At 35.3% G+C, this 138,276-nt stretch overlaps 20 protein-coding genes, 1 non-coding gene and 2 pseudogenes across 27 annotated transcripts in view; 5 read left to right on the plus strand and 18 right to left on the minus strand.

Moving 5' to 3' along the window:
• Positions 1-3,099: 3,099 nt before the first annotated feature.
• Positions 3,100-4,524, minus strand: LOC17889822 (FBD-associated F-box protein At2g26860). The gene is made up of 3 exons (XM_006294281.2): positions 3,673-4,524; positions 3,456-3,593; positions 3,100-3,367 (listed from the first exon to the last, which is right to left on the minus strand). Exons 1-3 carry the CDS (start codon positions 4,522-4,524, stop codon positions 3,149-3,151), a joined length of 1,209 nt encoding a protein of 402 aa, XP_006294343.1. The 3' UTR covers positions 3,100-3,148.
• Positions 4,525-5,680: 1,156 nt separating this feature from the next.
• Positions 5,681-5,917, minus strand: LOC17889972. The gene has a single exon (XM_006296395.1). It carries the CDS (start codon positions 5,915-5,917, stop codon positions 5,681-5,683), a length of 237 nt encoding a protein of 78 aa, XP_006296457.1.
• A 484-nt stretch (positions 5,918-6,401) lies between these two features.
• On the minus strand, positions 6,402-6,475 carry TRNAV-AAC. The gene has a single exon. It is a non-coding gene; the product is annotated as a tRNA-Val (tRNA).
• A 16,858-nt stretch (positions 6,476-23,333) lies between these two features.
• LOC17888378 (non-specific phospholipase C2) lies at positions 23,334-26,324 on the minus strand. The gene is made up of 3 exons (XM_006293900.2): positions 25,788-26,324; positions 24,749-25,121; positions 23,334-24,157 (listed from the first exon to the last, which is right to left on the minus strand). Exons 1-3 carry the CDS (start codon positions 26,264-26,266, stop codon positions 23,453-23,455), a joined length of 1,557 nt encoding a protein of 518 aa, XP_006293962.2. The 5' UTR covers positions 26,267-26,324; the 3' UTR covers positions 23,334-23,452.
• A 2,339-nt stretch (positions 26,325-28,663) lies between these two features.
• Positions 28,664-40,794, minus strand: LOC17889945 (dnaJ homolog subfamily C GRV2). 2 transcript variants are annotated; one of them, XM_006293485.2, is made up of 22 exons: positions 39,864-40,794; positions 39,153-39,386; positions 38,957-39,044; positions 38,660-38,868; positions 38,369-38,470; positions 38,234-38,296; positions 35,875-38,100; positions 35,337-35,699; positions 35,030-35,170; positions 34,350-34,742; positions 33,746-34,240; positions 33,015-33,238; positions 32,572-32,916; positions 32,018-32,312; positions 31,284-31,730; positions 30,855-31,200; positions 30,427-30,770; positions 29,854-30,321; positions 29,616-29,740; positions 29,253-29,376; positions 29,103-29,171; positions 28,664-29,019 (listed from the first exon to the last, which is right to left on the minus strand). In XM_006293485.2, the coding sequence occupies exons 1-22, from the start codon at positions 40,305-40,307 to the stop codon at positions 28,867-28,869; spliced, it is 7,698 nt and encodes a 2,565-aa protein (XP_006293547.1). In that variant the 5' UTR covers positions 40,308-40,794; the 3' UTR covers positions 28,664-28,866. The 2 variants fall into 2 exon arrangements, with proteins under 2 accessions (XP_006293547.1, XP_023639956.1); XM_023784188.1 differs by lacking the exons at positions 38,957-39,044; positions 39,153-39,386; positions 39,864-40,794 and having other exon boundaries at positions 38,369-38,480; positions 38,660-38,751.
• A 4,865-nt stretch (positions 40,795-45,659) lies between these two features.
• On the minus strand, positions 45,660-48,611 carry LOC111831073. The gene is made up of 4 exons (XM_023784584.1): positions 48,378-48,611; positions 48,244-48,324; positions 46,873-47,142; positions 45,660-46,790 (listed from the first exon to the last, which is right to left on the minus strand). Exons 1-4 carry the CDS (start codon positions 48,609-48,611, stop codon positions 45,660-45,662), a joined length of 1,716 nt encoding a protein of 571 aa, XP_023640352.1.
• On the minus strand, positions 47,878-49,501 carry LOC111831200. Its single transcript, XM_023785041.1, has 2 exons — positions 48,830-49,501; positions 47,878-48,714 (listed from the first exon to the last, which is right to left on the minus strand). The coding sequence occupies exons 1-2, from the start codon at positions 49,251-49,253 to the stop codon at positions 48,647-48,649; spliced, it is 492 nt and encodes a 163-aa protein (XP_023640809.1). The 5' UTR covers positions 49,254-49,501; the 3' UTR covers positions 47,878-48,646.
• Positions 49,502-50,004: 503 nt separating this feature from the next.
• On the minus strand, positions 50,005-53,645 carry LOC17887896 (sodium/pyruvate cotransporter BASS2, chloroplastic). Its single transcript, XM_006294242.2, has 13 exons — positions 53,432-53,645; positions 53,255-53,360; positions 53,051-53,174; positions 52,323-52,364; positions 52,127-52,240; positions 51,982-52,044; positions 51,417-51,544; positions 51,233-51,314; positions 50,974-51,025; positions 50,790-50,887; positions 50,534-50,692; positions 50,352-50,441; positions 50,005-50,263 (listed from the first exon to the last, which is right to left on the minus strand). Exons 1-13 carry the CDS (start codon positions 53,532-53,534, stop codon positions 50,186-50,188), a joined length of 1,239 nt encoding a protein of 412 aa, XP_006294304.1. The 5' UTR covers positions 53,535-53,645; the 3' UTR covers positions 50,005-50,185.
• A 4,537-nt stretch (positions 53,646-58,182) lies between these two features.
• On the plus strand, positions 58,183-59,781 carry LOC17889709. The gene has a single exon (XM_006295832.2). The coding sequence runs from the start codon at positions 58,183-58,185 to the stop codon at positions 59,779-59,781; it is 1,599 nt and encodes a 532-aa protein (XP_006295894.2).
• A 5,269-nt stretch (positions 59,782-65,050) lies between these two features.
• On the plus strand, positions 65,051-71,866 carry LOC17888909 (ABC transporter G family member 32). The gene is made up of 24 exons (XM_006295408.2): positions 65,051-65,490; positions 65,595-65,715; positions 65,798-65,886; positions 65,973-66,057; positions 66,138-66,297; positions 66,378-66,454; positions 66,541-66,594; positions 66,750-66,840; positions 66,931-67,232; positions 67,312-67,593; positions 67,692-68,008; positions 68,088-68,248; positions 68,328-68,431; positions 68,546-68,705; positions 68,803-68,925; positions 69,006-69,097; positions 69,180-69,512; positions 69,601-69,891; positions 69,973-70,056; positions 70,145-70,278; positions 70,380-70,607; positions 70,686-70,857; positions 70,951-71,205; positions 71,285-71,866. The coding sequence occupies exons 1-24, from the start codon at positions 65,216-65,218 to the stop codon at positions 71,555-71,557; spliced, it is 4,263 nt and encodes a 1,420-aa protein (XP_006295470.1). The 5' UTR covers positions 65,051-65,215; the 3' UTR covers positions 71,558-71,866.
• Positions 71,867-73,246: 1,380 nt separating this feature from the next.
• On the plus strand, positions 73,247-75,862 carry LOC17888802. 2 transcript variants are annotated; one of them, XM_006296174.2, is made up of 2 exons: positions 73,247-73,384; positions 73,793-75,862. In XM_006296174.2, the coding sequence occupies exon 2, from the start codon at positions 73,802-73,804 to the stop codon at positions 75,740-75,742; it is 1,941 nt and encodes a 646-aa protein (XP_006296236.1). In that variant the 5' UTR covers positions 73,247-73,384; positions 73,793-73,801; the 3' UTR covers positions 75,743-75,862. The 2 variants fall into 2 exon arrangements, with proteins under 2 accessions (XP_006296236.1, XP_023639656.1); XM_023783888.1 differs by having other exon boundaries at positions 73,815-75,862.
• Positions 75,809-78,498, minus strand: LOC17887667 (4-diphosphocytidyl-2-C-methyl-D-erythritol kinase, chloroplastic). Its single transcript, XM_006294257.2, has 11 exons — positions 78,300-78,498; positions 77,967-78,062; positions 77,809-77,877; positions 77,617-77,721; positions 77,451-77,507; positions 77,166-77,366; positions 76,920-77,012; positions 76,741-76,840; positions 76,523-76,622; positions 76,170-76,255; positions 75,809-76,076 (listed from the first exon to the last, which is right to left on the minus strand). The coding sequence occupies exons 1-11, from the start codon at positions 78,456-78,458 to the stop codon at positions 75,976-75,978; spliced, it is 1,167 nt and encodes a 388-aa protein (XP_006294319.2). The 5' UTR covers positions 78,459-78,498; the 3' UTR covers positions 75,809-75,975.
• A 13,202-nt stretch (positions 78,499-91,700) lies between these two features.
• Positions 91,701-94,142, minus strand: LOC17889459 (transcription factor MYB104). The gene is made up of 4 exons (XM_023784457.1): positions 94,084-94,142; positions 92,689-93,013; positions 91,854-92,600; positions 91,701-91,736 (listed from the first exon to the last, which is right to left on the minus strand). Exons 2-4 carry the CDS (start codon positions 92,995-92,997, stop codon positions 91,722-91,724), a joined length of 1,071 nt encoding a protein of 356 aa, XP_023640225.1. The 5' UTR covers positions 92,998-93,013; positions 94,084-94,142; the 3' UTR covers positions 91,701-91,721.
• A 146-nt stretch (positions 94,143-94,288) lies between these two features.
• On the minus strand, positions 94,289-96,599 carry LOC17889460 (oligoribonuclease). 2 transcript variants are annotated; one of them, XM_023784458.1, is made up of 9 exons: positions 96,449-96,599; positions 96,222-96,305; positions 95,795-95,871; positions 95,393-95,474; positions 95,249-95,304; positions 95,002-95,088; positions 94,835-94,925; positions 94,611-94,742; positions 94,289-94,386 (listed from the first exon to the last, which is right to left on the minus strand). In XM_023784458.1, exons 1-8 carry the CDS (start codon positions 96,531-96,533, stop codon positions 94,621-94,623), a joined length of 684 nt encoding a protein of 227 aa, XP_023640226.1. In that variant the 5' UTR covers positions 96,534-96,599; the 3' UTR covers positions 94,289-94,386; positions 94,611-94,620. The 2 variants fall into 2 exon arrangements, with proteins under 2 accessions (XP_023640226.1, XP_006294946.1); XM_006294884.2 differs by lacking the exon at positions 94,289-94,386 and having other exon boundaries at positions 94,451-94,742.
• A 1,012-nt stretch (positions 96,600-97,611) lies between these two features.
• LOC17888786 (CBL-interacting serine/threonine-protein kinase 3) lies at positions 97,612-101,073 on the minus strand. 3 transcript variants are annotated; one of them, XM_023785274.1, is made up of 14 exons: positions 100,863-101,064; positions 100,535-100,711; positions 100,392-100,454; positions 100,234-100,305; positions 100,021-100,128; positions 99,815-99,895; positions 99,642-99,695; positions 99,416-99,541; positions 99,222-99,311; positions 98,626-98,748; positions 98,307-98,531; positions 98,170-98,226; positions 98,003-98,077; positions 97,612-97,923 (listed from the first exon to the last, which is right to left on the minus strand). In XM_023785274.1, the coding sequence occupies exons 2-14, from the start codon at positions 100,706-100,708 to the stop codon at positions 97,846-97,848; spliced, it is 1,326 nt and encodes a 441-aa protein (XP_023641042.1). In that variant the 5' UTR covers positions 100,709-100,711; positions 100,863-101,064; the 3' UTR covers positions 97,612-97,845. The 3 variants fall into 3 exon arrangements, with proteins under 3 accessions (XP_023641042.1, XP_023641041.1, XP_023641043.1); XM_023785273.1 differs by having other exon boundaries at positions 100,535-100,736; XM_023785275.1 differs by lacking the exons at positions 97,612-97,923; positions 98,003-98,077; positions 98,170-98,226; positions 98,307-98,531 and adding an exon at positions 98,945-98,998 and having other exon boundaries at positions 98,656-98,748; positions 100,535-100,736; positions 100,863-101,073.
• A 3,867-nt stretch (positions 101,074-104,940) lies between these two features.
• LOC17889579 (COP9 signalosome complex subunit 2) lies at positions 104,941-108,065 on the minus strand. Its single transcript, XM_006294176.2, has 10 exons — positions 107,935-108,065; positions 107,684-107,776; positions 107,506-107,584; positions 106,676-106,916; positions 106,513-106,587; positions 106,289-106,423; positions 105,998-106,185; positions 105,701-105,769; positions 105,537-105,627; positions 104,941-105,450 (listed from the first exon to the last, which is right to left on the minus strand). Exons 1-10 carry the CDS (start codon positions 107,942-107,944, stop codon positions 105,112-105,114), a joined length of 1,320 nt encoding a protein of 439 aa, XP_006294238.1. The 5' UTR covers positions 107,945-108,065; the 3' UTR covers positions 104,941-105,111.
• Positions 108,066-108,975: 910 nt separating this feature from the next.
• LOC17889056 lies at positions 108,976-110,564 on the minus strand (annotated as a pseudogene).
• A 156-nt stretch (positions 110,565-110,720) lies between these two features.
• LOC17887611 lies at positions 110,721-112,443 on the minus strand (annotated as a pseudogene).
• Positions 112,444-113,314: 871 nt separating this feature from the next.
• Positions 113,315-118,390, minus strand: LOC17888466 (proteasome subunit alpha type-3). Its single transcript, XM_006294612.2, is given in 11 exon segments — positions 113,315-113,574; positions 113,658-113,748; positions 113,861-113,926; positions 114,275-114,321; positions 114,410-114,494; positions 114,581-114,667; positions 114,926-114,999; positions 115,161-115,244; positions 115,665-115,704; positions 115,861-116,207; positions 118,169-118,390. Coding segments are annotated over 11 exon segments (1,215 nt in total). The 3' UTR covers positions 113,315-113,502.
• Positions 118,391-126,795: 8,405 nt separating this feature from the next.
• LOC17890353 (calmodulin-5) lies at positions 126,796-129,468 on the plus strand. Its single transcript, XM_006294895.2, has 3 exons — positions 126,796-127,015; positions 127,951-128,320; positions 129,203-129,468. Exons 1-3 carry the CDS (start codon positions 126,811-126,813, stop codon positions 129,300-129,302), a joined length of 675 nt encoding a protein of 224 aa, XP_006294957.1. The 5' UTR covers positions 126,796-126,810; the 3' UTR covers positions 129,303-129,468.
• A 390-nt stretch (positions 129,469-129,858) lies between these two features.
• LOC111831074 lies at positions 129,859-130,290 on the minus strand. The gene is made up of 2 exons (XM_023784585.1): positions 130,273-130,290; positions 129,859-130,044 (listed from the first exon to the last, which is right to left on the minus strand). The coding sequence occupies exons 1-2, from the start codon at positions 130,288-130,290 to the stop codon at positions 129,859-129,861; spliced, it is 204 nt and encodes a 67-aa protein (XP_023640353.1).
• Positions 130,291-131,706: 1,416 nt separating this feature from the next.
• LOC17888797 (lamin-like protein) lies at positions 131,707-132,901 on the plus strand. The gene is made up of 2 exons (XM_006295004.2): positions 131,707-132,020; positions 132,127-132,901. The coding sequence occupies exons 1-2, from the start codon at positions 131,780-131,782 to the stop codon at positions 132,441-132,443; spliced, it is 558 nt and encodes a 185-aa protein (XP_006295066.1). The 5' UTR covers positions 131,707-131,779; the 3' UTR covers positions 132,444-132,901.
• LOC17889136 (protein argonaute 4) overlaps positions 132,749-138,276 on the minus strand; it is a 5,683-nt gene continuing 155 nt past the window's right edge. The window contains exons 1-23 of one of the 2 annotated variants that reach the window (XM_023784063.1): positions 138,253-138,276; positions 137,390-137,662; positions 137,099-137,304; positions 136,794-137,018; positions 136,577-136,713; positions 136,382-136,479; positions 136,189-136,286; positions 135,904-136,072; positions 135,697-135,813; positions 135,509-135,616; positions 135,358-135,420; positions 135,175-135,288; positions 134,906-135,071; positions 134,701-134,816; positions 134,479-134,616; positions 134,261-134,388; positions 134,102-134,167; positions 133,954-134,017; positions 133,757-133,868; positions 133,604-133,677; positions 133,411-133,505; positions 133,278-133,309; positions 132,749-133,184 (exon numbers count right to left, since the gene is read on the minus strand). The exon at positions 138,253-138,276 is cut by the window's right edge and continues 155 nt beyond it. In XM_023784063.1, coding sequence (XP_023639831.1) covers positions 133,009-133,184; positions 133,278-133,309; positions 133,411-133,505; positions 133,604-133,677; positions 133,757-133,868; positions 133,954-134,017; positions 134,102-134,167; positions 134,261-134,388; positions 134,479-134,616; positions 134,701-134,816; positions 134,906-135,071; positions 135,175-135,288; positions 135,358-135,420; positions 135,509-135,616; positions 135,697-135,813; positions 135,904-136,072; positions 136,189-136,286; positions 136,382-136,479; positions 136,577-136,713; positions 136,794-137,018; positions 137,099-137,304; positions 137,390-137,659 — 2,772 coding nt within the window. In that variant the 5' untranslated portion in view covers positions 137,660-137,662; positions 138,253-138,276 and the 3' untranslated portion in view covers positions 132,749-133,008. The remainder of the gene's footprint in view (positions 133,185-133,277; positions 133,310-133,410; positions 133,506-133,603; positions 133,678-133,756; positions 133,869-133,953; positions 134,018-134,101; positions 134,168-134,260; positions 134,389-134,478; positions 134,617-134,700; positions 134,817-134,905; positions 135,072-135,174; positions 135,289-135,357; positions 135,421-135,508; positions 135,617-135,696; positions 135,814-135,903; positions 136,073-136,188; positions 136,287-136,381; positions 136,480-136,576; positions 136,714-136,793; positions 137,019-137,098; positions 137,305-137,389; positions 137,663-138,252) is intronic. The other variant, XM_006293582.2, reaches the window with a different exon arrangement.

A 138,276-nucleotide genomic window follows, 5' to 3' on the forward strand; every position in this document is an offset into this window, starting at 1 on the left:
ATTGTCATAAACATTTATTTATTTATTTATTTTGTTGAATGATATATGATTAAGTCCTTTCATTTTCTTTGCCATTTGATTATAACTTATAGTGTAATTAAAATTTGTATTGAATGATTGTCATAAACATTTATTTTATTTTTTTTAAATTAAAGCCTTAAATATTTTTCCACCAATAAGGAGAGAGTGAAACCTTACTTTTATATATATGATTAACTTATTATTATAAATCGATTTGGTCTGTGTTTTTTTGGTAGTTTAATCTCTAATAAATGAACTGATAACTATAACTAAAACTTAAAAAGAAAATTTTATTTTGTGGTATATATATAATAAAAAATAATTTGTTTTCCACGTAAGTTACAGTTTGAATTTTTGAAAACCGACATATATTACAGATATTGGAACGGTTGTAAGAAGAGATGGATTGTAAGCCGAGAAGGATTTAAATTACATACTCCCTCTGTTTCACAAAAAGTGTCATTTTAAAGTTTTATTTTTGTTTCACAAAAGTGTCATTTTACATTTTCAATGCATCTTTTACACAGGTGTGGTGCGATGCATGATTGGCTGTAATTTTAGAGATATTGTTTTTCTTACTGACTAATCGGACTTGGTGAAGATGGTGTCTCCTCCTCATGAGTGGCCGGCGTTCTCTGTATACCTAGAAGATATCAACAATGACAGGGAGGAATTTTCATCATTTTCTATATCTTTTATTCCTAGAAATTTGAATGTAAAAGCGGATTCCTTGGCTCGCAAAGCCCGTTCTACTCTGCATATTGTCAAGTTTGTAAACAATTGTCCACCGAGTTGGCTCACTTGAGTCTTCTCCTCAGTTCGTTGATGACAAAACAAAAAAAATGCATCTTTTACACTAAACATCCTAATTTTACTCTTAATCTAAAACTAACTAAACCCCTACATCACTTATTAAATAAGAACATATGTGTATATTTTAATGCTTTCTTAATTTTTGTGATATGTGTCAAATTGACATTCTTTGTGAAACAGAAAGAGTATAAAGTAAAATATTTAAAATATTTTGAAACTAACTTTTAAAAAGTTTAAGTGTTAGTAATATTTTAACTCTACATCAAGTTTAAACTAAATCATTATTGACCTAGTCATAATTTTGAACATGCATTTAATTTTTCAACGATTATATGACGGGATGGTTGTAATATGGTTCGAACATATTATATGACGGAACAGGTTGTAAGACGAGACGAGTTTGAATTGATATTACTAAAATAATAAAATATTATTAAACACATACTTCAATACTGATGGAATCTTCATTTTACTATTTTTAAAACAATATTAGTATAGGATATGTATAATCAAACTGATTTAGTAAAAATTAATAATATGCAATTTTATTAATTATTAAATGAATTTAAACTCTGTGAATTTTGTAAAATGTGAATTAAAATAAATGTTTGACCTCTAGTGTACCACGAGTTAAAATCTAATTAGAATTAAAAAAATTAAAAAAATAGTTATATCAAATTTTGAAAATAACGATATTTTTCTCAATTGACAAAACAATGTTATTTTAGAGCAATACTTGGGTTCACTCCTAGGGGTGAACCAACCTTATTCACCCCCTATTGATTAACCAATCAAAATAAAACAATATGCCATGTCATATTATATTTAAAAATAAATCAAAAATAAAATAAACCTTAACCACTCTTTTATAACCCGAACCAAAATATAATTTTTTTAATTACAAAATTGAAACCCTAACCACTATTTTATAAACCCAAACCAAAATAAAATGTCGTCTTATAACAAAATTTAAACCCTAATTACTATTTTGTCAACCCAAACCGAAATATAATGTTGTTTTAATTACAAAAATCTAAACCCTAACCATTATTTTCTCAACCCAAACCGAAATATAATTTTGTCTGATTACAAAATCTAAACCCTAGCCACTAATTTTTCAACGCAAACCGAAATATAATTTCGTTTAATTACAAAATTTAAACCCTAACCACTAATTTGTCAACCCAAACCGAAATATAATTTTGTTTAATTATAAAATCTAAACCTTAACCACTATTTTATAAACTCAAACCAAACTATATTTCCTTAATAAAAATCCTACAGAATTTGTTTCCATAGTTTGATTTGTTTTCTTTTATTTTAATTTTGATTTACTTTTGTAAATAAAAATGATGTGGCATATTGTTGTATTTTAATTGGCTAATTAAGAGGGGGTGAACAAGAGTGGTTCACCCCATACTTTTGGTTATTTTATTAATAACGGATTAGTCAATGGAGTAAACGGATGTTAGATGCTCTTTATTATCAAATTTTATGATATGCCACATTATGAAATAACTGTGTATGTGGACTATTACAAGACCAAACAGCCCAAAATGGCCAGATGCCCAGATACAAATAGCTAAAAATACAAGGTCAAACAGACCAAACAAGGCCACAGGCTGGCGGATGCAGAATTGTTTTTACCTGGGGCACAAAGTGTATATATATATCAATTTCAAGATGAAAAATAAACTTTCAATTTATCAAAAAGTATATCTATATATATATTTAATATTTTCTTATATATATTTTCTTATTTAATATATATATATATATATATTAGATATTTAGATTTACTTATCTAACCGTATCACACAAACTTAAACACTAAAAATAAATATATATATATATATATATATATATATATATATATTAATTACAAAATGATAATATTCTTAATGTTACTAATTTGCTAGTTTTACTATCAATTTGATAAACAAGATATATGTATACTACACCAAAAAAAATGAATTAGTTTTTCTAAAATTAAACTGGAAATAGAAAAAATAAATATCTAAAATTGATAAAAGCATATAATTTTATAGTACTAATGAGCAAAAGGAGGCCCAAACTCACGTTGGTAATGCTGAAAAATTAAGCAAATAGTACTAGTGTGCAACGGAGGCTCGAACTCACGTTGGCAATGCCAAATAGCTATGTGCCAGTTGTGCTAAATGACACATTTGCGTATAACTACTTGTTAAGTTCCACATTACAGTTAGATACCAAGTTCATTCTTGGACAACAACAACAGCAAGAAGCCTATAATACAGAGATCGATACTACAACTCCATGCTCATTTTCCAAGTTTCTATTCTCGGATATAACGTGATAAGCGCGAAATCGATGAAGACTTCAGATGACAAGCATGTTTCATGATATAACTCACGAAATCCCTCTCTTCTGGTCTTCCCGTGTACCCAGCAAACTCAAAAATTTCAAGACTATCCAACAAACATTTGGGAACAGAGGTCTCATCGTTATATTTCCAGCTAACATGTTCATAGTCCTCATCATACTCTGGATCACCCTGAGATTATATATTTATTTAAGAAAAAGAAGAGAATTAGTAAGACAACACTATAGAATGCTTTTAGATTGTAACCTAAGAAACTTACATTAACTAGAAGCTTGAGGACTCGTAGTTTAGGAGAATCCTCGAGCATCCGTACAAGTAACTTTGACCAATTATCGCGGTATATTTCTAGCTTCAGATGTTCAAGGTGATTGAAGACAATCCCATAATGATACATATTCTGCAAACATAGATCAAATTCAGTCTCAAGAAAAGATAAATAACAATTTAATATCTCAAGTGATATTAAAAAGAAGTACCTCGTCTTCAATGTCAAGTAGTACAGATAACGAAAGGCGCTTGACAGATGTGATTGATTCGAAAAGCTTTTCAACATCTTGCTCAACAAAGAGATCTGCTTCTTCAACCTTAGGCATATGCGTAATCAAATAGGAGAAACGTTCTCCATAAAGACTCGGAACTTCGAAATACTTCAAAGAAGGAGTAACTATGACATATCCATCACATGAATATCCACCATCTATAGGCAAAGTTAGTCTCAGTAAAGATGGAACCATAACAACTAAGGTTTTCACATTGTCATGTCTATTTCTTTCAATAATCAACTCTTCAAGAACAGGACAATACGAAAGAAGCAGTTTAAGGGAATCTTCATTCGAGTACACCACACAATGAAGCTCCAGAGTTTTCAAAGAAGGAAGACAAACCGTTCGAGGAACATCCACAATAATTTCACAGGTAAGTTTCAAAGTCACAAGCGAATTGCAAGTGTACAAGCTACTTGGTAATAATGCAACAGGTTTGCCAATGTATGACAAATCACAACAGTCGATGATCAGCTCAAGAACATTGCGAGAAATCGAAGTATCGACCCAAAGCTTTATATCCTCAGGTGGAAATGATGTAGTAAAACATTGGAGATGAAAGCTTTCTATAACGTGAGGTTTAAGTAAAGGCAGGTTCTTGGTGATAAAATCACGAATGGGAAGATCTGGTTTGAAATGATTCATCACGAACTTGAGTTTAGGAACCCACATCCAAAGAAACTCCCATCGTTTAGACAAAACACTAGTTGATACAACTTCTTTTGTCGGGAGTAAGGACAGTATCTTGACTAGTAATTCATTAGGTAACCCACTGATTCTATCCATATCTTTAACCCTAAAACAAAAGATTTCAAATTTTCAGATCCTCCACGTTAACAAAACACACACACAAAAAGAGAACACAGGTAAACACAAGTATGACTGTAAAGGATTTGTCTAATTGTCTGAAAGCAACAGAACAAAACAAAGGAACGAGACAAAACCTAAACAATAGAGAAAAGTTGGGAAAATAAAAAAACCCTAGAAAGAACCTGTGTAGCTACTTTCAATGGAAGCTGGATGGATTCTCCGTTCTCGCTCAGGAAGATGAATCAGGAGCAAACTAGGGAAGTGTTGTGACTGAGCTCTAGCATCGATGTTGAGTGTGAACTTCTATGTGGGTGTTTTTGTATGGGCCTTCAACATGGCCCTTTTAATAGGTTTCTAAAGCCCAACATATTTTGTATCTTTTAGTGTCCATGTTTTTTTTTTGAAGTTATTATATAAATCGATTTGGTCGTTTTTTGTAATATAGTCTCTAATATATGAACTGATAATTATAATTAATTTTTAAAGAAAATTACATATTTGATATAACGAAAATTCATAGTTTAAACAGTATTTTTCCTAGTCGATAAAACGACGTTATTATACCAATAACGGATTAGTTAACGAAATAATAAACGGAGTGTTACATGTTTCGTTGTCATATTTTACGACGTGTTATATTTTGACTTCATCAATAATATTTGATGTTTAAAAAAATAGTCAACACGATTCCATCTCATAAATTACTTTATGGAAAATTCATGATTTATATGAAACTTTTTTGGGAAAGTTCATGGTTTTATGTGATATTTTCCCAAAAAAGTGATGATGTTACATGTTTTTTCCATGTCTCCATTGTTTTACATATGAGTCATCATCTCTAGAACGAAACTATTCAAATTAGCCGACACTAAACTGTACATAGTCTATGTACAACATTTCATCCACAAACCAATGATTAAAACCAAAAGTGTTCAAAAACCAAAACCAAAAAACAAATCAACAATTTAAGCATGGAAATAGGATAAACATATAAATCTTTTTTTTATCATATTATTACTAAACAGATTACATAGAAATATCATAACGTATATTGTATATTAAATTAATCTCCCTCCATAAAATCACCATTGTATATTGTATAGTAAATTAATCAAAACAAATAAATATCTTTTTATCGATGTTTTTCTTCTTCCGACTCCATGAACATAGAGTTCCTCCTAGTTCTAGCTACAGCCGGCGGAGACTCGTAACATTTTTTACGACAAGCCGCACATTCGGACACCGGCGATGTACGTGTACAATGCTTTCGACAAATCCTAGTGCATTCGATCTCCGATTTCGCCTCGCATTCTATCACAATTACCGCTAGTACCATCATCAACAACGCAATGCTAATTACTTTACCCATTTCTTTGTACTTTTAACTCTTTTCTTTGTTTGTGTTTATGAATGAGTTCTAACTTGTGATGAAAACGTTTGTATTTATAATACTGAGACCAAATGAAAACATCTGTATTTTCATTTAGTATTAGTCAAAGTTTTTATTTTTCTTTCCGTTTTGTTCTCAATTTGACTTTATTTATTGTTTGGTTTAAGTCAAATTTAATGTTCAATTTTGTAGTCCTCTTTTTTATATTCAAATGGTTTTTTTTTTTTACCAATTCGAGCATGGAAATGAAAACTTTACGAGATTTTGTAATTTGCTGCATGAAAAAAATGGCAAATGACACTTTTATTTAAGTACATTATACGAAACTTCAAGTTATAAAGATCAATAGTTTTCAAAATGCAAACTGAGTAAGGAGCATCATCAATATAGTTTCCAATATCAAATGCATGGCGAGAAGATAAGTTTATATATAAAGAAAATTTATTAAAAAAAAAAAAAAATTTGGCTTCGCCCGGGTTCGAACCGGAGACCTTCAGTGTGTTAGACTGACGTGATAACCAACTACACCACGAAACCATTACGAGCCATAATAGTCTCTTCTATATGACCAGAGTCTTTATGGTGCTCCAGTTTTTGGACATGCTTCGAATACAATGTCCGAGGCCACCACAATATGCATAGCCCTTGACACCAATTGCACTAGATAAAGAACAAATTTTACTTTCTCTTTACACCTACATGTGTATTAATCACTCTCTATGTCTCACATTCAAGCCTTACAACGTAATTTTTCAATTCAACTGACTTATATATATATACTAGATAAGGTCCGCGTTTTAAACGCGTTAAAAATTAATGTAATTTAAAATACTTTGTGTTAGAAATTTAAAAATCATAACATTAATAAAAATTTGTTAATATGTTTAGATCATGAATTCATCCCTACAAACTCTTTACTTTTCAATTTGTTTTATGTTTTCCTTTATAAATATTATACACTACATTGCAACGATAACTACACTTTTTGTCCAATGAAATTAATGTTAAATAGCTTAAACTTTTAATTTGAAAATATATACTTATCAATATTTTAATTTTTTTGAATCTTATATTTAAAATATATTTTAACCTTAAAAATTCAGTTTTGCAATCACATTTTAGTATCTATATCATCATAACCTGCATTTTGACTCTTCGCACTTCTTCCGAGATAAGATTTCAAATTTTGAATAAAAAATAATTTATACATCTATATATATAAAGTTAACTTTGCTCTATTCTCCTTCAGCCACATCATCTGCCACGTCATCCACCACATCATCATTTATCTTTTTTTCTTAGCTATAATGTAAATATAATTAAAATTAAAATTAAGATTTTACAAAAAAAAACCTACAAGAAAATAACCAAGAAAAGAACAAAAACAAAGCTACTGTATAATTAAGCAAGATTTGGAATAAGGAATCCATAAAAGCATGAGCTTGTGCTAACGTTTCTTTAGTGTCCTTGACGATATGATATTGCGAATTTCGCGGTCAATCAACTTGAAAAAAGACAAACGCTCGGAGTTATACAAGACGTTGTTGCGCTGCCGTCAAATGATGTAGACTTTCTTTTGAGATGTTAGCTTCTAGAGGAGAGCAAGGACTATTGAAGAAGAGAGTCGAGTCCAAGAGAGTAATTTTGACGACGAGGCGAAAAGTCATTGTCAAGGGCAGAGCCTAGAAAATAACAACATCCAAAGCTCGACAGAAAAATCAGAAAAAGGAAGAGATGGTCCCAAGATTCTGAAACAAACAACGATAGACAACACTCTAAAGACTGAATATATCCCAAGGAAACAAGTCTTTGCCACGTGAGACATCTATCAAGGTGACTTACCCACATATGGAAAGTTATATTTGGGACAACCTCTTTGAACCAATCATAATATGTCAAATCCTTTTCTGCTTCCCGAAGTCACAATGCTTCTGAAGTCTTGGCTAAGAAAATCCCATGACACCATACATCACATGCACACCGTGAGGACAAATCATCAACCAATATGAAAAAATAGAATAACAAAAAAATGACAACAATAAAGAAAAATAAAACAAACGTTGCAAAACAAAAACAAAATATATAAAAAAAATCGAAATATAAATTAAAAGTATAACAAAAAATTAATAAATAAAATTTCAAACTTTCCGCGCGTAGCGCGGGTCAACAACTAGTCATATTATATAATACATATATATATATATATATAATATTCAAAATTTTTAAAAAGTAATTGAGAAATAACATCCACAAAAGTTTGGAGGAATTTAAGAAAGACCATTTTTCCAAAACCACTTTTCAAAATTCTCCCCTATTTAAAAAAATTATTCAAATACCACTAAAATCAGATATTTATTTAAATATGTGTATAAACTTATAAAAATATATACAAAACTACTATATATATGTGTAAATTAGATATTTATTCAAAAACAAATTGGAAATTCAAAATTGTCCGGAGTATTATTCTCCTATATGCCATAATCTTATAAGTAATATTTTACCTCACATCAAACTAATTTTAAATGTGTTAGAAAATATAAAAGATAATAAAATATACTAAGAATTTACCAGAGGAAAAAATTTATATATATCATCAATTTTCATTAAGTAAACAAATTTTATTCATATATGCACGTTTTTCCATTTTCACATGAAACTACATGCATTAAAATCTTAAAATTAAAACATGTAAAAAATATACTAATACATATTTTCTTCACGTATTTTAAAATTTATTTTATAAATTCGTTATTTTTCAAGTTTTTGTGTTTTTACTTACATATAAAAATAATATATTAAAACGATAAATACTACCGGTATGCAATTAAATTATGTTAAATATATTATGTTGTTTCTAAAAAATAAATTTGTTATAATTTTTTATACACATGTCAAAATCTAACTAAGAACACACATACAATGAAATTAAACAAAATATATAGAACACACATACAATGAAAATGAAACAAAATATATATTTGGTTTTGGTTAACATTCCTTGTTGATTTAGGAAAAGGTAAAATTAATAGATATAAATATGTAAATTATATGTAGATATAATTTTTTGTTAATCAGTTTTTTACGATGTTAAAAACAAAATAAAATATTATTTGACACATGGCAAGATCTAATTAATTTATTTAACACGCGTCACGTTAATGGCTAATTTTGTAAACCCAACTTTATATAATAAAATGTGTACATAATTTTCATTTTATCTATTTTCTAATCATTTAATTTAATTTTATTAATTATTAAATGATATTTTATTTTCCTTCTAAAACCTTTAAACTTTAGTCATGGCTATGTGTACTTTTCTGATTCACAAAGATATATAAACCAAATATTATTTAGCTAATCTATTATCAATCTTAGGTTCTAAGTTCTATCAAAATATTGCTTAAAAAAAATATATAATTAATATTATTACCACATGAAACTCTTCTTTAGGTAATCAAAGATCTTTCGGTTTGTTGAAAGAAAATCTTCTAGCAGACATGTGATGTGTGACACTCTTTAGATTGAAGAGCCAAGATATTTCATATAATGAGATGAGCAATTTGATGTTTTTTGAATTTTTCCAACTGAATAGATTAAAATTACAAAAATCGAATGAGTGAATATTTCTAAAATAAAATAAAAAGAAAAGAAAATGTTTTGAGATCGTTCCTATTTATTAGATTTTTATTATATCACATATACATATAAATCACAAATGAGTTTTCCATAGTTTGGGTTTATAAATATTACACATACATAAAAACACACAAATTAATAATATTTTATTAATAAAAGAATTTAATGATTTTTCAGTTTATTTTATTAATTATCTAACTTTACGACAATTTTCATATAAGATTTCATTATATCAATTATTAGAAGATGAAGTAAATGATTCTTAATAGTTTTTTTTTTTTTTTTTTTTTTATGAATGTGAAAATATATTCAAACCAAAAAAAGTTCCTTTGTACATGAAAGCATCCTTATATCAAAAGATTTGAATAAAAAGTTAAAAAACGTGTAAGCAAAATAAGGCAGAGAGAAAGAGAAGAGTTTAGGTGCGAGCAGCCAGCCAAAGTTGGAGGCCATCACCAAACTTTGTCGACTGGTCCTGCATTGAGAGAAGCTTATTCCGAACCATACGGTCCAAAGAACTGATTAAGCGGTCCGTGGTGCTTGGCGTGTCCCCATGTCTGCGGCGATTGCGTTCTAGCCAGAGCGTGTGAACCACAGCCTGGAAAGCAAGGCGCAGAAGAAAGCAGGTGGTGCCTTTAAAAGTCTGACCCGAGAGAAGAACCATGAGCTGAGTAAAGGAAGCAGAGAAGTGGTGTGCCATAAGCTTTCGGGACAAGGCCTGCCAAACCCGAGAAGAGTAGGGGCAAATGAAATACAGATGAGTCAAAGTTTCCAAAGGTGCCCGACAGAAGACACATGATGGGTTCACTCCGCTGTTCCAGGATAGCATACGTTCCCCCGTTGCGAGTCTATTTCGAGCAGCTAGCCAAACCAAGAAGGAATGCTTCGGTATAGAGTTTGAAAACCAAACAACCTTGTGCCAACTCACTTGCAGTCCAGTACGGCGAAGTTGCGACCAAGTTTCCGAAGTAGAGAACCGAGGCAGATACTTCGCATTAGCATATCTCCATAAGGCTGTATCATTGTGCTCACAGTTACCTCGGGCTCGAAGATGTTCGAGTTCGAGTTCGATCTGATTTAGCGTAGTAGACCGGTGACAGCGTCGAGTGCGCATGTGTAAAACCTTAGAGACTGTGGCAGATGAGGGAATACCAAGAGCAATGAATCCCCTATCCCCAAGTAGCTCATATAAACAACCAAGGGAAGACCAGTGATCGTACCAAAACGATGTATTGGCCCCATTACCAATCTCCATCCTATGGAAATCTTTTGCATATTGCCTATACTTGAGCAGCTTCTTCCACATCCAAGATCCTCTAGAAGTGGTCTCCTTTTCTGACCAAAAAGAAGATGATCGCAGTAACTCCCGCTTTACCCAATTAACCCACAGAGAGTTTGTAGCTGAGACTAAACGCCATATCAACTTAAGACAGCTGACTTTATTCGCCTCTGCGAGCGACTTCAACCCAAGACCTCCTTCTTGCTTTGGCATACAAACATCAGCCCAAGCAACCTTATTTTTTGTCGCAACAAGGTCTGGACCAGACCATAGAAAAGCTGCACAAATCCTCTCTATCTCTTGAACACAAGCACTCGGGAGTCTAAATGCCGATATCCAAAAATTAGTGAGGCTTGCAATAACAGAACTTAGTAGTTGCAAGCGCCCCGCAAAGGAGAGAAAACGATGTTTCCAGGAGCCAATACGAGAACGAATCTTCTCTATAAGAGGCAGACAATCATGAATCGTCATTCTCTTGGTAAGAAGTGGCAGCCCCAAGTAGCGAACCGGTAAGCAACCAACTGCAAATGGGAACCGGCCTAAAGTCAATTCACGAGTTCGGTTAGAAACCCCAGCGAGATACAAAGTTGATTTTTCCAAGCTTATACGCAGACCGGACATGGCAGCAAAATCCTTGAATACCTCTAAAATCCCTTCAATTGAGGAAGGCTTACCATCCGAAAAAACCAGAATATCGTCTGCAAAACAAAGATGAGTGAGAGCTAGACCTTGACAACGGGGGTGGTAGCCGAAGTGACGGGCTACAGCTGCACGATCCAGCATAGCGGACAGGACATTTATGCATATTACAAATAGATACGGTGAAAGTGAACAACCTTGACGCAACCCTTTTTCGCTTTTAAAAAAACCAGCCAACTCCCCATTGACTTGAACAGAGAAAGAGGCTGTAGAAACACACAACTTAATCCAGTGAATAAATTTTTCCGGGAGGTTTAGAGCTGCTAACACATTGAACAAGAAAGACCACTGCACCGAGTCAAAAGCCTTAGAAATATCAATTTTCATCGCGCAACGGGAGGAGACTCCCACATTGTGATAGTCCTTCACTAATTCTGTGGCTAGGAGCAGATTTTCCATCAATAACCTATCTTTAATGAAAGCAGATTGGTTTGGAGCAATGAAATCGGGCAGGATTGTTTTGAGTCGGTTCGCCAAAATTTTCGAAATGAGCTTATACAAAACATTGCAGCAAGAGATCGGTCTATAATCCTTCATTTCCCGAGCAGAGGTTGTTTTAGGAATGAGAGCAAGAACCGTAGCATTGACACCCGTTGGCAAAAAACCAAACTGGAAAAACGATTGAATTGCCTTCGTAAGATCATTTCCAAGAACAGACCAAGCACTCTTGAAAAACTCAACTGTGTACCCGTCTGGCCCTGGAGATTTATTTAAAGGCATAGCAAAGAGTACCCGCTTCACTTCGTCTTCTGAAACATCGAGAATAAGATGATGCTGCTGTTGCGAAGAACACCGAAAAGGCAACAGCTCTTGTAGGGTATCTATGGAGACACCAATGAACTCAGACGGTCTATGAGTTAACAAGTGTGTGAAAAAACGCACACCCTCAGCTTTAATATCTTCCATATCTGTAAGGCAACGACCACTAGGGTCGGTAATCTCATTGATCGAGTTCTGAGCCTGACGTTCCTTGATTGCATTATAGAAGACTTTGTTATTTTTATCTCCAACTTTTAGCCAGTGAAGTTTAGATCGCTGTTGCAAAAACAGCTCCTCTAAACCTGCAACTTTTTCCCATCTAGTGTGAGCAGTTGATTCATTCATTGCATCAAGAGATGTAGGATGTGAATGTGTGATCAATTGTTTAGCACAGAGGTCCTCATAAGCAGCAGCAGCTCTACGAGATATATCTGACAGCTTGTTGCGACTTAACTCCCGAAGCAATGTAGAGTTAAGCTTGAAGACTTAACTTGGAGATGAAGCTATCCTAGTCCTAAACCGAGCAATGGTTTAGTTAGAGATAATGATCATATGCTTTAGGAGTTATCTAAGTATATGTATTTCTACTAGGATTAGGAATAGGTTTTCATATAAATAGAGATGTCGAGACATGACATAATGAGTGAGACATTGAGAGATTGAGAGCTTAAGTTTTGAGAGATTTTCTTAAGCAATAAAGAGAGTAATTCTTTATAATCTTTCAAGTGTTTCTTGAGTTATTTTACTTGCAATCTAGATTTGGTATCAGAGCTAGAAAACCAGTCTTGATCAAACATATCACCAACCATGGGTGATATTGTTGTTCCCGATCCGAAACCAAGGGCGAGTGGAAGCTCTTCCATCGTATGTCCTATGCTCACCTCGACGAATTATACAGTATGGGCCATACGAATGAAGATAACACTGCAAGTTCACAAAGTTTGGGAAGCCATAGAACCGGTAGCAGCTGAGATCGATCAAGAAAAGAACACCATGGCGATCGCATTGTTGTTTCAATCCATCCCCGAAACCCTCGTTCTCCAATTTGGTGCATTAGACACGGCAAAGAAAGTGTAGGATGCAATTCAAACACGATACATGGGGGCTGATAGGGTTAAAGAAGCTCGTGTTCAAACACTAATGTCGGAGTTTGATAAACTTAAGATGAAGGAGACTGATAAGATTGATGATTTTGCAGGACAACTTGCTGAAATCTCTTCAAAAGCGGCTGCTCTAGGAGAGATCATCGACGAATCCAAGATTGTCAAGAAGTTTCTAAAGAGTCTTCCCCGGAAGAAGTACATCCAAATCGTTGCAACTCTTGAACAAAGCTTGGATCTTAAGACAATCGCTTTTGATGATATTATCGGACGTCTCAAAGCATACGAAGAGCGTATCGCCGAGGAAGAAGATCCTCAAGACGACAACAGCAAACTTATGTATGCAGACTCACAATCCAATCGTGATTACAATGGTGGAGAATCACGTGGACGAGGCAGAGGAGGACGATACAGAGGTCGTGGTCGAGGAAGATCCAACGGAGGAAGAGACACATCCAGGATAACATGTTTCCGATGCGACAAACTTGGACATTACGCCTCCTCCTGTCCCGATCGCTTGTTGAAGTTACAAGAAGCCGAAGAAGCTGCCGGTGATGGTAATGACACACAAGACGCGGATGAACTCATGCTGCACGAAGTTGTATATCTAAACGAAAAACATTGCATCCCTAGCAAGTATGATGCAACTCTCGGTGAGACAAACCTTTGGTACCTTGACAATGGAGCAAGCAACCACATGACGGGTGATCGGAGATATTTTGACAAAATCGACGACTCTATCACCGGGAAAGTAAGATTTGGAGATGACTCATGCATAGCCATCAAAGGGAAAGGAACAATTTCGTTCATCGACATGAATGGTGAATCAAGAAAGATGACTAATGTATACTTTATTCCCGACCTTAAGAGCAATATCATTAGCCTCGGACAAGCCACAGAATCTGGCTGTGATATTCGCATGAAAGGAGAGCAATTAACTATGCATGATCGTGAAGGGAAGCTGCTTGTAAAAGCCGATAGATCAAAGAACCGATTGTACAAGGTTAGCATGAGAATTCGAAATATTGCTTCATTAAATCTAACTACGATTAGTGATTCTAGCAGGTGGCATGCAAGATTGGGTCACATAAACCATGAGACGATCAAGTCAATGATACAAAAAGAGATAGTACAAGGCATCCCTCGTGTTAATGTTGAGAAAGAGCTATGCGCTTCTTGCTTGTTCGGGAAGCAAACGAGAAAAACCTTCCCTCAAGCAACTTTGTATCGAGCAAAACGAATACTTGAGCTCATTCATGGAGACTTATGCGGCCCCATATCACCAAACACAACTGCTGGAAACAAATATGTATTTGTTCTCATAGACGATCATTCTCGGTACATGTGGACAAGCTTACTAAAGGAGAAGAGTGAAGCTTTTGACAAATTCAAGAAGTTTAAGCACCTTGTGGAACAAGAAACAGGGCTACATATTCAAACTCTCAGAACAGATAGAGGAGGAGAGTTTGTGTCACAAGAATTCACTACCTTTTGTGAAGAAGCGGGCATCAATCGTCATCTCACGGCCCCATACACCCCTCAGCAAAATGGAGTGGTTGAGAGGCGTAATAGGACCCTAATGGAGATGTCTAGGAGCATCTTAAAACATATGCACATGCCTAATTACTTGTGGGGAGAGGCTGTTAGACATTCCACATACTTGTTGAATAGAATCGCCACAAGATCACTCGAAGACAAGACACCGTATGAAGCTTTTCGATCCAAAAAGCCTAACATTGATCACTTACGGATTTTTGGCTGTCTCGGGTATGCAAAAGTGGACAAACCTCACCTCAAGAAGCTAGACAACAGATCACGTATGCTTGTCCATTTGGGAACCGAACCAGGATCTAAGGCGTACCGGTTGCTTGATCCACAAACAAGAAAGATAGTTGTAAGCAGAGATGTGATATTCGACGAGACAAAGGGATGGAACTGGAAGCTAAGTAACCCAGAGGAAGAACATGGAGGGAAATTTAGCTTCACCTTTGAAGAATTTGGAAATCATGGCATACAACAAAGGGAAAATGAAGACACAGAACCTGTCAATACAGACCAAGTTGACCAAGTTTATAATCACAACCATCTTGACGAAGAAGGAGACAACGACAGTGGTTCTAATGGTGAGCATGAGAGTGAAGAAGAGCTCGAGATTGAGAACATGGGAGATAATAATCAACCGATAGCTTTGAGAAAGGCAACACGACAAGTCCAGAAACCGCAATATCTTCGGGATTACGCATTGCTTGCTGAAGAGGAAGGTGAGATATTGTTAATGTGCTTAAACAATGAGCCAAGAAGTTACCAAGAAGCCAAAGAGAAGAAAGAATGGATGCTTGCATGCGAAGATGAGATTCATTCTATTGAAAAAAATCAAACTTGGGATCTTGTAGACTTGCCGGATGGAGTTAAACCAATTGGCTTAAAATGGGTGTTCAAGCTTAAAACAAATGCGGATGGGAGTATCAACAAACACAAAGCGCGGCTCGTTGCTAAAGGATACGTACAACAATATGGGGTAGACTTTGAGGAGGTCTTTGCTCTGGTGGCTCGTCTTGAGACCATAAGGTTACTTGTCAATCTAGCAGCTGCAAATGGATGGGAGATACATCATCTTGATGTCAAGACTGCTTTTCTTCATGGAGAGTTGAAAGAGACAGTCTATGTCTTACAACCAGAAGGGTTTGAGAAGAAAGACAAAGAGAAGGTGTATAAGCTCAAGAAGGCTTTGTATGGTCTCCGACAAGCACCAAGGGCTTGGAATCGCAAGTTGAATCAGATCCTCATGGAACTCAAATTTATCAAATGCTCAAAGGAACCATCTGTTTACCGTAAAGAAGTAAGAAACGACTATCTTCTCATTGCCGTATACGTTGATGATCTCTTTGTCACAGGAACTTGCATAAAGCTTGTTATGGAGTTTAAAAGGGAGATGGCTACGAAATTTGAGATGAGTGATCTCGGTCTTTGAACATATTACCTCGGCATTGAAGTTTGTCAACATATGGAAGGGATAGCTTTGAATCAAAAGAAGTATGCACTAAAGATCTTAGAAGAAGGTGGGATGAAAGATTGTAATTCAGTACATTCACCTATGGAGTCTGGTCTAAAACTTGAAAAATCTGAGCATGAAAGGAGTATAGACGCCACAATGTTTAGAAAGAATGTGGGTTGTCTTCGTTACTTGCTTCACACGCGACCAGACTTGACTTATTGTGTCGGGATCTTAAGTCGTTATATGCATAACCCAAAGCAATCCCATGGAGCTGCAATGAAACAATGCCTAAGGTACTTAAGGGGTACTACTTCTCTTGGTCTTATGTTTACACGTTCTCAAGAAAAGGTACCACGTCTTGTGGGATATAGTGACAGCAGTCATAACGTGGATCCGGACGATGGGAGAAGCACGGCTGGGCACATTTTCTACCTTGGAGGAAGTCCGATCTCTTGGAACACGCATAAACAAGAAACTGTGGCAATGTCGTCTTGTGAAGCCGAGTTTATGGCCGGAACTGAAGCTGCGAGGCAAGCTATTTGGTTAGCCGATTTGCTTAGTGAAGTCACGGGGAAGCCTATGGAAAAAGTTACTTTGCTCATGGACAACAAGTCGGCCATCGCTCTCACCAAAAATCCGGTCTTCCATGGTCGAAGCAAGCACATACATAGGAGGTATCATTTTATTAGAGAATGTGTGGAGAATGGCCAAATAGAAGTGGAGCATGTTCCCGGCACCGAGCAAAAGGCGGATATACTAACAAAAGCTTTAGGAAGAATCAAGTTCAAGGAGATGAGAGAGTTCATTGGTGTTCGAGACTTGGCAAAAGAAGACTTCAAGCTTAAGGGGGAGAATGTAGAGTTAAGCTTGAAGACTTAACTTGGAGATGAAGCTATCCTAGTCCTAAACCGAGCAATGGTTTAGTTAGAGATAATGATCATATGCTTTAGGAGTTATCTAAGTATATGTATTTCTACTAGGATTAGGAATAGGTTTTCATATAAATAGAGATGTCGAGACATGACATAATGAGTGAGACATTGAGAGATTGAGAGCTTAAGTTTTGAGAGATTTTCTTAAGCAATAAAGAGAGTAATTCTTTATAATCTTTCAAGTGTTTCTTTGAGTTATTTTACTTGCAATCTAGAAGCAACGGTTTTAACTGCTTTAGTTTCTTACTCAGCAGAAAAATTGATGAAGTGGAGTGGTATAGAGCTGGAGATTCTCGCCAGTACTCTGTTATAAGTGCTAAAAACTCAGGCTGGGAAGCGATAAGGTTTGTAAATTTAAACGGGCCTTTTTTTCTCTGCAAACTCGTCTCTAGATAAATCTTGCCGCGAAGATGATCAGAACATCCTCCCGCCTCCATCACATAATAAGAGTTAGAAAAAATATGAAGCCAGTCTGCACTGTGAAGAACTCTATCCAGCTTTTTACAGATAAGACTATTTTCCTGCTTATTACTCCAAGTAAATTGCGGCCCTATTGCTCTCAAATCCAGCAGAGTGCAGTGTCGCTGTACTTCTTGAAAATCTCGCATCCCTGAGGTTACCAATGGCGCCACAACAGAATTAGAATGCTCTGCAATATCTAGCGTTTCATTAAAATCACCAACCAAAATCCAAGGCTTTCCACGAAACGATGCAAGATCGTGTTGTCGTTTAATATCACTCCATAATTCCTTCCTTTCTTCTGCAGTATTCAGAGCATAAATGAAAGAACACCAAAACTCCTCATGGCCTCCCCTAATCTTAATAGAACATGTGATTAGCTGCGCACTCTTGTAAACAACTTGTAACGTTGTTTGTTTGGTCGACAAAACCCAAACTCTTCCCAGTCTACTAAACTCATAGTTAGAGACCAGATTCCAATCACCAAAAATTCTCCCCATCACCTTTCCAACATTAGCCTCCTTGACCTTTGTTTCCAATAAACAACCAAATTGAAAATTGTTTTTCCTGACCCATTCTTTGATAACATCTTGCTTATTTGACTTATTTAAACCTCGGATGTTCCAAAAGAAACCCGACATTAACGTTTCTTTTGGGTAGCCTTCTTTTTGAAACTGCTAGGGACTGCGTCCTTTGCATTTTGAGATGAATCTGATAGATATCTGTGTGCTGTTTTTGAATCCCGGGACTGTTGCACTCGTAAAGCAACATGATCCTTGACAACTGGTGGTTTCCGAACTGTTGACAGGACTGTCTCTTTTCCTGTTTCTGAAACAGACGGGACGTCAAACTTTTCAACCTCTACCTGAGCAGTATCTGGTAGAAACTCCCCCTCTTCTGTGTCCCGCAGAGCATCAAAACGTGTGGGAGAAGCTATGCGTACCTGGCCATACAACAATTGCTTTTTTGAACTATGTGAGTTCTTTCCTCCTGAAGCCGTGACCTCTGTCCAATCTTCCTTGGAGACGTTACCCACCTGAGCATGATTCTTAATAGTTCAATTAAATCTCATGCGTATTTACGTTGCATTATTAAAAAATTTTGGGAATTAGATTGATGAAGTGGACAATTGTTCAAATTTCTTCCTAAATATAATTTACCGATGAGTGCTTATCATTTCGATGATATTTCATTGTTTAATTCGAATCTATATATATACACATGCTCTTGTTAAAAAAATTCAAAACTGTGTACAAAAAATGAAACAACTCAACTTAATGATATCAATCCAACAAACATATAATACTAGATAAGAGCCCCCTTAAAAACGCGAGTTAAAATATATATTTTCAAGTATGAATTAAAAAAATTGCATGTGCTAAAATTTGGAAAATCATAACATTAAAAAAAAAATTTAATCAATATTAATTGAATATCATATTTTCTAATATAGATTAAGGTTCGTCTAATAGACGGGTTATTTATTTTCAAAATAAATTAAAATTAAAATTGTATTGTAAGAATCTTATATCCAAAGTATTCAGCTATTCACCAGTTTGAAATTTCCATAATATTACTATTACCAAAATTTTCAAAAAAACTTAATTTGATTATTCACCTAAACATGATTATACCATTATCCTAAAAACTGTTATTTCCTAACTTCCAGTTTTTTTAAAAACTATTCTCCCATATTTTTTTAAATTGCAATTTATTTTATTTCTTAAACTTAATTACTTATTACAAAATTTGATGGTAAAGTTCTTACAAATTAACATCAATCCAAAAAATGAGTTATAGTGTCGTTGAGATAAGCATTAAGAAATTTTTTTAAACATGAAAGTATACTAAAATACATATTTGAAAAAAAATATTTTAGAAATCATTATACTACGAATTTTTTTTTTTTTCCAGCAAAATCAGACTTTCATTAATTTAAAAAAGTTATTACAAAGACATTATACAGAGTTACCGAAACACAATTATTACATACGCAAATGTATGTATGATTGAAAGAAAAATACAGCAGAAGGGAGATTGACGACGCTTTCCGAAGAGTAGTCTTACTCGCTAACCGATCGTAAGATCCGTTATTGTCCAACTTCATATTTGATTTCTCTTTGTTACGATTTGCATGCAGCATCTTGTGGCTGAACTTTCTTTTTGCTAACCGTAATTGAAAACCCAATATGTCCAAACATAACTCTGGAATGTAGACATTGTGGTACCAAAGCTTCCGCACCAAAGTCTTTATGAAATAATTTGACTTTGTAATTTTCTTAAACATAATCACAAATACCTTCCTTCCATATGGCAATAAATCTCTAAAACTTTTGGGGGAAGACCATAGACTTTGACGCATGAACATGTAGTTTAAAAAAATAGGTTGTGATGTGTTTGGTCCCACAACACACTCACCATCATCATCACCAACACTCCACGGAAGAATGTCTTTGGGATTCTCAATTTTTATTTCTTCCCACCATTGTATCTTCACCACCATCCACGTCGAGACATGCTGAAGATAACAAAATAGTTGGCCAAATAATGATAAACCATTCTCGCATTCAAAGTAAAAATGTTCAACCCCGCATTCAAAGTAAAAATGTTCAACCCCAGATATAATTGACTTGAAGTCGTTGATATCGAGTAAACCCATATTAAATTTAAAACCACACTCAATATGATTTCCGAGAGTCTCAAAACCATGAAACAAAGTGTTTACTCCATGGATCCCTGGATCAAAAACCCAAATGAAACCTCCATAGCATCGAGTAGGAGGACATCTACCGGTTAAAAACCAGAAAATCCACCGGAAAAAAACCTTGTAAACAGAAGGACATAATGATTCTTTCGAATCGAAATCAAATTGGCGCATATTTGAGTAGGGCTCCAATTGTGACAGAGACGAACCGGTGCTACTCGAATTTGTAACACGACCCCAGTTTGATATTGTCTCATTAACAAAAGGGTGAAAATGGTTGAAGTCATCAGACTTTTACAAACCATCACCAATCGTTAAAAGAAGGCAAGGAAAGGGGATTTGTGATCCTGAATTTGCCAGAGAATTATCTAAATCTATAAAGAAAGGAAAGTTAAACAAATTGAAGAAGAAAAGAGAGCTGACCGACGCCGGAAAAGCCAGCGCCGGCCGGATACAAAGGCTGAAAAAAGAAGTTTTTGGCCGGTGTAGTGTTTGAAGAAATCGCCTCCAACGAGAGAGAAAACGGTTTTTTTTTTTATCGCAAAACAAAAAAAAAATAAAAAAAAAAAAAAAAAAAAAATAAAAAAAAATAAAAAAAATAAAAAAAAAAATAAAAAGAAAAAATAAAATAAAATAAAAAATAAATAAATAAATAATAATAAAAAAAAAAAAAAACAAAAAAAAAAAAAATTAAAAAATTTAAAAAAAATTTAAAAAAAAATTAAAAAAATTTAAAAAAAAAAAAAAAAAATAGTCTACGAATTATATTGACTTTTTTATCCTAATTTTAAGCTAATAATGTCTCTTTTTTTAGTTCCTTTTTATTCACCCCTCTTGTTTTAGTTAATGAGATTGCAATATGACATATTACATTTAAATATAAATTAATCAGTTAAACAATTATAACATATTAAAAAGTAAAAACATTTAAGAAACAAATTTATTTTGCTAAACCCATAATCTCGTTTAATCGTACCATCTAAATTTTTTAATTCTCTTTTATAAATCAAAACAGATAAATAACCCTGTATAAATTGTGTAATCTAAACTCTACTTCTTATTATAAACCTAAATCGACATAAAACCTTGTTTAATTATTAAATCTAGACAATCATATAACATGTTTAGTTGTAAAATCTAAACTACAATTCAGCTTTATAAACTAAAATCGACATATAATCTCATTTAATTGTAAATATTAAACCCTGACATAAAAAATCCATTATAATTAGGTATTCTTTTATATGTATTACTTAAGTAGAATTTTAATTTATGATAGGTTTATAAATTTAATTTTAAAATATTTTAATATATTTTAAATTTACACTTATCAATATCTTAACAATACAATTGACACATGTCACGTTAACAAAAATCTTTTCTAAGATTAACATATAGTTTAATATATATAGTCAATATTTTAAGGGGAATTTCAAAAATAGCCCATTTCAAATACCAATTTTTAAAAATACTCTATTTTCAAATTTTATCAAGAAAACCATTAAAAATGTTGAAATTTATCCAAATATGTGTGTAAGCTTATAAATATACACACAAATTATCTTTATATGTGTATTAAATTTTATATAACTTTCATAAATACCGTAGAAGTAACTTATAAAAATCTTTTAAAAACCGTTTAAACGCCTTATAAACCCTTTTAAAAACCTTATAAAACTGTTAAAAACAATTTAAAACCTTTTAAAACATTATTAATTATATCGAATCTCTCATTAGTAGTTATTAGAGAATAGAAGTATCTTATAGTCCATATAACACTTTATAATTTTTCATATTTAAACAGGGGTATTTTTGAAAATGGATAGATAAAGAGAGTATTTTTAGAAAGGGGTACACCAAAAGAGGTATTTATCAAAAATTCTCATATTTTAATATATTTTCAGATTAACTTATTGAATGAAAATATTTAAATATTACATAATATTCATGATAATGCAAATATTTTATAAGATTAACATATAATTGACTAAATTATTGTATATTTTAATTTTTTATTCCTTATACCTATTTTTTATGATTTTTATTAATACTTCTTTTTTATAATTACTATTATTTTTCCTTTACGATTACTACTAAGTAATTTTTAAATTTTCTGAATTTTTAATTTTCTTCTGTCTATTTTGAAAATATTTTTTTTTGAAAACTAATTTATATAATTTCTTACCACTAATTATCTGACATGTGTCAACATCTTATCAATTCAATTAACACGTGTCACGATCTTGTTAATGACTAATTTTGAAAACCCAACTTTATATTATATGATTTCTTTTCTACAACAAATGTTATTTTTTATTTAACGGAAAACATTTTTTTCAAAGAATTCCACCAAAAACTGTTTAATTTACGCAAAAAATAACAAAACCCTAAAATTAATATAAATACTTAGCATTGACAGAAGTTATTGGGAGGCTCTTACCAGAGCATGATTATTGGGAGGCTCTTAGCCTAAGATTTTGTTAAGAAAAATCTTTATATAAAAGCTTTTCTTAACAAAATCTTAAGCGAAGAGCCTCCCAATAATGATGGTAGACTTGATACTAAGAAAGGGTAAAAACTAGATAAGAAAAGTGAAAACTACAAAGAAAATACAACAAATGAAGCACAAACGATCCAACCAGCCGAGTCCTGAAAAAAACACCAATTCTAAATCGTAAAATTCAGACTCAGCTGAATTTTTATGTAACTACGTACCTAATTTTTAAAGTCGATAGTTGGTATTAAATTTTAAGAAAAGTTCTGACCAGAAGGGAAAAAAAATTAAGAAAAGTGTTTAATTTCACTTTACCACATAACTTTAGAACAATTAATATATCAGTTTATTAATAAGACTAAATATATATAAAATATTTGGTATTTGACTTATATATATTTTTTTTTTGTTCATCTGTATTTGACTTATATATATGTAATGGAAACTATAAAACTTAAGGTCTTCTTTCAGTGAGGGAAGGTTTCATATGAACAAGCTCTTCTTTATTAGCTCCCATGGCAAAAGCTAAACGACCAACCTCTAAGAACCGTTTCATAGCATCTTCCATATACCTCTTCCCTTCAATAACTGTCATCCCTTTGCTTATTTCTCTAGGAAACGTTGTGAGCATATTATCACCTTTTAGAACAGCAGCTAGTTGTACAAGCTCTTGTTGAAACTCAGTTAACAAAGCTTTCTCATTAGCCTCACCCATTCTTATCTTAACCGGTTCGGGTAATGTCTCGGGACAATCAGTTCTAGGCTCTTTCCTGATTTGCAAGATGTTCTCGAACGTTCCGGCCCATTCATCTCTCTTTGTTAGGAAAGGTGATGTTAAGTTGAATAGTTTCTTGACTGTCGCGGGGATCGAAGAGTGTTCGTACTCGGACGATGGAAATGGAGAACCGTTTGGTCCATGTACGACCGTTCCTTTCTCTATCCATGGAGACACTGCTATTGTTGGGACTCGAATACCTAACCGGTTGAATTGGAATAGGAATGGTTCTGGTCCAACTATACCGTCCGGGCTAGGAATATTTCGAACCGGTGTGGGTACGTGGTCGAAGTATCCACCGTGCTCGTCGTAAGTGATTAGTAATAGTGTTTCATTCCATTGTGGACTTGCTCTTAGAGTCTCGTACACTTCTTTTATAAACTTCTGAAAATGTGTAATAATATCATACCAAGTATTAAGTTAAAAGTTTTTTTTTTGGTCAACAAAGTAGTCTTGGGCAAAATAACCAAACCAAAAGTACCCAACCACAAACAAAGTAATAACCGAATGGACAGTAAATTTGAGAGCCGAAAAAACTAGAACCGAACCGATACCGAACAAAAAACCGAATGGGTATATATCCAAAATACCAACCACATAGTTTTATATATCTAAAGTAGTACTTATATTGATTTGATATAGCTTAATAACCAAAATTTCAATTATAAACTCGTAAATATCAAATATTTTTATACTAAAATAACCAAAATATTTTAGAAGTTTTATACATATTTCCAAATTTTAATCAAATTTTATTAAAATATAATCATTTTAAATATTTGAAACCGACGAAAATAACTGAAACCAAACCCAAACCCGAACAGAGAAAAACTAAAATAACTGAATGGATCCTAAACTTCTCTACCCGAAATATCCAAGATTGAATGAATATATTGAAAACGAATCGGATACCCGAACGCCTAGGACTAATATAAAGTGGCTATAAATTAAATAAAAAGCCTTTTAAAACCAAACCTGTCCTTGGTAGACATCATGGGAAGGATGATCATCAGACGCTGGTTCCGAGATAGTATCCATGTAACGTTGCTCAATCACAGTGTAAGCAGGGAGCTTACCTTTCTCTGCATGATCTTTAAAAGAGAGTCCATAGCTATGGAAATTAAACACATATTTGAGTTTCCTTAAGCTCCGATAAAACAATACAGCCGGAATATTCTGGTAGTATATTCCAAAAGAGATATCTTCATCGTCAAGGTTGTCAAAAATGGTTCTTTGAGGATAACCCTTTGCAAGTTCGACAGGGTTGTTGCTGGTTGCTCCTGCTGAAGTCCCTGAGTGCACGAACATGCGGTTTGGTTGTGTTGATGATGGTACCGATGCAAACCATCTGGTCAAAGAAAACAAAAGTTTAGATTTATTAATTAGTACTAATGACTTTTTATTATCTAACATACGTTTTAGCTTTGACTACATGAGTCAACATTCAACAACATGTCAACATCACCATAGAAAAGAGCGTTAGTCAGAATATATACTTAATACTTGACTAAGAAAAAAAAAAACTTCCATATGAAAATAGTGGAAAATATAAAAGAAAAAAAAAGTAGTTTTGTGAAAAAAAATCTTGAAGTCATCAATGTTATAATTTTACCTATCATTTTTAAAAAAAATGCAAATAAATAATAGGAAGTTCAAAAATAATATACAATATTATAACATGTTTTTTACCGTCAAATTTGTAAAATATTTATAAATCATATATTAAACTGAAATTTTCACGATGAAAAATCTAAATTTACCATTATAATGTTTTAATAAAAATATGTAATTGTAAAAACATATAGAAGATACATATAAGACTTACATTGTGAAATTAATGTTTACATTATTGTATAATTTATTTACAGTTTTTAGAGATAAAAAGTAAAGTTACAAAAATCTACGACTATAATATTTTTTTGCAATAAACAAAAAAAAACGACAAAGTAGACGACAATAAGATTATATGACGTAATAATAAATCCAAAAAAAAGACAGGAAAAGATGTTATTACCTATCGAAAACAGCGAACTCAGAGACAAGAGACTTGTAGATAGGAACCTTGTCAGGTTCGAAACCATTCATAACACTTGCCGACATGTTACCACTAGGGTCTTCTGAATAAGCTTGTTGAACAAACCCATTCATCGGTGGAGGATCCATGGTTGTATCATTTGACCCGAACACTTGCTCTCTTATAGCCTGAAACGAATGACCAGGGTCCGGATCCACGTAATGCGAACCCGAACCGAAGTTGATCTTTTTAGAGGACGGGTCTGAAGCCGAGACCGGGTTTGACTCTGACCCGTCTACACCGTTGATGTCCGGGTTGAGTTTCTTCATCCATCCAAGCATGTGGTCGAACGATCTATTCTCCATAACAACAACAACGATGGTTTTGATCGGACTTGTTGCATGGACATGGTTGTGTAGGATCGTTGATGTTAATAGGAGAATCAAAGTGAGTTGTGAAATGCATATTTTGATGGACATGGAGGAATGAGATAGGGAGGTTTTGATGATGATAAAGATGATAAAATGGGTGGATAACTTTTTGTCTTAGGCTATATATATATGAGAAAAGAAGAAGAGTAACACAAGTACATAGAAATGAATTTTGTAATAATTTTAATTGCTAAAAGAAACAATTCAAAAGGAACAGAAGTTAAAAGAAAAATCTCACATTTTTTATTAATTAAAGTTAAAGGATATTTTTAATTAAACAGTGTATGTAAATTAATTAGATCTCTCTAGATAAAAATCTAGAAAAAAAATTGAATACCAAATACAAAGTTGGCATACATTAATGATAATTTGACTGGTGAAATTTTTTCTGATAAATAAATGACACTTACCAAAATATATCTTTGGATTTTAAAGATTATTATAAGAGATTAGAACTATTCCATCCAAATTAAGTAAAAATATGGATTTTTTTTTGGCATGTAAAGGATGTTTGAATATAAGATTAGGACTTCTTAATATTTGTGTTGCTGTCACAGAATTCGGAAATTTGATAATGTCAAAATCTTTGTGGTTGTGTTGTTACTACGAGGAATTGAACTATTTGCACTTTAGAAAGTAAATATGTCCAAATTCGTGGTCATAGTCAATGTACTAGTCAATTTAATGCTAGTAACTATATATTGACCACCTAGTAAAAAAATGTACAAATTTGCATCAAATTAATCAAGTTAATTTGATAATTATTTTGGAAACAAAAGAAATGTTTTTATGGTTTGTTCATTCAAAAGAATGGAGTATTGGAGTGTATATGATAACACTAACTAATAATGCTTAGCCAGAAAAAGAAAAAATCCCTAAAATTTATATAAAAATCAAAGTTTCGGACAAAATGTAACACCAAAACTTATTTACCTCTGTACTAGCACATGAATATATTTATTTTTTCCATGTAAATGACCTAGATAGGTAAGAAGTCATGAAAATAGGAGGAAGAAGAAGATATGAAAATGAATCGAAATAAGCGTTGTTCATTTCATCGTTGTATGGAGCAACGACTGCAGTAAATATTACGCTTATTGTTAAAAAAAATTTGAACGTTGATTAAAATCAGCAGCCAAATTGTAATAACGGTACAAACATACTCACAATCTAAACAATTAGGTTTTTTAGAGAAATCTGAAATAAACAGAATAAAAATTCTAAAATTTGCAAACGTAATCTAAACATATATATATATATATAAGAAATTATATTACACATAATGTTTTCTAATTTTCATAGAATATAGGGAAAAACATAATTATACGTTTTCAAACATTCTTAGAACGTAGGGTAAAGGTTAAACAACTTTTAACTAACTTCGTAAAAAACAGAATAATGTACAAAAATAAGTACTTTAAATATGAAAATTTCCCTTGGATATCATCATTTTAGTTTTTCTTCAAAATTACCACAATAGTTTTATTTTTCCAAAATTACCATAAACATAAAAAAGTTGGTTTTTGAAGATGTAAAGTTATTTTTTTAATGTTTGGGTTGACTATTTATATTTAAATTAGAGTTCTTAGGGGTAGCATTTAGTGTTTAGGATTTAGAAATTAGTTTTGAATGTTAAAAAAATTAGTTTTAGTTTTGTGATATTTTTGGAAAATAAAATTTATGGTGCTACTTTTGGAAAAAAAACCTATCTTCCTGGTATTTAAGACAATTCCCCTTTAAATATTGTAGAAGTTAGAATTCTAAATATCATAGAACATAAATAATTTTAGATTTTGTAGAACTTGTATTGTGTATAAAATACATAATCCAAATAGAACATTTTAACTGTATAAAATATGTATTCTAACCTTCAGAATGTGTACTGTAAACTTTGTAAATCAATTAAATTTTGTCGATCTAAAACAGTAACAAAAATGACATATTCTCGACATTATATGTGTCATCTTTTTCACGAGTTAATCTTTTTTTTAGTGAAATTTTTGATATATGACTCTTATATACATAAATGAAAAAATCTTTAAAAGTGAAGTATTACTCCTATAGTAAATTTTGTTTCAGTTTTTTAGTGCATAATTTCGATTACAAGAAAAAAAATCAATTTTACCTTTACTGCTTTACTGTGACCAATAACAAAAATTATAAAACGTATTACAATAAGAACAAAACAAAAGTTAACTCTTTTTTATAATGTGAGTGACAAAACTTCAACACTTATAATGGAATAAGTTTATAAATCCCGTGAACCGTAACTGTGAGACCATGACTCAAATCAATCAATAAGAAATGGGTAGCAGTGAGCTCACTTGTGAGCTGTTGAAGTGTTGTGTATAAATAGTTGTAATGTCACTAATTCTTCTTATTTGGCTTATTGTTTAAGCGACTTATTATGTATTATTCTTTCATAACCACAGTAACAACCATAAATCCTGACATCAGACGATCATATATATCTGTAATTTGTAATTTTCACTGTGTCAGGTCCAAGAAAACCAGAATGTTTTTTTACTTTCTCTCATCAAACATTTACAATCGATAGTATCTTCTCTCTATAAAAAAGGAAGAAAGCAAGGAAATTAGTTATGGGACTTTACAAAAGGTTGGGATATACACACAAAAGGAAGGGATGGTCAAGGATGCGAAGCCGGAGGAGGAGGAGGTGCGGTAAGAGCGTAAGTAAGACTGGTGGATGAGTTCTCGATAAAGCCAGCCACTCCTGCCGCTGATTGCGTGTTAGATGGCAGGAAGAGGTCATGTTTTTGGTCTTTATATGCACTCCACACCTGTCACAAAATCCATTTCAGGGGTTTCTTTAGAAACAAAAGCTTCACTTATTTGAACATAGTGTTTCAATATCACGACTTACTTCTGACGCATCAAGTATCTCGCGCACTTTTGAGCAATGTGCACCTTCGGTTGCAAAACCATGCAATACCTGTGAGAGACATATATTAATTACTTCATCAATCACATGTGTAACAAACGAAACAAACAAATTATATATATATATACTAACCTCAACAGCAAGCACCCGCCCGATTGATGCTTCCGATTCATTCCATTTCATTTGGGAGCTGAGGCCATATCTTCCTCCCGTCCTCCAGTCAAGCAGTCCAAGAAGAACCTCAATAAGACCAACCCTACCAATTTTTACAACCATTTGTATCAGACAATCAGATCGACCATCCTAAAGTGGAACGCATATCAAGTCTTGTTGCAGCCACATCTTCTAAACGACTATTTTCCGCAATAACTAGGTTTTGCCATATCAAAACTTAAACAGTCTTAACAGAGTTAGCACATAGAGATACATATAAAATGCCAGCAAAAGTTAGCTGAAGTAACAAAAGGGAAAATTATTAAGTAATGTATGACTCACTTTAGACCCTGTGCAACAAGCGCATCTCTTGCTCGATTTCCAGCAACAACTACACGCTTAAGCGTCTCTAATGCTAAAATGCTCCCACCAAGCCATCCTATTGCTTTCATGAGAAGTGGAACCACCTGGTGTCAACTCAAGAGTCATTCCACATGTCACAGGTAACAAACACTCTACCAACAACTAATTTCAATATATATGCATGTGGTAGTAAGAGGAGAGAAATAGAGTAGAGAACCTGGGCATTTCCAGCACTAGTTGCAGCCATTGCTTCAGCACATGCGGTACTAGCTGCAAGTTGATGAAGCACACGCAAACAACTAAGGCGCACACGTTCTTGAGGGGTTTGCCCAGGTAGGCTTGACGGATCAGCAGACTCATTCACTCCATCAGAGCCAATTTCTTCAGCTTTCACTTCGCCAGAAGACATTGTTTCCCGTCTCCCTTCATACGCCACAGCAGCGACAAGTTTCGGGACATATCCTAGATATCCTATGTGGTCTGCAAGTGCAGGATGCACACGCAACAAAGAAACCAATGCAGCAGAAAGAAGAAGAGGGAGCTCCGGATCAACAGGATGTTGTTCATAATGTGTTGCCGCCATGGCTGACAAATACTGATCTAGCAGTCCTTCCAAGAATCGTTTTGGATTTCTCAGAGGAAATTTTGGATCTTTCAAGAAAAGCCTGACATAGATTCCACCAACCTAGAGAGAAAAAAAATTTCATCAACAATCATGCTTCCACTCAAAGGAGCTCTTTCTCCATGGCTCAGTGATTTCTTATAGGTTTAAATTAAAAAAAAAAATAACCTGTGGCTCATCTCTCATTTCTTGTTGACCAGGTGACTGCTCTGGTACATCCCATTCAATAACACAACCCTTCTGTTGTTCACGATAAATATCTGATGCCATGGTTGCAATCTGTGCAGATAAAGATGCTGCCATTGCAGGTGTCCACACAAGTTCTGGAGTCTCTGTAGTCCGCTCAAGCGCATGTACAACAGCCTCCCCAGGTCCGTCACGAATTATAGATACAAGACCGTCTGGGAGGAATCTCACAAGTGTGATAGCAACTCTAGGACCATGCATTGGTTGTGCGACAAGCTTCCCCAACAACGAAGCTGCTGCAGCTCTTTGCTGAATAGGAATTTCCTCTGCACAAGACCATTTTGTGTTATTGATTCCATTGTATGTAATCAGAAAGCCAATGGAAAAGAAATTGAGTAAAGAATGATTACTTTGTAAAGGTAATAAAAGTTCCAGAATGTATACTACTCCACCATGTTTTGCAGCAGCCCAAGCAAGTTCTGGTGTGCTTGCCAAAGCATACAGAACATGGAGAGCACCCTCTCGAAAAGAAGGTGCAGAATGAAGCATTTGTAAGAGGAGAAGAAGACTAGATCCATCAGATACCATAGTCTCCAAGCAAGGAGCATAAGCAGTTAGACGAGAGAGGACATTCAAGCAGAGTTTAGGAATATCAGTTTTTGATGCAATGGGCACTGAAAAACATTCAAAGAGAGGTAATAATCTCTCCTTGGACGAAAACACTGCAGCCAGATCTGGATATTTTGTAAGCAAGTTCTGCAAAAAAAAAAAAGGCAAAGAAAAGGTCAGACATGCTGAATTCTTTGATATCTATATATGCACATTGTCCATATAATTACCTGAAGAGCAGTCAATCCTAGTTGGAGGTGATCAATCAGAGAAAATTCTTCCTTCTTCATCACCTCAGATGATGGTTGATTATCAGAATCTCCTTCAATCAATGACGGTTCTTCTACGTTACTTTGAAGTTCTGGAGAATCATTAGATGAAATGCCGTCTTCAATCAAATTTTGGTCCTCAGAAACAGAGGGCAACTCAGTATGCACTAATGATGATATAAAATCGATTAGAGCATTGCAGAATGATTCTGGTTCACTAATCTCTGAGTCGGGTTGATCATTATAGACCTTCAAGTAAACATTGCCAATAAAGACTTCTTTTGACAGTGCATCATATGAAAAAGATTGAGCAGTTTCCAGATCATATGAACCATCAGGGCACTGGCAGGCGCGTTGTTCATCCACAAAATTTAAAAGCTCTGATCGAGTTGCAGAGTTCCAGATAATCTGTGAAAAAAAAATTAGATAAAATTATAGTCTATGCACCAAAATCTTAACATGTTTTAAACATTCAGTGAAGTGTTCATTAAGAGTTCATATGCAGAGAAGTATCTTCTTAAAATGAAATAGAAATTCTGCAATATGATGGAATTAAACATTCTTTCTTATGAGATATACAAAAACACAAGAACAAACATACATGGAAATGTAAATTCTGAAGATGTTTATGCACCATTCATTTCATTATTCTTAAGCTGCGGAGAAAAAGAAATCAGTAAAAGATAACTGTTTACCTCTGGTGTCTCCAAATTTGTGTTAAGCTTGGATAACAATTCTTTGGCAACTTCATCTTTCAACAAACTAGCAAGTTTTGGAGTTAGTAATGCTCTGAGAACATCAGCCGCAGCAGCATTGTAAGGAGTCAAACCCTCATCTGCACACAGTCCACTAAGCCTTGAAAGGGCTTGTGATGCTTGTACAGCATGCCCATTCTTGGCAATTTGAATGCTAACTCCAACCCCATGAGACTCGACAGAATTAGATTCCTCTGCAGTTGAGTCATACTGTAGTAATAATGGGAGAATATACCTGATCAAACAGACACACAAATCGAAAGAAGCACAGCCATTAGTCATACTTTTCACAAGCAAAGGTCTAAATGACTGAAGCAAAGATAAAAATTTCAGGTGTAAGACTGTGCAGCTGAATATTGGATCCCAATGCCTGTATAATGATTATATACACATTATACATGAAGTTTAACATGCACAACAGTGCCACCAAGAATCTGTCTTGCGATTGAACAAGAACATATTAAAGACGGAAAACAGAACAAGGTATAGCTCACCATAAGGCACCGGCCTTTAGCAGACCATGTTGAAGTTCAGGGAAGACAGAAACCTTTGCAATAGACTGGAGAGCAGCGTCAACAGCTGCAGGCACAAGTTCTAATTCCGTACAGTGTACAATGTCTTCAATCAGACTGGGTAACTCTAGAAATCCAGCCCTAGCACTCTCAAACTTACTTATTACAGAAAGTGTACGCATTACATTTGTGACAATGATTGCAGCTGGTTCGTGTTGTGAAGTTGTTGGCTGAACCACACACATGCAGCGGGAAAGAAGAGTCGATAGAAGCTGCACACCACCATCTCTCACTAATTCTTCACCATTCAATGAAGAGGTAGCACAGCTACACAGCAGATAACAGGAGATAATAAATACATAACATTGAAGGAATGGGAATAAATAAGATTAGAATAGCACAGTTTTAGTAAGAGAAATAAGTACGTTAACGAAACAAGCTCCGATGCTGCAATAAGAAGAGGGGATCTATCATTAGATAGAAAGTTGTTGTCATCCTTGTCCACGGTAATTGCATCTAGTAACATTGGATAGCCAGCATATTTGAATGGCTGTAACACGTGTCCATAACGTCTATATAAGATACACTGCGCTTTCAGTAAAAGAAGCAACCTCCACGGTTGAGGACCTTGCAATCCTTGCATTGTTGCCTGTAAGCAGAAGAAATATAAATTCTATTGACATAAATATACAGATATATATAAATATATATATATATATATATATATATATATATATATATAGATAAACACAATCATAATTATGGACCCCAGACAAATACACAATGACATAAATTCAGAGATAGGATTACACTATGAATTACTTTAGATACAAATCAATTATGTTCTTAAACGAACTTAATGAGCACATGATGTCCATCTATGATTAAAGACTTGCTTGACATGCAAACACCGAAAATGGAAAGGTTGGCCAATATTATCTCTACTAGTAAGAACACAGCAAGATCATGAAGGGGAAAGCAATTGCTAAATATAACACTCATCAAACAACTTGAACATGAAATATCTGCTGGTATCAAAGAAGGCTGCAACTTTTCAACATATAACGTGACCATCCAATGGTCCAATGATCTAAAAGAGAGGTACATAATCAGAAAAATTTGGTACACATATCATTCATAAGCTTTGTGGACGTACCTGCAGGCATTCATATGCTTTTTGAACAGCAAGAAACTTTTCTCTTCCTTCTGGATTCTTGTCAGGATGGTACTTCATTGCAAGTTTCCTATACTGGCGCTTTAGTTTCTCTTCATCAAGGTTTTGAATCTGTTTGGATATATTAGATATTTCCTCATTCAGCTCAACTGAAGCAGTCCGACTTAGGTCATCACTTGAAGCATCATCCAGGGATATTTCTAGAATTTTGCAAGCTTCTCCTTCAGAAAGATCCATGGGTTTCCTAGTCAACTCTTCACGCCACATCACAAGTAACGATTGTAAGAACTCGACATGTTCAACAATCGGCCAATTTGGAAATCGAATCTCATCACATAAATTTCTGAGATAATAACGGTGACACCACATCTCATCTCTAAGTTCTGGATACGTAACAGGTGGCATGGGAGCATAATCATAGAGAGAATGGCAGTGCTGTGACAATTTCTGAGGATAGTCACCAAGATGCTGCAAAACCTGAGGAGATTGAATGGAGAAATTAAAACTCAATAATTGAAAATGATAGTTTTCTGATAGTCTTCAAGAGAAAATGACCTAAAGCCCATAGTAGCGAATATGAAAATACCTGACATATAAGATTTTCTGCTCGCATTTTATGTGTCCATATAATCTCTGGAGTATCGGAATCCGAAACCATGCCAGCTGCAAACGCAGCTGGTCCACTGCGCTCTAATACATATAATAAGGACTCAGGGAGAAGACCACCCAATACGCTTCGTTTAGCCAGGGGCAGAGAGGACGACACAGTAGCTTCTTCCCCACCATGAAAAGCTTGATGCACATGAGTGACCGAGAAGAGTTGCGCGATTGAGTAAAGATTGGATCCAGGGTAAGCGAGGGCAAAGTAAAAGGCCCCTGTACTGTACAGGCGGATCATCGCCTTGGAGTTTCTGGTAACAACATCTTTCAAAAGAGCAGCACCAGCCTCCACAATAACTGGTTCGCCAGAAAGCAGAGCCTTTTCCAAATTTTAGAAAGATATCAGATTATCATAAAATTATAATAAACTGTTTTCAATTAAGGGGGAAAAACACAGCTCAGTTTACAACTCCTAGATTTCCAGTGATTGATTATTTTGCAACTAATATCTCAATCAATACAGAAAACTAGGGCAAAGACAGCAGGCATGCCTAATCTTATTAAATTGTAGGGGAACTAGGATCCTTTGCTCAGCTTAATAAAACCTATCGAACACATCATGGATACAGCTAGAAGAATAATTATGGAGAAAAAGGAAGACATTACCTGAGCAATGTGAGGAAGACAACGAGTACTAGACAAGATACGTTTTACTCTTGGTGTTGGAGTTACAATCTCTCCTGCGTCATCCAAATCTGAATGTGCCGAAACCATGCTATGTAATATGGACAATGCAGCATCCCCTACCTGCTTAGTTTTTTTATAAATTAATATGACTATTGCATAAACAAGTAAGAATAAAACAGAAGAAACAAGGTAATTGGCATGAAAAGCATGTCTTCTGGGATGTTAAGCATGATAAAATGAAACGTCAATAGCCAGTCACACACAAAATATATCCATAAAGCTTAACCTGTGTAGGTGTGAGGACTGGAACTCGAACAGCTACTGCCCATCTAAGTTCACGTATATCACGCAATTTTTTCCAGTCTGACATTCCTAAAGCCCGACACTTTGTCGTCCAGTCTATATCCTTTTTGGACCATAAACTTCTGATGACATCCTTCTCTACAGGTCCCACTTCTGCACCACCTTTGTCAATGTACATCCATTCCTTAGGTGGTTCCATAAATGCAGTAGCAGCAATTAAATTGGACTGTAATGGAATAGGAGTCCTCTCAGAATTTTCATGAACAACAGTCAGCAGATCTACAGCTAGGACACAACCCCCAACCACAACACAACCCTCGACATTTAACAAGACCTTAACTAGAGCCTGCATGTACAAGGCAAAAAAAAGTAAGCAACTAAGCATGAAAAGAATATCTTCAGAATGATTTTAAATGTGACGGCGCAATGCATACATTAAAAGTTTAATGAGAATAAGCGGAGCAACAAAATAACTAGAATAAAAAGAGTAAGAAAGTAATATTTTGAATAGTTATTGATACCTTCAGGAGAAGAAGTAGGCGATGCCTCAAAGCTCTATCATTTGTCCTATCTATCAGTGCTGTAATATGCGCAGTGCCTTCAAAAGGACCTATTGTGTTGTAGTGTTGCTCATAGACAATTGCCATAGCTCTTGCACAAAGCTCCCTAACAGAGGCTCCTCCCCCTCCACCAAAACCATCAAGCCTACTCATATCACACCAGTCGCCTGATGAACCCAAATCATCTGGAACAGCACCATCAATAGTAAGCCCCATATCAGCATCACACTGGAAGCGATGATAAAGTGCCCTGAAAAAAGCAACTGGATCACGAAGAGGGAAATCTTGTGCCTTGCCAGCGTTCCCACTTTCAAGCAATAAGCGTAGGTAATACTGACCCACACAAACTTCTTTTGATAAGCTACGATAGCTAACTGAGAATTCAGAATAATTCCAAGATATACGTGGGACAGTCTCCTGGCCAGTTGTGGCCTCGACATCCACACATCCGGGGGAAATATCTTCTGTGCGCTCTTTCTCGACATCTAGGTTGTGAACCTCAGCCTTCAAAGCTTCCCTTAATTCTTGCCTTGTACGCTCATTCCAGATGAGATCTGCACGATTATGATCAAGGCCAAAGGCTCGCCAAAACTCACGCCAATTTAGAAGTAGCTTTCCAGAACCTACAGGTGTACTTTCTACAATAACTTGGGCAGGTGCTGGAAGCACTGAATTCTGGATGCCATACAAGTTTGGGTCAGAACCAATCACATCAGATGCATTAGTCCCAGGTTGCTCATGCCCATTTGCATTTGTGGTGACTGAAGCAAATGCTGGATAGCCATTTTGTGAAACCCCTGCAGTAGTACTGTCACCACCTGGAAAAGCAGAAGCCTGTGGGATCGAAGCTTCAGAAGAAGAATCTGCAGCAGGCCTTTGAAAGTTATCGGGTACACTACCGGTATTTGCACTCATCTGTTTTGCTGCTTTTGCTGCATCGCCAGTCTCAACATTATTATTACCAGGGGGAAGCGGAAAATCTTGAGCACCCATTCCCTTAGCTATGCGCCCTCTCCTCTGCTGTAGTAATCTTTTCTGCCGTCTATTTGTTGATGAACCTTCTTGATCTGTATCATTGAGAACATCATCCGGACGTGTATGCAAATATGCAACAAGCCCAGGTGGCAGAACTCGAGACAGTAGATCCAAAGCTGGTTGGTAAGAATCTGCCCAGAGCGCCACAAGCTGCCTACTTACCTCGCGCCGCTCACTGGCAGGAAGGGAAAAAGCATTCAATAAATGTCTCAACAAAGCACCATCGCGCAAAGCAGCATCACGCATTGACTCTGCAGCAATTGCATCTTCTTCAGCTATTGTACGCATTATAACAGCAATGATTTCCCTAACACTTTCTGCAGGATGTGCAAAGAGTGCAAATAAACGACGTCGGAGGGCAGCTATTTGTCGTAACAATTCTACAAAAACAGTGTACTGGGTAGTCTCTCCATGTGGATCACAAACCATAGCCTCAAAGACTTCAACAATTGCCATGGAAAACAGAGGTGAGACTGACATGGGCTTCAATCGATTAACAAGGATTGTAACATAACCCTGTTGAGCAAACAAAACAGACTTGGTATGCATGATAGTTGCATGTTTTTCTCCTCTGGAATCCGGTGCAGTACTTAGATCTGCAGAGCAACCACCTATGAGGGACGCAATAAGCCCCGCAGCTTCAGCAGCCACACCTTCAGAACCGTTCCTAAGTAAACCCATTATCCTGATAACAGCAGCAGGGAATGACATTATATGGGATGCTGCACTCCTGGAGGACAATAACCTACGCAAACATGCAACAAAGCCAATGACAGTTGCAGCTGCTTTGGGTGACGGGGGTGGCAATGGAGGGGCGTCTACAGGGAGATTTGGAGTTGGTGGTAGCATTGTAATCAATGCCATCAAAGTCACCTCAGGGACTTCAATATTAGCGGGCACACCTGTATACGGGATACAAGCATTGAACTCCCTTATTCTACGCCATAATCTAGCCCTACAACCAGGCACAGAACCACCTTCGGCAACTGCTTCTTTTGCTGCAGCAGCTAAATGTTTCAGATGTAGGGAGCAAGTTTCCATATCAGCAACAAGATGTTGTGGTCCAAAGATCAAACTAACCCTTCCACAAGGTGGATCAATGCGATGACCAGGCATAGTAAGCCTTGGTAATACTGGTATAGGGCAATGTCCCTGCATCATATTTCCCCCATATATTAGCATACCCATCTCAAATAGAATTCGCGTGCAATTAAAACAACGTATTAATATATGAAAATGTTTCAGGAGAAACATATCGCATCCTAAATATGACGAGTATACGTACTTCTGTTTGCAAAGTATCAAGAATCGCTGCAAGTAGGTTGTCTCGTGATATGCTCGAGTAAACCTAGAATATGTGTCACAGAGATTAGCTAATTATCACAGTTAAATATATAACATAGAAGCAGAAGAAACTCACATGAACTGGACATCCATCACTGAATTCGATAGCAAACATTTGGGGTTCCTCAGCAAACCGGACAAGAGAACTTACTGAAGATAGAGGACGAACAATGACAACCTGCACACATCTAAGCAGTATTCTCAGTATTTGACAGAACAAAACCAAACTGGACAAGCAGAAAGTAGAGCTACTTCCTATTCGTTTTCAGTCTTCTTCAGTTTATGGCATGGCCATATCATGGGAAAATTTTTACATTAACACCATAAACAAAAACAATAGAACAAAGAATACGTATTGCCAACTTACTTCATAGTTATCTATTCTTCTCTCAACAAGGGAGGCCTTAGTAAGAATTAGCTGAAGGGCTACAGCATCCCCATGATCACCAAGTCCTCCTTTAGGGCCAAGTGTCAAGCTTAGTCCAGGCATGTTTAGAGTTCCATGAGCAGCAGATCTTAATCTAGTAACAGACCACCACCCATTAGGATTTTCTTCAGCTCCAACTGCTTCTTTAGCTGCATAGTTAATAATTGGCATCATAACTTAATAAAGAAATGACAACAAAGTGAACTAGACAAAACACATAAGAGGAATTGTAAGTACCTCTTCGTGTCATATACTCTGATGCTGTCAGCAATTGTGAATCATCGACGGACAAGAATACCCCAACCATGGACTTTGCAGTCTTCGCCTGCAAATGAATATTTGGAATCATCAAGCTTACTTCAGAGAGTATCGGCAAAATTAACAATAAGTTAGCAACAACTTCTCAACTAATGTCCAAGCATCTCATTAATACCAAACTTGCGACAATGGAGGAATTTGTTGTCCCGGGTGCAGCTCTAAAAGCTTTTGACTTTCTCCCATACATGGGACACAGAACAAACCCAGCAGAGTCTGCAGACTTTGACCGGTATGCATCAGATAGAAGAATGATGGCTGGGGAATCCATGTCTCTGAAATCCAAAATCCAGCGTGAATCACCAGATTTTGAGTCAACAAGCTCAAGACCAACAAACGTGACCTTCAATTTCTGCGAAAAATAGAATAAAATCACTTCATAACAAAATCTAATAGAACCAATTAGTAAAAGCACTTCACTGAATTTCTACTACCAGTTGCAACTTTCAAATGATTTTTGGTTCTTGCAATTACAAAATAATTTAAAAGAAATTAATCCATAGAGAATAAAAATAAGGCTAGTCATGAACTTTACTATAAAATTATTAACTTTACTCGAGAAAACAACTCCCCTGCCCAGTTCATGATTACGAAAATCTAGCAGCACATTATACATCCTAAGATACTAAATACATCAGCTTAACACCTAATACCAGACTCTGGCTAAAACTATATAACGATCAGAAAATTCAAATATGTTGAACAGCCAAAAGGCCTAGCCTGACTTGACTTCAACACCAAAGTAACTTCACCAACTATACCAATTTGACAACCAGCACAACAAATACAGCTCAGTATCATAGAAACTACTGTAAGAACAAAAACTTACATAAGGAACCCATTCTGCATTCCGTCTCCTAAGGTGTAGCACTTGAAACTCAGCCACAGGTCTAATTTGATGCCATCTAAGCCGATACAACTCAGTCAAAATACTTGCTCTGCACCTAGACGAGAACTTCATAGCCTTAAATTTCCCTTTCCCATCCGTCCTAACATTGATAGTAAACTCACCACCAACACTCTCAGTATTCTCATCCCTCCCAATCAAAGGCGAAGCACCATCAAAATTACTCCCAGTATCATAAGAATTAGTAACAACAAGAGTATTCGGATCAAGCGTCACAATTCCACCATTCGAAATACAAAGGATCCTCTTATAACGACCTCTCCACGAATGTTTAACAACAAAATACCTAGCGAGATACTCCGGCTCTTCAACAGCACCAGTCGTAGACGCGACGGTACCTCTAGCGACGACGGAGGAATCCATCATAGTACGATCAGATCCAACGGTGTTCACGGAATCAATGAACTGTAAAGTGTTGTTGTTACGAGAAGCATTACCAAGAAGAAAATCCCAGAATCCTACCCTGGTATGATCGGAAACGCCAGGATAATGGCGGCGATGAGACTGATTCGCCCCCAGCTCTTAAACTTGGTTAGAGAAAAAGCCACAGAGGCTTATTGCAACAATCGGATCCCAAATTTCGGAAGCTTAAACCCTAATTTATCATATGCAAGGAAGAAGAAGAAACAAGAAACGTCGGGAAGAAGAAGAAGATGAAATGAGATCGATCTTTCTTCCGATGAACAATTCGGTGATGATGGATCAGAGAGAAATGATCTGAGAAGAGAAAGAGTCGTGAATTTGTGTGTGTGATGAGTTGTTTGTTTGTTTTTTTTTACAGTCTGACGACTTTGTTTTGAGATGAGATGGTGAGAGAGGGTTAAAGCCTTAAGGCCATTTTTTTTTTTTTTTTTTTTTTGATTCGGTGTCTCTCTCTCTCTCTCTCTCTCTCTCTCTCTCTCTCTCTCTCTCTCTCTCTCTCTGTCTGCAATCATCAATTTGTTTTTTTTTTTTTGTTTTCTGCCTTTTCCGCGGATTAAACGTGTGTCAAAATAATTAAATTGTGTCCTTTTTTTTCTTTTCTTTGTTAAAAAAAAAGATTAAAACATTTTGAGAATTAAATTAAATAATTTTTGATTTTTTTTTTTAAGAGAAAGGGAAAAAAAGAAAAAAATTGCAATATTTGGTTTTGGCTGAGATGAACCAAAACTGTTTATTCTGCATGAAGATGATGATAGAGTCTTGGACCATCGTTATTGATGGTCTCTAGCTTAAAATTTGTTAAGAGATGACTCTAAGATTTGTTTAAGAGAACATCAATAATGATAGTTTTAGTTAGGGACAGACTTAGCTTTGATTGGACAACCTCTTATTTTGGTGAGAATTGTTTTTAGAGATGTGGTCTTTTACTTACTTATAACTTGAGGTTTATCTTCTAGAGTACATTGGTGTGTGATGGATGACATATTTATACACTTTTGTTCCGTTCAGAAGTTGACTTGACTGTAATACTTAGAAGAGGTCTTTGGATGTTTAATGACTAGTTTGTTGCTCTTTGGGAAGATTTTCCTAAGGAGGATTTCTTTACTTTTATTGACCTTTGGGTTTAGGTAAGAGGTATCCCTTTGCCTTATGTATCTGGAACAACAATTCTGTCCATCGCTAATAGTCTTGGTGAAGTTTTTGATGTGGATTTCAATGAAAAAAACTACTATACAAATTGCATGTATCAGAGTTTAGATAAGAATCACAATTACATACCGACTTTGGTTGTTTAGAAAAATAAGATTTGAATCACAGAAAGGTGCCATGACTGGGTTGGGTATGAAAGAGTCAAAAGGATATGTACCCAATTATGGCACCTTCCCCTGAATCAAATTGAGAAAAAAATGACATTAACTATTTACAATGTGATTAAATTATGGTTGTGCATCCAATTTTAACCGATAAACAAAAGAAGTTAAGATTTATGGAGTATATTAGACGTTTGAAGTATATAAGGACAAAATCAAATGTTTGTAAGAAGTTGTACACATATTAAAAATATTAAATAGAAAAGAAACACAAAATCTAACTATACGGTACACTTATTTGTAAAAGTAATATCAAATTTATTTATTAATGTATGCGAATTACATAAAAGAGCAAAATCAAAACTACTAAAATCTTAGTAAATGCAAAATACCAAATCTTAGAAATTTCTTATATCGAATGATTATATTTATATTAACTTTAAGTTTTGAAATGTTTTGTGCGGTGTAGCGCAAAATTTCATATTATTAGTCCGTTATTTTCTCTTGTATTGCTTGGTTTGTCTAAAAACAGTAACAATAGTGTTGTTTATCTATTTGACTTAGATTATCTGATTAAAGAATAAGAAAATATGATGATGCATATAATGATAAGGTAAATGCATTCCTTTTTTCAAACCTTATTAACTTTCCTACTACATTTCAAATAACTTGAATCAGATTATGATTTTAAAAAAATATATGTATATTAAAAAAAAATTCTAATAGCAACTTTGCGGCCTAGCGTGGATTTCAAACTAGTTATAGTTAATACCTACTAGTTGATTTTTTTTTGTTTATTTCAAGGCAAATATGAGGTACCAAATCAACTTTAGTTTAAGTAATTAAAAAACTGGGATGAATTATTTACTCGAACTCACACATTAAAAGAATAACAAAACAACATAAGATTATTCATCCAGTTAATAAATTGTTATAACAACCAATTATATATGCAAAAATTGTGCATATATATGTGTGGGTATTAGTCTATCCTTTAATTTTTTTTGTCATAAGCCTAATATTTATAGATTTATGGTTAATATACTTAACTAGCACATATATGCGGTTTAATTACTGATTTGGAGGGTAGAAAGCTAAAACTATATATGGCTGGATTTCCCTTGTAAGGGTGTGGTAGAGAAAAAATATTACAAAACATATGTGTGTATCGGAAGGAAAATGGCCCGCACTAGCATAAGTCTATCGCCATAATAGCGACAGAATTATTAGAATTTGATAGATTTACGTTATATAGGTGCTTATTTTGGTAGAGTTTTGTGGTAGATTTATCAATAGTAATTGTAAAGACTATCAATTACTATGATTATACTCAGTAACTAATTTTCTGCTTATAATATTTGTTAATTTGGTTATAGAATAAACTATAGTAAAACATTCAATGTGATTATTATAAACAATTTTATTTTAATGTAATAATTTTTAAATGTTTAAATAATATGGGTTGTTTTTTTTTTGTTTATTGGTTAAAGGTATTTAATTATTTTATTCTCATTTATTGTATTGGGTTATTGTTGTTTACAAAGTTTTAGATTTGTTGACCGAAATAGCGATTTAACTGGTTTGGTATTACATAACCTAATTTTTTATGTAATAGAAAATTAGGTCGGGAAAAAAATTAATCTGAATTTATATTACCAACCATCTCAACAATAAAACCTTATAATTTGTATTTTTTTTAAAAATATATTACATTAAAAAAAAATTACAAAAGGTTATAATATACAACTTTATTTCAGGCTGTAAAAGAAAAAAAAAATTCAAGCAGAATAGAAATTTCAAAGTATAATAAGAATAAGTTATACAATATGCAGAGTCCACATATCAAATATTTTTCTAACTACACTACCTACCTGTTGTATACCACAAAAACTTCAGAATCTAGCACACACTTAAAAATATGTCTCACATATAGCAATAATATATAACACATAATACCGAGTATTATAATTACACAACAACAAAATTTGTTTACTAAACACAATACAAAACATATGGGTATAATATCGTTAACTTAATTAATCACTATATACGATAAAAAAAAGATATCAAATTAAAACAATATTTATTTTAACGAAATTTCAAAAACAAAGACTCGCGATGTACCATGGGTTCAAACCTAGTTCAATGTGATTATTATAAATAATTTTATTTTAATGTAGTAATTTTAAAATTATATGGGTCTTTTTTGTGTATTGGTTAAACGTATTTATGAACATTAGTTCATTTCCTTATATTTAACAAAAAATAATTGTCAAAACATTAGTTCATTTCCTTATATTTAACAAAAAATTATTGTCAACAACCAAACCGGTTAACAAATAACCAAAAGCTGGTTTTCATTTTACCCAAAAAATACTTGTATGAATTATTGTTTTGTTGAGCTGTTGTAATTTTCTCATCTCTTCATCTTCTTCAAACAGTCGACTAAATTTTCAGCTAAAGATATGTAACGACCAGATTTTTTTCTTTCTACTTATTCATCTCTTAAAATTTCTTATTGATCTGATATACATCGATTCTGTATTTTTCATAATTTTCCATGGGATTTTTCAAGACATAGATAGGAACTTGGGACTTCTTATGTTGAAAGATCTGGAATCATTATCCAGATTTTAAAACTGCATTACAATGTTAAAAGATGGTCACCCAATTATATAATCAAGTGTAATCTTATGAGGTTACTGGTTAGTTACGATTCCTTTTATAATTGTATCTATTCTAAGTTACTTTAATTATTAACCGATTCAATATTAGCGTTTTGAATAAAACCAACTGTGTCTAGATTTTATCTTCTTTGTTTTTCAGTTGTCAACAAATTTAAACAGATTTTCATAATTCAACCCATCAGAAGATTTGGATTCAAAATTCCAAGTTTTTTTCAAAAAAAAAAAAAACAATATGTTTTGTTTTTGTCCAATCTTTGCTTAAAAACTACCAAGAAAATGTATTACGGATCGATTGCTTTTAGTAGACTACTCCCAAAATTTATACTCCCTCACATGTTAGATACCAAAAATTTAGGAGTTTCAAGTGTTAGCCTTTGTTGGGAAAAATGTCACACCGAAGTTGCAGGAACATCTTCACTCCTCAGTAGTGGTTGTGGCTATGGCGGCGGTGGTGGAGGTCTTTTTGGTTTCTTCTCACTTTATGTAGGAAGAACCATGTCGAATGTTTTTCCAAATTTTGGTGGTATATGTCTTCTATGAATGAAGGACTCTAACTTGAATTTTCCACGATGTTTTGTAGGGTTTGATTTCTCGGAGGGTAGTAAATGATGAAGACATATTAAGGTTTGTTACTGCTTTGAAAGGTTGCTTGATGGTTTTGATCGGTTTGGTGATTTTGGTAATGGACTTCACCACAATATATATAGATAGCAAGGTTCAATTGTGTTATTATTCAATTTGATTAGCAAGTTTTATATAATTTGATTCGCAATTTCAGTTTTGGAATCTTTGTAGATGATTGATAAAAATTAGTATAATTAAGCATTAGTTGGAAAGCGATATTTCAGTCAATAAAATTAGGAAATTATTTATGATTGATAGCAATTAGTGAATTAGGAAATATAGTTGTAGAGTAAAATCTATGATTTCTTATTTTCCGTAAAAATCTCGATATAGTTATAATAAATTTGAGGAAAATTATGTATCCCATAATGATGTATGTGGGGTTTTCACTTTAGGAATTATGTAATGAATTTTATGTAATGTCCAATATAATACAAGTATATAATGTGTCGAAATTTGTCTTTGAAGGTTATCATCATTCGAAATTCAGCCTTATGGGCTCGTAATTGGTAAAGGCCCAACTATATCATTTTTGATAATGTATCCGACAATTACCAGTTGTTCTTCTCGGATACACGCGGGTCTGTGCACTTACAATGTATCAATTTTATTTATTCCCGAATTAACCCTAATCAATTTTTTTTTGAACAACGCTTATATTGAATAATCAAGCATCAAGAGTTTACAACCTGAGCCAAACAAGACTTCGATAAGGAGTCAGCCAAAGTATTAGCTGCCCTAGGGATAAACTTATAGTTAAAAGAGATAAAGGTGGGAATGGGGATGAAAATATCAGAGAGAACTCCATGAGCTTCCACTAACAAAGTTCTAGAAGAGATAGCTTTGGATAAGATTTGACAATCAATCTTAAGGGTTAAGGAAAGTAAACCAAAATCTAGAGCCCGGAGCAACGCTGAGCGAATGGCAATGCATTCAGCTAAAAGGGTTGAAGACACAAACTCAGAGCATGATGAATGTCTTGAGAAGTTTCCCAACGAAGGGGAAGAGAAGATCCAGCCAACTCCAGCCCTTTTTGATTGATGGTCCCACGCTGCATCCGTGTGAACCGTAGAGCTTCCTGTTTCTTCCTCTGTTGTTTGTGATAACAGTAGCCGAGGGATGCTTCTAGGAGTAGCTTCTAAAGATTGGGCATGTTGCCATTCCTTCGCATTTTGTATGGCTTTTAGGAGCGTTTCTTCCTCTGAGAACACTATGTTGTTGAACATCTTCTGATTCCTGGACAACCATATATTCCAACAAATCCAAGGGTACAAGGGTCCCTTACCTAAACCTGTTGGTGGTAGAGTCGTCTTCTTCCTTAACCAAATGAGTCCCTGCTGCACATCGAGGAAATTTGGGATTGAAGCGGTACCTGAACGTGGCGCCAAAGCCCAAATCTTCTTTACAAAGGGGCAGTTAAACAACATATGGCATATCGATTCTGGATCTCTGCATCTAATGCATGAAGGGTCAAGTGGCATGCTTCTGGATGCTAGCTGCAAACCAGTAGGCAACGCCCCCGCAAGGGCTTTCCACAAGAAGTTTTGTAATTTTGGGGAGACCTTAACATTCCACACTTCTTCAAGCCAGTTACACTCTCCCACTTGTGTGTCACTTGGCTGAGGTAGGAGATCATTCCTGGGAACATGATAGCCAGTCTTTGTGGAGTAGTTTCCATCAGCCGAGGGAAGCCAAAATCTCCTGTCCGAGGCTCCTAACCGGCTGGGCTTTAACGCCATAATAACCTCTTTGTGTGCTGGGAAGTACCTAGAGACCTTCGTTTGATCCCATTCCACTGTGCCTTGCTAAAACAGATCACACACTGTGAGGTTCTCCTCATTTGCAAGCATAGGTCCCATAGGTTGAGCTCTCTCGGTACAGGGACACCCAAGGATCAGTCCAAGCTTTTACGGATTTGCCATTCCCTATTGCCCAACCCAACTGTTTCTTCAAGAGGTCTCGTCCAATTAGGATACTTCTCCATCCATGAGATGCTGCCACGTGACACTTCACCTCTAGATACTCATCAACTTGACAATATTTGCCTTGAAGAACTATGGCCAATAATCCAGCAGGTTCAGTTAATACTCTCCAACTCTGTTTGGCCAACAGAGCTTCATTGAAAGCTGTGACATCTTTGAACCCTAATCCTCCATCCTTTTTTTATCTGATTAATGAGTCCCAAGCAACCCAACACATTTTCCTCTTTTGATCGTGGGCATCCCACCAGAATCTAATGAGTGTAGATTGGATTTGTTTGCAAAGAGAGACAAGCAATTGGAAACACGACATTGCGTAGTTAGGGATAGTAGATAAGACACTCTTCAAAATGACCATCTTGCCAGCCCCTGAGAGGAAGCGGTTAGACCAACTCAAAGCTCTCTGTCTTATTTTGTCCACTATTGAAGCAAATATGTCTTTCTTCCAACCAAACAGCTCTGGGAGTCCCAAGTATTTTTCTACTCCACCTTCTTTTTCTATTTGCACCCAGTGCTTTATCTTTAGTTTAAGAGCTGTTGGAGTTTTCCTAGAGAAGAATATTGAAGATTTTTGTTTGTTGATTAGTTGACCTGAGGTGAGTTCATACTTGTTGAGGATTGACAGAAACTCTAGGCAGTCTTTTTCTTTTGCTCTACAGAAAAACATTGTGTCATCTGCAAACAGAAGATGCTTAATCCGAGGGCTTCTTCTTGCAACTTTAATTCCCAGCATTTTGCCTTCAGCTTGAGATTTTAAGCATAGACCTGATAGAACTTCACTTCCCAAGATAAAGAGGTAATGCTATGGGGCGATATTCAGAAGTCTTTTTAGGGCCTTGAACTTTGAGGATGAGGCACACATGGGTTTCATTAAAAGTTGTAGGCATCAACCTTGAGCAGAAGAAGCTTTGGATCTCAGCTGAGATTTCTTTCTTTAAAACCTCCCAGTTCGATTGAAAGAAACTAGCAGAAAATCCATCTGGTCCAGGCGCTTTATCTGGATTTATGCCAAACAAGCCATCCTTGATCTCTTAGTCTGTTGGTATTCTTTCCATTTGGGCATTGGTCTCTCTTAAGGTCTTTGGTCTCAGAGCTTCACCAACTAGCTTGTCTATCTCTTCTGGACTGGAAGGGGAAGAGGAGGAGAAGAGCTTATGGTAATATTGAGATATAACAGATGCGATCTGCTCAACTTCAAAAACAGCAAGGCCACCCTCATCCTCTAGCACTGAGAGATTATTCACGATTCGTCTTCCTTTAGTAGCTGCATGAAAGTAACCTGAGTTTCTATCCCCCAGTTGTAGCCACAGTTGCCTGCTTCGTTGTTTCCAGTAAGCTTCCTCCGCCAAATACGCTGCAGCTAATTATTCATTAATCTTCTTCAAAAGCTCAGTATTTGGAAAAAGGGCTTACCATTGCCTTCTCTAGCTCCTCCTTCTTCTTGTCAATCAGGATCATGCTATTTTGCTGCTTCTCTCGGTTCCAATCAATAATCGCCCGTCTCACATTTGAGAGGCTTCTCTGAATATCCATCCTCTCATCCTCTGTCCAGATCTCTGCAACTAAGCGTTTGACTTCTTCATTGTCTTTTAGCCTTCTGTCATATCTAAAGATTTCTTGTTTCCTCTTGTCACCGTGTTCAAACATATTCATAAGAGGTCTATGGTCTGATCCTTCAAACTTCAAATATTCACATCTTCCTCTTGGGAACGCTTCAATCCATGCACTATTGCCAAGTGCTCTATCAAGCCTGCACTTCACCACAAACGATTGTCTTACTCATCTCCAAGACAAAGGGTTACCTGAGAATTTGATATCATACAGATCACATTATGATAGGAAAGAACGAAAGTCTACGAAAGAACCTTCAGCTCTCTGCGGGCCTCCCTCTTTCTCAGAGTTATCAATTATCTCAATAAAATCTCCTGTAAGATACCAGGGAGAATTCGGAGCTGTCGCTAAACCTGTCAAGATCTGCCATACTAACTTCCTATTAGATTTCTCAGGGTCACCATACACAAAGGTTGCAAAGAAGTTCTTTCCTTTAATTTTGATAGAAGTATCGATAAAGTTTTGGCTGCTTGACAATACATTAATCTCCAACTCCGATTTCCAGAATAAAGCTAATCCTCCCCCTCCATGACCCTGAGGGGAGATTAAGCAAGAAGAGGTAAAATTTAAACCTTCCATTTTCTCAAACACCACCTTATCTGAATTCTTTGTCTCCATAAGGAAAATTATATCAAGGAGAAACTTCTTGTGAATCTCCTTTAGCCTGCGAACTGTCATGGGATTTCCCAAACCTTAACAGTTCCAGCTTAGAATCTTTACGGGAGCAGGCTTGGAGGATCCCCAAAATCCCCCTGTCTTGAAGTTTGTCCTCGGCCATTAGCACTAGCCGTCTCTTGGGATCCTCTATGGAGGCTTCCTCTTGAAATGTTACTTGTTCCTTGACCAGGGCCTTGAGAAGAGATTCTTCAGCTACCCTCTGCTCTCTCTTGAGCATCCTCCATGATCAATCTTCTATAAGGTGAGGGTTGAGTCTGAAGCATCTTTTTCTTCTTTGAGGTGACTCCAGGGAGATTTTTTGGGCTAGGTTTCTTCCCTGGTGGCCTTCCTGGCTTTTTCTTTCTGATTGTTCTCTTTCTTCCCTTTGCTGGTGCATCTATCACATTTGTTGGTCCTAGCCTTTGAGAGGCTGGGATTCTCTCATTACTGGGAATTTCCCAGGGAGGTGACAAACCCTAATCAAATTTACAATTCATTTTCCACAATGCGAAATTAAAATCAATTTTAATGATTTAAAGGATAATTTAGTCAAAATTTTAATGTGACTTACAAAGAAGAGTGAACCTACAAGCACCAGGATTTGGATTCTATGTGTTTTATCTTGTTTGAATAGAAATTTAGGTTCATTTGTTTTGAGAGATAACCTAGCATAGAAGATACTACAAATTTGTGAGAGTAGACTCACTTCTTGGAACAGCGCTAACCCCAATCTGAAACATGGATTCACGACTGTAAAAGTTGGAGAAGATGATGCCAAAAAAAAAAATTTGTGTCCACTAATTGAGAAAGAAAAGAGAATTGACCAAAAGTTCTCATGCATGCCCTTGGTTTCTACGTCTCTTAAAAAAAAATGAAAATTTTTTCAACACAAATTAGTAAAACATTACAACAATCACATCGTTTGGTGATGCAACCCGCCTTTCCTATGCCATTCACTCTTTGAAGTCATCCTTGTCATCTGCCGGAATTGGTTGGTTTCTCCAGAACACGGCCAGACCGCTCCCGCCAAGCTGCATAATGCCATTGAACATGATTAGCAATTCCTACACTTAGTAGATTCTACATGTGAACTTTTGTGAAAAGGCTGTGAAAACTTACCGCCATACAGACAACACTGACTGCAGAAGGAACAGCAACTAGAGGGTTTGTGAAATGCTTTTGTGCAAGCAAGAACCCGAGCGCTGAACTCTGCGGTTTGCAAGAATGAAAATTTCGTTAAAAGGAATCTCTAACAAAGGTAGCAAACAGAAATTTATATGGTAGAGGAGAAAGTAACGTACTTGCATTCCACATTCTATAGAAATGGTACGCGAGGTGGACTCGCCGAAAGAAAACTTAGAAATCCAGTAGCCAATAGCAAAGGCTGCAGCATGAAGGACTGCCACCGGGAGTATAAGTTGAGCTCCTTGGGTTTTCAAAACCTCTGAAACTTGTCCAATCTTTTCAGAAGAGAAAAAGATCATAATCAATACCAATTTCAGACTCAAATCTCAACTGAAGACATATCTCTGGACTCTAGTTATATGAACGACTTACAGGGCTGGCACAGAGAAGGGTGGTCAGAATGACTCCAATTAAGGGCGTCACTGTTATGATCTTCGACGTAAATTTAGGAAAGAACTCATTGGCCAAAACTGTTGCACCATACAGAAAAAGACATTAGTACCTAATGATATGCAGGCCAAACTCATTATCTGTTAAAAACTGGCATCATACTTACCTCCAACTATAGTAGGCACCAACACTACTTGAAAAGTACTAATAGCAAGTCCCTGATATATAAAAATAGATCCATAAGATTTCAGTTTTGCAGGCTGCAACTATCTTATTATAGAGTTCTGTTTTGCTTATTTTAGTTTTTAGACCATTCAGTAACTTTTACTGAACCATGATGATTTATATCTCTAGTTTTATGAAAAGTCATCTTATTAGCTTACTGCAATTTTGCATGAACTGATTCAGCATTAAAGAAAACTCACAGCAGCATCAACGGGAACAAGCTGGCCAGCAAGAAGCTTAGTGAGAAGAGGAGTCATTATAATAGCCCCGATGGTTGAACACCTAATCAATAGAGTTAGCATTACGTTAAAAAATTGAGGCCTACAACCACATTTAAAAACGACAAAAAAAAAAAGAAAGAATGAGAAGAAAAAACATGTATACGTTGTCATGAGTACAGAGAGCGCAACATTCCCCTTGGAAATGTAGGTAGCAACATTTGACGCCTGTCCTCCAGGGCAGCATGAGACTAGGATAAGGCCAGTCGCAAGAGGTGCGGAAAGCTTAAGAGTCTATAATAAAAACACAGGAAAAGTGTGTATTAGTTGCCTCCTCAATAATCACCATCAATGAAATAGTAGTGTTCACAAATGCACATAGCACAAGTTCATAGCAATCCTCTCTACAAGAGGAAGCCCACAAGAACAAGAAGTGAGTGACTATGCCAGGAACTGTTACTGTAGAAAGGAAATGTTGATTCAACCTAAGGAAGTGATATCTGAAAATGCAACAACAATCAAATCTAAGTTTAATCAAGTATTATTAATCAATAATATAACTCAACATCGCACTTGGTTAAAGCGTATACACACTACACAAGTAGAAACGAATAGAACCAATATCTAAAACAATATAGAAAATAAGAACAGAGTCATCAAAAATATTGCATAAGCAACCATTTCAGAAAAGAAAATAGAAGTTAATGTGATAGACATTAGTGGAAACATACCATTGCGATGAGAAAACCTAGAACTGGCTTGATCAAGTACTGCGCAAGAAAACCAACACCCACCTGCAGAACACAGACTCTCAACATTAAACAGGAAATGAATCTAATAGAGGGCATAAATACACCAGTATTCATTGGGTCTCACCGTCCATGGATTACGTAAACATCTTCTGAAATCTTCAAACGTAAGAGTTAATCCCATGGAGAGCATAAGAAATCCAAGACCTAGAGTAAATAGATCTGTTTCCAACCATGTTACCTACAAAACTTCACCTACTAGCTCAAAAGAACACAGATTTCTATAGATAAAAAAAATAACAAAAAAGCATAAAAAGACATACCAAAGACGGCTTGAAGATGCCAACAAGTGTTCCCAAAATAACCTGCACAACAAAACCACATTGCACCCATTTCAGCTATCAAATCAATATAAAGTTCCAAACTTCATCAAAGAAAGGTAATAAAAGAAAACCACAATGCACCATTTCAGCTATCAAATGCATATAAAGTTCAAAACTTCATCAAAGAAAGGTAATAAAAGAAAACCACATTGCACCATTTCAGCTATCAAATGCATATAAAAGTTCCAAACTTCATCAAAGAAAGGTAATAAAAGAAAACCACAGTGCACCATTCAAGCTATCAAATCCACATAAAGTTCCAAACTTCATCAAAGAAAGGTAATAAAAGAAAACCACATTGCACCCATTTCAACTATCAAACCCACATAAAGTTCCATAACTTTATCAAAGAAAGGTAATAAAAGAAAACCATGTTTCACTATTTCAGCTACCACATCCATATAAAGTTTCAAACTTCATCAAAGAAAGGTACTAGAAGAAAACCACATTGCACCATTTCAGCTATCGAATCCATACAAAGTTCTAAACTTCATCAAAGAAAGGTAACAAAAGAAAACCACATTGCACCATTTCAGCTATCAAATCCATATAAAGTTCCAAACTTCACCAAAGAAAGGTAATCAAAGAACACCACATTGGACCCATTTCAGCTATCAAATCCATATAAAGTTCCAAACTTTATCAAAGAAAGGTAACAAAAGAAGTACCCAAAGTGGGAAAAGGGTGGTCAAAAGTTCAATAGTCTTCTCATACTGGCTAAGTTCCTTAGGAGTACTTTCAGGTACATCACCTGACACACCTGCAGCAGCCTTACACACAACACTCCTACTCCTGTAAAGCAACAAACTTTATTCAACACCCAGATATAAATCGATCATTTCAATCCAATCCACATCAATTCCACAAAATACCTGGAGCTTGTTGCTTCAAGAGCAGAGACAGAACGTAATGGTTTACAATTCTGAACCCTCAAACTAATTCCAGAGCTACGAACACAAACCAACTTAGGAGAAGAATCTGAACAAAACCCTGAATCAGCAAAAGAGACTCAACAAAATCTGAAACAAAGACAAGTTCAAAGATGATACCCAAAAGAGTTTGAGCTCTGCTTGTAGCAGGAGCACAACAAGTGTTGATTCTGAATTGACTTAATCTGCCATCTGTAGGCAAAATCCTAGAAATGGAGGCCATGTTTTGTGATCTAGAGAGAAGGGTTTTAGGATGGTGGGTGAATCAGAAAAGATGATATAGAGACATCTCCAAATAAGGAGGAAGTAAAAAGGGTTTTGTGTGTGAGTGATGTGGGAGACGAGAGCCACACGTTCTGATTCTCAACGTTTCCATCACCAATCCTATCTGAAAAATATCTCAACATTTTTTGGATCGATTCTAGAAATTTCAACTCTTTCGATGTGGTTTATTTTTTGGTCGTCACTTCCTTATGTGTTTTAAAATCTGGAATTAAATCATTAATATATAGTTTTTCATTAAATTAAATCATATAACAACGGATTCTCATGAACCGGTTTTTTCCAACTGAACTAAACCGAGATTTGAGGTTTTGGTTAACCAGTTTAACCAATCTATTTTATTAGGACTGACTATACTATACCCATGTAATATAACGTTTCAACTAGTTTACACATGTACTTTTATTTTCTGTCTAATTTACCACGTTCTAATTATAGAATTCATAATTCTACCTACTATATAAAATACTTCTTAATTAACCAAATCCAATTTTTGTAACTGCAATTTAAGATAAAATAACTTTAAAAAAATTGACAAAATTCTCTTAAAATTGCTATCGAATCGAATTAAACCGAATTATTGTATGGATTTTAGAATATAACTAAATCAAATTAACATATAACACTTTCTAATTTTTATAAATTCTAGCTTTATATTTTAATCAAATACCCGATTAAACCGGATTTTTAGTTCGGTCCCAAATTGCATATATATATTTCATATATATTAACTGATCATATCTTTTATATTTTTTAATTAACATATGTTGATTGTGCATATTTTTGTATACTTTTATTAATAGTTGTTTATTTAATATGCTATGCTTCATTGTTACTTAATCGGCACATTGCTATTGAGCTATTCACTCACACTAATAACCATTTCATGGTAAATCGGCATAGTGTATATTTTGATTTAAACAGTGTCGACCCTGTCACATATGTCGACTAATACAAAATCATTTTTTCATACGTGTTATTGATAAAATTTAAAAGTTGAGACCAGATCTTAAAGTTTCAGAAAATAAAGCCTATTTTTGAAAAAATCAAGCGATAAAATTTAAACATGGAAAACATATTTTAAATTTTACTAAAAAATGGCCTAATTTTGCAAAACCAAAATATTTTTTGAGTTCTATTTTCTTATTAAAAATTTCAAAAAAATATGGAGCCCCAATACTAATGCTTTATAAAAATCGGTCAAGGGCCTAGATTTAAAATCTTAAAATTATGTTTACTGTTTCGTCGTGATTACACTATAAACTCAAGTTTATAAAGGTTTCCCCGAAACCAATTATGAACCAAAATTTAAACATTCTCCTCGATATGAAAGTTTTAAATTCCTCAAAATCGGAAAATAGTATACAAAAAAATTGCTACAAACAGTTCCATTAACATAGAGTCTTCATATTTCACATTAATCTTATGTACTAAGTATATCAAAAATCCTCTAAGTATATATCTCATTGTAAATTAGTCAAGTTAAGTAAAGTCAGTGACCAACTTTACTATCTTCTTTAGTTGCTTAGTCGCTAAACTCTTATCTTTACTTTTCCTAGTCTTATAACTTTTACAAATTGTATGAAATAACACAAAGTTAAGTGTATATATGAATCTTGTCAGAGAACCAGAACAAGTTGTACTGAAAATGATTGGCACAAGATTCAAAAAAAAAAACAAATCAAAACTTCGACATCTACTTACAAAAAACTTCACAACGTTTCTTCCATTATTACTTTGTCAAATCTTCCACAAAGAAATTAACACTCAGATCAAACATTTATTTCCTTACCCCATTAGATTCTTGAGGAATTGAGTCTCAATAACTATTAGTCAGTCCATAAATATGTCACAATAAACTAACATGAATAAAAGTCTTGAGAGCTTTGGTCGTTCAAACAATTAGTCCCATAAGATCTCTTTTTTTTTTTTTTAGTGTGCCGGAGAGTTTATTCAACAAAAGAAGACTAAAACAAGATTATTGAAATTCAACCGCTTTTACTATTTTCCGGTTAAAACCGGTTTAAGTAGTTAAAGTTGAAACATTGATTAAGGTTATGTATATTTTTGTATACTCTAGTTTAACTTCGGTACCAAACCAAAATCTCAATCCCACCAAATTGAACCAATCGCCAAATCGGTATTGAACCGTAGACCTAAAAGAACAGGTTTGGTACAGTCGATTTGAGTAAAATTTATTTACACATTATCTTTTACCATTCTGTTAAAATGCATTATTATAACCACATTGGAACCACCAATAATGTGAGCCATAATTTATTATTCTAATTTATACATAATACGTATTATCTTTTACTATTTTCCGGTTAAAACTGGTTTTAACCAGTTATTATTGAAAAATTGATTAAGGTTATGTATATTTTAGTTTAGTTTTGGTATAATTTTGATTTAGAAAACGGAGACCAAACCCAAATTTCAGTCCGACCAAATTGAACCGTTCGTCAAATCGGTAATGAACCGTAGACCCAAAAAGTTGGTTTGGTACAATCAATTTGAGTAAAATTTATATACATGTATTATCTTTTACCATTCTGTTTAAAAATACATTAGAGAGAAAATAAAAAAACTGTAACCACCAATAATATGAGCCATAATTTATTATTCTAACCAACACATGTTAGGATTGACTTAATCGTACATCTCTTTAAATACACGAATCGAAAAAATTCTAAATTCAAACATGAAAACGATAGAACCAGACCAGACCAAATCAAAAGTCATAAGATTCCAGCTAATTAATCTTGGACATTTTTCTGGTTATACAAGTCACACACACTAGAAAGTAACACATGTTTTGAAATCTTCAAAAAATAAAAACATTGCTATAATTAATTAAAAAAACAATATAGATGGGAAAAATCGGTGGGAGGAAAAATAGAATTAATGTTGTAGATAGAATTAATAAATTAAAATTAAATGGAAAAATAGGTACATTATTTATTTATATATATAAATAGACTAATATACTATAAAGTAGTAGCCCTCTCTAACTCAACGGTCCATTTATACATGTCCCCTTTACACATGTCAAAGATGATAATAATACAAAACGATTATGTAAATGTAGGTATTTATTAGTTGTGAGAGTTTGAGTGAGACTTTTATTTTTTTCTTTCAAGTTTTAGTTTTCTCTTTTGTATTTTAGTTAGTGTGTTATTAATTTATATTTGACGTAAATCATCTCTAGATGTGTTCTATTTTTTTGGTCTACAGATAAAGAAATGAATAGTATTGTGTAATATTTTATATCTAAGTAAAATTATAAAATGAGATTTTATTATAATATAAATCTGTATTAAAAAATCATATTTTACAAAATTAATTTGAAGTATAAAATATAACGATAACATATATTAAATTTTAAAAATACAATGACATCATAAGTGATAAACTAGAAATACATAATTAGCCGCAAAACCTTAGTAATATATATATATATTATTAAACTTGCCACTAAACAAATTATTCTCACCACAAATTAGTGATTTGATAATCCGCTAAGTCATTTATGAATCCATGAAGATACCAAAACATTGACCAAATCTACTATATATATATATATTACTAAGGTTTGTTGATCAATTTTTTTTCTTTATTTCTTTTGCTTGTTCAGATAGAAAGTATGCACATAGATTGCATCTTCTATGTATGTTAAGTCTGGATATAAAATTATATTTTTTTCTTTTAGTTTTTTCAATGTTAAATTTACTTTAAAACTCCAATTCGATGACATTGAATGTTTGATCATTATGTTCTTTGTTTATTTTTAGATACGTCGACTACACTTATTTGTTGAGATAGAGTTTTTAAAGTCACCAGGTTCACTAAATTAAAGAGATGGAGATAAACTTGGATGTATAACAAAATCATGGGTAGATATATATATATTGCTATAATCTACTATATATATATTCCGACTGAGTTTGTTGATCAATTTTTTTTTCTTTATTTCTTTTGCTTGTTCAGATAGAAAGTATGCACATAGATTGCATCTTCTATGTATGTTAAGTCTGGATATAAAATTATATTTTTTTCTTTTAGTTTTTTCAATGTTAAATTTACTTTAAAACTCCAAATTCAATGACATTGAATGTTTGATCATTATGTTCTTTGTTTATTTTTAGATACGTCGACTCCACTTGTTTATTGAGATAGAGTTTTTAAAGTCACCAGGTTTACTAAATTAAAGAGATGGAGATAAACTTGGATGTATAACAAAATCATGGGTAGATATTTCCGCCTCAAAAGATGTATACCAAAACCAAAACTAGAATGACAATTATTATGAGATTCAGAATCCTACCTCGATTTGACATTACAATAACAAATATGATACCAAGATTATCATGTTTATTTTTTCTCTATGATAAAATTTGACAATACCATGATAAAGTGATTATAATGACAATAATATAACATGATTCCCACTTTTCTCAGTCTACTATCACAAGAATTAACAATAGAACTAAAATTACAAAATGTAATAATCTTAGACTTCTTACATTTCCATAAAATACCATTATAAATCTATAGTAGTCATTATAATTTCAACTCACATAAGTTGAAAAATGGCGACTAGGGTTTTGGAGAAGGCGACTAGGGTTTTTGGGGAGGAGAGTCAGGATGCAAGTATGGAAGAAAGCGGGCGTCCGCCGGGGGTAGGGCTGATACCGTTATTGACGTATGCGGAGAAGGTGCAGAGTAGTGCGGGGGGCGGCAGACCAATCCCCGAGAAAGTTTTGGATGAGGAGTTCGTCGCCTCACGGATGAGGCTAGAATTCCCGAATGGAGACGATGGGGAAGGTGTGGTGACGATTGGGCAGGAGGTGATATCGGCTATGACTAGTCTATGGAAAAACTGCATGATCGTGAAAGTATTAGGGAGGAATGTTCCGTTGGCGCCGCTACTCAGGAAGTTGCGTGAGTTATGGGCACCAAAGGGAGGGATGACGGTGATTGACCTACCGCGTCAGTTCTTTCTTGTCCGTTTTGAGCTGGAAGACGATTATATGGGAGTTGTCACAGGAGGACCATGGCGTTTGTTTGGGAGTTTGCTTATGTTCCAAGCATGGTCACCGAGTTTTAACCCGATGCAGGACGAGATCGAAACTACGCCGGTGTGGGTCCGGATTTCGAATCTTCCGGTACATTACTATCATAAAACCATACTGATGGGGATTGCAGAAGCGTTAGGCAAACCTTTGAGGGCGGACTTGACAACGCTTCAGGTGGAGAGGGCTAGGTTTGCAAGGGTTTGTATTGAGGTTAACTTGAAGAAGCCGTTGAAAGGTTCAGTCATGGTGAATGGGGAGAGATACATGGCATCGTATGAGGGCTTGAATACTATATGTTCATCGTGTGGAATTTATGGGCATTTAGCGAGTGTATGTCCAAAACGATTAACGGAGAGTGTTTCTCAGCTACGGGTCCAACATGAAGAGAAGCAATCGGGAGGAAGGGGGACGGTGACGGATGCTCAGGGGTTTACGGTTATCCGTCGGACGGGTCCTAGGGCTTTGGCGGCGGAGAGGACAGGTGGGATCGGATCGGGTGAATCAGACAAGGTCCAAGAAAGGAATGCGGGGGAGATTCGGCAGAGTCCAAATTCTGGAAAGGTTCCCATTTCGAACAGCTTTAGTGGTCTGACTACGGATTCGGTGGCGGACCAAGTTATGACAAGTATGGAAGTGACGGTGCATAATAAGGAAAATGTGAATATGGAGAATATCCCGACAGTAGTAATGAGGAGTGATCTCGGGAAGGGAAGTATAAAAACAGGGCGGGAGCTTCGGGTCCAAAGCGGAAATCGTGGGGGAGGGGTGATGAAGAAAACTAATGGACCGAAAGGTGGTAAGGGTATTGGGCCGAGAAGCACAAGCCTGTTAGGGAACAGGCCCACTAGGGGGTTGATTTTTGGGCCTGTTTTAGGAGAGCAAAGTTTGGCTGCTTCGGGGAAGCGATTAAGGTCGGAGCAAGCGGATATTGGCAGGGATGGGGGTGTGTCTACGTCGGCTTGGATGCCTTCCGGGAACATTGCTCAGCCAAGGGTTGTTGAAGCCTCGACTAGTCCTGGGACCGATGAGGCAGTGGTGCAAGAGGAGACCCTCCTCTCATCGAGTGTGACGGGTAGTTTGATGGCTTTAGATGGGTCCATCAAGGAATGCTAACGGGTTGCCCCGGCAATTTTACGTTTGTTAAAAGCAGTATTTATGAATTGCATAATATGGAATTGCCGGGGGGCGAACAAACCCAATTTCCGACGTTCAATGCGTTACTTGTTGAAGAAGTTTGATACGGATATGCTCGCTTTATTGGAAACACATGCACATGGGGAGAGAGCGGGATTGATATGCCAACGTTTAGGTTTTGACAATTCATTCCGGGTGGATGCAACAGGTCAAAGCGGGGGTTTGTGGTTATTATGGCGGTCTCAAGTTGGGTCGGTGGAGATACTTGATTCGTCAGACCAATTTATACATGCGAGAGTGGGAGTCGGGGTGGATGCAATCCATCTGGTGGTGGTTTACGCTGCACCAACCGTTAGTCGGAGGAGTGGACTTTGGGGTAAATTACGAGAGGTGGTTGGAGGCATTGATGGATCGTTGGTAATCGGGGGGGGATTATAACACTATCTTACGGTTGGATGAGCGCACAGGTGGGAATGGGAGACTCTCGCCAGATTCCCTAGCTTTTGGGGAGTGGGTTAATGAGCTTTCTTTAATTGATTTGGGGTTTAAAGGAAGCCCATATACTTGGCGGAGAGGTCGTACCGCGAGAACGTATATAGCCAAGAGACTAGATCGACTGTTTTGTAACCCACAAGCAAGGCTACGATGGCAAGAAGGGAGCGTCAAACACTTACCTTTTCTATCATCGGACCATGCACCATTGTACTTGCAGCTCAGCCCAACATCCACTGGCGATCCAAGGAGGAGACCGTTTAGATTTGAAGCGGCGTGGTTGAGTCATGGGGGTTTCAAAGATTTGTTGGCTGCTTCTTGGGATCCTAATATTTCAACCCCGAAAGCATTGGAAGGACTTCAAAGGACTTTGCGGAAATGGAATAGGGAGGTGTTTGGAGATATAAACACACGAAAAGAGAAGTTGTTAGGCGAGGTAAAAGCTATCCAAGATTTGTTGGCTGTGGCACAAACGGATGAGCTGTTGGAGAAAGAAGAACAACTAATGCAATCTTTGGAGGGTATTCTAGAACAAGAGGAGACATTGTGGTTTCAAAAGTCAAGAGAGAGGTTCATAGCTCTAGGGGACCGGAACACAACATTTTTTCACACCACTACAATCATTAGAAGAAGGAGAAATCGAGTGGAAATGCTGAAAAATGACGAGGGGAGATGGGTCTCGGACAAAACGGAGTTGGAGTGTCTAGCGCTGGACTACTATAAAAAGTTATATTCGTTGGAAGGTTTAAGTGTGGAGCGCCCGCATTTATCTTGTAATGGGTATCCGGGTTTGACAAGAGAGGAGAAGGAGGGGTTGTTAAAGACGTTTACGGGGGAAGAGGTGCTGGTTGCGGTGAAGAGTATGGGCAAGTATAAAGCACCGGGGCCAGACGGTTTCCAACCGGTGTTTTATCAATCATGTTGGGAGGTGGTTGGGAGTTCCGTGAAGAATTTTGTGTTGGAGTTTTTTGAGTCAGGAGTGTTACCAGCGGGTGCAAATGATGCGTTAATTGTGTTATTGGCCAAGGTGGCGTCTCCGGAGAAGATAACTCAATTCCGGCCTGTAAGCTTGTGTAATGTTCTCTTTAAGGTGATTACGAAGATCATGGTTATACGGCTGAAGACTGTGATATCAAAGCTAATAGGCCCGGCACAAGCAAGTTTCATCCCCGGTCGGTTGAGCATTGATAATATCGTAGTGGTCCAAGAGGCGGTACACTCGATGCGGAGGAAGAAAGGAAGAAAGGGATGGATGCTTCTGAAATTGGATCTTGAGAAGGCCTATGATAGGATTCGGTGGGATTTTTTGGAGGAGACTTTGAGGGCTGCGGGGTTGGAAGAAGGTTGGAGAAGGCGGATAATGGAGTGTGTTTCAAATCCATCTATGTGTATTTTGTGGAATGGGGAGAAGAGCGAATCATTTGTCCCGGAGAGAGGGTTAAGACAAGGGGATCCTCTCTCTCCGTATTTATTTGTGTTGTGCCTAGAGAGACTATGCCACCTGATTGAAGGAGCGGTTGGAAGGAAGGAATGGAAACCCATTACGATTTCACGAGGTGTACCGAAGTTATCTCATGTGTGCTTTGCGGATGACATAATATTGTTTGCCGAAGCGTCAGTTGCTCAAGTGCGGGTTATTAGAGGTATCTTGGATAAGTTTTGTATGGCCTCGGGTCAAAAAGTTAGTCTTGAGAAGTCCAAGATATTATTCTCTACGAATGTGAGCCGGGACTTGGAACGATTAATAACCGTAGAGAGTGGAATTGGAGCTACAAGGGACTTGGGCAAGTACTTGGGCATGCCGATACTTCAGAAAAGGATAAATAAGGAAACTTTTGGGGAAGTACTTGAGAGGGTGTCATCAAGGCTTGCGGGATGGCGTAGTCGTACGTTGAGTTTGGCGGGTCGGGTTACACTGACGAAAGCGGTGTTGTCTTCGATACCCGTGCATACGATGAGCACAATTTTACTTCCAGCCTCGACGTTAAAGAGTTTGGATAAGTTGTCTCGGTCTTTTGTGTGGGGAAGTACGCAAGAAAAGCGGAGGATGCATTTGGTTGCATGGGATCAAGTAATAAAGCCAAAGAGCGACGGTGGTTTGGGTATTCAGAAATCGAGGGAGATGAACGTAGCTCTTTTGGCAAAAGTTGGCTGGAGATTATTGAATGATTATGTGAGTTTGTGGGCACGGGTGCTGAGATGCAAGTATAAAGTGAGGGAAATTCACGATGAGACATGGATGTGGCCAAAGAGCTACGCCTCGTCGACTTGGCGGAGTATTAGTGTGGGCTTGCGAGAAGTGATCTTGAAAGGTGTTGGTTGGGTGCCGGGAGATGGGACACAAATACGTTTTTGGTTGGATAAGTGGTTGTTAAATGAGCCATTGATGGAGTGGGTCTCGGGACAACTGTCCGAAGCGGAGAAGAAGCGGAGGGTGGAGGAGTATTGGATAAATGGCGTTGGCTGGGACATGCAAAGGTTGGGGGAGCTGCTGCCCGAGAAGATAACCCGGATGTTGCACTCGGTAGTGGTTAAAGGTGTCCCGGGGATGGTGGATACGTTGTCATGGCCAGGAACGGAGAACGGACGTTTTACCGTGAAGTCTGCGTATTGGATGATAACAACAAATGTTAACCCGGGTATCTGTATGTCCCGGTTTTATGAGCAGATTTGGAGGGTTGTCGCCATAGAAAGGGTCCGGTTATTTCTCTGGTTAGTGTCTCACCGAGTTATATTAACGAACAAGGAACGGTTCCGACGACATATGAGTGATACAGAGATATGTTCAGTGTGTAATGAGGGGGTCGAATCGATACTCCATGTGTTGAGGGATTGTCCGGCTATGCACGGTTTATGGTTGAGGTTGGTTCCGGCAGCAAGACAACGGGCGTTTTACACGCAATCCTTATTGGAGTGGTTGTTCGAGAATTTAACGGCAACGGTGGAAGTAGACGGGGTAAGCTGGCCAACAATCTTTACACTAACCGTGTGGTGGGGTTGGAAATGGCGATGCAAGGATGTGTTTGGGGAAAGAGGATTATGTCGTGACCGGGTAGGCTTTATAAAGAAGGTGGCCGGGGAGGTGATTAAAGCGCATACGCTCGTTAGTGGCAGAATGACTACGGGAGTGAGGATGGAGAGACAAATTGCATGGAGCAAACCTAGTCCGGGATGGGTAACAGTGAACACGGATGGAGCATCCCGTGGTAATCCGGGTGAAGCTACGGCAGGGGGGGTCATTCGGGATGAATACGGCGGCTGGTTGGTCGGTTTTGCTCTCAATATCGGGGTATGTACAGCTCCAATGGCGGAACTTTGGGGAGTATATTATGGGCTGGTTCTAGCTTGGGAGCGAGGATGGCGGCAGTTGGTTTTGGAGGTGGATTCCGAGTTAGTTGTGAATTTCTTGCGGTTAGGGGTTCATGACGCTCATCCTTTGGTTTTCCTGGTACGGTTGTGCCATGGCTTTCTTTCGAGGGACTGGTTAGTCCGGGTTACTCATGTGTTTAGGGAAGCTAACCGTCTTGCAGACGGGTTAGCGAACTATGCGTTTTCTTTACCTCTTGGTTTTCTTGTTTTAGATGTTTGTCCCGATATTTGTGATTCGGTGCGACTTGATGATGTAAACGGAGTAGCTACTTCGCGGACGGTCCGCATGTAATTTATTTTTTCTTCTTGTTGAATAAAATGGGAGACCAAGGTCTCCCATCGATTACCAAAAAAAAAATAATTTCAACTCACATCATTCTAATCAGTACTTTCAAATTTCAGATAGTTCAGTTAATAGATTTAGAATCTATAATGCATGAACAAAGAAATAACAAACTGATTTTCACTAGTTCTAAATCTATAATTGCTAATTGAAAAAGAAATAGAAATTTTTAATTGATCATACATTTTTATTAAGTATCAAAAATACTAAGGAAAAAAATTCATTTTCTAGAAAATTATAGAGATAAACTTACTTTAATAAAATTTGGTTTTTTTTTTTGTAAAATAATTTTGACTTTGATAGTATCAGATATTTTAATATCTTAGGTATTCAAATCCTAAACATATCAAATTTTAGAATTTATGATAAAAGTTTAAAGTTTTATAAAATTACATTTTAAATAGTTCGGATACAACATTTGATTTTTGGTTTGACCTGAATATGACGTATTTTCATAAATAAGTAATTTAGTTTTAACTTTTATGCTAGTCATTTTTATACATATTATCAAGATTAATAAAAAAACTGAACATATCATAAGATACCCGAGTTCAGACACATGTAAAAGCAATGAACTAGAGTAGTGATAAGTTTAAGCATATTGGTACATATTTGAATCTAAACATATCTAATAACCCCAAATTTATAATTATACTTTTACAAGTTTCAATTATTCAAAAACATAACATTTTAAATAGTTTGGATACCAAGTTCGATTTTTAATTCAACACTGAATATCGACTATTCGGTTTGATTCGGTTCTTTTAGTTTGATTTGGTTCTTTCGATTTTGTGTAATTTAATAGTGTCCTATTAAAGGAAAGAGACAATAATATATAACACTATTTTTATTTTACGTTTATAAGCCATTATCCACACACACACACACCTAAAATACAAAAACAAATTGTTTTTTTTTTTCTTTTTTCCCGCTAAGTATTAATGAGCCTCTCTCGCTTCTCAACTGTAATTTCACTTTAACGTACAGATCAGAGAGAGACACCAGAAAAAAAAACACTGAGACAAAGAGAAAAAAGAGAAAAACCAAAAAAAAAAAAAAAAGTTTTCCGCATTAATGGTGCCTTCACCTACCAGTTGTCTAGTGGTGAGAGATTAATGTGAAGAGAGAGTACACACCACAACGAAGATGATGAAGAGATAGAAAAAACCAAAACCAAAACCAAAAAACCAAATCTCTAAACACTCTCCGATGTGGAACTCGGCGGAGAACGCGTTTTCGCGTTCGACGTCGTTTAGAGACGAAATCGAAGACGAAGAAGAGCTTCGTTGGGCTGCGTTACAACGTCTTCCTACTTATTCACGTATCCGTCGAGGTATCTTTAGGGATATGATTGGTGAGCCTAAAGAGATCCAAATTGGTAGCCTCGAAGCTAGTGAGCAACGTCTTTTACTCGATCGTCTTGTTAATTCTGTTGAGAATGATCCTGAACAGTTCTTCGCTCGCGTTAGGAAGAGATTCGACGCGTAAATTCACTCAATCTTTAGTTCAAAAAAATCTCATTTATTGATGCACTTTTTGTTCTTTTTGGGGAGTAATTATGTTTTTTTTATTTTGTTTTTTGGTGTAGTGTGGATTTGAAATTTCCGAAGATTGAAGTTCGATTTCAGAATCTGATGGTTGAATCTTTCGTTCATGTTGGAAGCAGAGCGTTACCTACAATTCCCAATTTCATTATTAACATGGCAGAAGTATTATACTAAAGATTTTGATTTTGATTAAGCAAGTTTTTGTGATTAGTGATACTAATTGAGAAGAGTTTTGTTTAAACAGGGTTTGTTAAGGAACATACGTGTGATTGGTGGGAAGAGGAATAAGTTAACGATTTTAGATGGTGTTAGTGGGATCATTAGACCTTCGAGGTATTATTACAAAACTCCATTTTTATATATACTTATGTCTTGTTGCTATTTTTGTCTATTTTTTATGTTTTGTTGTTTGTTTTTAGATTGACACTTCTACTAGGTCCTCCAAGTTCAGGGAAGACTACATTACTCTTAGCTTTAGCTGGTCGTCTTGGAACTAATCTTCAGGTAAAAACTCAATTAGAAGATGCTTATGTTTTTGTTATATGCTTCTTTGGTTTTGAGTTTTTGTTTTGGTTACTGTGAAGACGTCTGGGAAAATAACATACAACGGCTACGATCTCAAAGAGATTATTGCGCCGAGGACGTCTGCGTATGTGAGCCAACAGGATTGGCATGTGGCTGAGATGACAGTGAGACAGACTCTTGAGTTTGCTGGTCGTTGTCAAGGTGTTGGATTCAAATATGGTAAGTTACTAAGAAAGTAGTGTGGTGAGTTGCATTGCTTATGTCTTAGTTTTGACTCTGTGTGTTTTGACATAACATAGATATGCTTTTGGAGTTGGCAAGAAGAGAAAAGCTTGCAGGAATTGTACCTGATGAAGATCTTGATATATTTATGAAGGTACTACTTGTGGTGTTTTAGTCAAAGGCTAAACCATTTCTTCTTTATCGATTTATTTTCGTGACGCTTTTTTTCGAATACTCCAGTCTTTAGCTCTAGGAGGACAGGAGACAAGCCTTGTTGTGGAGTATGTTATGAAGGTATTATTCTCCACTTACTTTTCTTTAAACTCGAAGTCGCAGTTCACACAGTATCTTTGTCCATATCTTCAAAAACAAAGAAAATAGTGAACTCCACTAGTGTGTATGTACATTTTTTTCAAACTCTTTCTGAAATTCTCATACATCCAACAAAGATTCTAGGGTTGGACACATGCGCGGACACATTGGTAGGAGATGAGATGATTAAAGGGATTTCAGGAGGGCAGAAGAAACGGCTCACGACAGGTTTGTTTGCTCATTCTTTAACTCTTTTTCATATATAAAGATTCAACAACTAGTAGATAAACTGACCATTGAGTGGGATTTGATTCACAGGAGAACTATTAGTAGGACCAGCAAGAGTCCTTTTCATGGATGAAATATCCAATGGTTTAGATAGTTCAACGACTCATCAAATTATCATGTATATGAGGCATTCTACTCACGCACTCGAAGGAACCACTGTCATTTCTTTACTCCAACCGTCTCCTGAGACTTACGAGTTGTTTGATGATGTTATCCTTATGTCTGAGGGACAGATTATCTACCAAGGCCCTCGTGACGAGGTTCTTGATTTCTTTTCGTCGTTGGGATTTAGTTGTCCTGAGAGAAAAAATGTTGCAGATTTCTTGCAAGAGGTAAGATATAAAGAATTTGAAGTAGAGTTACATCAGTCATTTTTTTTTCAGTTTCTTGAATGAGTTTTCTGTTAAATAGGTCACTTCAAAGAAAGACCAGCAACAGTATTGGTCAGTTCCTTTTCGGCCTTATCGCTATGTACCTCCTGGAAAATTTGCTGAAGCTTTTCGTTCATATACAACTGGCAAGAAGTTGGCAAAGAAACTTGAGGTTCCATTTGATAAACGGTTCAATCATTCAGCGGCTTTATCGACATCTCAGTATGGTGTTAAGAAGAGTGAACTTCTCAAGATCAACTTTGCCTGGCAGAAGCAACTGATGAAACAGAACGCATTTATTTATGTGTTCAAGTTTGTTCAGGTTTGTCTTCTAATGACTTTACTTCAGTCCCTTTCTTTCTGTTGGAATGGTAAGTGCGTTATTTAATTTCATTCTCTCTACATACTACGTGTTTGCAGCTTCTTTTAGTTGCCTTGATCACAATGACTGTCTTTTGCCGGACAACAATGCATCACAAGACTATTGATGATGGCAACATATATCTTGGGTCGCTTTACTTTTCCATGGTTATCATTCTGTTCAACGGATTTACCGAGGTGCCAATGCTAGTAGCCAAGCTTCCCGTTCTTTATAAGCACAGAGACTTGCATTTTTACCCAAGCTGGGCTTATACATTACCTTCTTGGCTTTTGAGTATCCCTACTTCAATAATAGAATCTGCAACATGGGTGGCAGTAACATATTATACAATTGGATATGATCCTCTTTTCTCCAGGTACATTCTAATAAAAAGTTAAACTTGGCAAGGATTTGACTGTATAGAATAATTAACAGTGAACGTCTCTAATCTTCAGGTTTCTTCAGCAGTTCTTGCTTTATTTCACACTGCATCAGATGTCCTTGGGTCTTTTCCGCGTTATGGGTTCTTTAGGCCGACACATGATAGTTGCCAATACTTTTGGGTCCTTTGCAATGCTGGTGGTCATGACTCTTGGAGGATTTATAATATCCAGAGGTCTTTATACTCTCTCTTGGAGACCTTAAACTCTTCTCCTTCACCACATGAATATTCATTCTCTTGTTTAATTTCCCAGATAGCATACCAAGCTGGTGGATTTGGGGTTACTGGATCTCTCCTTTGATGTATGCTCAAAACGCAGCTTCCGTGAATGAGTTCCTCGGCCATAACTGGCAAAAGGTGAAACTAGTACAAACATATCTATATAAAGTGCTTCTTTAGTTATAATTTTTGGTCTGAATGTGGAATATAGTACTGTACTTTAGTTAATGGTTGTGTTTCCTGTTTATGAAGAGTGCTGGGAACCATACCAGCGACTCTCTTGGTCTGGCATTGCTGAAAGAAAGAAGTTTGTTCTCTGGGAACTACTGGTATTGGATCGGTATCGGTGCCTTGCTTGGATACACAGTTCTTTTCAATATACTGTTTACGCTGTTCCTAGCTTATCTCAACCGTAAGCTTTTCATTTTCTGTATACCTAAAGCATCAACAACTTGCATTTTATAAACTATTGTGCTGATCTTGTCCATATCCGTGTATACTATTCATAGCTTGGGGTAAGTTTCAAGCTGTTGTATCCAGAGAAGAGTTGGATGATAGAGAAAAGAAAAGAAAAGGCGATGAGTTTGTCGTGGAACTAAGAGAGTACTTGCAGCATTCAGGCTCCATACATGGTGAGGGAACAAAATCTTCTCCTCTCTAATCTGTTTACTGAAACTGAAAGAAGCTAATGCTTATAACTTGTTTGTTCCAGGAAAATATTTCAAGAATCGAGGCATGGTTCTCCCGTTTCAACCACTATCTTTGTCTTTCAGAAATATCAACTACTATGTGGATGTTCCCTTGGTATGTAATAGGTTTCTACAGTGTTTAGGTATAAGGCATTTTATATTTCTAGCAGTCTAGCTCATGCAACCAAAAATTTCAGGGACTAAAAGAACAAGGGATACTAGAAGATAAGTTGCAGCTACTTGTGAATATTACTGGAGCTTTTAGACCAAGTGTTCTTACAGCATTGGTGGGAGTAAGTGGTGCGGGTAAAACAACGCTCATGGATGTTTTAGCTGGAAGAAAAACCGGAGGAACTATAGAAGGCGATGTGTACATATCTGGTTTTCCCAAAAGGCAGGAAACGTTTGCAAGAATTTCAGGTTACTGTGAGCAGAACGATGTTCATTCTCCATGCCTAACTGTTGTTGAATCTCTACTTTTCTCGGCATGCCTTCGTTTACCAGCTGACATCGACTCAGAAACACAAAGGGTAACATATTTCCATCATCATTTTGATCATTCCAATATTTTTTTTTTCTTGGATTATGCTAACATCTCTAAACTTCAAATTCTTGGAGGCGTTTGTTCATGAGGTGATGGAGCTAGTTGAGCTGACGTCTTTGAGCGGGGCATTGGTTGGTCTTCCTGGAGTTGATGGCTTATCAACTGAACAGAGGAAAAGACTAACAATTGCTGTTGAGCTAGTTGCAAATCCTTCTATAGTATTCATGGATGAGCCAACTTCAGGATTAGATGCAAGAGCTGCTGCCATTGTGATGAGAACTGTAAGAAATATTGTTAACACAGGGCGAACAATTGTCTGCACGATTCATCAGCCTAGCATTGATATTTTTGAGTCATTTGACGAGGTTGGTTCTTCAAACAATGGATCAAACAGTCTGTAGAATTGTTAAGTCATCATATCTAAAGCTCATTTATTTTTTCTGCAGCTTTTGTTCATGAAACGTGGTGGTGAGCTCATCTATGCCGGTCCACTAGGCCAGAAATCATGTGAACTTGTCAAGTATTTTGAGGTAGACTTTTGTTCTTGATCCATGTATTTTTTGAACTAGAAATACATGTAAACTTAAGTCTCTTTACAATTACTCTTTGCTTCCTTAGTCAATTGAAGGGGTACAAAAGATCAAACCTGGCCATAATCCGGCAGCATGGATGCTTGACGTCACCTCTTCCACCGAGGAACTCCGGCTTGGAGTTGATTTTGCTGAAATTTACAGAAACTCAAATCTGTGTCAGTATGTAACTTTCCCCATTTAGTCAAAACCATGAATGTCAAATTTAAATTAGCTTTCCATAAGTTTGGTTTACCATATCCCCTGTCTCATTTCTACTGCAGACGCAACAAGGAGCTGATCGAAGTCCTCAGCAAACCAAGTAATATTGCAAAAGAAATAGAGTTTCCAACTAGATACTCTCAGTCACTCTATAGTCAGTTTGTTGCTTGTCTATGGAAACAAAACCTATCATACTGGCGAAACCCACAATACACCGCAGTTCGCTTCTTCTACACTGTGGTTATCTCTCTGATGCTTGGAACCATATGTTGGAAATTTGGCTCAAGAAGGTAAAACAAAAATGCAGCTTACAGTTCTGTAACCAAAAGCAATTTCTTCAACCAATGGTACATTTCCTTAATCTATAGGGACACACAACAACAGTTATTTAACGCAATGGGATCGATGTATGCTGCGGTTCTCTTCATTGGAATCACCAATGCAACAGCTGCACAGCCTGTTGTTTCCATAGAAAGATTTGTCTCATACCGCGAGAGAGCAGCAGGAATGTACTCAGCACTTCCTTTTGCATTTGCACAGGTCACACATATGTTTTTATCTTCTCTCTTTCTCATTCCCCTTTTGAGTTTAAAAAAACTTGGAACATGATAAAACTTTTGCAAGAGTTTACAGGTGTTTATAGAGTTTCCATACGTGCTAGCACAATCCACAATATACAGCAGCATATTCTATGCCATGGCAGCGTTCGAATGGTCTGCAGTGAAGTTCTTGTGGTACTTATTCTTCATGTACTTTTCGATAATGTACTTCACCTTCTACGGGATGATGACAACAGCAATCACACCAAACCACAATGTTGCCTCAATCATAGCAGCACCTTTCTACATGCTATGGAACTTATTCAGTGGCTTCATGATCCCATACAAGGTACAAATACTAAATATCATTACTTATTCATCTTTATGGTTTTCTTACATATGATGTTTTGTAATTGATTCAACCACAGAGGATTCCATTGTGGTGGAGGTGGTACTACTGGGCAAACCCGGTAGCTTGGACACTATACGGTCTATTGGTATCTCAATACGGTGATGATGAGAGACCGGTGAAACTCTCAGACGGTATACATCAGGTAATGGTGAAACAACTGCTTGAAGATGTGATGGGATACAAACATGACTTCTTAGGTGTCTCTGCTATTATGGTAGTGGCCTTTTGTGTCTTCTTCTCACTTGTCTTTGCTTTCGCCATTAAAGCCTTCAATTTCCAGAGAAGATGATTGATTGATTACCACACTACTCTCAAAGTCTGATCAACTCCCTCATATTTATTTATATATATAGATTTATACACATATACAAAACACCCACTATTGTTTATTTGTATATTTGGTTGGGGGCTTTTATACCCAAGAAGAAGACAGGGGACAGCCTCTGCCATTACATGTATGGATCAATAAAAGCCTTGTGTTGTGTTGTGTGTTTTAGTTCTTTTTTTTAATCATTTTTTCATAAATGTGTATTGAGTGTAACAGTAACTTGTTTAAATATTATGGTAATACAGTAATGATTGATTGAGGTACAACATATATACTAGAACTATATCTGGACAAGATACCCAACATGTGTAACTTTTAGTGATTTCTAAGAGCAAGTTTATTGGTGTCCCAATATCAATTGTCCTTAACATGCCATGTTGGCTAACGAACTAGTATAATTACTTGCGAAGTAGGTTGTTTCGTTCTGCAACCAATGGAATCATGCCATCATGCCACGTTGGCTTAAGGACGCAGAGATTTCGTCCCAATATAAGGAACGTCCCTACACATATTATGTTTTTCTGATTTAAATTTAAATAAAAAAATGTGTGGGACTTTGGCAAAATACGCTAATGCACATGTTCTAAGGTCACTCATCTCCTTAGTCCTTAAAATCATTAAAGTCAGTGGAAAAACTTACAATTTCAAACTTGTCCAAACTTGTGGGATCTTAGACTAACCTCATCTAATGTACAATTTGGTTCCTACTACACCTCCACAAAAAATTTGTACGAATTTTCAATCCCTGCCTCCAAAGTCCAAAGACCAAAGACGCATAATTAATATGGAGTAAGCCCATTAGGGATTTAGGGTGATTATCATAATGCTTGAACAACACTATCATTGTGTATTGTCCAAGCATTTTTTTTTTTTTTTGTTAAAATTAAGGGCTAATTTTTGTTTGTTTGTTCAATAACACTTAATTTTATCAGACCAAGGATTCTTACAAGTTTATGCTCCCAATTCCTAAACTAAGTACCACGACTACAATCTCGTGGCACATCAGCCTAACACTCACAGTGCAGTACTTAGTTTGCCGCTTAAAGTTTTATCGACTAGGAATTTTGGAACCTAGGTCAGAAACTCGACCTTTCTTTTGATCATCTCTTGAAAAAATCTTCGGTTAGGGTATAAGTCCGTCTGTAACCACATTCACTTCCTCGAGATCTTTAACTCTCTCTAGAAAGATTATGTTGTAGATTGTTTGAGATCTTTGACCTTCTCTACAAAGATTAATGCATTTACTAGTTACTTAAAATACATTTCTAAGCCACCTAAACACCCATACACTAGACCTCATATCCACAACTACAACAAACAATACCCAAAACTAAAACCATCTTGTTTTCTCTCCCTAACAATCTTCAATGAAAACAATGTAAAATTATTTGCATAATAGCTAAATCAAATCAATGAAAAAAACACCCATTATATAAAAATATGATTAGTACTATACTTCTACTACCACCTACTTCCTAGGATAGTTGTGTTAAACAAATTTATTCATAGTCAATTAGTTTAGTTAAATTTAATAAAATAAAAAGAGTTGAAGAAAAAAAACACAGACCAAACGAAACAAGTATAGTGGTGACATTAGTTACATATCCATTGGCTCGCAAAAAAATATTGACTAAAAACATTTCTTTTTTGTTTTCCCATTTCTCTCCCAACAAAAACCCTAAAAACAAAAAAAAATCATCTCTTTCTGCAGATTCAGTTTCTTCCTTTGACGACGACAAAATTAAACATCGATCTCCAAAATTCATCTTCTTCTTCTTCCCTACACAGGTACTACATGCTTCATCTTCTTCTCTCTGTTCCTCTTCGTTTCTCTCAATTCGTGTTTTTTTTTGTATTTTATCATCTTCTTCGTCGAATTCTGGTAACATCTTCTGGGATCATTTCGTGCCTCCATGTGTAGTAGTACGAAAATCACAAGCTTTTGGCTATGTCGGTCAATTTCTCACCTTCTTTGTAATTTCCCCGTTCATCGTCTTTACCAAAATCGAGTCTTTTTTGAATTGTTTTCAAATTCCCTTTTTAACTCTCTAATTTTGACCTTCCTGCAAAATCTCTTCTATGGTTAAAGTTTGTATCTTTAAGTCCATAAGGGGTGTGTTATGATGTAGTCTTAATAAAAGAAGTGTCTTTCAGAGTATCACATTAACTGTTTGCTCATTTCTTGATATGGTTTAGGTTGTATTGATGTTCTTTGCAGAGATGTCACCAGCAACAAAGTCTAAGTTAAAGGATAAAAGAAATGGAAAAGAAGCTCAAAAGGCATCGCCCAAGTCTGCGGTTTCGGTTAATGGGAATAGCAGTATGGCAGCTAGTGCTTATAATCCACTCTTGGGAACGTTTCAGGTTCTTGATTCGGTTTCTGTAGGTTCTGTCTCGCCATTACAGTATGGTCGTTTCCGGAGTATAGATGAGGCTGATGTTAATGGGGTTGAGTCTGATTCTGTTTCGAATAACGGTAGCTGTTCGGGTGAGTCAGAGGATCATAAGGAGAAGATAACTAATCTGGCTCTTAAGCAGGAGGTGATACCAGGTGCAGATAATGATAAGAGAGAAAAAGTTCGCCAGAAGAATGAGAGAAAACATCAACGTCAGAAAGAGAGGAGGGCTCAGGAGTTGTATGAGAAGTGTAGCACGTATCTTATGTCTAGAAAACTTGAGGCCCTTACACAGCAGCTTGTGGCAATGGGGATATCTCAAGAGCATGCAACTACGGCGTTGATGATGAATGATGGCAAAGTAGAGGAGTCTGTTCATTGGTATTTTGACAGGGGCGAGGAAGAAATTGAGAAGCAAAGCATTAAGAGTCCTGGGAATTTGAAAATAGACATAACAGAAGAACTAGCTAGGATTACACAAATGGAGCTACAACTTAAGTGTACAAGGCAGGAAATAGAGCGTGCGGTTGTTCAAGCAGAGGGGGATTTGGACAGAGCAGAAGAAGTTATGAAAGGCACAAAATATGAAGAGTTTTCTGTTCCAGTGAAACAAGAAGAATCTGGTGATCCTCTTACACACAGTAATGGTAAACATACAGTAGGAATAGGTTATCAGAATTCAGATGCAGAAAGGCCAGAAACACAAACTGTTCCATCACCTGGTTTACAGCCACCAAGAGATGACAAGAGCTTTAACTATACAAAATCACCCTCTACAGCAGAAACTGTGAATAAAATGATGGCTCAGCCTATGAAACGATCTGAACTAAAGTTAGAGTGGCCAAAACCTCAGCAATCTGCTGCTTTGGCTGATAAAAGGTGGTCAAGTACAGGACAAGTTCCTTCTGCTTCTTACTCTTTGCCATCATCGCCATCCCCGTCACCTCAGCCTGCTGCAAGGGCCGAACCTCGCTATTTAGCTAGTGGAAATGAATTTAAGAATCTTCCGCAGCAGCCAGCAAATAGAGAATCAGTCATGGCAATGAGGCAGCGGCCACAAGTTATAAGCACAAATCCCATTCCAACCTCAAGCATGAGCTCACCTCCTACCAGTTGGCATCCTGTAGCTAGCATAGAGATGATGAAGTCAAATGGGTTCATACAAACACATAATATCCCTAGTGCGCGAAGCCCTAGTCCAAACAATCTGAATCCAAATCAGATCTACCAGCAACTTCAATATCAAAACCAGAAGCGAGTCAGTAACACCAACCAAGTGGATCCACATGGTAGCATGGCCAGAGGGAATGGCGGGTTATGGACCAGAAACACTGCATCACCTCCATCTATATCTGCTGCATCTTCGTTGGGATTATTCTCTGCGGTTGGTTCAGCCGGAACATCAGGTGCATCCTCACCAATAGATTGGGTCTCTGGCGGCGGTTCAGTGCACTACACCAACATAGACTGGAGTCTAGATCAAGGTTTATCCCAAAATAGTAGATTCAATGGAAACTGGTCCGGGTTAAAGAGCAGCAGCCACACTTACGATACGAACATGAGCCGGTATAGTCTAAATGGTTCCATGGGAGGTAGAGTCAACAGCAGCAATAGTGGATCTATGGAGAATGCGGGTGCTGGTGTTATCGTCGAAACACAACAAGCAGCTACCTCTCAAGACTGGACATCACCATTTGAAGGAAAAGATATATTTAGTTTGTCTAGACAATATGTGTCTCCTTCCCTGTAAGAGCAGAGGGGTTACATATAGAAATGAAAGTAATAAAAGAAGAAAAAAAGACAATGGTTTCATGACTTATGTGTGGTTGCTTCTCCCTTTGATTATATTATTCGTGAATATGTCTCTCTTTTTCGTATTTTTAATTTATATTTAAAGCATCTTCTCTCCTTTGGTTGACCACTCTTAGAAACAAAAGTAGTACAACCTTCAAATCAATCCTTTATTACATCTTTCATAACAACTCATTGGAAATCCATGCGAGATTCAGAGGATGAGGTAGTAGCATTTGCAGAAGCAGGTTCTTTGTACCATTCATTAGCCTCGCGAGTCATAAAGTTTGCTTCTGCAACATGTTTACTTGGAATTAGTGTCCTTACATGTACACAATTCAGAAGAGTTGAAACCATTACTTGTAAATTACAAGAAAAGAGCATACCAGACAAGAACACGTTCTTGTATTCTTCATCATCGTATATGAATTGTGGAGGATCTGGTGAACCGATACCGACGATAGTGCTTCCACTGTTATGCATTCATCCCACAAAAGTTAGCAGTTCATAGAAAAAATATATCAAAACTAATCAGCTCATTTATAATCTCTAATTCAAGAAAACCGTACTCAGCTCACTAACTATGATATTGTACTAGCTTGTTAAGATACACTTGGGAAGACCAATACAACAGTAGCACACTGTTTTCACTAGATGAGCTAACGATGCAATGCACAGTACATTTTGTGGAATTTTCCGATAATGTGGCAATAACAAAAATAGCTGTAGAAAAAGATACCTTCCAGACATAAACACGGCATCATAATCCCCGCGCCCAGATGCTATTATCCGTTGCTTCAAGCGTTTTAGAGATGGAAGAACTGAAAATGCTGGCGGTTCTGGAAAACGCAAAAGTGTTAGTCATGGTCCATGAACCTGACTGAATCTTGAAATTTAAAGATGTGACTATCTTCTATGGAAAGGAAGGGAGGTGCAGCATATGCATATCAACTATACCCAAATCGTTTACGCAAATGCTTTGAGATACACCATTGCTGGTCACATTCTCAAGTAATGTCAAGGGATTAATATTGCTCGCCTGATCTAAACGAAGACGCTGAAAAATAAAAGCTTAAGCAATGAATTCCAGAAGCTTCGCAATATTAAAATATCCATTATCAGATTCAGTTGATTACTTTGTACACTTCAGCAGTAGAACATGCTTCTCGGGGCTTTATGAGGACCATCGGAAGATCAAGAGGAAAAGGAGGTGGAAGGTCTTGGACAATCTGCATTAGCCTTTACATTAGAATTCAGCAAAATAAGCTGCATCATTTTTACAACCCCCAAAGCCCCAACTTAATACGCATGGAAAGAAAACTGTATCAGAGCAAAGGTATGCAAAGTAACAGAAGGCTGAGAAAAATCTCAGCAAAACATACCTCACCTCTCCCGGTACAATAGGCAGCTCCATGCGAGAAGAAGAAAGGAATATCTGACCCAATTTCACTTGACCATTCCTGGAGTTCCTTCTCAGTGACAAGACCTCCATTGAGCTGATTTGCAGCCCAGAGTGCAGTTGCAGCATTACTACTTCCACCACCGAGTCCAGCACCGGTAGGTACCTTCTTGTCTAAATGAATCTTTTACATATCAAGAAAGAATATAAGTTCAAAACTTCACAAAGAAATGTAGTAAAAGAAATCATTGGTGTATAGTGTTTTTACCCAAAAGAATCTGTTACTACCAGTTTTCTTCCTATAAAGGTCAAGTGCTTTTATAATCTGCAAAATAAAAAGTTGAAACAACACAGACCAGAGGATTAGAATACTGCTTCATCCACAAGGCCACAGGGAGATCATATATTAATAGAATAACGAAAAACCGTCTCACCAGATTTCTCCCATCAACAGGTACTCCTTGAACGTTAGTAGACAGACGATCTTTGGATTTTGATGGCGACAATGAGAATTTAATAGTGTCTCCTAAGCTAATCACCTAATCAAATGCAGAAAGATAACAACAGAGACACTAAGAGACAATGAGAAATACATCAAAGCTTAAACTTATGAGGAAGAAACTCACATGAAACAAAGAGGCTAAATCATGAAACCCATCTTCTCGCTTTCCGGTTATCCTCAAGAAAACATTAATCTACACCGTAAAAGACATGCCACTGATTCTTTAGGTAAAAATTAAAAGCAAAAGAGATGGTTCAAGAAAAAGGAAGTGTCTTTATAAACCTTGCAAGGTGAGAAGAGCTTAAGCCTGGATAAAGGAGCTTCTTTGTCAACATCATCACCTATCTTATTCAGTCTCTCATCAGGATCAAACACTATCTAACAATAACAAATGACACATCCACAAAACATCAGCTCAAAAATGTCACATTTATAAACTCAAATAGTCAGAACTAACTGATGAATCCAAAATCGAAAGAGTACTTTTGCCAAAATTGCTTCAAAGATATTGAATTTGAGCAAGAACCCTTCACAATCTAATAGCATTAGAATAGAAAAATCAATGCTTTCATGGAGGATTCGAAAAGTTAGGAGATTTGGAGAAGATTTGATTACCTCGACTTGTTTCCGGGAAGATTTGACGGAAAAGCTCAAAAGGGGTCGAAGAAGCTTCGGAGAGAAAGAAGAAGAAGAAGAAGAAGAAGCAAAACTGGGTCTGAAGGAAGTGTGAGTGAAGTTGAGAGTTGAGATAAATGGAGGAGAAGCCGTTGCCATTGTTGTTTCCTCCTTCCTGAATATTTCTCTTTGATCGGATATGCCAAATAAAATAAAACTGAATGAAAAATGTTTTTTTTAGTCAACTAATAAAATTGCGTTATAGTGAAATTGGCCCAATAAAGCACATTTTGTTATTTTAGGCTGACATTTTTTATACGGAATAATTTAAACAATTTATGGACTATGTAATATCATTAAAAATTATAAGGGTACATCTCAAAAATACAAATTAATAATATATGTTTTTCTTTTGAAAATTATCACTAGTTTTCTTTTCTCGAAAATACCCCTAGAAGTTTTTATTTTCCTTTGAAAATTTCACAACACTAAATCTAAATCTTAAGCCTTCAAAACTAAATTCTGAACCTTAAAAAATAAATCCTAAACCAAAATTTAAAATTATAAACCGTCTAAAATTCATATTGGATGTTTGTAGTATTCTTGGACTAAAGGTTTTATAGTGATATTTTTAAAGAAAAAAATCTCTAGTACCGGTATAGTTTGATAGTATTTTAGGGTATTTAAAATCATATGGTTCATACGTAGATGCTTAATCTGCAAAAATATAAATTTTGACATGTTAGAGATTATAAACCTACAAACATAACCTTATCCAACAATGCATATCTGATTGTTATAAATGTATTCGAATCATCATATATTTTTCTGTATTTATTCTTAGTAAATTAGTATATTGATTAGTGATAATATTCTTTAAGAAAAAGATATATCCTCAAATAACACTAAAAAAAGTTTTATAGATAATTATAGCACACACTCCATAAACTTCTAAAACTACACACAATTAAAATATTATAAATTTTTGTTTTAGAATTTTTTTCAAGGTTTGGATTTACTCTTTTACATTTAGGGTATAGTTTTGTTGCGATAGGTTTTAGACGTGTTTAGAGTTTAGTATTTAATTTTGAAAATTCAGTTTTGAAATATGGTGCTATAACTTTTAGTGATGGTGTGTTAATTAATTTGGAAACAAAATTTGTGATAATTTCCCATATTTTAATATCTTATGAATTGATGCATTCAAAGTTATCCTAATTTTTATATGGCTTGTAAATTAGATATTAGTCAAAATTTTGACAAAGCTAAGTGGACTCTTATTATACTAGATTACTAGTAATGAAAATCTCGGATTCTCAAAAAAAAAAAACTGGTGTGGTGGTATAAAGAAATGTAAATAGACATTCCAATTATTATGATTATTTTATCTTTTATGGTTTGTGTATATGGTGAAGTTTGAAATGCATATAGTACACAATAGAGACTATCCAAGATTTGGTGAAGTTCTATGCATATAGTGTGTATATAGTGAAGTTCTACAATCAGACCGCAAACATTTCTGAAAGTGGTCACAGATTCAACATGAAGCTTTAAAGGAAATGATAATGCCAATGGTCACAAACCTCCAGCAACAACGTTTTCCTCATAACGCCAAATAAAAGCAATCTCCAGAGGTTCATTATTCATGTCTTTGGAAGCTCTGCTTTGGTTGAATTTTTTCCAAGGAAACTCATCACTTTCCCCATCTCCTTAATGTTAATGCAACATGAAAATGAAATCAAGGATTAGAAAAATGAGTCAAACTAGTGTCACTCTATAAAGCTTAAATAGAACAATTAAATTGAATTATATATAATTAATGGAACTCAAAGCAAAGAACAAGCATGTCTTTGTAAAGAAGAATCTAAAGCTTGAAACCAAGATCCAACAATAGCAAAATCATATGCATTCAAAAAAAGGTTTGAAAGAGTTCAAGGACAAGAGAAAAATGTACGATCTCCATCTTTGTCAATAACTTCTCTAGTCAGAGATATAGTCGATGAAAATTTCTGTTGAGATGCGATTAGAATTGAGATCGAATCAATCCAATTCAAAAAATGATGATGCCATAGGAAGATAATGGTGAGGATTGACGATACCAAATGAAGACGAAGACGATGATGCTAAAGGAAGACGATCTTAGAGTCAATATGAAAGTGACGATGTGAGAGGAAGACAGAGACGACGGAGACGACATACATGACAGAGACGACGAAGATGGTGTCGTAGCGAGACAAAACCGCCAGATATCGCTGGAAACAACGTCGGGGTATGACGAAAAAATGGTACGATCGATCTGGATCGATAAATTCAAAAAGCTTCATTCCTTTTGTGTTCATACTACAAGGGTATAATGGTCCTTTTGATTATTCATTAATGATATTATTAAAAAAATTAAGGAGTATATGGTATTTTAGGAACTAAAACTTTTTTTCATGGCATCCTAGGGTATTTCTCTATAACGTTCTTACAATAAAAATTTAATTTCATTTTGAAAAGAAATAACGCTAGATGTGCCCTAATCTATATTAGAAAATATGATATTCAATTAATATTGATTCTTTTTTTGTTTGTTAATATTATCATTTTCAAACTTTAACAAATGTAATATTTTTATTTCATACGAAAAACATAAATTTTAACCCGCATTTTTACGTGGGCCCTTATCTAGTATTATATATATATATATATTGTATCTTCTATTGGAATAATACAACAACACAAGACATCCTATACACATAATAAAGTGTGTTCTCCCAAAACCATTCCTTAAATCTGACAATATTTATCATTTTCTTCTACATATACAACACGTTCCGCTCTTGGCCAGGGTGCATCCCCTAGTATAAATAATTTGAGACTATCCAAGAAGCAATGGAGAAAGCGGACACGTATAATACTTATAGTCATTATGCCCATCATTGATGCATTATTATTAAAACCTATATACAACACGTTTATGAAAGATGTAGTTATGGAGAATAATAAAAAGTTGTAAGGCATGGTCATCCTAGCTCATGAATGTAGTGCTACCTTCCAAAACAAAGTGATAGCAAAGAAATTTGATTTGTCTAATGCCCATCTTGATTGCTAGGAGGCTAGGTTTCACGCGGTAAAAAGATTGTAAGATATCTCTTGTGCTAGCGGATCATTTAATAAGGACACACATGTTGGTTTGCTCAAAGATATACCTATTATGGTTGGACATTTCGATTGAGATCTCAATTAATTTTGTAGTGCTCGAAATGGATGTAGAGCCAAAAGACCCGCTCATTTTGAAAAGTACGGTTTTGCAAACGACGGGAGCTTTGATTGATATTAAAAGGTAGAACCCTAAAGATTAATGATAAGTGATACACTTCATATTTACAAGGTTTATTAAGGCTTTTATTATCCCTTTTTATCATGTTTCATTGGTATTTTCATTGTGTTTTGTTGCATTCAGTGTCTTAGTTAGTCTTCTTGCATTTTTGAAGTCGTATAGTATATTTGTATGTGTTTTGCGTTTTTGCAGATGGTTCGACCTGTTAGGAATTTGGGAAACGCTTCAACAAGAAATGCTGCTCATGAAGAGAATGAGCAAACGGCTAATGGAAATGTCGGAAACTTAAATGCACCTATCAGTGGGGGAATCGGTGTAGCTGCTGCTGATGTCGCGGGTGCTAGTGTTGTTCCGCTCGAAATGGGGCAAGTGTTGGGCGTGTTGGCGCAAATCTTGGAAAGATTATCTCCGTAGCAAGCGGTGAATCCACCAGTGGGAAACGTTCCACCAGCGGGTCAGGAGAACGTTCCGTCGTACTTGACCGTGATGGATCACATGATGAAGTTGGGGACGAGTTACTTCTCCGGTGGTGCGGACCCTATCAAGGCGGTCGAATGGAGGACTCGGTTGGAGAGGAACTTCAACTCTATTCGGTGTCCGATTGTGTATCGGAAAGACATTGCTATCCACTACCTTGCTGATGAGGCGGATACTTGGTGGACTGATGTTGCTAATCGGATGGCGAATCCGGACTGTACGTGGGAAACTTTTCGTGATTTGTTTCACGCTAAGTATGTTCCACAGGAAGCTCGTAACAAGTTTGAGTCGGAGTTCTTGGACTTGCGTCAAGGATCAATGACGGTGAGGGAATTGCAAGTGGATTTTGATCGGCTTAAGAAGTTTGGTGGCCGAGACATGGATGACGAACAAGCCCAGATTCGCTGATTCATGCGTGCGCTGGATGTTGACCTTCAGATCGGTTGTAGCATCCGGGATTATGCGACTCTATCTGAGTTGGTTGAAAAGGCAGCATTGCTTGAAGCTCGTCTTGAGAAGAAAGCAAAGTTTTCGAATTCTCAAGTGTCAACTTAATCTGTTCCGCAAAGTAAATCAGATCAAGGTGGCGGACATAAGAAGAATTGGGGGAAGAAGAATTTCCAAGGAAAGTCATCGGGGTAGAACCGAGTGTGTTCTTCTTGCACAAAGATGCATTCTAGTACATGCAGGCTCCTTTTGGGACAGTGTCTCCGTTGTGGTAGCAAGGACCATCGGATCAGTGAGTGCCCGGAGAGGGAGCGATAGCCGGACACGCGGACATGTTACAATTATGGTGAAGCTGGTCATTTGAGACCAAATTGTCCGAAGCTCATGCAGCTTGCTGGGAAATGGGCAAATGAGGAGCTGCTACCGCCGCCTAAGAGGCCAGCAATCATGCCAAGGGTTTACTCGGTGTCCGCGGAGTACACTAATGAGGAAGCACTTCACGTCCGATCACTGATAAGACTTGTCACTTATCTTAGCTAATGTTTTTGGTAATTTGCTTGTTGCTTGTCGGGTTGGATTCTTAGCATTCTAGGCAAATGTGTAGGGACCATTCTAATGGGTGATGTGGAAACTCATGTGTTGCTTGATTTTAGGGGACCGCGTTGCTTTGTGTCCATGGAAATGATTGGTAAAGGTGGGTTTCAAAAGGAACAAGACTTTGGTCTTATTAAAGCAGCCGGTGGACAAAAGATGATGACCTATGGAAAGGTCCGGAACATCTCAGTGATGATTTGTGGAGTTGATATGCCCACAGACTTGGTGATTTGCCACATAGATGCACATGATGTGATCATGGGAATGGACTGGTTCGGCAAATACTCGGCGCATTTGGACGTCGCCGTGGACGAGTTGTTTTTGAGACGCCTAAGGGTTTACTGGTGTATCGGGGAATCCGACCAACGTCCGGTAGTTTGATTGTTTCTGCAATTTAAGCGGAGCATATGATTCAGAAAGGGTATGAAGCGTACCTAGCTACGATCTCTATGGTGGAAGTGGGAGCCGATCAAGAACTTAAGGATATTCCGGTTGTTCAGGATTTCAAAGATGTGTTTGGAGTGTTGACTGGTTTACCACCGATATGTTCGGATCCGTTCACGATTAAGCTTGAACCGAGAACAGCTCCAATCTCTAAGTCACCGTATCGAATAGCTCCGGTGGAAATGGCTGAATTGAAGAAGCAGCTTAGTGAGCTAATGGATAAAGGGTTTGTGAGACCAAGCAGTTCACCTTGGGGTGCACCGATTCTCTTTGTTAAGAAGAAAGATGGAAGTTTCAGACTTTGTATCGACTATCGTGGGCTGAATAGAGTGACGGTGAAGAATAAGTACCCTCTTCCGAGGATTGACGAGTTGTTGAACCAACTTAGGGGTGCTACTTGTTTCTTGAAGATTGATCTCGCCTTGAGCTATCATCAAATTCTCATAGAAGAATCGGATATCAATAAGACGGCCTTTTGAAAAAGGTACGGGCATTACGAATTCGTTGTCATGCCTTTCGGGCTGACTAATGCTCTTGCAGCTTTCATGAAGCTCATGAACAATGTATTCCGGAAATACTTGGACGAGCTTGTTATTATCTTTCTCAATGACATCCTAGTTTACTCAAAGAATCCGGAAGAGCATGGCGTGCATCTGTCAAAAGTTTTGAGTAAGCAGACATAACATAAGTTGTTCGTCAAGCTAAGTAAGTGTAGCTTTTGGCAAAGAGAAAGTGGATTTTTTGGGCATGTGGTGTCAGATAAGGGAGTGTCTGTCGACCATGAGAACATCAAGTCAATTGATGATTGGCCGAGACCCCATAATGCATCAGAGATTAGAAGTTTTCTTGGTTTGGCTGGGTAGTACCGACGTTTTGTTACAGGATTTCTGAGCATGGCGCAGCCATTGACAAAGTTAACTGGGAAAGATGTACCATTCGTGTGGTCAGCAGATTGTGAGAAGAGTTTCTCGGAGCTTAAGAAGATGCTTACAAGTACACCGGTATTGGCGTTACCAGAACATGATAAACCTTATGTGGTTTATACAGATGCATCAAGGATGGGGCTTGGATGTGTCGTAATGCAGCATGGTAAGGTAATCGCTCATGCCTCTCGGCAGCTAAGGAAGCACGAAGCGAATTGCCCTACTCACGACTTGGAAATGGCGGCTATCGTGTTTGCTTTAAAAATGTGGCTTTCTTACCTTTACGGTGGGAAAGTTCAAGTTTTCACGGACCATAAAAGTCTCAAGTATATTTTCACTCAACAAGAGTTGAACTTGCGGCAGCGAAGATAGATAGAGTTAGTGGCCGACTACGATGTGGATATCGAATATCATCCGGGTAAGGCAAAACTTGTGGGCGATGCGTTAAGCCGAAAAAGAGTTGCTTCAAGTACTGAGAAGGAGATGGAAAGTTTGGATAACATGGTTGGTACCTTGCGCTTGGAAGCGATATCAGAAGAGTTAGAGCCTTTGGGTTTGGGTGCCACAGATAAAGCTGATTTATTGACTCGTGTTCGGAAAGCACAAGAAAAAGATGAGGAACTGATAAAATTATCGAAGGATGATAAGTCCGAGTATCAGACTTCAAGTAATGGGACGATATTGGTAACGGACCGTGTGTGCGTTCCAAAGGATAAGGAACTTCGAGAAGAAATTATCAAGGTAGCACATCAGTCTAAGTTTTCGATACATCCGAGATCAACAAAAATGTATCGTGACTTGAAAAGATATTATCATTGGCGAGGTATGAAAGAGGATGTTGCTAGATAGGTTGCATCTTGTTCGACTTGTCAAAGAGTTAAAGCTGAACATCAAGTCTCGGAAGGATTGTTGCAAAGTTTACCGATTTCTGAGTGGAAATGGGATATGATAGCCATGGATTTTATCACCGGATTGCCTCTGTGCGAGGAGAAGGATTCAGTTTGGGTTATTGTTTATCGACTAACGAAGACCGCGCATTTTTTGCCGATAAATAAGAAAGATGGTGGCGAGAAGCTTGTAAAGATTTCTGTGGAGAATATTGTTCGGTATCACGGAGTGCCGGCGAGTATAGTATCAAATCATGACTCTAAGTTTACTGCTGGGTTTTGGAAAGCTCTTCAAAAACAATTTGGTACAAAACTGAACATGAGCACAGCTCATCATCGACAAACGGACAGGCAGTCGGAGAGAACAATCCAAACACTTGAGGATTTGTTGAGAGCGAGTGTTCTGGATTGGGGTGGAGATTGGACGAATTACTTGCATTTGGCAGAGTTTACATAGAACAATAGTTATCAAGAAAGTATTGGAATGTCACCATATGAAGCATTGTATGGTAAGCCTTGTTGAACACCGCTGTGTTGGACACAAGTGGGGGAGCGAAGCGTCTATGGTCGAAACTTTGTGGAGGAAATGACCGAGAAGATCAAAGTGTTGAAGGTTAAAATGAAAGAAGCCCAAAATAGACAAAAGAGTTGGAGACATGGTTTACCTTAAGACGGTTACTAATAAGGGTATAGACCGTGCAGCCTTGAACACAAATTTAACTCCGAGGTACATGGGACCGTACCGAATTCTGGAAAGAATCGGAGCCGTGGCTTACCGACTTGAATTGCCTCCGGAAATGAAAGCATTTCACAAAGTGTTTCGTGTGTCTATGCTAACGAAATGCACAACACCTCGAGAGAATATTTCATCGGAACTTCCAGCGGATTTGCAAGCGAATATGACTGTTGTTGGATGATCAGTTCGAATTATTGGGAGGAAGTTGAGAGCAGGAAGGAAGAAAAAGGTTAAGTTGATTCAAGTTGTGTGGGATTGTGATGGAGAAGAAGAGACTACTTGGGAAACAGAAGAAGTAATGAAAGTAAATTTCAAGAAATGGTTTGAGAAGCGAGAAGTCTCGAAAGAGAAAGTTTAGATTCGAGGACGAATATATTCTAAGTAGGGGAGAGTTATAATGCCCGTCTCCGACGAATCTTAGCCGGTACTGGACGTCCCAATGGTGAAGGAAACATAGGTTGGTCGAAGAATTCATCAAACGGTCAAGGATTTATCGGTACGATCAAAGTTTGTCTAGAAAGATCAGTGTAAGCTGTCGGAAATCCGAATGATCGAAGGAAAATTTGAGCATTCGAATAATCATTTGATTTTTTCGAACAATAAAGAATTTTCGGACAAGCTTATCGGAAGATTATCAACCATCGCGTGTTTATCGGACCGTCTGAAGGAAATCTATCGAGCGGTTGTCGGTGATGCGAAGATCCGCGCGTTAGTTGTCGACCCGATTCAGTAATCCGCAAGTGTTGGTATGCCGAGATACGCATGATTTGGATTTTCTCGTTGTTGTTTGTGGAAAATGATAAGATCTTAATGAAGATCGGAATAATGGATATTCCATCGAATATTCTCAAAGGATCGGGAATTTTCTCGAGTCTATATAAAGGACTACCAACCATTTGTTAGCTATTTCACGCGTAAGAACCCATAAGGCGTTTGGCAAGCTTTTCATCGAGAAAGTTAGAAGTTTGACGAGAATCCGAGAGTAAGGTCGAGAGAAGATCGAGTACTTTCTAGAGAATCTTGGTAAGTATCGACTAAACTCTATGTTTATCGATACTTCATCGAGTGTTGTTGGTAAAAGAGCTTTGATCGGTGTTATTTTTGTAGATCTGGGTATTTTTCGAGTGTTTGTTGGATCCGATCGTGTGAGTTAAGCGACAAGAGGTGTCAAAAAGTGAATCTGTGTGAAAATGGTGGGAGCTTGACCGTGGCCGAGTCTTGAGTCATTTTATTGATTGATTCATTGATGTTTTCTTGCTTGTCATGATTTATATGTGTTATCGCGATAATGTCTTGATAGTTAATCGATGGTGGTTCCGATAATTATCTCGATGGTATGTTATGTTTATGACTTGCTTGTTTAACTTCTTGAATCGATAAAAATGAATGTGATTTCTTGACTGAGCCAAGTGTGACAGGACGGCCGTTCCACTAAGCAAATTTGTTGCTTACGCCTCCTTTTGGATGCTGGAAATGGAAGTAACCTTAGTGGCTGAACCAACTCGTGAAAAAAGGCAAGGAAAGGGAAAGATGGTGGATCGGGTAGTTTAAATAATTCGGTCTAGTATGTTGAAAACGATGTAATAACTTATTAGCGAACTTGCCGTTTCTACTAGAACCTCATTTGGAAATTCAAGCAATCTGTTTTGCATTATTGACTTGTCTATCGTTCTTATGGACTTATGTTAAGTTTTATCGGAAGAACCTTTATACCTGGATGAAATTTTGAAAATTCGGGTTAGGGTCTTTCAGTATGTCCATCCAGGATGAAGGCAGAGGCCACATATCATTACAATCGACCAACATATCGATTGACTGCTCGATTGGGGTGAAACAGACAACAAATATGTTTTCAATCGACCACTTGATCGGTCGGTTGCATATGAAGATGTTGGGTTTGACCCGGTTCATCTCAGGTTGACCTGGATCGTTTTCTTTTACTATATAAGTGTTTCAAGGATTAATAAATATGAATCTTATGCTAAATTTTGTGCTTGTTTTCAATTTCTTTTCTATCTTTGAAATCCTTTTATGAATCTTAAGTACTTTTATGCAATTTAATCTCTTTGAGATATCTCTTCTACTTTTCTGTAATCATGTTCTTTGAAAGATCAATTTAATTGCTTTTGGTAGATTATGATGATTTAGTAGTTGGGTTACAGAGTTTAGGGCTAGATAGTTTAGGATCCTTGCGTATTGTTGCTAAGAAGGCTAAATCAACCTTGATCATGTTGATTTAGAACTTAGGAATTTCATGTCCGCAAGGTGTTCGATGAAATTTCTGAACCAAAACTTTTAAGTGATTTTTGTTCCTTACCTTTGGAATTTGTTGACTAGGGTGATTAATGTTTAAATAGACTTGTTTATAATGTTTATTGATCATTTGATTGTCTTTGGAAGAAGTTGATAATTGATTGATTAGTAAATGGATTAATGTCATGGAAATGAGTTAATCTTGTTGAATGTTCTGTGACCTAAGGATCATTCTTTGTTAGAAGTTGTTTGAACCTCCATCACCCATTTCATTGTCATTGTAGTCAATTTCCTTAACCCGAGAATTCGTCTTTTAATTATTGCTTAGTAACTTACTATTTCTCGCTTTGTTTGATTTTAAAATTACTTAATCTTTTGGTATTTACTTTCTTTTGTTTTGCTTTGATTTATTTAGTTTAATTGTATTGTTAGTCAAGTTTAAAAAACCAAATCAAATATCTTTTTAAGCTTAGATTAAGTAAATGAGTATTTTTGGTGTGTTTAATTTCTCCTTAAGGTTTGATAATTTAATTGGGTAAAATGACTACATGAATAAGAAACTTAATGTTATTGCATATATCCATATTTGTTTTCTTGATAATTAATGAGTGTGTTTCATAAAAGGTAACTTCTCCAGATCGATATATTAAAAAAGGTAACAATATCAGCAGAAGGAGAAAGTTCACTTCTTTTGGCAAAAAAAGAGACAAAAATAACCCAATAAAGTAAAATGAGTAGACGAACGAAACAATAACTCCGGTTCGACATTTTAGTTACAACTGTATCTGGTTCTGTGAAAGAGTCAAGACATGGGTTTACATGTGCTAGGTTTTCAATTGTTTTCTAAAGTGTAGAATTCGATTTTAGAGGTTATTAAAAATCGTTATTGATTTTATTTTTATACAATAGATTATAACTACTTTTTTCTTCACTTTAAGATCCATATTACTATATTTTAGATCTATATTTATCTTAATTGTTGTTCATATTTTATTGTATATTTGTTGAAAATACAAGATTAAATGGACAGCCGAATGTGGACATCAAACTGTATTTCAAAAACCAATAAAGAAGCTGGAAGAAGCGTCTGGGGAGCTAGATGTCCATTGCATATAGTACATTATCCATAGTCTAAGTTTATGTGTACTTGTAATGGTGTGTTTGATCATAGTGTGCTTTTGAATATTAGAGCGAGAGGAGGGGTGACCAGTGAACCCGTCCAAGATAGAAAGGTTAAATGGAAAAGAAAATGTGGAAAACGAAGTGTATATTATCCATGGTCCATTAGGATACATTAGGGTTCGTTAGACAGAAACCATTGTGGTGAACGATACATGTATATAAACAAATCCACAAGTTAACAATCCAGAAGTTAAAAATCAAAAGCTACGAAATGAGAAATGAGAACAAGTAAGAATCAACAAATCATAATGAAAAAGTTAAAATATCTGATTTGATCTCTCTATCACTAACTCCATTGTTGCATTTTAGATATATTTCGCTTCAAAGCACAAATTAAAAACGTAAAAAAAAATACAAAAACAATACGAGGGAGAAGAAGAAGTAGGAGAGCAGGTGTTTGGTTACAATGGCAAGCAGTTTAAATGGACTTGCATATGTGGATATGGGTCATATTAGAAGTAGAAAATTATTTTTTTTAACCTACTAATTCATCATATATGTACAGCTCTATGTGGATACATGAAACACTGAAAAAAAAAAAGAAGCAAAATCAAAAGAAAAGGAAACGAAACAAGATGTAGGAATCAACTTATACGAGAATGTGAAGAGAGAAGCTAAGAAAGGCGAACAAGGTGAGTTATTGTTATGAACATTCTTCTCGAAGCCGTGAAGATTTCAAGACAACGGCGAAGCGGCGGCTAAGATCAAAGCGAAGGTGAAAAGGATTTTGTTCGGCGGCAGGGGATGGGTAAAAGCTAGGGTTTGGGGAAGAGAATTACCGAATGGAAAGTGAAAGGACATTAAGAAATGCAATTGATCAGTAACAATATAGTGTGTCCAAAGATACTAGAACACCACTAGCAGTCCAAATATGTAGAGTCCATTATGCCAAGCCCATTTATGTTCAGAAGCAAAGGATGTCCATTACGGGATATCGTTGACATTCAAAGCCAAAATTTGGCTTCGTACAGAACTATACAATAACATATGTACAATTCCATGTGGATTCGGCTAAAAACTGAAAAACAAGTTAGAAATAAACGTGAACAATATCATTATTGTCTACTTCTACACAACTTTTTACGAACAGAGTTAGTGAGAAGAAGAAAAAAAGAAAAGAATAATAGAGGTAAAATAACAAAAGTCTCGAGAATGGTAAAAGAGAGATAGAGAGTTTAGTTAGAATGACAATTTAGAAAATAGTAAAAATAAGGGAGGTTAAGATAGCACAATATTTCCTCTATATCACGAGGAAAAGAAGAAGTGACTTGTTTTGATATTACTTTTGAAAAAGTGACATTCTGTGATATATTCTCATAATTAATCTGCATAATGTTGACAATAATTAAAGGTTGAGATTTTGATGTATTATTTGGGGTTTTGTGCAAATAAACCCTCCATATCGGTATTATTTACAATACGACCCTCCAAATCCAGAAATTACAAGTCAATCATGCAAAGTCAAAATATATATGCAATATAACCCGTTATTGCTACTATCATGTTTGTAAAAAATTTGGAAATAATATATCAAAATGAAGCCCTCGCGACTAAAAGTTCAAATACATCTTTAGAATTATAAAAAATAAATATATGTGACCATAAAATTGTTTAGAAAAATAAATTTATTTGGTTAGCTGTATTAAGTATTATTCTTGACTTAGTATTATTGTTTTGCATTTCTTTCTATATAGAGGGTAGAATTACAAAAATTGATTACTTGAAGGGTTTATTTGCACGAAACCTATTATCCGGCAATTAAACTTTACAAACAAACCATCCTCTATGAGTCTTAAAATGTTACATGTCACAAAGCTTTTAATCGAACCCTCTGCCAAGTATATAGCTATGAAGCTAATTTATCAATTGATCCAAAATAGCTTTGGCATTATCATTATCAAGATAGATGAACTCATATATCATACCATAATACTAATCAAATAACGAGGGTGCTTACTTTTTTTTGTAGAATAAAATCCAAAGGCTAATTATTTTTGGTAGACGCCTTCCAAAAAGAAACCTCTCTTCCTACTTGGAGTTACATGTATCCTCACCGAGAAGTAGTCTTATCCAATCACCATTAAAGGATATGTGTCTTTCATTTGAAGAAGGTGAACCAAAATATCCTAAATCTGTTTCACACAGTGAAGAGGTTCGTCAAGCAAACATGAACTGAATACACAAACAATGAAGTGGAGTTAGAAAAGAAAAAAAGAGTTTACTTTTAGGTTCATGACCAAGTAGAGAGGACTGAAGCAGCAGTGTGGATTCTAACTCTGTTTCAGTTACCTGTTTTTTCCTTTCTGATCCATAAACAACTGATTCCAACAAACCATCATATAGTGATGATGATGGTGAATGATCTGTCAGAGAGGATTGGACCAAAGTGTTGTTGTCTAGTAGCTCATGTTCTCCCATTGAGTTAGACTGTTGTTGTACTACTCCATGGTCTTCATGAGAATCATAATATTGGAATGAAGGGAGCTCCAACTTTTTCGCCTCGGGACCAAGAGGCTCAGGAGGAGAAGAATATGTAACATCATTGCTATCCAGAAACTGTTCTGAAATGTTATCCACAAAAGGATAGTTCCATAGCTGAGTGCTTTGCTCAATCATAGCATATCCATCGTCAGTTTCTGGTTCTCTATAACGTTTTCCAGTAGACATGTAAGGAGGAGGTGATGATGATGCAACCAAGTTATACATATTACTAGGCTGAAAGAAACATGGTCTTTGCTGAGTCACAAACACACCAGAACTAGGAACAACGCGAAGCATCGAATGGTAATATGAAGTTTGGTTGAGTGGCAAGTGTTGAAAATCCAATTGAGGTATCTCAACACAGTCTGACTCCATAGAGTCTTGACTATGATGACCATCCAATGAATTATGATCACTGTTAAAACCAGATTGTGTTGCTGCATTCATTGCTTGCTCTCTAACTTCATCAGGATAAACAGGTAAACCAAGTCTTTGCTGTCTCTTAAGTCTTGTGTTCCAAAAGTTCTTTATCTCATTGTCTGTTCTCCCTGGCAGCTGAACAGAACCAAAGAACCCAAAAGATTAGAGCAAACACAAGAGATCCATAAAGAGGAGTAAGAAATGAGTTAACTACTACACATACTTCACCAGCCATTCTTGCCCATTTGTTACCCAATAAAGCATGAAGTTCGATAACACGCTGCTCTTCTTTCTCCGTAAAAGCGCCTTTTTTCAAATCCGGTCTCAGATGATTAACCCAACGAAGACGACAACTTTTGCCACAACGAGAAAGACCAGAGTGTTTCTGAACAGCGTTCCAGTTCCCATCACCATGTTTATCAACATAAGCTATCAAAAGATTGTCTTCAGCTTGTGTCCAAGGACCTTTAGTAAAAGCTTTCTCGGTTGCATTATCTTCATCTGATCCTGAATCATTTCTAACTTTACCCATCTTGTGTTACCTTCATCTGTAAACCAAATATATACACATAAGTTTCTCAGCCTATACCTAGGTTTAGTTTTCTTGGGAGTCAAACAAATCATACAAAGGATCAAAATTATTCATTAATACTAATTAATAACTCCCTCATGTCACTTTATTTATTAGTTATTAATTATACTAAAGGTTAAGGTTAAGACTTAAGAATCACATACATAATTAAAAACTTACATTAACTAAGTTAATTTAAAAATTTAGTGTTTATTCTTCTTATAGATTCTTCTTCATAACTATTTTATAATATGCTATAAAAAATAAGGATTCTTATTAATTTTGCCATTTCCTCACTCAAATCTTTTAAATGTGCCATTTTCACTTTAATTTTGTGGATTTACCATTTTTAAGTTTTTAAAATATGTATTTTTATGATTTTTTTGTTGCTAGAATATATACTTACTAAACCCTAAAAAAATATGGAACCAAGAAATCCCAAACAGAATATGTAAATTTGTGTTTTTAGATCTTAAAAAATGGCAAATCAAAAATATTTAGATTAAAATAGCAAAATCTGTAAATGCCATTGAAAAAAGTCCTTCTCAAGTAATTAACTCAATAAAAAAATGTACAATTTTTATAAGGTATAAGAGAATTAGAATTTTACTTACATAGGAAATGATTATGAACGTCTTGGAACATCAATTAATTCTCCTAAAAATTAAAATCAAATAAACAAAACAAAACAAAACAAAAAAAAATACGTTTATAGTAAAATCCGAATCAAGAAAATCCAAAAAACCGGTTTAAAACAGAGTCTACCTGCCCAAATTGAAGTCGGTTTAGAAATGACAAGAACCGGTTTAACAAGCGATCGGAAAAATTAAACTGAGGCGATTCCGGTTAACGACGACGGCGTTATGTAATTTGTGTTAATAAGATGATGATGATCAAGAAGAGATTCTTAAAGAGGTATTAGATCAATTTCAATGGCGGAATTGAAAAAAAAAAAAAAACTGACGAATAAAAAGCTTAAACCTCAGTTTCAATGGCGGAATTGAAAAAAAAAAGATAATGATGATGATGATGATGATGAAGCCGTACCTAAACCTTGGAGATACAGAGCTAATCACAGAGGAGAAAATGAAAGAAAATGAAAAAAAAAAAGGTTTAGGTCTCTGAGAATTTTAGGGCTTTAAAAGGAATCTAAATAAATATATATATATAAGGACTGAGAAATTATATTTAAAAAAAAAAAAAATGTGTAGAGATCAAAAACGATCCCTATAGTATCGGAAGAGATGAACTCGAGCTTTCTCAGGTTTTTCTCGTTTTTTGCATTTTCGTCCCTCGATTCTTACTTCTTTTATAGATTTTCTTCTAATTTTGTATGTATCAGATATCCACCTGAAATTAGTCAGATTCGCAACTTTTAATTTTATCAATTTAACCCAAATTTTTGACATCCAAAGGCTAAATATAGTACTAAATTTGGTAATAGACCCATGAACATTTTTGCTTGGTTTCCAAATTTAATTACCAAACAAGGATGGTTCTTTTGTAGGGAAACAATCTTGTATGGTTTTGTCAGAATACAATCTTCAAAAAAATATGACTGTATATCTCAGTACCTAACTCTGCTCATCTTCTTGCTTTGTGGAGTTTGAATATTGTTTCCTTGTAGTACTTAAGCTCCTTTATGCTTTCTCTTATATCATCCATTGCTCTGTGGTTGTTTTTCTTTGCAGGAGCTCTTCTTCTCTCTGTTAACAATTATACCACAAACATATCCAAACTTATAAACGTATTTGGTTATCATAGATGACATTCACTTTTACAGTGTTTTAAAAGTTACCTTTTGGGAACCATCGGGAACATAGAGCCTTGACGCTACTGACATCGACGAGTATATGAGGGAAAAGGGCAGCCAAATCTGGCATGTACTTCTGTAAAATACAAAGACTTGTTATGAATTATGATCAAGATGCAATTGTTTGACAGAGTGGGGATGTATTCAAGTACCTTTAAGAAAAGATAATCTACATAGACAGAGTTTCCAGCTAATTGTGGATTTTCAGAGCCAACATGCTTCTTTATGAATTCAGTGACCTGCAGCGCCAACCCACAATGTAACATTCAAGTTAACCATCACCAAAATTTAACAAACAGATTGAATGTTTCGTCTCGATATGAAAAATTTATAGAGATGCTCTTTTAACTTTTCGGTAAAATTAACAACAAAGCAGTCTAGTATTACATGTTTCTTTACCTCTTTCTCAGCTTGACTTTCACTTATCGTACTAGAGAGCACTTTCTTCGTCAACCCTGAAGTGATTGTCCAGATGTCATACAGTTTAAAATCCATGGGAAACAAAGAGATTCTTGTACAGAAAATATCAGGAGAGAAACTTACCACTAGCTCCATGATGAGTTTGGCACCAGTCACCCATTTTATCCATACATTCTTTTGTTTGATGTACAACTAAATCTGGACCCTGACAGCAGTGAAACTCATTCAGTAACAAATCTAAACAAGGCAATTGTATATATATCCACAATAGTTTCAAATCTATGGTGTAGGAGCATGAGTTTCATCTAAAAGTGGGTGAGAATTCATGAAAACTACCCTAAAAACAGTATGAGACACTACAATATTGATCAAAACTTAACTTCTCTTACAAAGTTTCTCGACATTATAGCTATTGACTATGGAACTTCCACTATTTATGACTAGAATCTTTGGCAGAACACAAGGTATGATAAGTATCTTTATAACTAGAACATTCCTGGAAGATAAAGGAATAGAAGAATATACCTCCACTGATTTGGTTAAATTCCCATCAGTAACTATACAAGCAATCTCCAATATCCTATCTTCTTCAACATTTAGACCTACACAATATAGTAATAATAAGAAAAAGTAGACGATCTAAAAGAAACTCAAAAGAATCAAGATCCTGTATTCAACAGTTTACTACATGTGTAAAGCAATCAAAAAGACTTGTACTTTCTAAACCAAGGAACAATACATATGAAAGGTGAAACATAGTAGATAAGACCCTAGGTACATGGTTTTTGCAGCCAAGCAAATTTATCAATCAAAGGAAGTACTACACTATACATGTTTAGATCCCAATTTAGAACACTAAACTAATCTACACCAAACAATACAGTAAAGAAAGTTACAATTGGCATTCAAAGGCAGAGACTTTATAGATCATGAACATGTGAGTTCAACATACCAGTCATCTCCAAGTCAATCCAGACCAGTGGTTGCTTGTAATCTCCAATCTCTGTTGACCCATTTACTCTCTCTACTTGTTTCCCTGTAAACAAAACTCAAAGATCAATCCTTTAATCGACTCTTCTTCTTCAACTCTCTATGTAATAGAAATCAATTGACTCACAAAAACCTAAACTTGTTTAGAGTAAGAGAGACAAAAGGGTACGAGGGTAAACAAGAAAGTACCGGAGGAGGAAGAAGAAGAGGAAGCCATTGGAGCATCTTCGTCGGCGAAGGCGAGTAGGGAGAAAGCATTCGAGAGGTTGTCCATTGATTTAATCGGAGGAAGCTGTAACCTAAAAGATTAGTATCGATCCGTATATACTAATAAACACATCTCTTTCTTGGAACTTTTGAAGAATTTGTTCACAGACTTTTTACATTTATTTGATAAGTTAGAGAATTTAATAACTGCTTAAACCTTAAATAATAATTTTATAAATCATTTTGATTTTATTAGTTTAATTTATGAATTTTATATATATGTCAAATTCATGTTTAGATAACTTAAGTATGTGTCATATACAGCAACTTCAATTTTTGTCAAAATTTAGTTTTTTTGCAAGTTACAAATGTCTCACAATAGTTCATTATTATTTTTTTGGTGAAAACAATAGTTCATAATTATCTTAAGTTAAATAAGATTATTAAGTTAAAACAAAAAAAAGTTTTGTAATAATTTTAGAAATTTAAGAGGTATTTCTAAAATATTGAATGTTTTTTTTTTTTTTTTTTTTGTCAACTATTGAATGTTTGTAATTATACAAATTTAGGAGAAAGTGATTTCGTATTTATTGTGTTTTTCTTTGTTCTTGTGATTTCCTAAATGTTTTTTTGTTTTTCTTGTTTCTCTTGTGATTTTTTGTTTGTTAAACGTATCATTAGTACAATGGATCATAGTAACATGCCACCACCACAACCATCATCATCAATGGCGAATCATACCTAACCTGCACATAATGGTGATGCACACTCTATGCCTTGTACAAGTTCCGGCATGTACAGTACCTATATCTTATATTCGTCTTCCTCCTCGCTGTAATCGCCGAGTGGCTTGCCCATTCTCCATTCCTTCGTGGCCGTGGCTTCACCAGTTGTGCCGCAGGGCTAGCTCAGACCGCGGTGTACACACTCAAGACAGGCCTTTGCCTATTAACTCGGTTGATATTGAAGTTTAAGTGTGTTCTTAATTGGAATTTTACTATAAATTATGTTACCTCATTCCAATTTTTTGGAGACAGAACGAACTAAAAAGAAAACACACCAATGCTACCATGAATCTTGATTAGAACTTAAAGATGAGGTTGTCGAGTCCTAAAGAGAAAAATCACAATGGTGACAGCTACATCTTGAAACTGATTAACTCGAACAAGTGTGCTCTTTAAATACTTAGCCAACAAGCTTCAATATGGCTTTATAAGTGGTATCACAGGTAATGCGGTTTCATATTTACACCTTTCATACACAAACTAATCCCACTCCCTTTCTCATCATTCAAACAGTAAGCCGGAAAAGCAAAAAAAAAAAAAGCTCATAAACAAAGAAAGCAAAGCTTTTGTCCCAAAAGATCAAACATTCATACATCACATACTTGTTTCTTTCTTAGCTTCGTTGTTCGTCCAGACTACTTGCTCCAGCGAATTAGATAGCTTCTTATAGAACTGCAAACACACAATCGATACTTGAACCATATGTAGACTTTTACCCTAAGATATAGTCGAAACAAAACTATGGACTTACCTTGTGGAATTCGAGAGTGTCTCCTTTCGATTTCGATACTTGAACCATATGTAGACTTGGTGCTACTTGGAATATCTGTTTGTCACACACCATACAAACAAAGAATGATCAAAAACTGATAAACCATAACCAACACATTCTTGAATGTCTAGTCTTATATAACATACCTCTGTTGCAACATTGAGATTTCCTTTTCTCCCAGCCTTGACATTCTCAAGCCTCATCTGATTTCAAGTAATACCATATCTTAGTTTATTGATTCTTTTCATTTCATTTCCTTTCCCTTTTCAGTGTTTTCACTAACCTTGTAGTTCTTCTTTTGCACATCAAAACCTAGTGGCTTTGCAGCTTCTTCTATCTTCTCGATGATCTCATTCGCACCTCCTCTCAATGTTATCCTTGTTTCCTTCTTAAATTCTTGTTCTGGATCAAACAGATTCTCTAGGTTAAGCCCTCTTGACATTGAGATGATCTCAAATGCATTGATCGCCGCAGGTTGCTCTTCTTTCCTCTCAGTAACATGATGTTCCTATACATGATCATCACAAGCCTTATGTGATTATACTATTCATAATATAAAATGAAAAAAAAAGTGGAACAAAAAAATGAAACTATCTCCTCACCTCAGAGTCCTTGAAAACAGCATCAATATCGTCCATGTTCGAGTCATCTTTCTCCTCGAACACTGGAGGCTTGTAATCTTTCTTGAACCATTCATCTTCAAAGACCTCTTGTGGTGTTACACGCTGACACAAAACCACATCAACTCAGTTTCTTGATTAAATTGCAGAGGGAACAAACAATCTAGAATAATCTTAGGTTATCAAAAGACTTGTTTATTCGATTAATATGTTTAACCGAGAATCAGTGGTTGATCTTTGCGAAAAAAAACAAAACAGAAACTGTGTAATTAAATGAAAGATGAAGCAGATAGAATTGTACATTTTAATATGTATAACACAGGTTCCCCAACTTTTTTTCTCCAGCCCTTTTGTGCTGGAAAAATGGAAGACATAATTGAGTACTATATAATATATATCATGGTATAAAAATGAAATAATATATATATATCTCATTACTCTCTAGTCATGGGGTTTGTACTTCTCTTTATATATATGATGAATGAAAGGTCATAAAGTCAATGCTAGTGAGGAAACTTTTAGCAATGGAAAGGTGTATGAGCATGTAAACTCATAGTAGTATTATTAAAATTACTCACAGTCATCGGGTTCGGATCCAAGATTCGAGTGATTAGTTTCATGGCGCCAAGTGAGAGCCATGGAGGACAGTTGAATTCACCAGATGAAATCTGCAAATAAAGAATGATGCCAAAAAGGGAAATTTAGATAGTGAAACAAGAATTGGTGGAAGATTCCATCTAAAAGAGAGAATTTGTAATAAAGAGTTGCTCACTTTTTTGTAAAGATTCATTAGATTAGAATCATCGAAAGGCAAGTAACCTGCAAGCAGGACATAGAGTATAACACCGCATGACCACATATCAGCGGTTGCTCCATCATAGCCTCTATCATTGAGAACCTAAGAACCACAAAGATAAGAGACTAGTTAGTTCTAGTTAGTTAAAAAAAGCCCTGAAAGGAGTAAAATTAAAGGATTAAGATATGTTATTTAGGCAGACCTCAGGAGCAACGTAGTTCGGAGTTCCACAAGACGTATGAAGGAGTCCATCATCCTGCGATCCCCATATTTTCGACAACAAAATCCGTAAGTTCTTAGAAAAATGGAAACCATTTCTTGGAACAATAAAGATTATCTAACAAAAAAACTACTATGGAATCATATAGTTATTACCCTGACTTGTTGGGACAAAGCACTTAATCCAAAATCTGAGATCTTGAGGTTTCCATAAGCATCCAATAGTAAATTTTCAGGCTGCAAAAATCACAGTAACACAGAAAAGTCAGAATTATTACACCTAATGTGTCCATTATCACAATCCTAAAGGCTTCCTACTATCTATAGAAATATTTTATCTAGTTCTGCTCATATCAAGTTACCTTAAGGTCTCTGTGGTAGACACCTCTGCTATGACAATAGTCCACAGCATGTACAAGCTGTTGGAAATATCTCCGAGCCTCGTTTTCTTTCATCCGCCCGTCATTTACCTTCATTCATATGTTAACACAATCAATTTTCAATTATAATGTGACAGACACCAAATTATCATCACAAAGTCACAAACATTTAAAACTTTGTGCTAACCAACTTACAATCTTATCAAAGAGCTCTCCTCCTGTAACATACTCCAAGATGATAAATATTTTCGTCTTACTTGCCATCACCTGCCAAGAACCAAAGCAATTTCCAAGTTAAAGATTACTACTTTCCAAGTACATGATTGAAGAAACATTGATCTGAAGAGTGTTACCTCATACAACTGAACAACATTAGGATGTTTTATCAACTTCATAGTAGCTATCTCTCTTCTGATCTGTACAATTCATTAAAGAAGCTTAGCAATGTGAAGCAGAACATTCATAATTAGAGAAAGAGAGACACTACACAAAAGACCTGTTCAGCCATCTTATGTTTGAGAACTTTCTCTTTATCAAGAATCTTGAGAGCTACAGGTTCTCCAGTTTCAGAGTTTCTAGCAAACTTGACTTTAGCAAAAGTTCCTTCCCCAATTGTTCTTCCAACTTCATATTTACCTACTCTACGCTTTACTTGCTGCCTCCGATTCATTTCCTTATACCAAAGATTACTCCCAAAACTTAGAAACAAAGAAAGGAGAAGACTTTAGAGGATTTGATTAGAAATCAAGAAGAGGGTTCAAAGAAGAAGCAAGCAAGACAGAGAATATCTCAAAATTAATTTTAAAAAGCACTAAAAAAAGAACCTTAAATTTATGTTTGGGACCGGATCAGCACAGAAGAAAAAGATCTGAAAGCTACAAGAGATTGAGAGATTTAAAAAACAACCCTTGAGAGAGATGAAGAGGCAGAGGACGTGATAAACGATGTACAAGAACTAGAAGAAGAAGATTGATAAGTTTATTTATTTATTTTTGGTGTTACAGTTCTTTTTGCTTAGGGAGAGTTTTAAGAAACGGACAAAGATCTTTAGAACTGAAAGAAACAAAACAAAGAAGCAAATGATGCTGTCTTTGTGTCTTTTTTTTGAGTTGTAGTACTAACTTTTAGGTAACTCTTTTTCTAATAACAAAACGGAATATATAACAGTAACTGATTTTAATTCAAAGTTATAAGATGATGAACTCAATTCGGATCTGTTTTCTCTTTTCTATATATTTTTTTATATTTTATGCATATATTTTTTTTTCAAATTCTCAATGATTTGATAATAATAGTGCATATATATTTTATAGATCAATATGAGTTGCGGCGAATTTTGTAGTGTGTGAAGATATTTTTTGTGATGAAATATTTGTTTATTGATTTATGATAGTGACAGTAAAAGATTATAATTTCTTTCAGTTTCTTTTAGTTGACAAATTTTTTTTTATTGATTGTTATTTTAAAATTTTATTATTGTATTTTAAATTATTAAATATTAAATTTGTGTTAATTATATATAATAATAATAATTGAAGTTAATATTCCTAATTTAAATTTACCGTACCTAAATCGTAAGTTTAAACTCCGTTAATGATTCGATTAGGATAGAAATAAAATATAAGAAACTAATCATTTACCAAAAACATTTGAATTACATCTGATGTCTTGTGTTTTTCATGGTTTTTAAGCTCTATATCTAGGATAGTTTCATGCATATTTTATCATATTAGTATGTTTAGGTTGCATTTTGCATATGTTGAGTCTTTCTAGGTATTTGGAGAGCATTAGAGGAACTTGGAGATTTTGGAGGCTAAATGGAGCTTAAATGGAGCATTCCTAGCAAGGTGAATGATGGAGAAACAAAAACATGGAGCAAATGAGGCAATGGAGGTTGAAGGAAATGGAAGAGAAACCAAAGAAGACGCATCGAGCATTCACATCGATGTATCCTCCCTGATGCGAGTAGCCCGGAGGAAACCAAATTATCTGCAGATACATCAGCCTGCCGCATCGACGTTGTCATCCTGATGCGAGATGATTTTTCCCAAATATCCAATTTTCAAAATCAGGTTGACCCGGTTTACTTGCAATTTCTCTATAAAAACCCCTAAACCTAATTATTGGGGATCTATGCTTTGTTCTAGGGTTTTAAGAAAGATTAAGGTTCTCTTATATATTTTGTATTTGAATCTTCAAGTTTTAATATAAGTATTTCTTCATTTTCTTAATCTACAATCTCTAATCATGATTTCACAAAGATCAAACACATTACTTTGTGCTTTCATGACCATGAGTGATTAGTCATTTTGAATCTTTGGGTTAGGTAGATTAGGAGGATTTTGGAGTTGGGTTATAGAGTTTAGGATTAGATTGTTTAAGATTCTTGCTTATTGGTTGCTAATAAGGCTAAATCAACTTTGTTGGACGTGAAGGGTTCTTATGGGAAGCAAGTATTGTATATACTCATTTCCAAGGATTCTACACACAACTTCATGGATCCTAAAGTAGCTGAGAAGTTAAATTGTGTTTTAAAACCTGCAAATGCTCAAGTGTCAGTAACGCCCAATAGTGGTTTCCTCCGGGCTACTCGCATCAGGGAGGATACGTCGATGTGAATGCTCGATGCGTCTTCTTTTCTTTCTCCTTTTACTTCTTTGGTTTCTCTTCCATTTCCTTCAAGCTCCATTGCCTCATTTGCTCCATGTTTTGGTTTCTCCATCATCCACCTTGCTAGAAATGCTCCATTTAGCCTCCAAAAGCTCCAAGTTCCTCTAATGCTCTCCAAGTACCTAGAAAGACTCAACATATGCAAAATGCAACTTAAACATACTAATATGATGAAATATGCATGAAACTATCCTAAATATAGAGCTTAAAAACCATGAAAAACACTAGACATCAACATTATACTCAAATCGTTTTAATATTCAGTAATTATATGCTATTAGGGTCAAGTGCCATTAGGAGCCTGCATATTGTTTCTGCCAAAAAGGAAAAGTCAATTAATTTGTGTTTGTGTATAACTTGTGTTCATTACTTCTTTGTGTTGTAATTAGCTTTATTAGATGTTCTACCATTTCTCACAAGTTTGAAACCATATACATGGTGAAGATGATCTCATCATCTTTAAGATTCGGATATGATTAAATATTAATAGAATCATAGTTATGATTTACATGGCTTTTCAAAATCACTTTGGACTCCACTTGCTCTTTAATCAGTGACTAAGTTTGAAACCAAATATTGTATGATGAAGATCTTGATGTCTTTAAGATTTGTGGATGTCATAAAATTATGCTTTTTTTAATTGGATTTCAAAAAGATTCTTCTTTTGTTTCGAAAGTGTTCTCCTTACCTTAGTTATTGCTTCAAAACTCCACTTACTACTTCAAATGTGGGATAAGTGTTCTCTTCTAATTGATACATCATTAGTTTAAAAACACTTAACTAGACCAAGGCAGTGAATTGGAAGCACAAACATGGGATGTGGTGCGTTAATGTATTACTAGATTCTAACTTGATGTTGGATAATTTTTTAATGGAGTAATTATAAAGAAAAAATATATGTTGTATTTTTTGTGTTTGTTTTAATATTTTTTATTAATATTTAGATTCTATAATTTAGATGGATTGTATTTTTGTGATTGGTACTGGTTAGGATTGGTATAATTAACACCTCTTGTTAACTCCATTGATATCAGACTAAAATATTTTGTGTATTTTATTAGACCAAAACCGTAGAAAACTATAATAATTATATTTATGTACACTCTAACCCGCTCCATAATATGATCCGCAAGAATTTAAATATTTTTAGCAAGTTAAAAGTATCTAAAATATTTAAATTACAGATACTAATTTCTTTTAGAATTATTTAAAGAATGTTTTTGTACTAATTTAAACTACAAATAAGAAATTCAAGTTTTGATAGTTATTCAAATTGTAAGGGTTTAATTATGTAAATCTTACAAAAAAATGTTACTTTGACAAACGTACTTCCGAATTAATAATAAGAGGATATCTTGTAATTCAAACCAATTTTTATGGATGTTCTACTATATGATTTAAAAAAGTATTAAGATTATATTAAGTAATTTTACATTGTAAACAAATTATTTTACTAATATTCTGAGGAACCGCACCGTACATATAGTATAACAAATGTTTAAAAGGTGTGGTTAATGTAAGTTTCTTTTTATTAATTTTATTTTTTAATTCAGAAAATTTGGAGAAAAAAATATAGCAAAATATATTTGAACAAATTATCTAATATTATTTACTAAAAACAGTTTTCATAAAATTTGAAATATTTAAAATAACTAATTATTGTTTAAAGCGTATTACACTTGTAGTAATTACCATTTAAATAAAATGTACATATCCTCCTCAGCATTGATCGGACCTTTATTTGAGTTTCAGTTCAGATTTTTGGGTATTATAACTTCCACTTCAACTATAGATTTTTCGTTTAAATAAATTTTGCATTTAATTTTATAAATAAAATTATTATTCAAACATTATTTTATACCGTTTATTTAACCAAACTGTATCAATATTGCATCGTTTTTTTAACAAAGCCCAACTATTGGAAACAATAATAAAATGAATTTGGTGTATATCAAGTGGGATATTAAATAATAATTGAATCAATCAGTGGCAACTGGCAAGTGTGTTACAGTCAAAAGATCCTTCAAAGTTTGATACATTATTAAGCACCTAACTAAAGTATTCGAACCTAATTGTTATCTTCAGATTTGTCTTAGCTTCTAATTAATAATTAGCCTATATTAACTAATCTCCAAAATCACCTATCCACTACTATTTGCACGAGTTCGGTGTACATATCATTATCACCATCGCTTGCAATGACTATCTAATGTTAGTTTCGTTGCTACAATGTCAAGAAAAAGCAATTTTTTTTTAAAACGAGAAGTAACTTTCGAATCCCTTTGTTGGCATTGAAGTGGTTTTAACTTTATCAACTCCATCAAATCCAGCTATGTCCAAAAAAGAAAAAGAAGAGATTCAACGCCAAAACATATCGAAAAAAGGAGAGGTTGTTGCCAAAAGTTAACAGACTCGGTTGGTGATACTATGAGAAAGAGTCTTGAGCTGTGTGTTCCATTTATCAACCGCCTTGTGCAATTTCCTTCCACTGGCACTGTCACCTCTCAGCAAGTAACGGTTCATTTCGTCAATGTGACCATCGATCCTGCTGTCGAGTATCAGCAACACTAGCAACTCCGTCACATCCTTCTCTGGCACGTTCAGTTCCTTTGATATGAACGGGATCCCTATCTTTGTGTATGGTTTTATCAGCTTCAGCAACACCTGTGTTCTCACCTTCTTCAGCAGATCTTCCATGTAGTTTCTGATGAATGGATCATCCATTATCGTCCTCCGGTTACTCTACATTCCAAAACCAATTACATGAGCATCCCCTTCTGAGTTATGTATAATGTGTAAAACCAAACCAATAGCACTTCAGTTATTACCTTTAGTATTCTCTCAAACTCTATGATCTCATTTCGTTGATATGCTGATATCAAATTTGTCATTGCCAGGATCTCAGGGTCGTTTTTGTACCTGCAGAGAGCAACTTATAAGGCAACGAACCAAAACAAGTGTACAGTACAAAATATTTAGGGAAGTGACTTACGGCTTTGCCTCTTGGCCATCAAATGGATTAACTTCTGATTCCATCAGCATATTCGCCAGAACAAGATACCTTTGCAAAGCCGAAAGAAAGAAAACAAAAATCATCAACTCTAAACCAAAGATACTCATGTGCATCTAAACCATGTCCCCAAAGTTACATCTAAACAATACTGCATTGCTTTACTAATCCATAATATATTTTAACTTTACTAGTAAATCATGCTAATAATCAAATCACCAGAGGATATCAAATAGGAAAGGATAAAACCATGAGAGAAGGTAATAGGGTGGAACATACTTCAGGCACTGTATACGTCTTTGGTTGCCAGCTTCATCATAATTTTTAAAAGCCTCAAAGAAATCTGTGGCTGCTTCAGCCCACTGACGTTCTGCCATGTGCATTTTTCCACCACACTCGCGGATTATACCCATGATCCTAGGATGAGGTATAGCAGATTTGATGGCAAGTGCCTTCTGGTATAATTGCTGCATCCATTCAAAAGTGTTGTTGCATCTCAGTCATAAAAGCCAAAAGAATATCAGATTTATTTAAAGGTAAGGTACACCCCATATAGCTGACGATGTTTACCTTAAGCTTCTTGTTATCCTTTGTTTCGGTGTAAATTTGGATTTCAATTGCATAAACCTCAAGCAGCTGACTTCCTTTCTTCTGATCATCTGTTCCATCATCTTTTTGGCAAGATTTATGGAGTTCCTTCAGAATCTGGTTAACAATAAATAGCTGTTAATGTACATACTAAGATCTAAGCATAATCAGCTTCAATCAAAAGATTACAATAAACCATGTTATACCTTCATCATTCTTCTGTATTCACCAATGTCAAACCAGATGTTGCAGAGCTTTAGATTCGTTTTGAACCAGAGTCTCTGCAAAAAAAAAAAACTACTACGTCACATCTCCAAACCATTGAGAAGAAATGGTAGCATAAATAAAACGAAAGAATAGTTTCCAGACCTCATTCTTAGCCTCTTCAAGGGCTTTCAAAGTGGTCTGATAAAACTCTTGCAGCAGGCCAGTGTTCAGGCTAGCAGATCCAGAGACGAAATCCATAATATTGTTTATACATTTTTCGCTGTAGTTCCTGGTTACTGCTGACTTGATATATGTAAGCATCTCTCTATAGGCTTCCATCATTTCTTTGTACTTACCTAGACGATAATAGATCTTCACAGTCTGCTTAAGAGATTTGAAACCCCTGACAAGAAACAGACAATGGAATGACTTAAGTTAATCAACAAAACCTGAAATAGACTATTGAGGATACAGGAATAACACAAGGAATGAATTTTAGGAATGCTGGCGTTTTGTGAGAGATGCCAAAAAAAAAAAAAACAGCCTAGATGAACAAATATAACTTCACTTAAACAAGGAAAATCTCGCAGGTAAGCTCAAGATCATAACTAGAGAAAAGTGTCAAATCTGAAAACACCCACCGCCCAAGTTCAATAAGGTCAATAAAATTCTTTTGCTCCAACTAAACAAAACTATATGACATGATATTTTATAAACAACAGCAACAATAAATCTTAGGAATTCTGATATTTTCTGTGTCAGGAAAACAGACTAAAGGAACAAAAATTAACTTGACATAAACAATGAGATTCTTGCAGGTAAGCTAGAGAGCATCAAAAGGTCAAATCTGAATGCAAAAGTTCAACATAGTCGTAAATCAGAAAGAGCACTACTAGATCTTTCATCATGATAAACTCAAATCTAGTACTCTCTTCTAGATCTACAACAATGCAACCAACAGAGAAAAAAAACTACTACTCATGTGATCTTACCATTCAGCCTTATCTGGTTCCATCCTAACAACCTCAGCAAACCCAGAAAGAGCTTCTTCAGGTTCAGTTTCAACCATACCTTCAATAAACAAAAAACACTATACTGAGTCACAAGACTCAAAGTCGCAACACACAAGTTTTGAGAATCACACTAACATAAACAAAAACAAAAACGAACCTTTAGAGTTATAATACTGATTCTCAATATCAACATCTTGTTCCTCCTGTTCCTCATCAGAATACACGAATCCGTAATCCTCCATATCAGCATCTACACAAAAACACGAAACAAACACAAAAACAAAAAAAAAACCAATTCAGTAAAACCCTCTTTTCAACGAAACTACAAACCCTAACGATTCGAATTCGGAAACTTCAAAGCCTAGTTTCCATGGTAAAGCAAACTAAGAACAAGAACAAGAACAAGACCTGAAGCCATGATGATCCGATGAAGAAGAAGAAGAAGAACACAAGACGATGATTAGGGCACAAGAAAGATGGATTTTTTGCTTCGGATTTTTAGGATTTTTTTTTTTTTTTTTTCTTGCGAGTTCTCTGAGTTATACGACGCAAAGGGTTTTTGTGAGGGAAGTAGAAGAAGATGGATTTGATATTGGGCCTCCGAGTAAATATAATGTAATAATATATAGACATAAACTAAAATTATTAAGCTTGGAAATAAATATTTACTTATTTTTTAGCAAAAATGTAAAATAAGTAGATGGTATAATTTTAAGGGAAAATAAATTAAAATCAAACATAACATAAACAGGAAATTAAAAAAGGTTAAATAGTACTCTTATATGGTAAAAAATATAAAACTCTTGATAACTTTATTTTCTGTATGATTTTTTTCTATAAGATTAAAAGAAATTTGAATGTAGAATTGCAAAAACAAAAAAAAACAGAAGTTACTTAACGGTATTTTGTGTGAATGTTAAATTATATCCATAATTATCTTCGGTCCTCTAGATGTACGGATACGAAATTAATAATGAAGTCCTCGTTCATACTATGTTGGTCCCTTCATTTGAATGGTAATAAATCGATTTCTCATAATTTGTTAATGATACCGGTAATTTTGGAATAAAGATAGATTTTAACTGGTATGATATACGGTTTTGGTATATTAAACTGTCAAACTAAATATTTAAGTCTTACATTTATAGTGATGACACAAATATAAACAAATTACCGTTTAAAATTTTGCAAAAACTAAAATCTGTGCCAAAAGATCAAAAACCAAAATTTCAAAAACCAACTGTAAAACATATTTTGAAATAATTTAAATGAATAAAAAGTAAGATACTCTTATATATTTACACTTAACAACTAATTATGACGCATGAAGTGTACAACTTTTAAAGTGTTATACAAAAGCCAAAGTGTAAAACAAGAGCAACGGTAATCAGTAAACTTGAGAAGATGTGTATTGTGTAACCATGAGATTAAGAAAACACAAAAGAAAATTCAAGAACTAGGAATCTGCACACTTGAAGTTAAAGAGAATGTGGTTCAAGGAACAAGAATGCACTTAAGAGGATGAGCCATGGTTAATGTTATTGCTCAGGGAGACTCATTCATGTTGACCTTATCTCCTTCAGTTTTCAATCCAAAGCATTGCACCATCATTCCAATCGCGGTTCCTATAGAGACATAAGCTAGATTAGCTCCTGGACAACCCCTTCTTCCGGTTCCAAAAGGAATATATTTTAGGACTTCATCTCTTATGTCATCCTTTTTGCTTGATCTTAAAGAAATTAGAAACTTCTCTGGATTAAACTCTTGAGGATCTTCCCAGTATTCAGGATCTCTCATCATAGCATAACCATTAAGTACAAGAAGTATTGTCTTCTCCGGAACATAAAAGCCTCCGACCATACAGCTTTCTTGAAACATCCTTACGACAAGAGGGACCGGCGGGTGCAATCTTAACCCTTCTTTGATGTTCGCTTGCAAGTAAAGGAGGTTCGGTAGGTCATTTTTTTTTGAATCAATCTAGTTTTCCCTACAACATAGTCAATTTCTTCTCTCGATCTCTCAAGAATGTAGGAATTATTGATAATCTCGGCCATGATCCATTCTATAGTGTGCGACGAGGTATCAGTTCCTGCAACAAAAAGATCCTGTCGTAGAAAATATTTCTTAATTAGTCAAGACAAATCAATGGTGTTTGCTTTATAAAGTATGAACATTTACCACAAACAAGGACTTGATATGGTTTCTAGTGATCTTATACTCTGCGTTTTCGTCTTCATAAATTTCCAAGAGCTTATCCATCATGTCAGTGCCTTGTTGGTGCTCCTCCACTTTCTCTTTCTTTACCACAAGAATCTTCTCTAACACCTCATCAAAATTTCGCGAAACATCCATTAACTCCTTTGTGAACAATGAGACTCCAATCTTCTTAAGCGGTTTTCGCAATATGCTCGCCAAGAAAAACTTCTTCGCCAAGGAATCTGACTTGGCCACCAAGCCTCTGACTCTCTCTCTGCTTCACCATTCTCCTCTGAACAACTCCTCCCCATAATCATCTTGCATATGGTATTGTTAATTAGCCTCATAGCTTTCTTAACAATCTCAACGCTCTCTTTCTTCATCGCCTTATCTAATAACTTTAAGTAAAGCCCCTCTAGTTCCTTGGCACGGACGTTTTGTGACCTCTCTAGTGCTTGAGGCCCAAGGAGCTTGGTGACAATGAGCTTCTTCATGATCTTCCAGTATTCTCCGTATGGTGCGGTAACAAAGCCAAGAGATCCAAAGAAAAGAGACCCTTCATTCATAGGTAGGTCACGACTCGAAACGTTAACGTCTTGTGATGTAAAGATCTCATAGGCTATTGAGGAAGAGGAGACGAGTACTATGGGGACATTGAAGACACGAAGATAAAGCAAAGGTCCATACTTGGAGGAGAGTTTCTGCAAAGACTTGTGGATGAAAAGAGAGAGGAGATGATGAAGATGTCCAATGATTGGTAGAGATTGAGGGCTTGGAGGCAATCTGAAGCCATTCTTTGGTTTCTTGAAGAAGAGAGAGTAACAGAGTAATGAAAGAAGGCAGAGGAGGGTTAAGATGAAATATTTTTGTAAGTAAACTTTTTATTACTTAAAGAAAAATGCTTTTGCGTTTTCGAAGAACATGGAATAATAGACAGATGGAATCTTTCTTCTGAATAATATTTTAGATTGTGTTTATGTTAACATTGACGACTGACCAAGAAGTAATAGTTTTAACCGGGGAACATGTCTTACTATGAGACTAAGAAAAAACAACACACAAGAATTCAAGAAATGGGAATATGCATTTTTGAAGTTAAAGGAATTGAGTTTGGTTCTCGAGGAACAATAGTGCACTTAAGAGGCTGAGCCATGGTCAATGTCATTGATCTAGTGGCTTCAATCATGTTAACCTTATCTCCTTTGATTTTCAAATCAAAACATTGCACCATCACTCCAATCGCGGTTCCTACAGAGACATAAGCTAGATTAGCTCCCGGACAGCCTCTTCTTCCGCTCCCGAAAGGAATGTATTTCAAGAAGTTTTCTCTTATATCATCTTTTTGGCTTGATTTTGAAAGTGGAGAAGCTAGAAACCTCTCAGGCTTAAACTCTTCAGGATCTTCCCAATATTCAGGATCTCTCATCATAGCATAACCATTATCAAGAAGTGTTGTTTTCTCCGGTATATAAAAGCCTCCTATCATACACCTTTCTTGAAATGTCCTTACCACAAGAGGGATAGGTGGGTGCAATCTTAACCCTTCTTTGACGGTCGCTTGCAAGTAAGGGAGGTTCGGTAAATCAGTTTCTTGAATCAATCTTGTTTTCCCTACAACAGAATCAATTTCTTCCCTCAATCTCTCAAGAATGTAGAAACTGTTGATAATCTCGGCCATGATCCATTGTATAGTGTGCGTCGATGTGTCAGTGCCTGCAACGAAAAGATCCTGCAATAACAAATATTTCTTAGTCAAGACACACCAAGGGTGTTACCTTTTTGTTATCTTAGGAGATGAACATTTACCACAAACAATGACTTGATATGGTCTCTAGTGATCTTGTACTCTGCGTTTTCGTCTCCATAAACTTCCAACAGCTTATTCATCATTTCAGTATCTTGTTGATGATGATCCTCCAGTTTATGTTTGTTATCCACAAGAATTTTCTCTTACACCTCATCAAACTTGCGAGAAACATCCATTAACTCCTTTTTGAACAGTGAAATCCCAATTTTCTTGAGCGGTTTGCGCAAGATAGCCGCAAAAAAAAACTTCTTCCCCAAGGCATCTGACTTGTCCACCAAGTCTCTGACTTTCTCTGCTTCACCGTTTTCCTCTGAACAACTCCTCCCAATAATCATCTTGCAGATGGTGTTATTAATTAGCTTCATAACTTCTTTAGCAATATCAACGCTCTCATTCTTCATCGCCTTATCGAATAGGTTTAAGTAAAACCGCTCTAACTCCTCTGCACGGACACTTTGTGACTTCTTGAGTGCTTGAGGCCCCAGGAGTTTGGTGACAATGAGCTTCTTCATGAACTTCCAGTGTTCTCTGTAAGGTGCGGTAACAAAGCCAAAAGATCCAAAGAAGAGAGACCCTTCATTTGTAGGGAGGTCACGAGTGGAAACGTTATCGTCTTGTGCCGTAAAGATCTCGTAAGCTATTGAGGAAGAGGAGACGAGTACTATGGGAACATTGAAGACACGAAGATAGAGTAGAGGTCCATACTTGGAGGAAAGTTTCTGTAAAGACTTGTGGATGAAAAGAGAGAGGAGATGATGAAGATGGCCAATGATCGGTAGAGACGGAGGACTCGGAGGCAGATCATAGTGAACCTTTGGTTTCTTTAAGAAAAAAAAGTAAAACAAGATTGAGAAGATGCATAGGAGGATATAGAAGAAGCAGTTTTGAACGTCGTTGCTTACAATTGCTCCCATTGTTACTCAAAATGTAAAGGTAACGTTATGAAATAATTAATTTAGAACTTAGAAGTTCCTATTTATATCTCGTTTTGTCAGAATCCTCTAAGCCACAATATATAGATATAAGCATGTGAGATTTTTAGAGATTAGGATCATGCTTGTTTTAAAATGTAAACGAATCACGAGTCTACGTTGCTGACATTTTCACCTAACTTGTTGGGATCTGTCACTTATGAAATCGTCATCTATCTTCTTTTTGCGTCTACATTTAAATTGTTATGGTCATTTAATTGTGTTGCTGGCGACCACCACGGTTAACTATGAGCTATGGCTACTCTAGGCTTGGACAAGAAAAAAATGGAACCCAAAATTTTAGATTTACTCTATTTATCCCTAAATTTTCTACTCGAAAACTTTAAACCGAACTCAAACCCGAAAATACCCAAAATATAAATGTATATAAATAATTTATGACCCAGAAACTCAAATTATTTACTCGAATACCCAAATTTATACCTGAAATTCTCCTTTTATCCAAAAATCCGAGTATTTTCTGAAAATTCAGACATCAACCCAAAAACCGAATTTTTATATTTACTATATTGGGTCCTAAACTCTTCTACCTAAAAAACCTAAAACCCGATATTGGATCCTAAACTCTTCTACCCTACCAAGAAACCCGAACCCAAACGATTGTTACCCGAACTTGAACCGAGTAGCCTCTACTCCAACCTACAATATTTGTACCAATATAAGCTCTCATATCTAAAAAGTTCATGTTCCGTTTCAAATCAGATGAGTTCTTATATGATACGCAGGTTTTGTATAACTTTACTTCCCTTTATTCTTGTTCTGGCTTTGTTTCTTAGTTCTGTACTCCGATGAAAGTTTAATTCTAGAACACAATTATCAAATGAACCTACTGAAGGAGTTATCGTACCAACTGTTGATGACAATAAGATAAAAGACTGATAGTTCAAACTGCAACAACTGTCCCTCCAAACAAAATTCAATTCAGAGTACATACGAAACACCAGCATTAAGACATATCTAAGTTCACGACAATCCTCAGTTTTAGTCAGCGTCCATCTCCTCGAGCGCAGTTTTAGCTGCCGTCTTTGCTTCTTCCAGAAGATCATCAGGGACCTACGATGAGTCCAATTTCAAGGTTTATTAACATTTCTTTAAATCACCCCATCAATAAGCAAGCACTTAAAAAGTTTTTTTACCTTCTGATGCTCTCGTTTTGACTCGTCGCATATCCAACTCATCTCCAATTCAAATGCCTTGTCCTTGGCTTCATCGTGTAGCTTGTAGATGCTGCACATGTTACGTCACATTAGATCTTGCTAATAAAATAACCCTGGTTATAAAAGCACATGAGAACCACAAGAGTTTACTACTGAAAATGTTACATGAGAAGCACACTCACATTTTCGCCACCTCGATAACGCCTTCTTTGCATGTCATCTCCGATAAATTCAGCTTCTCAATTTCCCTGCAAGAAAAATCCTCTGATACCTCAGAACACTTGTATACCCTTGCCCTTTTGATAACTTTGGTGTAACAAATTCCACACAGGTCAAAGGCAGCCAAAAGCTATACAATCCAGAAATATCTACTGAACAGTTCTTATACTACATATATTCATGGAAAATCATCAATTGTATCAATCATGAAAGCTCACATGGGTCTTTCAAGTTCAAATTATTTCTCTGTCTATTTAATTGTGAAGTTAGGTGGCATTTCCTTTGGAAAAGTTAAACTGATCAGTCCTAGTGGTACTACATATACCCTTCCTAGAAAATACTGGGATAAAACCAAAAATATTCACTCTGTAACTTACGTTTTAGCAGCTTGCTTTCCTTTGCCAATTGCCGCACCAAAATATCTCTGCAGGAAGCAAAATTCATATGATGACAGGAGAAATGACGTAAAAAATTTTAAAGCTTAGAGACATATATGAGTAGAAATAACTTACATATGATATGCCTGATGGTTCAATCATGTACAGTTGAGGTCCGTCTCTATCATAACCTCCAAGAATGACTCCACAACCAAAAGGCCTTCAACATAAAAAATCATTTTCTTATAATTCAAAGTAGGAGAGATGCTTAGGCGACTATCAAAAAAGTAGATAAATTGGACAAACCTGAGCCACCAATAGAGGGTACACAAATGTACATAGCTTGCAACACGCTCAGAAAGTTCCTTCACAGGTACAGCATCACCATAAACACTAAATTATCACAAGTGAAAGTAGAGTTAGTTACACAGACGGGAAAAAGTTACGCAAAGCCATGCAGGAAGAAAGGAGAACATACATCTTATGCTCATATATTTAGATTTTCAATCTAACAAAGAGCAGAGAGTAATTTTGAAATTCAACTAAGAGAACATCCACTTGGGAAAAGCATAGGAGTAAAACAGTTCTTTCATCGTAATAAATCTAAGATGCAACTTTAATAGCAGAAGCTACTGATGTTTTCATTAATACCTCTCATAGCTTCTTGCCTCAGACTTAGCACGCGCAACAATTTGTCTACCGTCAGCTGCAAGCCCAGCAACAGCCTGACATGACACAGAAGAAGAATTGCTCATAATAATGAAACAAAACAATATACTACCAGACTAGACACAGTTCTAATTGGAAAGAAAAATACTAAAAGTTGCATATCCTTAGCAGAAGCTAATTTACTATAGTTTACAAGAAATAGGAAAAAAATACATACCATGCCAGCATGACGATGAACAGAATGGATTCTCCTGTTTGAACCTGGTAGCATCATCTTTGATGCAATAAGTTTCTCCACACCCTAAAACCAAACACCCAAAAGATAAACACTTAGCTAGACCATTCCTTTATATAAGACACTAATCAAGACCATTCTTTTATCTAAACACTTAGCAAGACCATTCCTTTATATAAAACTTAGCAAGACCATTCCTTTATCAAAACTGTAATGCCAAAAATAACAACAGATTCTCGAAATGGAACTAAGGGACTCTGAAATGTGTCATCTTCCTCCAATATTTCCAAAGAATTATGACAAATCAAAGCTACAGAATCTGATTTGCATATATGCGTGTACTAAATTTAGAGGTTAAATCAAAGAAACCTCATCGAAATCGAGTTACAAAATTCAAACAAGAGAGACCAAAACCACTATATAAACGCTTCACTGAAGAAACTATGATAAAAATTTCAAAAGTAACAAAAGAGGAAGAAATCAAACCATCACAATCCCGTCTTTGCACTTGATTCCAACAACAGTCCTGCGAACAAAACAAAGGAGAAAAACACCTTTAAAAGAACCCTAATTCGATAAAGGAGTAATTCTCCATATCCCAAAACCTCAAAGCTAAATCCGATCTAGTAAACGGAAGAAACATCGTCGAAGAAGATGAAGAAGGTAAACTAGTAGTACTAACCCACTGTTGTCAACAGCTTTGGCGGCGTACTCGATCTGGAAAACACGGCCATCGGGAGAGAAAGTGGTGACGGAGAGATCGTATCCAGTTCCAATGCTACTCATCTTTCTCGATCTTTGATTGTTTCTGCTTCGTCTTGCTTCTTCTTCGAGTGATTTTAAGCAGAGATCGGAGAATGGGGTTTTCTTTGTTCTCAAGCCAGAGAAGCCGAATCTTTTTGGAGCTCCGATTTTGGCTTTTTGGATATTAAACACGGTTCGGGTCTTAACCTCGGGTGGGTTGATTCAGCAACTAACGGGCTTTATTTATATTATGATTTGGCCCAGTAATAGTTTACTTATCTTCAACTACATTATCAGTCTTGAGTCTACATAATCAGTGCAAAAAAAATCTTTAACTATTGATTGATTTATTTACTATTCATCACTTAAATTAGTGATAAACTTTTTTTATACAATGTTAATTTTTTTTACTACATGATCTATATATAAAATTAGTGATAACTATTGATCTTTAATTTTTTTTTTATAGTACCGACCCTATAAAACACAGAGAAAGATCGAGTGGTGACTTTTAGGGTCGGTAAACAAGTATTTGAGCCTCTCAGACGTATCAAACCCGCTGTCAGATATTGATGGGTTCATGGGCCTAGTAAGAGGACTATGAATTCCATTAAGAGAGGTGGGCATATGGGCTAGTGGTGAACATGGGACCCACTGGAGAGATGGCGGTTAGGGGGTTACAAGTGGTGTCAGAGCCGAACCCAGACAAGTGTGGAGTGGTGGGCTCACACTGTCAAGGGGTGACAGTCTTGGTGCGCAACGAGGACTTTGCGGCCTGTTAGTAGGGAGAATTGTGAGACCCCAGTTTGCGGAGAGGTTTAAATGAATTGATTTGGCCACCTATGTCACAAAAGTGCACTTGTCTTTTTGGTCAAGGGTCCTAAGAGAACTCCATAGTTAAGAGTGCTTATGGTGGAATAGTCAAAAGGATGGGTGACCTTCTCGGAAGTGGTTATCAGAACTGTGTGAGTGAGGCCAAAACACAAGAAAAGATCATGTGAGGATTTGTAGGCTCGGTAGACAAGTCTTTGAGCCTCTCGGACGTAGCAAACCGACCGTCAGATATTGATGGGCTCATGACCTAGTGAGAGGACGTGAGGTCCATTAAAAAAGGTAGGCCCATGGGCTGGTGGCGAACATGGGGCCCACTGGAAAAATGGCGGTCGAGTTGCTATAGTGACCATGGCTGTCGTGAGCATGTTTAACCTTTTTAATGTGTGTTTAATTGGCGTGAATGGATGGAAATTGTTTTGTGTGGTTTGTGCTTGTGTTTTTGTTGCTGGTAATGCATGTTTGGGTGATAGGGTTTATGGTTGGAGCTTTAGAAGTGGGGAATTCATTCTCTTGGGAATTGAGAGGCGATTCCAGGGATTTTGCGGAAGCAATGTCGTTCGACACTAATTTTTCGACAATGAAATTTCTTGACAACATGTAGTTCATGTCTTTCTATGCATGGTTGGTTTGATATGCTTGTTTGCATAGCCTAGTTAATGGGAAGATTGCTTTGCTGAGTATTAATGATATTACTCATGCATCTCATTGTGTTTGTGGTGTCGGTAAAGACTAGGTGTGTTGGTGGATTCAAGGTGAGGATGAGGGCAATAATCTAGAGTGGTTGAGTGTGGTTTATGTTTTATTTAATTGTTTTTTGGAAACATGGAATTAGAAGCATGTTAGGATTGCTAGATTGTCTTGGATGATTATTCATTCTTGGCGTCGAGTTAACAGTAAATCCTGATAGATGAGGCGAATGTCCGAAAGACGCTGTTTTAGACGAAGTATTGAGATTACGAATTTGTGATGATAGCATTAAGGTTGACAAATACACCAGCATCGTTCATGAGATGGATGAAGAGTGTGTTTCAGGAGTATCTGGACGAGTTCGTGATCATTTTCATTGACAACATCTTGGTGTATCTAAATGTGTTGAGGAGCACGAGGTTCATTTACGGACCGTGATAGAGAAGCTCGGGAACAAAAGTTGTATCCTAAATTGAGAAAGTGTAGATTCTGGCTGCGGAAAGCTGGATTTCAAAGTCATCCGAGACTGGCTGAGGCCAATAAATGCTACCTAGATTCAGAGTTTTCACCGTTTAACAGGTTATTACCGAAAATACGTCAAGGATTTTGCTAGTAAGGCGCAGCTGATGACTAATGGAAAGATGTTCCTTCTTGGTGGTCACTGGAATTTGAGGAGAGATTCGCAGACCTAAACGTGATGTTGAGTATATGGTGTGAAGACATACACGGATGGCTCGAGAGTGGGAAGGTGACTGCCTATGCTTGAAGGTAGTTGGAGAAGCATGAAGGCAATTATCGTACTCATGACTTGGAGATGGCTGCACTGGTGTTTGCCTTAAAGATTTTGGAGATCTTATCTTTATGGCGGGAAATTTTAGGTGATGACGGATCATCAAAGGCTGAAGTACATCTTTACGCAACCAGAGTTCAATCAAAGGCAGAGCCATTGGATGGGGTTTGTGGCGGATTATGATCTGGGGATAGCTTACCATTTTGGTAAGACTAACGTCGTCTAGATGCTCTAAGCAGAAAGCTGGCGGCTTTGCCTCAGGAGCGAGATATGTAGGTTTTGAGGGATAAAATTAGCACGTTGAAGTTGTGTGTCACTTCTTACGAACCATTGGGTTTGGAGGGGAACGAATCTGGCAGATCTTCTGACTAGAGTGTGATGGGCTGAAGTGAAGGATGCGGGTCTGGTTAATGCTTCCAAAGATACTATTTTGGAGTATCATGTCTTTGCTAATGGGACAAATTTTGTTCACGGGCGGGTTTATGTGCCTAGGGGGTAGGGTTTGAGATTCTGAAAGAGGCTCACGTTAGATTTTTTTTCATTCATTCAGGAGTGACTAAGATGTATTGGGATCTTAAGCGGTATTATAACTAGGTCGGGATGAAGAAGATGTCGCTAACTAGGTCGCAAAGTGTGATGTGTGCCAGGTAGTGCATACATAGCATCACATACTAAGGTGTTTGTTGTAGAGTTTTCCATTCTGGAGTGAAAATGGGGATATGATCACGATGTATTTCGTGGTCGGACTGTAAGGTTCTCTATTTAAGGATGCTATTTTTGGGTCAAGGTGGACTGGTTAACTAAGTGTGAACAGTTTTTACCATTAAGAAGACCGATGGAACGGTGGTTTTGACTAATAAGTATGTATCAAAGATAGTAAACCTTCGCGGGGTTAACTTTTGCGTTATAGAGGGTTTTCCAGAAGGAGATGGATAAGAATGTGCATTTGTGTACAACGGATCATCCTCGAACATATGGGCAATCTGAGAGTATTATTTATACGCTCGAGGATATTTTAAGGATGTGTGTACTAGATTTGGGTGGTCATTGGGTGGATCACTTGAGCTTGGTAGAGTTTGCTTATAACAATAAATACCAAGCGTGTATTGGCATGACCCTTATGAGGCTTTGTATGGGAGGTCATGCTTCAGACCATTACGCTAATATTGGGTGCTGATTTTTTTCAGGAAATTTTGGAGAAGATCCGTGTTTTGAAGCTGAACATGAGAGAATCTCAGGATCGACAAAAGATTTATTCTAATAAGAGGCGGAAAGAGCTTGAGTTTAAAGTTGGAGATAGAGTGTATCTCAAGATGGTTATATTACGGTATCCTAACAGGTCTCTTACCGAGACTAACTTGAGTTTGAGGTATATGGGTACTTTCTAGATTGTTGAGCATGTCAAGGTGGTGAAGTATCGGTTGGAGTTACAGGAGGTTATGCATGCATTTCACAAGGTTTTTCATGTGTTGATGCTTAAGAAGTGCTTGCATAAGGATGATGATGTGTTGGCTAAGACTCATGTAGATCTACAGTCCAACATTATTCTAACGGTGAGACCTCTCGAGAAAAAAGTCAAGGAAATTCGACGTAAGAAGATTCCTTTGATGAGAGTCCTTTGGGACTGTGATGGGATTTGGAGACTTGGGAACCAAAGGCGAGGATGAAAGCGAGATTCAGGAAGTGGTTTGAGAAGCAAGCTGAGGAATAAAGCTTATCATTATGGGTTCCAGTTTCAGAGATTTGTTGTTGCTTTTACTTTTCCCATTATGTACTTTTGTTTGGTTGTAAATTATTACATTTTGGAGAATTGATAAGATGAGTATTCTTATGATAGTGTGTTCATTCTGGTTATGTATATTTTAGGAAAGTATGCGTAAACATCCTGAAGAGTGGGATGTTTATGAGCTGACCTTGGGAGAGGGTCATGGTAAAGATGATATTTCGGTGAGGGGATATGGGTGGTGGGTATGATATTGCGATGTTGTATAGAGGCCACTTGAGGGAGTTCTGGTCAGGAGATGCTGGTAGGCGTTTAGAAAACTTTCTTTAGAGGATGTGAGTTCCTTAAACAACTCAAAACAACTCACTGAGATGATTAGTTCTCTTGAGGGGATGATTAGTTCTCCAGATGTACTACTGGCTCAAAGGTTGCAACTGAGAGTAGCAAATGAGATGATTAGTTCTCTTAGGGGAGGATTAGTTCCACATATACCAGGAGTGCTCGAGGGTGACAACCCAAGAGTGAGATGATATACCTCAAAGACTACAGTTTGAGAGTGAGAGTGGTACTAATCTAGGTTGCAAACTGAGAGTAAAGATTTGTGAGCATGAGAGGTCTATTACGCGGATGCCATGCATAAAGACTAGATGGAGACCTCGGAGGTTGATGGAGACCTCAGAGGTTGATGGAGACCTCAGGGATATTTAATGTGTTGGTCGGTTTGGTCAAGGCTTGTTGGACCGTGGTAGCGGTTGGTTGTGATTCATGGCAAAAGCACGGTGTTGCTAGATTCTAGGACGAATCTATGTTAGTGGGAGAGAATTGTAACGCTCGTGTCCTGTTTTTAGGACAGTGTTGATCGACACCATCAACTTTGTCGGTTTGACTTAATTATCGATTTAATTAAGTTGGTTTAGAAAAGCCCTAATTTTGACTTAAGACTCTTGGGCAACAACTTTCTTCTCACTTTTGGCTATTGTCGTTTATTGAGAGCAAAAGAGAGAGAGAGTTTTGTGTTGTTGTTCCTGAAGCTTTAAAATGAATCTAGAGGGTTTGTTGGAGGTTTTTGTGGCTGTTTTTGTGAGCTCTAACAAGGAGAGGTTGAGTTCGTGTATGTGGGTATGAAGAGAGGTTGATGTGGTGTTATTCTTCTATGTTTTATCCTCCTTTCAGTTTGATTTGAGCATGTTTAACCCTTCTGATGTGTGTTTGATTGGTGTAGATGGATGAAAATTGTTTTGTGTGGTTTGTTTGTGTCTTTTGGTTTATGTTATTACATGTTTTAGTGTTCATGGTTGGAGCTTTGTAGGTGGTGAATTTGTTCTTTGGGGAGTTGAGAGGCGATTTCAAGGCTTATGCGGTGGTAGTGTCGGTCGACATCAATTTCTGGACAACAAAATTTATGAACAGCGAGAAGTTTGTGTCTTTTATGCCTGGTTTGTTGAGGTTAATCTTATGCATGTTGGTTTGGTTTGATATGTTTGTGTGTATAGCCCAGTGGATAGGATGATCGCTTCACAAGTATTTGTAATAATACTCACGCATCGCATTGTGTTTGTGCTGCATGTAAAGATTAAGTGTGATCGTGGAATCAAGGCGAGGATGAAGGCGATGATCTAGAGTCGATGAGTATGGTGTTATGTTTTATTTAATTGTTTTGGAATCATGGAATTAGAAGCATGTTAGGATTGCTAGATTTTCTTGAATGATTATTGGTTCTTGGTTATTGGATAATTTGTTGGATATTGGTTTATTTAGTTGAATTATTGGATTAAAATATTTGATTTCCGTTGCAGTTTGTCTTTTGGTTTAATTTGTTGGTTGGATATTAATTATGGGGTTAATATTGATGAATTAAAATTGAGGACAATGAGTTTGGTCGTTTCAGTATGTCTCTCTCATATATATTAATTTATTCAGTTTATAAATAAATGAAGTATTCATTTGAGTTTCAAATAATAAAAAAAGAAATTAACTAATGACAAGTTTGTAGATATGTTTCTCACAAGTCCTCAATGGTAAACTGTTTATGTTTCTCTTTCATCATTTTCATTGTTTTTTAGTTTTTAATTACCAGATACGCATTGAGAAACGCCCATTGAAGGTGCTCTTAGAGATAGTGTCTCACATTCTCCAAAATATTATCTTATAATATTAGTATTTTATTTTTAGTTTTATATTAAAACACTCTCTTTGATATATGTAATGGAGAGGGTCTAAAGCCATAATTTCTTTTCTAATTTTATTTTTTATAAACTCAAACTACATAAAACTTTGTTTCATCGTAAAATCTAAATTCTATATCGTCCTTTACAAACCAGAACCGGCATCTCACCTAACTTGTCTTTATAAGTCCAAACCGAAATTGAACATTGTTTAGTTTAAAATCTAAATTCTAACTCTCCCTTATAAACCAAAAAGTATATAAATTTGTTTATTATTGTAACATCTAAATCCTAACTAATCTTTCTCTTACAAACCCATATCAACAAATAAACTCTAACACCAATGAGAATATGAGATATTGCTATATGGTTTATTTTAATAACTTATGTTAAAAAAATTATGTGGATGATATTTAACTTTATTAAATGACAGGTTCAGATTAGTTAGAAAACATAATGTAAATGGTGCACTTTTTACTATATTAAGTTTGCTAAACAAACTGAAATATAAGAGAAATTTCATCGGGTAGATACCCATTTGAGTATTAATTGAGTAATGTATATGTCTTTAAAAAAAAAATCAAATCACAATATATGCAAAAAAAAAAAAAATGTAGATACCCATCTGAGTATTAATTGAGTAATATATGTCTTTCTAGAAAAATTTCGAATCACAATATGTACAAAAAGTAGAATTTTGTTAACTTTATGAATTATACTAGTAGGTTGGCCGTGCTACACGCGGGAGTTTTATTACGTTGTTTATGAGTAATTGATTCGTATTTTATTTCGTACTTATTTTCTCCACTCTAGCGTACTTTTATTTTTTTTATCTCATGTTGTGTTTGTATAGAAAATCTATTTTATTTTAGTTTTGATAGTAGTTGAGAAATTAAGTGTGTATAGTATAAATCGATGAGTAGGCGTAAACGGAAGTGTTATGGAGAATTGTAGAAAAACATGTGTTATTAAGGCTCCCACCAAATATAGATCTAGATGATGTTAATATTGTGCGTTCTTTTAATATGTTGGCCCGAAAGTTGAGAATGATTTGTGAATTTTGCGCGAATTGTTGTATTTTTTATTTATTGATTTGGTGATCTGTTGTTCATTTTCTATTTATTTTGGTTCGTTATGTTTTTGTTTGTTATTTTTATTTGTCATATTACCTCTTTATATATTATCATATTTTTTTATGGTTTTTTTTATTGAATTTGACGTAATTTATGTATCGTTATGATCACTTCTATACTATTATATATACGTATATGATTTCCCTTTTAATATATTTTCCGTATTTTCATATAAAACAACTTTAAAATTTAAAATATTTATTTTATTATAATTATCTTATTATATAAACTTTGGTTTTCAAAGTTAGCCATTAACAAGATCGTGACACGTGGCAAATAATAATTTAAGATTTTGACATGTGGCAAATTATTAAAAGAAAAATATTTATAAAAAAAGAAAATTAAAATTTTCTTAATAATCTTCCGAATATATCTTATTATATAAACCTTGGTTTTCAAAGTCAGCCATTAACAAGATCGTGACACGTGTCAATTATAAACGATAAGATGTTGTCACGTGGCATAACTAATTTTGTTAATATTTGGATTAAATAGAAATATTATTAACCCTATCGAAAAAGGAAATATATAAAATATATATTATAAAGAATTATATATTAAAAATTATTAGTAAAATTAAACAAATAACCTAATTTCAGTTATGTCAATTTGGTTTATTAATAAGATAGGGATTTAAAATTTATAATTAACAAGAATATATGGCGGTTTTGTTTACAGAAGAGTATTAAGGTTTAAACTTTAATTTTACAATTAAATCAGGTTATTTGTTGGTTTGGGTATATAAATGATAAATAAGAATTATGGTTTATCTTTATAAATTAAAATTATGGTTTAAGTTTAACAATTAAACGAGATTATATATCGAAACTTGGTTTTTAAATTTACTAACCCACGTGATCATGATAAGTGTCAAGTAAAAACATAAGATGTCGCATCATGTTATATCTAATTTTTTTAATATTAAGATACAAATGGAATTTTTATACAAAATTAAAAGACAATTATAAAAAATTAAAGAGAATTTTTGAGAAATACCCCTTTTGGCGTACCTCTTTTCAAAAATACCTCCTTTATCTATCCATTTTCAAAAATATCCATATTTAAATATGAAAAATTATAAATTTTTATATGGTTTATTAGGTACTTCTATATAATAACTACTACTTGAAAATTTGATACAAATGTTTTAAAAGGTAAAAGGTTTTAAATCGTTTTTACAAGTTTTATAAGGTTTTTAAGTGGTTCTTAAAAGGGTTTAATTATAATGTTTTTAAAAGGTATTTATAAGTTATTTTACGCTATTTATGAAAGATATATAAAAATTTAAACATATATAAAGGTAATTTGTGTGTATATTTATAAGTTTTCACACATATTTGTATAAATTTCAATATTTAAAGTCGTTTTTTTATAAAGTTTGAAATAGCGGTATTTTTTAAAAGTGGTATGGAAAAGGGTATTTTTGATAATTAAAAAGTAAAAAATTGATATTTATATAAAAAGTATATGTAAGCTTAGATATTTAGACACAAATTATCTTTCTATGTGTGTAAATTTAAATACCATGTAAATACCTTTTAAAAACGTTTTAAAAATTATTTAAAAAACATATCAAAACTTTTTAAACCTTATAAAAACCTTATAAAAGTATTATAAACACCGTTTAAAACCTTTTTAAAACTTTATAAATATTTTCATTGAGTCTCCTAATAGTAATGATTATCTAGATGTACCTTATAAACTATATAAAAGTTTAAAATTTTTCATATTTGAAAAGGGATATTTTTAAAAATGTATAGAAAATTGGTGTATTTTTTAAAACGGGTACACCAAAAAGGGTATTGCTTAAAAATTCTCTTTCAACTATTAACCTAATTTTTGGTTTTGTCAGTTGTAGGGTTTACAGTTATGAGGGTTATATGTTGAGTTTGTAAATCTGCATTATAGTTTAGATTTTATAATTAAACGAGATTATTTATCGGTTTGGGTTTATTAAAGAGGAGTGAGATTTAAGTTTTACAATTAAACAAGGTTATTTATCAGTTTGGGTTAACTAAATACATAATTTTAATCATTATTTTTATTTTATAATATGTTATATTTGTTTAATTTTTAATTTATGTTTGAATGTATTATGCCATTGAGCAATTTCATTGTCTAAAACATAAGGGTGAATAAAAGATTTTCGAAAATAATATTTTTCGCTTAAATTAAAGATAACAAAGTTCAATATAAATCGTAATATAGTAATTTTAAAATATTTTAAAGAAAATATGTAGTTTTTTATAATTCGTATTTAAAAGATTTTTTAATGTTTTCCTCAACGATGCTATAATTTATTTTAGAACCATTATGTTTATTTACGTTGTTTATATGAATTTATTTACAAATGACTATATTTGTATTTAACATCATATTTTATATTGATGTTAATTTGAAAGAACTTTACCATCATATTAAATAATAATTAATTAATTTTTCATAGTCTGAGAATGATTTTTTGAAAAATTTAAAGTTAAGAAATAAAGTTTTAACAAAATGGTATAATCATGTTTTAGAGGATAATTGCTAAATTAAGATTTTTAAAAATATTTTAGAAATATTATGAGTAATGGTGAATAGCTCCCAAATAGCTCCCAAATGTTTTGGTGATTGTCAATTTGACATTATTAGATTTTTATAATTAACGTTTAATAACGAATATTAAGAGATATCTATATATCTATATATATATATATCTATATATCTATATATATATATATATATATAGATATATCCACGTTTATTTGATACTTCAAACCAAATAAAATCTCTTTCCAAATGAAATTAATTTCTCTTATTTTTCAAAAAAAAATTTGGAAATTATTTTTTTTAAAGTTGTAATAAATTTAATTTTTAATTTAATTTTAAATAAAGATAACCCGTCCATCGGACGGGTACTAAACTAGTTATTTGAAAGGACTTGTTTACATGTGTATAAATCTTTAAATTAAAGAAAACAATTGTATAAATAAATTAATTAAATTAAATAGTAAATGATGTGGATGACGATTAGGATGATGAGGTGGCTTAAGAATAAGAGAAAAAATTCTACTTTATATATATAGATGATGAAACAAAACAATTAAAATATAAAATTAAACAAAAATGATGAGAGAATCATAATTTTAAATCTTGAAAAAAATTTCGTAATACATATATTATTAATTGTGAAACATTATATAGATGTTCCTAATTAAATTATTAATTTTATATAAAAAAATTGGTTCTATAGATAGTAGAAAGAATTAATTTTGAAACTGTTCATACATACATATATAAGCAATAACATAAACTGTAATTCTTTAAAAAAAAAAAAAATTTTACTTCAAAAATTCTAGTATAGATGATATTTACTAAAAATTTAGCGATTTGAGCGATTTTCCTATATTTACTGATATATGAATTGTTGTCGGCAAATCATACATTGGAATATATACATCACTTCCATCTGAAATAAAGGTAGATTAAAAAAAAAAAAAAAAAAGTCACAGAAAGGCCCAGTGGAAGAATATAAAACAAAGAATCGGATTCGAAATTGCTATAATTGGGCCTAATGGGCCTTTCTCCTCCTTTTTCATCAGCTTTATATAATTCACGCACAACACCACCACCTTCATCGCTAAATCACACCAACGTTGATTCTTCTTCTTCTTCTTCTTCGTCTCTCTTTCTCATCCTAAAAATGGCAGATCAGCTTACCGATGATCAGATCTCTGAGTTCAAGGAAGCTTTTAGCCTCTTCGACAAAGACGGAGATGGTTCTTTCTCTCTCTCTCTCAGATCTTTCCTCTTTTGAATAATTTTGGTTTTTTTTGGAGTTTATTACTTAGTCATGGCTTTAACGAATTTGATACTTCTTCGTTGTTCATCGTTAGACTCTCTGTATTCGACATTACGCTTCGATGTTTTTGAATTATGATTTCGAATTTGGATCTATCTCGATGATGATAATCTCAAAACTGAATCGAGTTTCTAGTTTTTTTTGTTTGCTTCAGATTTTGCTTTTAGTGAGATGAGGGTTGACACGAAAATCTTAGAATCGATCGATGTTTACAGACGTTAATTTAGTAATCGGTGTTGATTTCATTGAAAATTTGAAGATTCTGTGTTGAATTGGTTCAGTTCTATGATTATATTACGTTTGAATTGGTTCAGTTCTATGAGTATGTTACTGTGAAACTTGAAGATTTTGTATTGAATTGGTTGAGTTTTTGAGTATGTTACAGTGAAACTTGAAGATTCTGTGTTGTTTTGGTTGAGTTTTTGAGTACGTTACAGTGAAACGTGAAGATTTTGTTTTGAATTGGTTGAGTTTTTGAGTATGTTACAGTGAAACTTGAAGATTTTGTCTTGAATTGGTTGAGTTCTTAGAGTATGTTACAATGAAACTTGAAGATTTTGTGTGTTAAAATGGCTGAGTAAAGCATAAAAGCAATGAAATTTTGAAGATTTTGTGTTTAATTGTTTGAGTTTTTAGGGTATGTTACAGTGAAACTTGAAGATTTGATGTGTTAAATTGGTTAAGTAAAGCATAAAAGCAGTGAGATTTGAAGATTTTGTGTTGTATTGGTTGAGTTATTTGAGTATATTAGTTAAACTTGAAGAATTGGTGTGTTAAAAGCATTGAGATTTGGAGGTTTTGGTGTTGAATTTGTAGGCTGATTTGAGAGAAATGTGTGTGTGTATGTGTTAGGTTGCATCACGACGAAAGAGCTAGGAACAGTGATGAGATCACTAGGTCAGAACCCAACAGAAGCAGAGCTACAAGATATGATTAACGAAGTTGATGCTGATGGTAACGGAACCATAGACTTCCCTGAGTTTCTAAACCTCATGGCTAGGAAAATGAAGGACACTGACTCAGAGGAAGAGCTCAAAGAAGCTTTCAGGGTTTTCGATAAAGACCAGAACGGTTTCATCTCGGCTGCTGAGTTAAGACATGTCATGACTAATCTTGGTGAGAAGTTAACTGATGAAGAAGTTGATGAGATGATCAAAGAAGCTGATGTTGATGGAGATGGTCAGATCAATTATGAAGAGTTTGTCAAAGTTATGATGGCAAAGTGAGGAAATACACTTATTCTCAATCTTTATTTTCATTTCTTTATTTTGCTTTCTTTCTTGTTTTATTTGATTGTTGATTGTTTATTATTATGCATTCGTTTCACAATTTCATGTTATGAATTGTTTTGTGACTTTTGCTTTATTTATTTGTTTGGAAATGATTTTAAAATGTATGTTTTGTTTTCTGTGAAATGGTCATTTGAAAAAAGAAATCTCTTTATATTTGTTTATTTCAAGTCGAAAAATATTTATATAATTATTTGTGTGGTTAAATTGTGAAATATGACAGAACAAACATATTATATATTTTTTTCTGTCGGTAAATTCTATAATGCTAGTTTCAAAGATATATAATAGTGGTAAAAAAAAGATATAATTATTTTAATTAAATTATAACACATATTCATGTCAACTTTTCATATTATACGATTCATATTCGTGTCAATTTTTCATATTATACGGTTCATATATTATATTTTTTGAAAAATAAAAATAAAAAAAGGTTAGACAAAAATAGCAGTTGTATGCATTGTTTTTGAAACCAGAAAAAGTAGTAAACAGAAAACATAACTTCCAATTTATTTTGTTTTTTCTTTCAAAAGTTTCAACTCGAATCTCTTTTTCTATTTCAATTTTCAACTTTATAAAAAGATACTTATTCTGATTTGACCTTATTGTATAAATTAAAAAGATACGACAAAAAAAAAAAAAGGCAGATATATTTAGGAGAATAAAATCATATATAGATGGTAAGCAACAAAAACAATATTAGATAAAATGAGAATCTTACCTTTAATTATGATTTTTTTTTTTGATAACCATTATTTTCTTACTTTCTTCATACTTAATAATTATTTTGTAAATATGTGTAAATATATTAGGAGAAGAGGGAAGAGGGTAATGACAACAAGGCGTAGTAGCAATTCTGTTGAATACAAAGAAAAGAATGGTCGCCGGAAAAGTCACTGCCGTATTCTCTGAGGCTCCCATCATTTCTGAATGGTTGCCGGAAAAGTCACCGCCGTATTCTCTGAGCCTCCGACCATTTCGTATGTAATATCTTCTTGTTATGTGTAATATGCTTACATGGTTTTTGTGTAAAAAATAAGAGATTTGTACCTCATACATTCATAAAACGGATTTATAACTGTAATTTCTTGTTTGAATATATTAAATATTTACTAACATTGTTATGGTTTATAAAAAAAAACATGTTTGTTTATCCGAAGAGAATGAAGTAATAACAAACAAAAATTTTACTTTCATTATCTTGACTCGATTTAGGTGTTAAGCTTTCGCAATATTTTTTTTTTCAAACAACTCGCACGCAAATGTCCGAACTTCGCGGTTCGAAATTAAATTAATGTTTTTTTCCAAAATTCTATGGGTTAGGTTTTTTCTTTTTTTGCTAAAACTGTTAATATCACTAAGTAATGAAATATTTGACTTTTACATATAAAAGTCTTAATGCTTTAGATCTATGGCAAAAAAGGAAAACAAGGAATTAAAAAACAAAAAATCACATAACAAAGTGAATTCATATGAGCCAAAATTGCATCAAATTTCGGAACTGCTTTCGAAGACGCTTTGCTGAGATAATGTTTCTGATCTCCTTATCCAAGATCACAAATATAGATGTCGGTCGGATTTTTTGCTGATTGTGGACAAAGTTGTTGCGTTGCTTCCAAATATTGTAAATAGTGGCTTGAGCTACTAACTTTCGCTGGATTCCGTTTGTGTTTCTTTATTGTGTATATTGTTTTAAAGTTTGATGTGTTTTTTTTTTTTCATTTTTTCCGCTATACGTATTTCCGTATAACTTCTATCAAAAAAGTGCAAAAATGTATAAATATATAATATTGATTTTTTTTTTGTCAAAGTTTTATATTGATATATAAATAAATAAATAAACCTTACATACGCACAATCTATCTTAACATTTTTGGAGTACAATCTGACCAAAAATCATTTTTATACATAGATTTCCAAAAAAACCTTTGTCTTTAACACTATTAATCTTCAATCACTAAGGTTAATTAAGACATGTAGTATTTTGGGTCGGTTTTAAATCTATTTGTACAACCCGGAATTTATAATTTCGGATCCTAATACTCGATCCCATAAATGTGTTTATCATTAAAATCGTAACTACTTAATATTTCCATAAATATCCACCGCAAATATTATCATTAATTACCAATATACACATCCCTAAACTAAAGACCATCATCACTAATATGAAACAATTATAGCCTATTAGCCTTCATTTTGTCATAACAGGAATTCGTTCAATAAGTAGTTCGATTATAATCTACACAGATGATGAATCCTCAATATATATTTCACAGTTTATTATAAATATTATAATCTAATATTCAAACTTTGAGTTCATTCAAATCCAACCCACATATATTCAACACAATGTCAACAAATACTTTTAATTCTTGAAAATACTACAAAATATATATAATACAGTAACATATATATTAAGAATAAAATAAAAATGAATTATTTTATAATACAAAATCGTTAAGATTATATATAAAAGATTTTATAAATATGGACCCGTGGTAAACCACGGGGTAAATCCTAGTACTATTGAATTTGAGAAACTACCAAAAAAAAAAATACTATTGAATTTGAGTCCAAGACTCCAAGTTATGATACGGCGACGATTGATCGACTAGTATGGTACTATGTTAGATAGATAATACGACTACAGGGGACAATGATAATTAATTTATACTTTGGATCTTTTATTAAGAATATTACTCTAATTAACACTAGGTTATACCACAAACTGCATTGAAACACTTTTGTGTTACATAATTATCAAACATTGAATACACAATTTCTACCAATTTAATATGTCATTATCAGAATAAAAAATCCATCACTTATCTTAATCTTACGGATAAGAATCAAAAGAAAAGTAAAAAATTAGGTGTGTGAAAAAAGTTCATGCATATATAACATGAAGTGGAGTTCATGCAAAACGCTTTAATAACTACATTTCTTCATTTTTTTATATATCAATATTTAAGAGCAAATTACACATCAACAATTTTGTAATTTATTTATTTATAGATATGGAATAATATAACCAAAAAAAATCTTATAAATTTTAATTTTAACATGTCTATAGTAATAATATCCAAAGATAGGAATAGAATCCAATTGCTTTTTGATAATTTTCCTCTTATTCAAGTAATCCTTTCCTTTCTCTACAATATTTATTTATTCAATAGTTCATTACTAAGAAAAAGCTCCAATTGTGGAATATTTTCTCGACAAAACAGTTCTTTAAATGGCCCAATAAATCAAAAGAATAAAATAATGAGTTATAGAAAGAAAGATAAAAAAGAAGAAGCAAGAAAAAGATGTGAAGAAATATATATCTCATGCATATACAATGAAGTTTTGAACCATTAGGTTTTTAGGGTTCATGCAAAACATTTATGCTCATTCACTATAAATACATCTTCAAGAAAACCAAAAGATTGAATAACAAACAAAAGAAAAGAGAAGAGATGGGGAAAAGTTTATGGGTGTTAGTATATGTAACAGTGATGGTATTGGTAATGGTAGAAGTTGAATCAAGTCTTCATAGAGTTGGTGGTGGAAGATACAGTTGGAACTCTGAAGTTAACATCTCTGATTGGGCTAGCCACCAACGTTTCTACTCCGGCGACTGGCTTTGTTAGTAAACATTTCTTTCTTTCATTCTTTTGCTTTGCCACTTTCTTCTTTATTGATTTGATGGTTTTGTACTAATAGTCTAAAACATGTTTCTAAAACTGTTTAGATTTTGGATTTGATCGAACGAGGCATAACATTCTCCAAGTTAACAAGAGTAGCTACGAGCAATGCGTGGATAGCGATTTCATATTCAATATTACGCGTGGAGGAAGAGATGTCTTTCAGCTCGTAGAGCCAAAGCCTTATTACTTTATTTGTGGTAGAGGTTATTGTCACAAAGGTATGAAGCTCGCCATCGATGTCCTCCCTCAGCCGCCACCATCAGCTCCTTTCGCTCCCGCCTCAACCGCCTTGACTCTAGTACCTTTACACACTTTTACCGCAGCCGTTTTAGCTTTCGCCTTGAAAGCTTTGATGTTTTGAGTATGCATCTGTCGTTTCTTTGTTGAGTTTGGTTTAATGTATGAACTATTTCAAACAAAAGTGTCACTTTCCTAAACTTTATAGTTTTCACTTCAATAAGTTGGAACTTTTGACTTTCACAAACCTATGCAATTTGTTTGTTACTTTGGGGATTTTGTAACTACATATTGACAAAAAAAAGCTAGTTCCTACTTAGGATTCACTACAACAACACATCAGCTCTTACATTCAAGTAGGCTTTGCACCTTTTAAGGCTTTGCTTTAGCTAGGTTATGTCGTTTGTTTTCGATACAAGAACTATATAGTTTAGCCAAAAGAGGTCACTTCCTAATTAAGATATTCACTACAATAAGTTTTTTCAGACAACCACCGAGAATAGTTAAAAGGGGTAAAAAGTAAAAACATATTCAAACCCCAGCAGGCAAACAAGGCTGGTGATAATAGTTCACAAAAAAAAACACACCAAGCCTTTAGTGTTTAATGCCCTTAACGCTTAAAGCCGAACGATCCTAAGATAAAAGTCATTAACTACTACTTACTTACTAAGCCAAGTAGGACTGGTCATTTAACAGAAGAACATGGAGTTGGCGACATTGTCTTTGAGTTTTGGGAGCTGTGCAACAGCAATGGGTCCTGGAGCTGTGATACCACCATGGCTTGAAGATGTCTCAGACTGATCTTCAAACTTCATGAACGTCCCAAGCTGAGCAGCTGCCAAGTGAGCATAACAGATAGGAGCAACTGCACAAAAAGGTAAAAAAAATGTCAGTTTTAAAAGAACAAATGAAGATACTAAAGTCATGGAGTAAAGAAACAAGTTTTTATGGTAATTACCAACAGATATGGCACTGGTGCTTCTTTGGTACCTGAAATATTGCCAAAGAAAGAAATCAGATCATTTTTTGTGATTAATCACAATCAAAGTTGTCACAAAACATGTAATGAAAGATCGAGTGAGACTACATACACATAGGAGAGCGAGTGGACAAGTTCCTGAAGTTCATCAGGTGAAAAACCAATCTCATCATACAAAACATGGTAGTGAGTTGGACGGGTAGTTCCCTAATTCAAAAACATAAAGAGTGTTAAACCGATCCAGGAGAGCAAACACTAATATCGATCAACGAATGAAGTTTCGAGAGTTGATATATGATACTTACAATCATTCCGGCGTGCGCACAGAGGTAAAAATCATTGTTCTTCGGGTGGCATATTTTGTTGTCAATGATTGTCCCTGCGGAATAACCAAACCCACAATGAGATTTGAGATTAGCTGTCTCAAAGAAAAGGTTATAATGAAATGAATCAATCACCTGGGGGAACATTATCAGGAGACCCAGGCTGGAAGAATTTGGTATGATGATTCTTTTGAGCAACCAGCAAGAGGAACTTAGGATTCCATTTCTCATCAAGGAACTTGCAAGCCTGAGGAAAGAGAGATGCAATCAAGTACTAACAGAGAATAAGATTATTACACTAAGAAACTTTTATCTTTGATTATTTCAACTACCTGAATGATCTGATCAAGTTCGATATTCAGAACCTGATTGAATTGAGATTCACTCACACCATCCCTTGAAGAATTGAATTAAACAACCACAATGAGAAAACAAAGAATGTATAAAGAGACAAAATCTCTAACTTAACAAATCAGTTACCTGAAAATTATGATATGTTCTGGCTTTCTCTTATTCGAGCTGGTGTAGAAATCTACCAGCAACTCCCTGCAAGCAACAAACAAAGTTACATTAATACTTAAACCAGACTTCATGCAAGACTCAACATAAGCCATATCAAGAATTACTAAAAGTGCGCACTTGATAATGCCATCGTCTGCAGTTCCGTTCATCTTGAAAAGGGACTCAATCATCTCAGCCTTAGAAGGCTGTGTACGAACAGATGCTCTATATTTGGAGACTAGTGGCCACTCCCTTGAACTCACCACCTAAGTAAACATTGCAAAAGAGAAATAAAGATCAGTCTTGAAAAATAGGCCAAATGATACATAAAAGACAATTGAGAGTAAACAGATTACAGCAGCTATGGACGGGACATCAGACTGTCCAGGAGATCCATGTGAAACATCCATCCCAAGGATAATAGTTGGAACCTTGGAAATCACAGTAAATGCAGGTGTTCGCTCTACGCTTAACATTGAGTTTAGGCCTCCAAGCTGTAGTTATATGTTATCAGAGATTGCACACAAGAAGCAAAAAAGAAACCATTTAAGATAACGAAACAAAAGAAAAGAGATTACCTTTGCATTAATCTTCAGGAGTAAGTTTGTAAGATACTGATCATTAGGTTGCCTCGTAGGAGCCATGCATTGAGTAACAATGCCATATTCAGTTAAGTTTTTCTTCTTCCATGGGCCTGATGAGGAATTCAAAGTTAATCCAAGGAAACTTAACATTATACAAAACACAAAAGATATTTAAAGACTGGATTCAAAAGACACTAACCATAGATATCACAGTTCTTCTTCTCAGGGAGCACACAGAGTATAAACTGTGGAACACCAGGGAGTTTAGACTGAATGTCCTTAAACATGTTCTCAACTCGATTAAGAGGAGGAGCACGGCGAAATTGATTACCCTCCTCAAACACTTGAAAGGGAGGAGCAATTTCCTGAGACAAAATAAAGAAAGAAGCAGTCAGCATCAACAATGTTGATGATCACAATCGAGTTTTCAAGAATACTAAAAAACAAAAGACGAAAAATCCTACTTACAATTCCTTTAGAGCCTCCAACTTTGATCAGATCATCAACAACTTGACGTACATTACAGCGTGCAGAGAAATTAACAACAACCCATCGTTCAATTTTGGTTGGCTCCACAAATTGCTGCACAATAAAGGTAATCAGACTATCTAAACAGGTAAAGTTAAAAAGAAAGGCAGAGAGAAACAACACCTTATTGTTAAAATTCCACCGGCCATTTCTGGGAAAAGCTTCAGATCCACATCCCATTTTCAGCTGTCAGTGAAAAAAACTAGAGAATATTAACTGTATGAAAAAGCTTTAAAACAATTTATCAAGTCAAAAGTAAACACTTGTACCATACCTTGGGAGCTGGAAGAACACGACCCTCCACCTGAGTAAAGTTGGAGCTGATGGAAATGCCACATGAACGCAGGAGAGGTTCAGTATCATAGTTGCTAACTTTCAGAGCCTGAAAGCATGAAATCAAAATATATAAAGTCCAGTTCGCTGACAAAGAAGAACATATAGGAAACAGTCAGGATACATTACTTTGGACAGAACAGTCATCCTCTCTTGGGGTTTCTGTCTGGATTTCTCAACAAGGGCAGATCTTTGAAACGTGTTAAGTGCTTTAGTGTACCTCTGAAGTGGAATCAAGGCGCATAGCTGGGAAAATTCCACCAGATCACATAAATTAGCATGAATCTCAAAAACAAATTATCTAAATGAGAACGTTGATGAGTAAAAGAGGCAAACCTCAAGAGGGATGTAAGTCGGTCGCTTTGGCTTCCCAACATTGATGCACGGCAGATCCGCAGAATATTGCAAATCAATATGCCTTGTGTCGCGGAAGTAGTCAGCAACCGTCACTTCAGTAGTCTCAAACTCTCCACTTTCATTTGGGATCCTTTTCTTCAATTCAAACCTAGATAATGTAAACTAGCAAACTTCAGAGAACCATTTTGAGAGGGATCAAAATGTCACAAACGTCAAACGAAACAAATGCATCTCACTACAAAGTCAGATTAGTGAATATCTTACATCTGTTCCTTGCAAGGCTTATCACTCAAGCCGGTGATCCTGAATTCTTGGTTTGAGGGGCTGACCTTAATCCTTAGGTTCTTAAGCGTTCTTTTAGCCTATTGACACAACATGTAAAAACTTTTCAAGATAAGCAAAAAGGTAGGAATTGTTCATACCATGAAGTTGCCACATATAATAATAAGTTGGTTACCTTAGACCAGTCAATCGAATATGGATCCCTTGCATTTTGGTTAGCAATTAAGAAATCAACCACTGGACCAGGCTTGATAATCATGGTGGTTGTAACATCTAGCATAATACCAAAACATAAACTATTAGACACTAAATCATTGCTACAAAAGACAGAAGCAAAAACCAAACATCAAGTACAAGTAAAATTATGTACCCATGTTAAGTGACATGCCACCCTGAGTTGTTCTGAAGCTGGAGTGAAATCCCCTACATCCTAAGATGTTACCACCAACTGGTTCACAGTTACTTGGATCATTATGGAAAAAAGACTGTCGAACAAGCAAGCAACCTCTGCAGTTTATACCAAAGTTATCAGAAAGACAAAAACGAAAAAACATGAAATAAAAGGTATCTATACACTTGTTACTTACTGTCTTGCAGCATGCTGCCTCAATATGATATCAAGAACTCGTATTGCCTCCTGGGAGTTCTCTGATTCTTGTCCACGCATTGCATTAGCAAGAGCTTGTAAAGGAATCTTGGCCGCATAACTGATTTCCACTTTGAAGTTTTTGGTCCGGTTAGGCCTTCGCAGTCTTTTCCTATCACCATCACTTGGACTTCCATTCCCATTAGGGCTTGCATTTCCATTAGTCCTGCTCATAAAATCCTCAATAAGAACCAAAACTAAAGCACATAACCAATGTGAAGACTATATAGTCAGATAATGGTTTACCTTGCAGCAGATACTTCCTCAAGCACCACAGCAAAATCCATCTTGTTATTAGGCAAAGCTCCATATGTAAATAGCGTTTTCTCACCGTCATAAGCAAACTCCTTACCATCTAAATCAGAATGGTAAGTCTCATGCACCTTGTCAAGTATTTTTCTTCCAACACCCTTTGCTTCAACAGGACGACCATCATCATAAAATAGAGCCACCTGTACAAACCCACAAATAACCCCATTAGTCTGACGTCTTTCAGAACCAAATAACAACATAAGCAAACAATGCAAAAACACTTACACTGTAGTGGAAGAAATGTCCCTGAAGATTAGCCACATCAACTTTGAAATGATTAGTCAACAATGGAATCTTTTGTCCCCTTGTTCCAAACCCTTTACGAGCCATAGGTACTCTCAAGTTCTTCTTCTCAGCAAGTTCAGTTTTAACACGAACAGGTTCCACATTTGGAGGTATAATTGGTGGAGGAGGTGGTAATGCATCAGTAACACCACTCCCATTTGCTCCATTTGCTGATTCAAGATCAGCTCCATTACCATTCGTTGAATCCATCTCCTAAACAAAGAAACCACACAAAAAAAGAAAGTTTAGGCTTCACACATATATGAGCAAAACACACAGTCTTGTTTCAAAACTAAGCAATTACCCAAAGAGAAGTAACATCTTTGACTAAAACCAAAAAAGCCCAAATTTTTATTTTATTTTTTGTCGGATAAAGTCACATGCAAGTGTGAACAACATGAATAACCCAAAAAAACGTCATCTTTCATCACACATGGTAACAAAAACAGCGTCAGCAGTGTGAAAAATTCAAAGCTTTATTCATAACAAAAACCCAGAAAGATCTCAATAAAAATCTCAACTTTAGAACAAAAATCAAAGAGATGAAGCAGTATAATCAAGAAAAATCCAAACTTTATAAGACTTTTCAACTCCAATTTCAGCCAAAACCCAAATAAGAACACTGCATGCGAAGTAATCAACCTCTAAGAGAAATAAAAATCCAAACTTTTTTTAGTGAGTTTGTAAACGAAACACTCAAAGTTCAGTTTTTTCAATAAAAAACAGAGAAACAAGACAAAAGGAGACAAACCCAGAGATTAAAGAAGCCACATTCACAACATATGAAGCTAAAAAGCATATACCTTACAGTAGAATCAAACCCAAGA

The sequence above is a fragment of the Capsella rubella genome, unplaced genomic scaffold, assembly GCF_000375325.1.
Source record: "Capsella rubella cultivar Monte Gargano unplaced genomic scaffold, Caprub1_0 scaffold_4, whole genome shotgun sequence".
Taxonomy (NCBI): domain Eukaryota; kingdom Viridiplantae; phylum Streptophyta; class Magnoliopsida; order Brassicales; family Brassicaceae; genus Capsella; species Capsella rubella.

Bases quoted from the DNA above. Each gene is read 5' to 3' on its own strand.
- LOC17888797 (XM_006295004.2), top strand. From the start codon at position 131,780: ATGCTCATTCACTATAAATACATCTTCAAGAAAACCAAAAGATTGAAT. The intron at 132,021-132,126 runs GTTAGTAAACAT...AAAACTGTTTAG, and splicing joins CTACTCCGGCGACTGGCTTT to ATTTTGGATTTGATCGAACG.
- LOC17888802 (XM_006296174.2), top strand. From the start codon at position 73,802: ATGTTCTTTGCAGAGATGTCACCAGCAACAAAGTCTAAGTTAAAGGAT.
- LOC17889972 (XM_006296395.1), bottom strand. From the start codon at position 5,917: ATGGGTAAAGTAATTAGCATTGCGTTGTTGATGATGGTACTAGCGGTA.
- LOC17889709 (XM_006295832.2), top strand. From the start codon at position 58,183: ATGGCGACTAGGGTTTTGGAGAAGGCGACTAGGGTTTTTGGGGAGGAG.
- LOC17888909 (XM_006295408.2), top strand. From the start codon at position 65,216: ATGTGGAACTCGGCGGAGAACGCGTTTTCGCGTTCGACGTCGTTTAGA. The intron at 65,716-65,797 runs GTATTATACTAA...TTGTTTAAACAG, and splicing joins TCATTATTAACATGGCAGAA to GGTTTGTTAAGGAACATACG. The intron at 68,009-68,087 runs GTACATTCTAAT...TCTAATCTTCAG, and splicing joins TATGATCCTCTTTTCTCCAG to GTTTCTTCAGCAGTTCTTGC.
- LOC111831200 (XM_023785041.1), bottom strand. From the start codon at position 49,253: ATGACAGTTCGCAGGCTAAAGGAGATTCACAAGAAGTTTCTCCTTGAT. The intron at 48,715-48,829 runs GTTCTTTCGTAG...GGTGAAGTGCAG, and splicing joins AGGCCCGCAGAGAGCTGAAG to GCTTGATAGAGCACTTGGCA.
- LOC17889822 (XM_006294281.2), bottom strand. From the start codon at position 4,524: ATGGATAGAATCAGTGGGTTACCTAATGAATTACTAGTCAAGATACTG. The intron at 3,594-3,672 runs GTACTTCTTTTT...CTATGTTTGCAG, and splicing joins TACTTGACATTGAAGACGAG to AATATGTATCATTATGGGAT. The intron at 3,368-3,455 runs GTAAGTTTCTTA...ATATAATCTCAG, and splicing joins TCCTCAAGCTTCTAGTTAAT to GGTGATCCAGAGTATGATGA.
- LOC111831073 (XM_023784584.1), bottom strand. From the start codon at position 48,611: ATGTTTGAACACGGTGACAAGAGGAAACAAGAAATCTTTAGATATGAC. The intron at 47,143-48,243 runs GTTACTTTCATG...AGATAAAAAAAG, and splicing joins ACTGGGGGATAGAAACTCAG to GATGGAGGATTAGGGTTCAA. The intron at 46,791-46,872 runs GTGTCCCTGTAC...GATCTGTTTTAG, and splicing joins AAGCTTGGACTGATCCTTGG to CAAGGCACAGTGGAATGGGA.
- LOC17888378 (XM_006293900.2), bottom strand. From the start codon at position 26,266: ATGTCCATCAAAATATGCATTTCACAACTCACTTTGATTCTCCTATTA. The intron at 25,122-25,787 runs GTAATAACATCT...TTCTTTGACCAG, and splicing joins GAGTTCGCTGTTTTCGATAG to ATGGTTTGCATCGGTACCAT. The intron at 24,158-24,748 runs GTTTGGTTTTAA...ACACATTTTCAG, and splicing joins ATGATGTCTACCAAGGACAG to AAGTTTATAAAAGAAGTGTA.
- LOC17889459 (XM_023784457.1), bottom strand. From the start codon at position 92,997: ATGGGTAAAGTTAGAAATGATTCAGGATCAGATGAAGATAATGCAACC. The intron at 92,601-92,688 runs GTATGTGTAGTA...GGTTCTGTTCAG, and splicing joins GGGCAAGAATGGCTGGTGAA to CTGCCAGGGAGAACAGACAA.
- LOC17889579 (XM_006294176.2), bottom strand. The intron at 107,585-107,683 runs GTTCGTTTTTGT...TGTTTATTGAAG, and splicing joins TCAGTATTATAACTCTAAAG to GTATGGTTGAAACTGAACCT. The intron at 105,451-105,536 runs GTAATAACTGAA...TTTGGAATGTAG, and splicing joins AGTTTGAGAGAATACTAAAG to AGTAACCGGAGGACGATAAT.
- LOC17887896 (XM_006294242.2), bottom strand. From the start codon at position 53,534: ATGGCCTCCATTTCTAGGATTTTGCCTACAGATGGCAGATTAAGTCAA. The intron at 53,361-53,431 runs GTATCATCTTTG...GGTTTTGTTCAG, and splicing joins CAGAGCTCAAACTCTTTTGG to ATTCTTCTCCTAAGTTGGTT. The intron at 53,175-53,254 runs GTATTTTGTGGA...GTTGCTTTACAG, and splicing joins CTTGAAGCAACAAGCTCCAG to GAGTAGGAGTGTTGTGTGTA.
- LOC17887667 (XM_006294257.2), bottom strand. From the start codon at position 78,458: ATGGCAACGGCTTCTCCTCCATTTATCTCAACTCTCAACTTCACTCAC. The intron at 77,508-77,616 runs GTGAGACGGTTT...TTTATTTTGCAG, and splicing joins CTGTTGATGGGAGAAATCTG to ATTATAAAAGCACTTGACCT. The intron at 77,367-77,450 runs GTAAAAACACTA...GATATGTAAAAG, and splicing joins GTAGTAACAGATTCTTTTGG to ATTCATTTAGACAAGAAGGT.
- LOC17890353 (XM_006294895.2), top strand. From the start codon at position 126,811: ATGGGCCTTTCTCCTCCTTTTTCATCAGCTTTATATAATTCACGCACA. The intron at 127,016-127,950 runs GTTCTTTCTCTC...TGTATGTGTTAG, and splicing joins CTTCGACAAAGACGGAGATG to GTTGCATCACGACGAAAGAG. The intron at 128,321-129,202 runs GTGAGGAAATAC...TAAATATATTAG, and splicing joins GTCAAAGTTATGATGGCAAA to GAGAAGAGGGAAGAGGGTAA.
- LOC17888786 (XM_023785274.1), bottom strand. From the start codon at position 100,708: ATGAATCGGAGGCAGCAAGTAAAGCGTAGAGTAGGTAAATATGAAGTT. The intron at 100,455-100,534 runs GTCTTTTGTGTA...TGAATTGTACAG, and splicing joins AACATAAGATGGCTGAACAG to ATCAGAAGAGAGATAGCTAC. The intron at 99,696-99,814 runs GTAATAACTATA...TGGGGATCGCAG, and splicing joins CTTTGTCCCAACAAGTCAGG to GATGATGGACTCCTTCATAC.
- LOC17889945 (XM_006293485.2), bottom strand. From the start codon at position 40,307: ATGATGGATTCCTCCGTCGTCGCTAGAGGTACCGTCGCGTCTACGACT. The intron at 34,241-34,349 runs GTATTTTCATAT...CAATCTCCTCAG, and splicing joins CAGAAAATCTTATATGTCAG to GTTTTGCAGCATCTTGGTGA. The intron at 32,917-33,014 runs GTACTTATTTCT...TCTGCTGTGTAG, and splicing joins TCGGAGCTTGTTTCGTTAAC to CTGTGCTACCTCTTCATTGA.
- LOC17889460 (XM_023784458.1), bottom strand. From the start codon at position 96,533: ATGGACAACCTCTCGAATGCTTTCTCCCTACTCGCCTTCGCCGACGAA. The intron at 95,089-95,248 runs GTAAAGAAACAT...TTGGCGCTGCAG, and splicing joins AAAGTCAAGCTGAGAAAGAG to GTCACTGAATTCATAAAGAA. The intron at 94,743-94,834 runs GTAACTTTTAAA...AATTGTTAACAG, and splicing joins TTCCCGATGGTTCCCAAAAG to AGAGAAGAAGAGCTCCTGCA.